General features: G+C 44.8%; 6 protein-coding genes, 1 long non-coding RNA gene and 1 pseudogene across 7 annotated transcripts; 2 read left to right on the top strand and 6 right to left on the bottom strand.

Annotated features, from left to right (window-relative positions):
* The first annotated feature begins 11,591 nt into the window (after window positions 1-11,591).
* On the top strand, window positions 11,592-13,407 carry LOC133909280 (uncharacterized). The gene is made up of 2 exons (XM_062351643.1): window positions 11,592-12,342; window positions 12,638-13,407. The coding sequence occupies exons 1-2, from the start codon at window positions 12,016-12,018 to the stop codon at window positions 13,241-13,243; spliced, it is 933 nt and encodes a 310-aa protein (XP_062207627.1). The 5' UTR covers window positions 11,592-12,015; the 3' UTR covers window positions 13,244-13,407.
* Window positions 13,408-23,317: 9,910 nt separating this feature from the next.
* On the bottom strand, window positions 23,318-28,958 carry LOC133909279 (serine hydroxymethyltransferase 7-like). Its single transcript, XM_062351642.1, has 4 exons — window positions 27,592-28,958; window positions 24,298-24,700; window positions 23,978-24,079; window positions 23,318-23,874 (listed from the first exon to the last, which is right to left on the bottom strand). The coding sequence occupies exons 1-4, from the start codon at window positions 28,639-28,641 to the stop codon at window positions 23,651-23,653; spliced, it is 1,779 nt and encodes a 592-aa protein (XP_062207626.1). The 5' UTR covers window positions 28,642-28,958; the 3' UTR covers window positions 23,318-23,650.
* A 912-nt stretch (window positions 28,959-29,870) lies between these two features.
* Window positions 29,871-47,299, bottom strand: LOC133909278 (1-phosphatidylinositol-3-phosphate 5-kinase FAB1B-like; annotated as a pseudogene).
* A 2,005-nt stretch (window positions 47,300-49,304) lies between these two features.
* LOC133910183 (uncharacterized) lies at window positions 49,305-50,559 on the top strand. Its single transcript, XR_009908491.1, has 3 exons — window positions 49,305-49,586; window positions 49,702-49,798; window positions 49,949-50,559. It is a non-coding gene; the product is annotated as an uncharacterized LOC133910183 (long non-coding RNA).
* A 10,098-nt stretch (window positions 50,560-60,657) lies between these two features.
* LOC133910182 (protein STRICTOSIDINE SYNTHASE-LIKE 10-like) lies at window positions 60,658-61,738 on the bottom strand. The gene has a single exon (XM_062352694.1). It carries the CDS (start codon window positions 61,681-61,683, stop codon window positions 60,658-60,660), a length of 1,026 nt encoding a protein of 341 aa, XP_062208678.1. The 5' UTR covers window positions 61,684-61,738.
* A 4,562-nt stretch (window positions 61,739-66,300) lies between these two features.
* LOC133909277 (patellin-3-like) lies at window positions 66,301-69,337 on the bottom strand. Its single transcript, XM_062351640.1, has 4 exons — window positions 67,919-69,337; window positions 67,362-67,486; window positions 67,122-67,263; window positions 66,301-67,023 (listed from the first exon to the last, which is right to left on the bottom strand). Exons 1-4 carry the CDS (start codon window positions 69,146-69,148, stop codon window positions 66,769-66,771), a joined length of 1,752 nt encoding a protein of 583 aa, XP_062207624.1. The 5' UTR covers window positions 69,149-69,337; the 3' UTR covers window positions 66,301-66,768.
* Window positions 69,338-77,268: 7,931 nt separating this feature from the next.
* On the bottom strand, window positions 77,269-78,709 carry LOC133910181 (uncharacterized). The gene is made up of 2 exons (XM_062352693.1): window positions 78,461-78,709; window positions 77,269-78,385 (listed from the first exon to the last, which is right to left on the bottom strand). The coding sequence occupies exon 2, from the start codon at window positions 78,365-78,367 to the stop codon at window positions 77,546-77,548; it is 822 nt and encodes a 273-aa protein (XP_062208677.1). The 5' UTR covers window positions 78,368-78,385; window positions 78,461-78,709; the 3' UTR covers window positions 77,269-77,545.
* A 39,050-nt stretch (window positions 78,710-117,759) lies between these two features.
* Window positions 117,760-118,993, bottom strand: LOC133909276 (myb-related protein 308-like). The gene is made up of 2 exons (XM_062351639.1): window positions 118,524-118,993; window positions 117,760-118,401 (listed from the first exon to the last, which is right to left on the bottom strand). The coding sequence occupies exons 1-2, from the start codon at window positions 118,784-118,786 to the stop codon at window positions 117,861-117,863; spliced, it is 804 nt and encodes a 267-aa protein (XP_062207623.1). The 5' UTR covers window positions 118,787-118,993; the 3' UTR covers window positions 117,760-117,860.
* Window positions 118,994-122,499: the final 3,506 nt, after the last annotated feature.

The raw sequence follows: 122,499 nt of genomic DNA, 5'->3' as shown, positions 1-122,499 counted from the left end.
AAGAGATGGCAAAGAAAACCACAGTTTTCAGAGAAGTTTGGTCAAAGTGGAAGTTTTATAACCGTCAAAGACACGAGATACCACGGTTTCCAAACCAACAAAATCCCATGTAGCCCAACAGGCAAAGGTATTTGCAAATACCATAGTTTCACCAAAAGACTCTAAAACAAACTGTGTATCTTGGTGAAGTGAAAATCGACCAATTTTTTTAGACAAGTGAAACCAACTAGTTCCTCTTTTGAATCTTCAACGTCCACACATTGGTTGCCTATAGGCTGGGAAGAAGTACAGCAAATGATTTGTTTTTATTGATTGGAACAAATTTGTGTTTTTACCTGGAACATTTTGTGGCTCGTCGAAGGAGCTCGCCGGAGTCTTCTCCAACGCAGACGTGGGGTGTCACTGCTGTCGACGTGGGCCGAAGCAACAGGTAAACTGGTCTGTCTACGTGAGCCGAAGCAACTGGGCCGACTCGACAATATACGATCTCAGGCGCGCGAGGGTGGGAGGTGGGCTACGCCCGTTTTCCGTTAGCCCACGCGGACGCGAACAGCCCTCGGCTGGGAACAAAGGCGTAACAAACGAACAATGTGAGGTAGCACGCGACCTGGCCCTGAGTCCCCCAACTCAGCGCAGATTTTTTTCAAATAAAAAGTTATAAATATGTATGTCTATTTTGAAAAAAATTCAGATAAAAATATAACTTGCATAATGAGAAAAAAAGATAAATTTCAGGGATCCGATATTGAAATTTGTCCTTTTTATTTCTTTTGCATATTTATTGTTTGAGTTAATATTTTTAAGAGCTAGATAACAACATTCTTTACACCACATATTTTTTAAAAATTTCAGAACTATTTCGATAGTGTTGAAATGCAATATATATATTTTTTATTTTTAAACATGTTGCCGGTTGAATATAGAATTCTTCAAAACAGACACATATATTTACAAAAATTTTATTTAAAAATATAAAATAAAAAATCGTGCAGCGCAATCCTACCATCTCAGACTCACCCTTTGGGCAGAGACGTCCCAGCCTAGCACCACCCATGGTGCGGCGGGAATACTATACATCACCTATGCGAACGCTAGCCCGAAGTCACATAGGACTTCTTCCCTAATCCCCACCGTGTCGTCTACTCCATCACCATGGCGCTGCCACCATCTCTAGCATGCTCTACCGTCACTCCCACCCTTTCCCCGCTCGCCATAGCAGTTGCCCGTTCCCGTTGTCATTGCTACCCCTTCTCTCCTTCCTCCTCTCCTTAGATTTGCAGGAGTGTTCCTCTTCTAGCTCCCAACCAATCACCGCTTAGTGCCTTCATTCTCCCCACTGATCTTGAGCTTGCTCCTTCATGTGCCTGCTTCTGATCGTGCGCACGCCTCCGTACTTTGGGAACAATCGATCTCTCCCCTAGAACAATTGATTTTTCCCTATGAATATTTGGGTTTCATCCTTGGAACATCGGAGTGTATGATTGGAACAATTGATTTGGTGTGGTGAGGCTCGCCAAAGGAGGTTGCCAGCGTGGGGCTAAGTGGCGGCGGGAGAGGGCATCGATAATGGTGGTGAGACAGTGACGACAGGTGTCAATTTTTCTTAGTAAAATTTTTAAATCTATAACTATTTATACTATTATAACGTAGAACTATAACTTTTAAAATATAATTTATAAAATTACAACTACTTTATCCTTAGTAATAAGAAACTATAACTTTTAGTCTAGTCTCATCCGTCAGTCACACAAGTGCTACATGGTCTGGTTTCACCCGTCAAACATATATGTGCTAAAAGCTGTAGTTTTTTTATTATCAAAGATCAAAATAGTTGTAATTTTATGAAATAGATTTTAAAAATTATAGTTATGTGTTATAATGATATAAATAGTTGTAGTTTCGTGAATTTTTTTAGAGAGGGGATGGCGACGAGTGCTGGGCCATCGGGGTTTAATTGGCGGCATAAAATTTGCTTTTTGGGCCGTGCGCGGAGAGTGGGAGGGGTGTGAGATAGCCCATACGGCCCTGCCTTTCGGCGTGTGCATTTCAGCCAGCGCGGATAGCCAATGAGGCCCTCGCAGCCCGTGCTGAGTAAGCCGACCCACATTTCCATTTCGTGAGTGAACCCACCGAGTCAGTTGCATCGAGGATGATACATGTGCCGATTTTAGACCTGAGACTGGACCAGGCCAGGAAAAGGCCTGATTCTTTCGGCAGGTTTGAATTCATCGGGCCAGGGTGGGGAGCCGATGTCTAGCTGGGCCTAATCTCGGTGGCCTATGCCCATGCTAGATTTTTTTAAATATTTTCTAACTTAAAAAATTAAATAAATAGCTTCCAGATGAATTTTTTTTATAGAAATAGACGTCCACCACTCTCTCAAAGAGCTACAGCACTACCAGAGAGCGGTAAGGATGCCACAGTGACAAGTACATACCTTACCGCCCTTTCAAAGGGCGATTAGCCTTGCAGCTAACTTAGAGCACGGGTAGGTACTGTTCCCATGGTGAACAGTACTCAGCATTCAATTTTCTCTTACCATCTTCTCTGTTCAAAATAGTGGTCTTATGTTGCTCTAAAAAGTTTAAATTTTTTTATATGTTCCATAATCCATGTGCAACCCATTTTAATTGTATTCACTTAAAATTCATGTGTATAATTTAAACTAAAATTCTTAAAAAATGTACTTTTGTAACTTCTAGAAATTGTTAGGGCATCAAATAAATTTCCAAAAATCTTGAAAAATTCACTAATATTCTTCTTATATGATGGACAAATTTATAAAATTATTTTCAGCCCTAGGTTTTTATATGTTTGAATTCAAATAGAGTTAAAAGAAGAATATCACATGAAACTATAAAAATACATATAAATGGAGCATTACAAAGGAACTCACTTTTTCACCATATAAAATAGGGCTGAAAATAATTTTATAAACTATTCTATTATATAAGAAGAATATTAGTGAATTTTTCTAGATTTTTGAGAATTTATTTGATGCCCTTAACAATTTCTAGAAGTTATAAAAGTACTTTTTTTTGAGAATTTTAGTTTAAATTATACACATAATTTTTAAGTGAATCCAATTAAAATAGGTGCACATAGATTATGAAACATGTAAAAAAAATAAAATTTTTGAGTAACAGAAGAATACTATTTTAAACAGAAGAGATATGATGAGAAAATTGAGCGCTGAGTACTGCTCAACGCGGGAACAGTACCCTACCCGCCTCTCAGTTGGTTGTAAGGGCTAATCGCCCTTTGAGAGTGCGGTAAGGTATGTGTTTGCTATTGTGGCATTCTTACTGCCCTCTAAAAGTTTTTTTTTTTATCAGGGAGCTATTTATTTAATTTTTTAAGTTAGAAAATGTAAAAAAAAAAACTCCCCATACTAGGGTATTTTTCAGGTCCCTCAAGTTACGTGGGCCTGGTGGTGTTAGTTTGTTACTGAACCGGGCCATTAGTCAGAGTGGATTGTACCAAGCCTGCAAACATTGAAGTCTCACTTCACTTTCCTCTGAAAAAAGGGCTCACCATCTTTGAATGCACCACCCATGTTTCTGCGACCACATCTGACACACCGCCGGAAGTCATTTTCTCAGCAGTCAGGCAAACCAGATCTCCAAACTCGCACGAAGCCACGCGCGGCGCCGAAGTGAGGAACCTCGTGAAACCCCGCGGGGAGGAACCACGACTCGCAAGCATCTACTAACAAATACAGTATCTAGATGTCTCACTTATTGTATTATAGGTTTAGTGTCCAATATAAGATAAACATTCTATATCTATGATACATATATAATATATCATTAAAAATCGTAAAATTACCTAATATTCTATACATCTCATATCTTCCGCCCCTACCTGCGAACGCAACCCAACCACCGCGACAAACGCAGACCTCGTACACCGAACGAGCCATGCCACCGCGCGCGCGCCGCAGTCGCGTGCGCCTCGCTAACGCCAAAACTGCCGATGCCGACGGCAGGTACAGCGGCACCCGACCAACGCGATCGAGCCGCATCGCGCATCATGGCCGCGTATCCTCACCGCACCGGGAGCAGGTCGCGGATCATGCCTTGCCCCCATCGGATCCACCCCCACCCGTCGTCGGACGACGCAAGCGTCCATGCTGGCGTGTCTGCCCTGCCGCCCCCGACAAATCATAGATTTTCCTCGCCCCAATATTGAACCACATCATGGCGTGGCCAGCAGGCGCTGCACCCATCCGTCTGAGAAACAGATGCAAAGAAAACACGCTCTACTACTCGTGCTCCGCGATCTTTACAGCCTAGCCATGCAATTGCGAACAAGAGCTGCTCCTCGCGACCGGTGTACTGCTGGGCCAGTTGCTAGCATTATAAAACGTCGTGCAGATCATTAGTACTGATTCTGAGATCGTGTTACCCACCGGCCAGGACAGGGCCGGCAGGGGGACGACCCGTCCGTATTAAAATCGGGGCTGGATGAGTTAAGCAGGGGCATTAGCCATCATGGCATGTCCAAAAAGGATCAGAGCTAATCAACGCGGGCTCAGATGGCCTCAGCAGATTGCAGCCTTTTCGGATTTCTGTCTAGGGCGAGCGCCCTACGGATGCAGCACCATCATGAAGCAATTTGTACCGGCCACCACTCCTCTGTGAATCTGTGATTAGTGCTGATTTCCGGTCAAAGCTCGATGAGGCCATTATTGCTGACTACCTATGTAAATCCTGCGCAACTGCAACTTCAATGCTACATTGCGCAATATTTAATTTGAAGCTAAATTTATACTCAGTTCATTTTAAAATGCCCATGAGTGCAGTGACGTAGCCAGGATTTTGGGTTACCCGGTGCAAACTTTTAACTCACCGAATACGAAGGTGTTGGACATCAACAAAGTTAACAAAGTAAAGATGTAAAATAGGTCAAAATTACCAAGTTTTAATTAAAACTAGTGCCTATACATAGAGTACGACAATTAAGAGTTCATAAAAAGATAAAGCAAATACTCTAATTAGGAAATTTGGTGTAGGCTTGTTTCACTCCACATATTTCATTAACAAAAGTAGCCGACAACCTAGAACAGTTTGTTCACTTGGTTCACTTCCAATTGGTTTTGGTGTTGGGATTAACTTTTATTGCTGCACTTTTGAAATATGATTGTATTGATTTCATCTTCTTACGAGCCATGAGACAATTGGAGGTCCTACACCATTAAAAATATGAAACCAAAACTTTGGGCAAAATGAGCAGATGTTAGGACTAGGACAGAGCTACTGAGCTGCAGACGTGCACTCCTGCCGGCATGTGCCTATGTCGGCTGTGCGCCTATGTCACATGCTTGCCGAGGTTTACGTTGCCGATAAGAGTTCGGTTACAAGCTTCGGTGATAACTGAAAAATCATGATTACTGTGATAACTGCTCGAATTTTCAAAAAAAATTGGATAAAATTTATTTGAATAAATTTAAAATTTAGGGGAAAATTTGCGATTTTAACCGCTCGGTAACCGGTCGAATTGGATCGGTTACCGAGCGGTTTTTACGATTTATCGAGTGATTTTCTCAAATTTTTTTATTATCGGTAACCGCTCGGTTTTGTCGGTAACTGCTCGGTTTTCTCGATTTATCGAGCGGTTTTCTCAATTTTCATTGAAGTTCAACAAAAAACCCAAAAATTATCTCAATTTTGTAAAATCAATAACTAATTCATCTGAGCTTCAAATCAAGTGAAACAAATTTTGTTGGTTTCCTTGTAATATGATCTACATGATAAAAGTATTTATACTCATAAAAAAGTTCAAAATTTTCTGTGAAAAAATGTATTTGTTAAACCAAGTTAAATGCATAGTTTACTCTTTGCTAATCCAAAAATCATGAAACTAATTTTTTTATTCTTCTTACATGATCCTATATCTTTTAAAAATACATGAACTCATGAATTAGTTATTCTAACATACATGATTGTGTAAATGTGTTGCGACTAGATTAATTCATAACTGACCCATCACACCTCAAAAATTAGTGAAATCACTTTTATTAGTTTATTTATACTATTATTTATATAGAAAAAATAATAGTAGACATGAAAATGTTAATTACAGTGATGTTTCTTAACATATTCACTTTATGCTTGTGAACTTTGTAAAAATTATAGAGAAATTAATAAAATTTTAGTGAAATCAATTTTAAAGATCCTCTTAAGATATGTTTTACATAAAAAATATGTGTTTTCATGTTAACTTTTTCTTTAATATGAGTTAATAACTGAACCGCATGCTTCAACTTTTTTCAAACTTACTCCTTATAGAATATGATGCAAACGACATTATTTTTGAAAAAAAAATTCACAAAAGGTCTTAGAATTGTGTCTAGTTTTTTTAAACATTTTTTTGAATGTTTTTATTTTTTCGAATTTTTGAATTCAAATTCGGTTACCGTTCGGTTTCTGAAACCGAGCCGGACCGAGATGGCCGGTTATCACGATTTTTTCTCGGTTACCGTTGAATTTTTGAACCCTGATGCCTGCCCGCTATCGCTCCATGCTTGCCCACCATGCACTCACCTTATCACCATGCGTCGTGCCGCGCACTCGCCTGCCCTGCACCGAGCCGCGCCCTACTCACTCGCCCACCGAGCAGAATTGTCAAAGCCAAGACTCGGGAGATTGACTTTATTTTTATATTTTGAAAATAAAAAAAAACAAAACTAGACATCTATTTAAAAAATTACAAAAATAGCCTACGGCAACACTTTCCGGTGAACGACACCTTTAAAAAATAAAGATATTGGCCTTCGAACCGACATTAAAAATAAAAACATTACATTCTATACTCTTAAAATTTTAAAAACTATTGAAGTAGTCAAAAAAAATTCTAAAAAATGTATGTTGTATAGGATAATATGATCTACTAGCTCTTAAAAAAATTTCAAACAAATTGTACACATACAGTCTGTGTACAATAAAATTTTTCTTTCTTGTTTTTCATTGTAAAAGTAATTGTTTGAGTTAATTTTTATTGGAGAGATAGATTATAGAATTATCTACAATATTTTTTCAAAAAATTTCATGACTATTTCGATAGTGTTTTGAATTTTGAGAGTATGTAACACAATGTTTTTTTATTTTTTAAGATGCCACCCGTTGGAATGACACCTTTCCACATACGATAATAGCTTATTTTTACAATTTTTTAAATGGACGTCTAGTTGTTTAATTTTTTTATTTCGAAATAGAAAAATTAAAAAGGCTCAGACTCGGGCTACTCAGGAGCTGCGTTGGTCTGTTGCCTTCGTTGGGCTGGGCCTTAGAAACTCTTGGTCAGTTAGGGCAGTTAGGCACTTGGCGCGCGGACGCGCCAGAGGCGACTGGCATGGCGGCCGGTAGCCGCCTGCCGGCCGGAGCAGAGACGCCTGGTACCTGGAAAATCGGCGGAGGGATACCCGGGGCAGCCACCCCCTGATGGCTCCGCCACCGCACGAGTGTGGTTTTTATGAGCATAGGGCAAATACCCACCCATGCTGATAGCTGACAGCAATGGTAGACATTTGACTTATGCTCACAGAGTATTTACCGATGAGGAGAGATCAACAAGAATATAAGAGAAAATAACCATGCCACCCTACTATAGAATTCGTTGTCTAATATATCTGTGTGATCTAATTTAAGGATTTTATGTCCTACGCAACATCCAATGAACATCTTTCATCATTACTTTTTAAGCACATAACGTTCGTAAAAGAATAATAAAGTTAGAACATCTCTAACAATATAGTTATTTATTATTTATTATTTTTTCTATGTTATATATAAATAGTGAAAAAATCTTGCATCTCCAATGGTTAGTCTATGGCGGACGAGCACGGAGCTCAGTGGCAACGTTCAAGGTTGGAGCCGAGCCGGTGGGGGTTCAAACCCCTCGTCTCGCACCCCATGGTCTCCAACGAAGACCGAATTGTGGGAAGCGGTGTTCAAAAAAAAAAAAGTTCACTCACTCTGTTATCTCTCAACCGATCATCGTAGATAAGTGTGTTTGATTGCCTACATCAACTATTTCAATTTGGTCTGATAGATGTAAATATACGTCTTTAGCCTGACCCACAAGTGAAGCTCGATCTAAACTTCACTCCATAGCATGATCTGACGAATACATGCTCCTACATACGCTCATACTGGTGGACTCACTTGTTAGTATCATAAAATCATCTTTATGCGAGCAATTTATCATAATGTCAATTCTTGCATCTGCTCATGTGGCTTCAGATTCGATCAACCAAAATAGAAACTTAGTTTAGCATATCTAAATAGATATAACTAACTAAACATTCTTCTTTTTAATAAATATAACTCCGATTAGCCAGACTATACAGTACATCTCTGCAAAACCCCATCCGTGGAACAAACACACCCCATGTACCTTGGGTCCTGTATTTAATCCTTTACGCATTATAGTCTACCTATAGATTAAGAACTATTTGTTTTCTCTTTTTTTCATCTCTCTACTCCATGTAGACAAAAAAAACTAATATGGACAAACTTATAGCTAGCTGATATGTATTGTTGACGATGCTCCCAAAGTCATTGAAGCACATTTGATGCCAATCTATTATCAGGATTTTCGTATGAGAAATTCAATTTCGTTTATATGTATCCGTGGTTAAAGTTTTATGTTACTAACCCCACACATTTGGCCCGGACAAGAGTTAATAATACTATACAATAGATATGGCCTCCATTAGGCTTACTTTCGGAAAGAACTCTTGCTGGCTGTGGGCTTTTGGGCAGGCATAATTGCGGTTATAATTACTCTCATAAGTGACCATGATGGGACTCACTTGAGAGGGCAGCAGTCTTTGTCCCTTCAACCATGTGGCTGCTAGCTGGGTGCAAATGACCAAATCTTCTTATGGCTCCACTCGCACCATCTTCTCATTTTGGAGCCAAAAACAGAAAGAAATTAACAAAGAGAGGGAGAATTATCTAGATCCATTGTATATATGTACTCTGATCTGCTCGTGTCTTTTGCATTAAAAAATCGTCGTTTTGCGGTGAACATTGCAAAATAAGGGGAACGAACAAACCGAATTCTCACGTTTGCATCGTTAGCACAGGCAAATCAATCTTTCCTGATTTGAAAATGCAACCTTCTAGATACCTATCACATGTTTGCATTACAATAACCCGCGATTAGATCACGCGAGATCACGGTTTAGCAGGCTGTTTGCCTCACGAGCATCTCCAGCACTCAAAAGTGACTTGTCTATAGGAGCAACATGTTGTTTAATAAGTGTCTCTATCTTTCGGTGATCTCCATGGAAGAAAGCATCACATTCTCCGAGATCCCACGAGTAGCTAAACCACACAACAAATCCCTTTCTTTTGCCAAGATTTATCCATGTGGTTAGCGATTACAAGTGCCCCTTGCTTGTTTGTTTGTTTGTTGATACGATAACGCCATGGTTCTCAAGCAATATATCAAGTAGAAAAACGTCGTAAAATAAAAGGAGAGGAATATATCAAGTGAAAAGAGCGATTTGCTCTGACGCTATTCTTAGTCAAAAGGGTGGAGCTGGGGGACCTCAAGCTTGATACTGTTGACCATTACACTCTGATCATAGTTTCTACCTACAAATTTCATTCAGAATTCTGATGGGAGAAGAGGAATTTATCCTCCTGGACTGTGCGGATTAACGTTACATAATCACCGTAAATGGATGGTTATTAACTTCAAGCGTGAACAAGGAATTACCTGCAAAACGGCTATGATCCATTGCCCCCAAGAAACTGGACCCGAGTTCAGACATGGTACAGGCCTGGACAAAAAAACTTGCAGTCCAATCCAGTCCAATCCACTCCAGTCCTCAAGCTCGGGAGCTGCCGTGCCTGCCTGCCATGGCGTGTACCATGATCATGCGTGTCTGCTGCGCTGGTTGCCTGGTTTACCTGCGAGACTACGAATGTTTACATGTCGCAAGATCGATCGATCGATGGATCGGCCGTCCAGTGTGTGCGACAAGATGGGAACATAAAGCGCAGCTGTGCATCACGAAAACTTGGTTGCTGAGACCAGAACCATGCTAATCTCATGCATGTCGGGCTACTGCTCCTCCAGTCCAGGGAGACAGGGAGGGAGTGCCCTGGATGCAACAAACACTGACAAACAGATCCCAGCGAATTAAATCGTACCTACCATTTATCAATGAAGTTTACCATCGGTTATATCGGCTGGTGAGTCGGCGTCTCTGATGCAGTTCGAAGGTGGCACGGACTCCACTTTGCCTGCAACGGTATGGACTATTTGGCCTCCTCACGGTGCAAATTCTTCCTTCAGTTATGCTACACAGATTTGGAAACTGCTCATCACCTCTTCGCGACGTGTCCTACTGTGTGCTCTATTTGGAATGCAATAAGCAACTGGGCAGGCTGCCCTAGCCTCGCTCCATCAACTTGGAGGGAGACTGACACGGTTGCGGATTGGTATTACAACCTAGCTGGCGCTTCCTCGACAGTCACAGCCAAAGGGGTCCGTTCTCTAGCCATCGTCTCTATTTGGTGCATTTGCAAGGAAAGGAACGATAGAGTCTGCAACCGGAAGGACAAATCAGTCGCTCGCATCATCTCGGAAATTCTAGACGAAGCCCGCACCTGGAGCGCGGCGTGTGCTAAGCACCTCACATCCTTAGTCGCTCCTGTCATTAGCGAGTAATCCGTTTTTTTTGTTTTCTTCTGTTGGAAGTCAGGAGCTTCGATTCTCCACCGGCTCAGTCTTCCATCTGACCGGGGCTTCTTTTGCGTATTTGGCGTATGTAATTGCTCTACTTATTAATACAAAAGCTGGGAATGTTTCCGGTCTTTCGGGAAAAAAATCAGGCAGGTGACCCTATTTTTCTTCTTCTTTTTTTGCTTTTTAGTAGGATTTAATTGGGAGATGGAAAAAGAGAAATTGGTTTAATTGTTGGTAAGTAAGGCAACTGTTTGTGAAAGTTTCGATGATGAGCATGATTTGGACCAATCTCACCATCGTGCCGACATTTCTGGAGATCTCCACTAGCAGCTCCTTGGCAATTGGAGTCGTGATGAACTGCGGAAGAATCTGAACGAGCTCAGATGGTAGTGGCATTTGCAGGATAAGATTTGCATCTCTGAGTTGGAAAGGTATTAAGGGAATAAAGGGAGGTAGTATGAGATAGAATCGAATAACGCATGCTTGAGGTGTCAAATAGACTGACGAGATTGATGGTACTAAATATCTCATTGCTTAATGTAACCCTTGATGGAGAAGTCTGGTCCAAAACTGATGCAGGGAACTGAAAATTTGTGCAGGTGAAACCGTAACGGAAGATATCGTGGCCAATGTCCTGTTTAAGGCCCAGTTTGAAACAAAGAAAATTTAGAAAAATTTGGTATGAAACGATACAATTCTGGTAGGACTAGGACCTGCCAAGAACTGGACAAGAAATTCATCGAATGGTGCCAACAGGAAACCTCCAAGGGGCCCACTTGGCTGACAATGAACCACCCCACTTTTTTGATGGGAACAGCTGCGGTCAAACTGATGACAGCGGCTAACCCTTCCGGAAACCAAACAAAGCAGACCCCAGCACACACTGGCGCGGCGTAAGCAGCAGCGATCAAACACGCCCACTCGTACACGCGAGACCTGCCCGCTTTCACACGGACACAAAGCGCGCGACCGAGCAGAGCAAGCGGAGAGGAGAACGCAGGAGCAGGAACAGAAGCAGGAGCGAGCAAGCAGTGAGCACCCGCGACCATGGCTCTGCTGCCGCTGCCCCTGCCCAGCCTCATAATCACCCTTCCCCCTCTCCTCTAGACACGCATCATTGCGCTCCGCGCTGCACTCCTCCCGTGTCGCCTCTCGTGTTCTGCTCTCCTCTGTTCTTCTCTTCTCTCTTGCTTCCCGTGCCAGTGCACCGCGCGCGCTAGCTATATATAGCCAGCCGAGGCGGCTTCCGTTTCCCGCTTCGAACAGTGCGGCGGCCGCTGCGACGCGACGACAACTGCAGACGAGGAGGCCATGAACGCCTTCTTCACGTCCCTGGCGCGCGGGCTGGACGACCTCGGCCGCGCCGGCGGGCTGTCGTCGCTGCCGGCGCTGCTCCGGGCCGCGGCGTTGCTCAGGGGGCTGCACTCGCAGCTCACGCTCATGGTGGGCCAGCTCCACCTGCCGCCTGGCGGCCGGTGGCTCGACGAGTACATGGACGAGACCGCGCGCCTCTGGGACGCCTGTCTCGCCGTCAAGCTCGGCCTCGCCGCCGTAGAGCGGTACTGCGCGGCCGCGTCATGCGCCGCCGCCGCGCTGGACGACTGGCTCCTGGACCCCTCCCCTCTCTCCACTCGCCAGGTTGGTTTCTTGCTGCTTTTTCATTGAAACACTCTGCGATCGAGTGGTGATCAGTTGCGTCTCTTGCCGTTGATGGCTTCCTTTCTTGCTCTGTTTTTTTTGGAGTAACAGGCACATGCCCTATCCCATTTATTAACGAGACTGTTATCAAACGTTTACAGCTCATTACAATTGTTTCATCAGATTGGTTTGCCCATCAGCACTCCAACCTGGGTTCATTACAGTTGCAGCATAACTTTTCTTGCTCTGTTTCCTTCTCTGAAACTTTCTTGGCTCTGTTTCTTGATTGGTGCAGGTGATGAGGGCGATCTCGGCCTCGAGAAGGGAGGCGATGGCAGCGGAGGAGGAGAACCGCGCGCTCTCGGACGCGAGGATCGCGCCGCTCTCGCTGCAGCTCGACGAGCGGCTGCTGCTGCGCGCCACCGACGCCAGGCTCACCGGCTTCAACGGCTTCCGGGGGCTCCTCTACGCGCTGCACAACGCGAGCTCGCTTCTCTTGCTCATCCTCGCAACCGGCAGCGTCTCCTGCTCCTGCGCCGCCGCAGCCGGCCAGTGCGCGGCGGAGGGCGCGGACGCCGGTGGTGGATTCATGGCGTCCATCGCAATGCTGCAGCAGAGGATGGCGGAGGAGGCCGAGGACGCCAGCGCGACGCCGGGGATCAGGATGTGCGAGTTCCGATGCGCGCGCGCCGCTGTGGAGGCCGTGCGGGAGGAGGTGGAGCGCGCCTCCGCGGCGGGCCGCAAGTGTGAGGACGGCGGCATCAAGGACAAGGTGGAGGAGCTCAAGGCGTGGCTGGACGTGCTCCGGACAGGCACCGAGAACCTGGTGTGCCAGCTCGACGACTTCCTCGATGACATTGTCGAGGGTAGGAAGGAACTCTCCGACCTGTGCAGCCACTGATCGACCCATCCATCCGTCAATCACATCGCAGAAGCTCACGGTCCTAGCATAAAGATCATCATCAGATGTTCACATGAATGAATGAATTATGCTTGTTGCTTGCTTGCATGGTAGTACAAGTAAAGTAATACTAGTACTCCATAACATCGCAGGAGTACGTACTAGTGTCCCTAGCTAGCATGTTGTTCCTCTCCATCTCTCTATGGATGGAGAGAAAGCGGCCATGATGCTGTTCCTTTCTCGTTGTTGTGTCTGTGTCTCTGCCATGAAAGGAGAGACACGATGGGGATGAGAGAGAGGATACCGAGGGAGAAAGGCGAGCGAGTTGGAGGCTGCAACTGATCACGAGAAGAGATCTTAGTTCAGGAATCAGTGGCACACTAGCAGTTGCACACCGAAAGGTTACTTTTTGTTTGTTCGCCTGGAGGCAGAGGGTGGCGTAGGTTGGACCCTTGCTATCACAGGGGAAAAGAACGGGCAAACTTTGGTTGGTTCTCTCCTCTTTACACTTTTTCTGTTTTTCATCTCTCCTCACTTCCCCAGCTTCAGTCTCGAGACTCCTCCAATTCTTACCGACAGGCATCTGCATGAAAATGACACCCACCGTACTGCTGGTTTCTTAAGAAACCAACCTAGCAATTAGCATCTCTCATGTTCACACTTGACTCGCCATAACAGACAATCTTGAGCGTAACGTGACAGTGCTAGTTTAACAAACACATGTGTATATATGTCAAGTCTTACGATCTCATGTACTGCTAGAACCAAACCTCATTTGCAGCATTATCCATCGCCGGCAAAAGCCAAGGTACAATGAACCTCCTTTCCAAGGTCAGGTGCGTTCTTACCTATCAATTTATTAATCATCAAGAGTTATATCTATTAGAAAAGAATATCTTCCCAATAGACATGTCCTTTTGCCATGTCTTTTCATCACATATAAATATATAAACACCTCATGAATCACTACAAGAATTATCATTCTCTACTTTCTATATTTGTGTATACTATTTATTACAATCTAAACTATAATATGTTATCAGTACCTACCAAGGATCTACGTGTTCACATCGGCATCACGAACAGAGGCACCAAGGCCATCAAGAACAGCGCAACCCATCCATGGCATTGGAGACCGCGGTCTGTCTCGTTCTTTTCTTGCGCAACACTCGGCGAGAACAAATCAATTAGCCGCAACAACAGAAGGAGAAAAGCACCGACGTCCACCATTTGCACTCTCGATGGAGTCCATGACAACCTCTCCACTGAGTAATCAACAAGGAGAACATGTGGCACAAAGACCTCCATCAATCGAGAGGACGCTAATTGGCCAACCATGACAATCTTGAACAAGAGATCAGAAAAACACGACATACGCAACGATGCTATTCCGTTGCCATCATCGACACCATGAGCATGGCCACCGTTGCGCTTTTATGCCTGTCATCGGCGTCTCTTGTGGAAGCATTAGATCCCACGGCATCAAGGCCATCTTGGCCGGTCAAGAATAAGAGCCAACAGAGGAAGCAAATATGCCAAAGAGCAACAAGCGTCAAAAGAGGAAGGACAAACAGAACAAACATAGCAGGTATGAATCGATGGCTTCTTCATCATCGGCATTGTTCTTACATTCACAGGCTTGTCATCGACCGAGACGTCATCAGAATCCTCCTCTCAACACGGCCTCATCGCCCTCTACGACAACATAATCGTCGACATCGTTGTTAATGCCTCAGCGGCATCACGCACACCATCGACGTAGCGCCCATCAGTGGCGACCTCGCTCTTTTTGGCACCCGAGTGGCATGCGACGGTCGGCAGATCTCATGGCACCTAGATTCGTAGAAGGTGATCGATGGCATTCCCCAATGGTGGCATTCGCCCATCCGACGGCGCTCGCGCACCGCCCATCTGGCGACCAACAGCGCCTGACCAAGCTATCCCCATGGCGACGACGAAGAACCGTAAGGCTCTCACAACATGGTGGCGGTGCCCCTTCGGGCGCCTTACTCTAGGCTGGCGGCGGCAACCTCACCCCATCGCAGTGGTGGCTTTCAAAGAAGGCCAATGGCGGCGGCACTTAGCTGAGGCCATAGACTGCGACCATGTTGCAGATGCCTCTCTGTGAGGCGACGCATGAACCCCACCATCGTGCTCCTCTGCACTAGCGACCTCCTTCAAGCAGGGCGAAGCCATGATGGTGCACCCAAATGGCTGACCACCACTGAAGCCATGATGGTGCACCCAAATGGCTGACCACCACTCTATTGCGGCCTACGGGAGCGGATCTAGTAGGTCGGTAACCACCCCATGGCGGTGCACACAAAGGAACCACAAACTGCATGGCGCGCTCACCCAACAAGTGGTCGCCCAACGCTCTCTCATCCTAGCGGTGACCGACACAGCCCAAGGTGGCGACACCTCGCCTTCATGGCAACGCGACTGGCCGCACTACCCAGATCCGGCGGCTCCAACCAACGGCATCCATGGCGGTGTCCCACGATGGTGCCCCACGCCAACGGTGCACATGGCCTAGATACGGCACAATCGCGGCCTCTCCAAGGCAACATGGCCCGTCCAACCACCCTGAGTTGGTCGCAAGGCCTTAGGCCGGTGGAGACCAGTCGCATGACCCCTTCCATGGCGATGCTAGCCCGATAGGCGACTCCAGCCGGCAACCGGCAGCACCCAGCCAAAGGATTTTGACAAGTCGAAATGGGCTCCACAGGGCGTGGATGTGCAAGGGAACTAGCCCTAACCCTAACCGTCACCCATCGTTTTTATATGGGGCAGATTCCTCACCCCCCACGGCCGAATGGGCCTGAAGGCCAAACGGGCCTCAACCCAAGTTGTCTTGGCCCATTCGGCCGGCAACTTGAGGCCATTTTGCAGAAAACCCTTGGGTTTCTAACAAATTGCAAGATGGTCTAGCTAAAGAGTACTTTGTATCTAGTAATTTTCATGTTTAGGCCCTCGATGTTTTTAGTATTTGCACATTGTGTTATTTATTGATGTACAATTGTATCCCAGATCCTATTTTCTGGAATTATGTAATGTTTAATGTGTTTGCTTTATGCATTCCCTATAACATGCAGTTGTGTTAATTTTGCAATTGAAGATTATTTTCATACAGAATTACGTATTACTTCACCTTAATTAAGGCCAAATAGCTCTTATGCCCACAAGTGCTTAATTCAAGTAGAATTAAAATACAAAATTAAATTAAGTGATTACCTTAATTTAATATTTGTGAAACAAAAGGTAATGAAACTATGTCATCTACTGAATATTTGTAGATTATTCACCATTACTGTAAGGTCTAAATTTTATCATCTTGACTTAATGATTACCTTCAACGCGTTCTTCTAAATATTCTACTTAGCATACCACAAGGTAATAGAAATATAGGCATCTACTGATAAAATTCAGATTATATCTCCTACTACTACGAGATCTACACCACATTTAGTGATTATCTTCAACGTGTTAACTATACACTTTGAGGTCTACACTATGTAAATTAAGTCCCAACTTGACTTATTACAGCATTATCATGATAATTTTTAATTTACCAACTGTGAATTAATCAAATCTATAGTCAAATCCATATTGGATACAATGATCGACCAAGAGTTCGAGGGACTCACGCTTGACGGTTACAATTATCCAACATAGGCCATGAGCGTCAAGGTCAGTCTTGTGCCCCGCGAAATAGTAGCGGCACTCTAACCTCCCTAAGAGGGAGATCCACTGCTATTAGGTCAAGTAAAATATATAGCTTTATACATAATAAGGCACCATATCAATCCGAATCTCAAATCTAAATATATGATGGAAGAGAATCCGAGCACTTTATGGCTAGCTCTCAAAACTAGTTTAAAATTGTGTTTTTACGAAAAAGAACCTACAGATGCAGAAAAGATAGAGAACACTTTATGTACTATACTTTCTGCTGATAGAATCTTATAGTAACAATATCGTGCAAGAGAACACCAAGCTTATTATGACTTGATACATGTATTACTTCAAGCTGAAAAATATGATGAACTCCTTCTAAGTAATCATCATCAACGTCCAATCGGCACTGCTCCTTTACCTGAATTACATGCTAATGTCTAGAATAACAACAATTTCGATGGCTTTCTTAGACACCATCCAAAGAACTTCAATGAAAAACGCAAACGTAACAAGAAGCATAAGCCCTATGCACTAGATCAGAGTCAAGTCATTTTCAAACTTGATAAATCTAAAATTTGTCGCAAGTGTGAATGCTACAAGTTGTGTTTGCGTTGTATCAGACTGTCCTAGGCACGATTCTAGCACGGCGACACGGTCGGCACGACATGCCTGGCAGCGCTGCGGCACACGGCCAGGATGGCACGCACGATGGAGGCTCGCTCGGCCCGACAACACTCTGAAAATAGAAAAAATAAAAAAATATAGTTACAAAATTAAAAAAACAAAAATTAAATTAAATAAATAAAAAAGAGCTTCGGAGATCTGGCACCTACTTCACGGATGCATATATTACACTTAGCAAATCTTATGTGTTCCTCGTTAATTTCTTTAAAGACCTTTCAAAATGTTGCCACACCCATGACTATGCACGTGAGTTCTCGGCATCTTGATCCATGAATAGAAGTATGGAATTGATTTCTTGAAGTGGGCAAGTGGCTACTGGCTAGTAAGTAAAAAAAGAAAGATGGGTGGCGGATGGGATCATAGAGAGTTTGAGATGATATTTATAGGCTAAGATGAGATGTGGGTGATGGGTCATTTTCTAAAAAAATAAAGAAAAATCATTAATAAAATAAAAAACCTAGAAATAATAGGGACACATAATTAATTCTAAAAATGAGCTTCATTGATAGGTTGCCTCATTAAAAACCTTTTCAGAGAAGAAAAAAGAGTACAACCTACCTCAAAAAATTAGAAATTACACGTTCTCATCAACATCTAGATACAAATTTTGGAATAAATCTTTGAGCTTAGTGTTCTCTGCAGTGTTTTGCATTCATGCTTTAGCTTGTTCCCAATCTTCTACTATGGTGAGTATTTTAACCATGTCACTTGGCAGATTTGTTATTCTCTATTCGATTATCCTTCTAGTAAGATTGGAGGTAGCTTCAAAAAACTGGAGATGCGGAAACTGTTAATAAATCTCGTGCTAACAGTGAAAGCACTGGATAATTCGTCTTGTGCTTATACCACTATTGTAGTATGTTAAAGTTTTCTTGTTCATGGCTGATAACGTCGCTGTCGATGAAGCTAGTTAGCTCCTCTTTGGATATCGGAATTCCGGCGCTCGTAGACGATCGTGACAAAGAGTCTAAACTTCTTGATGAAGAAGCTGCACCAAATATTTTCCCTCACGTTGTCGTCTTCTTACTTGTTGTGGGTGCTAGTTGAGGTCGTTGCAGGCGAACTCTGTCATACTTTGTTTAATATTTACTCTAAACTTTGAATAACTTAGAACAAACATCAGTATAATAATTAGAATAATCGTGGCTAAGAGCATCACCTAGAATTACAAGAACTCTACATAAAGCTGTAATTTTAGCTCTAGGATCCAAAATAAAGGGAAAGATGTACAACAAAGGAATCTCTTTCCAATACTTTAAGAATTTAGATTTTATAGGAACTACACAATCTCTTAGAAGATTATCATTTTCATAGCTATTTAAATGAATAGCAATTTCAATAATATTATGCACTACTAAACAAGATATTGGATAATAAACTCATAGTTGAATCATAAAAAAATTCAAGAAACTTTAGTATTCTTTTGGCAACATACTAATGTGCTTTCGGAGTAAATTTGACCCCATGCTGATGATAATGTATTTAAATAAATACACCAAATATGCTCTTATATAGTATAATATTTTTTAGCATAAAGAAAGTAGAGTTCCATCTTACCGGTATGTCCACAACAAACTTACGTGGAACACACCTATTGCAACACAATACTGTTCGTTGGTTAGAGGAGTTCATAAAAGATATCGCAGTATGAAAATCATTTAGGTATTACGACAACCTTTTCAAACCAGATTTTACTATAAAATTGCTAATATGACAAGCACAACGTTGATGTAACAAAAAAGATTGCATATATACTAAACAATAGAGTAAGAATATCTATTGCTCTAGAATTTACACCGGTATTATCTAAAGTGATAGCAAATATTTTATTCATGAGACCAAAGTCTTCAACTACTTTGAGATATTTTTTTAGCAATATTTTCACCGGTATGTGCGTTGTCAATCAACCGAAAACTTATTATTCTCTTTTCTAATTTCCAACCATTATTAACAAAATGAGCAACCACACTAAGATAATTCTCTCTAGTCCTACATTCCCATATGTCCGAGATCAAAGCAACTAAAAATGTACATATTTGCAACATTTTTGTAAGCTTGCTACGACACGTATTGTAGTATTTTATCATATCCATACTAGTTGTCTATCAAGAAACATGCGTGAACCTAGGATTATGAGCTTGCTTGATGTAATCTTCAAATGCAGCAGACTCATCGATGTTGAGTGGTAGATGAGTTTTTGCAATGAAGCAACATAGCACTTTTCAAGTTTTGACGGAGTCATACTTCCAATGACGAATAGAGCCGTCGCGGTTGTACTGCAACACAGTCTATTTCATGGCTGCTCCACTCTTTCGCTTGCAACTTGTGGTGTACCTCTTGAAGTGCCTTGTTCCACCTAAGGGCTTTGCAGATAATTCATGTTTGCAAATATAGCATCTAGCATACCTGATACTTACCCTATCTTCCTCTTTGTAGAATATTTCAAAGTCTTGCCAAACTTCGGAAGTATCGGCTCTTGATCTGTTAGAGCCGATGCTTGCTAGTGTGTGCGCACTTGTAGAGCCTGACGATGGAGGTGTTGCTGCATGTGAACCAACCGGATGTTCACCTTTGGGTCCTTTACCTGCAGCATTGCTATCAAAGGGGCCGTCGTCCCCTGTGAGTCCTTGAAGAAAAAATCACGATCGATGGACGTATTATCATGATCATCGCGTCCATGATTAATGTCGAATGACACTAAAAAAAATCTAAATATTCGGAATTAGAAATAATCAAATAATAAAACAAGATAGAACAACGATGCAAAAATTCATCAAGATTTCTTCAAGACAGCAGAATGACAGTTTTCAATTTTTGGATTTTTGGCAATAATTCAAACTAACTTTACCAAATTATTGCAAATTCTAAACTACTTTGAGATAAGAATGAGAGGAGAAAACAAGAGAGCAAATATTGTTGCTAATGTGAAATGGATGGGTATGGTGATCCTCTATGCTAATGTGAAATGGATGGGTACGGTGGTCCTCTATTCATAAGTGAAAAATAGTGATTTTGCAACAAAAAAAAATCAATTTTTTGAGCCCAAACGGTAACAAAATGGTTATAAAATTCAAAAATAACAGGATAACGGTTTAGGCACAACCTGTTTAACCTGTTAACCCGGGCGTGCCCCCGCGTGCCCTCTCATACCGCACGTGCCTAGCCAGCCCGGCTCCACGGCAGCGGCTCCTGGCCGGCCTAGGCAGGTCGTGTCGTGCCATGCCTAGCCGAGCCGGTCATGCCTAGCCGTGGCGAGGCGTGTCGTGCCTGGCCGGGCCGAGCGTGTCAGCCCGTGCCTGGCCGTGGCGTGCCCCCGCCCGAGCTGGGCTGTGCCCCTGCCAGCCCATCTCAGTTAGGCCGTGCCGCACGCTCAGCCCAGGCACGGCCCGTGGCCTCGTGTCGTGCTGGCCCGATCCGGCTCGCCTCAAGCCAAGTCGTGCCTATGTCATGCCTACAGTGTTGGGTCACGAGCTGGCCCAGTAAGCACGACCCGTTTGGACGTCTTTACCTTGGGTTGATGATGAAAAGATATTGAACCGAAAGTTCTATATTTTAATGCCATCAAAGCACTCATGTATTTTACAAACCATAAAAAGCATGATATTGCATTTGTAGATAGCTTGCTAGCTTAAATAGCGCATTTCTAACAACATCAATAGATGGGAGTCAAAGAAGATATCCAAAAATATTTTTATGGCACCAAAGATCTAGATTTTTCTATCAGAAAAATCAAGATATGACTATAGCGAGATATTCAGACACTAGCTATATAACTAATTCCCATAACATCAGATAATAGACTAATTTTATGGTGATACAACCATCTCATAGGTCATCAAAACAGATTCCAGTGGCTACTTTCATATATCATTTTAAAGCATCACATACTTATGTATGATTTTGTAGAATGATCAACCACATACAATTGTGGTATTAGTTTTATCGAATCACCTATCATTATCTATGAAGATAATACTGCTTATGTTGCTCAGATGCAAATATATTACATAAAAAGCAATATCATTAAGCATATTGCCCCTAAATTGTGTTCATCCACATGAGCTACAACAAAATAGGGAGATAAACATCTTGCAAACTAAATCTTGCGATAACCTCGTATATTTATTCACAAAATCCTTACCAACTTCGATATTCCAATATGTTCATGGTATTGGCATGCGATGACTTCAAGATTTGCAAGGATCAGGGAGAGCCTCATCTTAAATTTTAACATATTCATAAATCATATTGTACTATATTTTCTTATATGAGTTTTACTTATAAGGTTTCTCATAAAAGGTTTTAACGAGGCTATATCTACACAAAAATATATGTTATATATCCTATTTTTTTCTACCGGGAGTTTTAAAGGAGGTATCAAAGATTTATTTGATCCACAGATCATACATATTGTTCTCTAATGGGTTTTTCCTTTGGAGGTTTTCTCATGAGTTTACAGTGAGATAATAATCAATATATATTATATCATCTTCTCATATGGGTTTTTCCTTTGAATGTTTTCTCATATGGAGACAATAATCAATATATATTGTATAATTTTCTTTCTATTTTTCACACTGGTTTTTAAAGAAGTTGTAACAATATATCACCATACTATATTTCTTCTCAAGTTTTTCACATAGAGTTTATAGAGGAGTTTTTACGTGATATATACATATAACCAAATTGATCCACAATAATTACCACCTCGGCGCCGAGGCACTGTTCCCTCGTTGGAAAGACCTGCTGATAGCAGTGTGAAACGCCCAAGGCTTTCGCGATCGAGAAAAGCTTCTTGTTTACTTGTAGTGGCGAGCTCACTTCCTTGTAAGCCATCATTAAGGGCTCCACCAGCGCAAGAATAGGGGGCGAAAAGATGAAAAGAGTGTGGGCTTGAGATTCCTTGTACCCTGCCTCGGCGAGGAAAAGCGACGCCAAGGCGTAGTGATCTACGGGACAGCGTCGCAGCAGACGACGCAGGGGTTGGACGTACGACGCAACACATGTACACTGCGAAAATACTGTGGTGCCTCCGTCTTTTCGCGATTGTCCGACTGGACCGATGTCCGGAGAAGCAGCGGTTGGTCGCAATGATTAAAGTGCTTCTGGAACGGCAGCTGGGACTGGGAACTGCGCGCCTTTCTGCTGCGCATTCAAGAAAAGGGCATTTGCCTTTGCCTGTCTTGCTCCATCGGTCGATCGATCGATCGATGCCGGGCCATCGTTTCCTTGGAAGAAAAGGAGAACGGAGCAGCGGATGCGATGCCCATGGATCGGCAGCAACTCAAGCGGATCATGGCCGGAAAGAAAAAAGAGCACGGTGTCACGGTCGGTAAGTCTGGAGTCAAAGAGAAGGTGATAGCTGATGACCTCCGGGCTGCAACTGGAGTTAGGCTGCAGGCCAGTCTAGACGCACCATAAGTCATGCAAGTATGTGACCACCGATCCTAAAAAGTTTGACAAAAGAATACTTATTATCAACATAGATCTATCTATATGCTGTGGTGGGGCATGCATTACACTACGACTACAAGTTCTGAGTATCAGCATAAATTTGGCAAAGCATTCAGAAAGTAACAATAAAGTAGAAAAATCTAAACACTACTGTTGAATCCACGAGGAACCCTGATGCCATGAACAGCTGATGTATAAAGAAGTCCTACTTACTGATCTGTTTCCCTTGATCAGCTGAGTTTACCACACTCCATCGTATATAAATAAACAGAGATCTCATGGTTAAGCTTATTCAGCCTGGACAATCACAGGTTCCAAAAGGCAGTACAAATTCTGTTGTAGGGTGACAGGAAAATATCTCCTATAATAATTCGTCATACCAAGGTTCACTACACATATTTGGCAACTTTGCGGTAAACTGTACATAATTGCTTGAATAAGAGTCAAGACCGATTACCAACCAAAAAACCCCCCCCTCCTAATCTTATGCAGTTGAACAAATAGTTGATACTTGATAGTATTGTTTGATCCGCAGGGCTGGTAATGTTGCTGATGAATCTGGACAATCCCAACCATTGTATATACGCACATTCATACATCAAAACCTGGCATTGCAAACTGTGATGCAAACGCCTCGACCTGATTACAGAGTTCTATAACATCCTTATTGTTCTGCAGGCCTCTTAGAAATACGTTTTGCTGTTTCCCATGTTCTTTCAGAACACTGCTGGCAATTTGAGTTGCCCTGATGAGGAAGTCTGCAATAACCTCGAAGTCAACCTCTAAGCAACCTCTAGTAGTCATTGCAGGTGTTCCTGCAGAAAAAATGATACTAAGCAGCAGTACAACGATTTCTGTATTTACACATGAAGGGGAGAGATGCTACAATAAACGGAATATCAAGTTGGAAGAACTTACCAATCCTTACACCACCAGGAGATATTGAGCCATTATCCCCGTAAATTGGTGTCTTGTTGATAGATATGTGGCATGCCTCACAGACCTTCTCGAAGATCTTGCCTGTCCAAAATTGAGGTGCAACATCATAAGCCATTCACACCACCACTTCACATCAAATATATAAATTGAAAGTGTCCAAGGAAAAAAAAAATACAGACATTACACTGAGCATTTAAAAAGGATTACTGTTTGGACTTTGGCAATCCCATGAACACTTTATACCAAAAGAAAAATTTCAGTATGCAATCCATAAAGGAAAATAGTAGGAAGAATTATACCTGTCAAGCCAAGAGTTCTGAGGTCCCAAAGTACCAAATGATTATCTGTGCCACCAGTAACCAATCTGCATTTTCTTCTAAGCAAGGCTGATGCCAAAGCCTGAGCATTTTTCTTGACTTGTTGAATGTATGTTTTATATTCAGGAGTTGCCACCTGCTTCAGAGTTATCGCCAAGGCAGCAATATGATTATTATGGGGTCCTCCTTGCATTGAAGGGAAAACACCAAAATTTATCCTATCCTCGAAGTCATAATCATTTTCATCCCCTTGAGAAAAAGATCCAGCTCTCTTCCTTGAATTTTTCCCTTTCCTGAAAAATATTATACCACCTCTAGGACCCCTTAGATTCTTGTGGGTAGTTGACGTAACAACATCACAGTAGTCGAAGGGACTACGACATTCCTACAAAAGCAACAATAACCATCAGTAAACAGGAATGCTCAGTGACCCAAGTATGATCATCTCATTCGAATAAAAAGTACAAAAACAGCAAGGAACAAACAAGAACATTATTCTAATCATAATAAAGAATGTCAAGGGCATCAAACTAGCAAATGTAAATATCACATAAGCAAATATGAAGTTACAAAAAAAAAAGGACAGTCATAATGGAAGTTAAAATCAATATCATCTCCAAGTCAAGAACAAAAAAACACTTGCTAATTACTTTGTTCAATATCAGCATGATTTGCATCACCTGGAACAACCATAAGTATCATTGCTAATTCCAATAAAGCAATGCTTATCGATTAGGCTTTTTCAGACATGCGTATGTGTGTGTCGGGGGTGGAAGGGGAGGGGTTCGATTAGCTTCATTAGATGATGGCTCTTACAACCTAAGAACATTATCAAGCTCTGGATGTTTGATATTGAATAACCACATGTTCTCGCCCAACCTCATGAAGGTAAGACTATAAGGAATAAGATAAATACATTAGTTAAAGCAATATCTGATATGCTGAAGCAAAATGAAATGCTTGTCGGTTGTAACGCGCTTTTTGTTGTAAAAGGGTGTTAATTAATGCAATTGTGCTATTGACACATAAAGGCATGAAGTTAAATCGGATTAGGCTTCTCCACAAAATGTTGCAGAAACAACTTATAAAATATGCCAATCATGACTCAGCACTTACAGGTAAATTAAAAAACACCTTAGCCCGGCTTATCCTATGGATTAGATTACAAGGACATTTCCAATTTAGACAAACTAACACAAAAGCTAATAGGCCCTACTAAAAGCATCTTTATCTTTCATGTAATGGGTGACTGGCCAAACTCATTCTCTCATTCAGATGACAGCTGACATATCAGGAACTAAGAGCAAACTCCGCACCACATAATATAACGAGAAATGTTACTTTACACATTCACTCATCAACTTCAAACTACAGTACCAACCAAACCAATAGACCAGATATTATGATCATGCATTGAGTGGCTTAAAAATAAAAAAGGTAGCAACAGCCATGGACAAAGGGAAACCATGCAACTCCGAACATCAATAATTTCTGTTATTATGGAATTTTTACCAGAGTGAAACTTTAGTCCTCTAGACTGAGAAAAACTTTGCGGTTCAAATTAATACAAGTTAGCTTAATACATATTTTATGGCCCTAAAGAACATCAAATGCAGTGAATGATTACTCTGCTGTCTGCAAGAGTGAGAAGGCTTGTGAGCTAAGCTCTTTAGCACTAGTATTTACTCATAGTTCTAAGCAATAAAAAAATAACAATCTAGTTTTTCATACAGACTCTTGTAGCAGGTCTTAAGATACTAGGATAACAGGTACCACTAATACTCTACCATTTACCCACATTGTTCGAGCAAGATACAGTCAAACTAACCACAAGACAAGGTAACCTAGATGGCGAGAAAAGCCAGAAACCTTGGAACAACATAGTTCAAGGACATCTGGCTTACAATCTAAGTTCTTCGACAATAGTATCTACTCCTAATTCTAGGGCTTGCCAACAAGCCAGCTTGGCTCGGTCCAGCTCGTTAAGATAATGAGCTATCTCGGCTCGGCTCATTAGCGAAACGAGCAAAAAGGCCAGCTCGACTCAGCTCGTTAAAAGCTCGAGCCAGCTCGTTTAGCTCGCAAAGCAGCAACTTCAGCGACACGCGGGACCTACCGCCCTCATTCGGCCAGGTGGCCTCCGCGAGCTTGACCTCAGCAACCAAATCCGTGCGCTGCCGGATTGCTTCGATCAGCTCGACAAGTTGGAGCAGCTCAGCCTGGACCAGAACCCGCTCGTCGTGCCATCCGCGAAGGTTGCCTCCAAGGGCATCGACGTGGTGAAGGAGTTCATGGCGAGGCGGTGGGCTGAGGCAGTCGCCGAGGAGGAGCAGCGTGTGAGCGCGGCCACTGCGGTGGGGAGCCCAAAGGCCTCGACGCCCAGCGTCAAGCCGAAGAGGATCCAGCGCACGCAAAAGCTCTAGCGGGGCACTGCAAAGCTTACCATGCACATGGATTGGAGGGAGGAGCTACAGAGAGGCGACGTGATGGTGAGGGGCGAAGAAGGCTTGCCACCGCTGAAGAAGGTGGTGCGCGGCTCAATTCAGCGGGGACTCGACGGGATCAAGCCGTAGACACGTCGCACGACCTCCCACCCTACTTTCCACAGCTCAAGCTGTGCAGAGACGGCTCGGAAGTGGATTAATCAGTGGTGTCAGAGTAACTTAACACTGGTGTTGAAGAAGATGGGCATGGCTCGATGTCTTCCGGCGAGGAGAGAAGCATGTGGCAAAGGAAGCTGCAAGAGCTTTTGGCGACAACCCTCATGGCAGATCTACAGCGGAGGATGCTGGACGCCAGTCGATGGTACTGTTTCCCTTCGACGGTAGCGCTCTCAATCGCGAGGGGAGGGGAACAAGTGAGGGAGAGGAGAGCTGAGAGGACGGGAGCAATACAACTAGTAGTAGTGGCACTTCGCATTTAGGACCTCCGATGCACGTAAACGCAGCACAGGCCCCTCTCGCTCAAGTTCGTCAGTGGCGGCACATAGCTTGGGCTGGCTCAGTTGGCTCGTGAGCAGCTGGCTCGTTAAACTAAACGAGCTAAAAAATAGGCTCGGCTCGCTAGAATTTACACCGAGTCGAGCTGAGCCAGACACGAGCTAAGCTAGCTCGCGAACTGCGAGCTTTTCGTCCAGCCCTACCTAATTCCAAGCAATCAACACAAGTATACAACACTAAGAGGTATATCTAGTACTTTTGCGCATGCTGTTAAGCAAGATACATACGATCAAACTAACCATAAGAAGAAAAAAATGGCTCAACAGCAGTCATGTACCTTTGCCGCGACAAGCCCACTGATATGTGCCATGTCGCACATAAGCACTGCACCACACTTATCAGCAATCAACCTCATCCGTGCAAAGTCCCACTCCCTTGGGTACGAGCTCCCACCACAGATGAGGATCTTTGGGTGGAAATCCATTGCACGCTCCTCAAGCTTGTCATAATCAATATACCCAGTCTGTGGATTCACCCTGTATGACAAGCTCTCGAAGAAAATAGAGGCGCCTGACACCTTCTTACCACTCGGCGTGTAGTAACCGTGGCTAACATGGCCGCCGGACGGCGGCTCCAGCCCCATGATGCGGTCTTTGGGTTGAAGAAGCCCCGTGTAGACAGCCAAATTGGCGGATGTGCAGGAATAAGGCTGGACGTTGACGCCCCAGCAGGCGGGGTCGAGACCAAAGGCGGCGAGCGCGCGCTCGTGGCAGAGCCACTCGATGGCATCGATGTGCTGGTTCCCGCCGTAGTAGCGCGCCCCCGGGAGCCCCTCGGAGTACTTGTTGGTGAGGTGGCTGCCGAGCGCGTCGAGCACCGCGCGGCAGACGAAGTTCTCCGACGCGATCAGCTCGATGCCACGCACCTGGCGGTCCAGCTCGCGCTCCATCAGCGCGTGCACGTCCGGGTCAGCCTCCGCCAGCGACTGGTTGCCCCAGGCGCGGACCATGGCGCGGCGGGTCTCTAGATCCGCGCCGCCGCACTCCCCCGTCGCCTGCCGCTTCGCAGGGCGCAGCACCGCGGACGAGGACGAGCAGGAGGACGTCTCCCCTCCGCCGCCCCCACCGCCGTTGACCGCGCGGCGAGGGCGCTTGACGCAGAGCGAGTGGCCGAGGAGGGAGAAGCGCTGGTCTCCCCCGTCGTCGTCATCCCTCTCCCCCTCAGCCTCCCGAACCCCGACGCGCTCCGGCTTCGCGTCCTCCGCGTCGTCGAACAGCCGCAGCGGCGCGGCGACCGCGTGCGCTCGGGCGTGGACGTGGGCGTAGGAATGGGCGTGCGAGTGGAGGCCGAGCGAGAGGTCCGACGATTCGGGCCGCGAGAGATCCATGCTTTCGAATTTCCCAACAGATCGGCGCGAAATCACAAACCCTAGCTAGCTACGACGTCAACAACAACAACCAGCATAACAGCAGCAGCGGAGGCGCGCGGCGGCGGCGGAGCAGGAGGAAGCGGAGGCGGCAACGAGAGGCGACGCGGAGGCGGAGAAAACCATGAGCGTTAGGTAATCAACTGGGGGTTTGGAATTGAGAAGCAGGAGACGAGGCGTTGGAATTGGGGAGGAGGAGAGGGGAATGGATGGGCGCCGTGCTCCTATTGATGAAGGGAAGGGTTGGTGGTGCGGTCGCGTGAGATGTGATTGGGGGAATTGGGAGGTACGGGAGGAAGAACCTGGACGGGGAACCGGCCGGAGGCGGTGGGCGCGGTTGCCATCGGGCGGTCGGGCCGGGAGGACGGGCACGTGCCTGGCGAGGGCTGGCTGGCCGCCTCGCGTTGGGCCCGGGCCCGGGCCGTCGTGGTCATGAGTTGCAGCGTGGTGTGCAGCAACTATATCAACGTTGCAGCTCAAACGTTGCAACGTAGGAATGTGTTGTTTGAGCTGACGTTGATGTAGCTGTGCCGTAACTATATCAACTTGGGCTTGGACATGGACGTGCATGTTCTTTGGAATGCACGTTGAGTGCTTTTGGGTTCTGAATTGGGAGGAAAATCTTGAGGGAAATTTGAGTTCGAAGGCTTGTCTTTTGATCTGGACTGTCGCATGTAACCAGATTCAGTGTGTAGTTCACTGAATCTCATCCCAATTCGCGCACTTTTAATATCGTCAAACAAATTGTAAACGGGCTACTTTTCATGTGCTGGAATCGTGCTTGTTTGTATCCCCTTGCTGTCAACTCCTGTTTTCAGCGCAAAGCTAGCGTACCACCTCCAGCATCCATCGGTTCATGGAATGGAACTATGGGAGTGGGCACACGGTATTCGAGTTATTTAATTTATTTTCCCCAGAACGTTTCCAGCACAGGCTCCCCAGAACGTTCCAAAATAAAATGATTTGTTTTTCTTGAACTGTAAAAATGATTTGTTTACAGGTGTTAGTATTAGTATAGTAGTACCAATGCACTCCTTGCACAGCCCAACAAACCGGGAAAGAGACTTGCTGGTAAAGCATTACTATTTACTAGTATTTTTACTTAGTACTTACATAGAAACCTAATCAAACAAGCTGCTGAGAAGTTAGCTTTTAAAAGGTTAAAAAACTGATTTTTGAAGAAATAAACTAAAAACTGAGAAACTGATTAAAATATGCTTTTCTGACTTTTGACATGCTAAGAAACTAAAAATCTATTACAAAAGCCAAAAGCAAAAATCCATAACCAAAAGCTAAAAACTAATTTTCAGCCAAAAATAAAAAACCTCAGCCCAACTAAATAGTCTAAACAAAACCGCACCACATACGTCGTAAAGATACGTTGAACCCTCCCTTCCCCAGGCCGCACAAACTAGGCCGGGCCAGATTCAATGAATCTATGACACAGAACCGCGGATATTTCAAAGTTCAGGCCACGGCATGATGCTTCATTTCACGCAGGCACCAGAAAAATGAGAACGTTCTTTTTCTAGACTTTTGCTGTAAATACCTTGCTGCCTGGGTCCTGCATAGTCATAACAGTAGATTATCCCGGTGCCAAAACGATAACTCAGTACAGCGCATAAAGCGCTGGTTCAGAATTGAGTAGAAGATGGCGAAATAGCGATCCACAAGTGAACAGCGGACAGCCCAAACCACGAATCCATTTTCCATAGGACAGAATTGGCAAGCGCCGCGCACCGTAGGCATAACTTCCTCTCTCGAATATTTGTGGCGCCTGTTAGCTGCTGATTCCAGGAACCTGAGGTGGTTGTGTCCACTGTCCACAGAAGCTAAAGCAAGCAAAGGTGAGGCGCCTGATGGATATACCTTTTGATGCTATCTTGAGAGGACATGTGAAGAGTGTTCCCATCAGAAGTGATCTTCTATATGCCTATGGCAGCCTTGCAGATACACAAACAGTGCACTGCAGCAACTATAAACTCAATGATCAATAGCCAGTTACACCATGAGCTCGCTCAGGAGGCCTGCATTCAAAACAAGTTGAATTAAGGCCTGAAGCTATTTCAGGAAATGCAAAATAAACCAGTGGCGTGTCCACCAGCTCTCTTACTGATGAAACACCTAAATTGTGAGGAAATGTGAGAAAGAAACACTATCACTTTTCTTTTTTTAATCTTATTTAGGCGAGATCTATGCATATTGCATTATGTAAACCTGGTCCACTGTCTAGAAAACAATCACCAATATTGAGCAGAGGACCAGCTAGAATCTCTTGTTTCAAATTATTACTTTACATTATCTAGTTTGAAAGGATCATAATTAGTAGCAGAGGGAACATAAGAAATGCTATACGGTCTTTCCTTCTTTTACATCACAGTATCAATCACAGTGGAATTCATTCTTGGAAGTGGAATTCATTCTTGGAAGTGGAATTGCAAAAGTACAGTGGTAAATGAATATGAATAGCAAGATAAATAAATAAAAATGGTAAATGAATATGACCAAATAATGTGAGATAACAGAAGCATAGACAAAATAGAAATGATTGAGCACGTCGGTGCAACACGCCAAAAAGAATATTTCAGGTCTTCAGGATGCTTGGAAGCTCTCTGTACTTTTGTAGCTGTAGAACAAGAGAGTACATAAGAAATTGTCAGTAAACATTGAGTGAAAAGATTGCATTATATGCTTGTACACATATATTATTAGAAATAATGAAAAACCTGTATGTTAATGAAGGACTTCCACTAAGAAACTTGATGGCTTGAAAATCTGCCATATATGCCAACTGGTTCATATGGCAGATCCAGAAAAACATGTGACCAAATTTGGCTCTTCAATAGTCGCTGAAGAGAAGGCATGTCCAATCTAACGTAATCTCATTGTACAACTGGACAGAGCAGAACTGAAAAACTGAACCATAGAGTGGCAAATCTCAAATATCTTAATTTCAACTAAATTAACGAAGTATCATTGTCAGACTACATGCAATCAATCGGTAATCACCATTAATTTCCTAAAAATTAATAAACTTGGTTTTTCAGGACAGATCACCTTGTAAGAGACATTTCTTGACTGAATGAGGTTCCATTAGGACAATGATAATGTCTGTCATGCCACCATAAATGCTCAATCAACAAATGATATTCTTTGACACATATTACCACTCATTTGCTTATGGAACTCAAAGCTGAAGCTTGAACGTTGAGAGTATGGCTTTTACTTCAGCAATATATTCCTTAAAGCACAAACAAGAGTACACTAAATGCTCCTCTACCCTCACAAACCTCTATCTCCACCCTAATACTCATCAATAAAGGACACTAGTTTGGTTATGTGTGTGTCAATCACCATTGATATGCTTAAAATTTGCACTTCCCTGGTGCCCTAAAATGCTACTATGTACAACAGCTGAGAAGCAAAATGGACAAGGATAGACACACACAAACCACAAAAAAGAACTAAAGAACGAAATGATACATAATGATTAACACATAAGATGATATGCTGCACATTAAATAGGGATTCAAACATTCTGAGATGAACATGGAACCTCAACCGAATGATCCGTACTAAAGATAACTTCAGCCACCAATACCAGGACATGATCAGGATTCAGGCCTCAAGACTCAAACATCTGGAACTGATAGGAAATACTGAGACATGAATGCCCTGAATCGTATTTTGTACTCCCTAGGTGAAATCACAGTTGGAGATAGATTCTTAGGAACAACAAGAGATGTCTTCACCCAAGACTCCAGTTGTTTGTCCCAGGTATATCGTCTCAAATAGTCTATAATTCCAAAAACAAGCTCCTTCTTCTGTTTGTCCACTCCAACAAACAAGGAGTAATCCATGACAGTCATGCGCTGCAAGCATAAGATATACAAAAAATTATAGGCCGGTAGAAAAATCGGCATGTACTCATATAAAAAGAAAAGAGCACATATATTGTGGAAAACGATTTGCTGGCGAAAGGCACACATACACTTAGAAAAGATGTGTCATTCCAAATAGCACGTTCCATGAGGTTTTTGGCTTTCCCTTCAATGTAGATTGGCATGGTACGCATATCTTCAATAAAATTTTGACCCAAAAGCACCTTTTCTGGATATTTTGAATCAGGAACGTATCGTGAGAAAAGAGCACCCTTTAGATCATACCTACGTATTATATTATGTCCAAACAAAAGATTTTCCATAACCATGAAATTAGCCCTTGTCTCCTTGCCGTTCCTGATTTCCTTAACCTAATTTTGTTGTCACAAATAATCAGATCATTAGATGCTAGAAACAGTTCACACTACAGAGCTTTCAGGAAGATTCATTACATACCTGATATATTCCCAGAATTTTCGCAAGGCATGTAGGGTTACTTGAGACCTGAGATACACCAAAATGCTTAAAGTACTGAAGACCAAACTTTAAGAATGAGTCAAACTCCGTCTTCTTGATTTGTTTTATGATAAATCTGTCATCCATTGATTTCGCAAAGAAAACCTTGCTCTTTCCACCTTGTGCATTCCATCTTTTACAACGGCTGATGGATGAAATATATGCAAGTTCTGATGGGCAACATATCTTCCGAAGATCACGGAATTGCTTTGCATATATAGCAACAACTGTGTATTTGCTCTTCAAAGCTATCTTTTCATTATTAACACAAATTTCAGGATGCATATCTTTTAGGGCTGACAGAAATGAATCATAAAATCCAGACATTGATTCATAAGATGATAAGGTTGATGCATTTCTTGATAAGTTATTATTCCTTTCTAAAGAGTCATTTGGAGACATAATGGATGACAGAAGAGAAGCATCTCTTTCCAAGTTGCTAGATGCCAATTTATTTACGAGTTCATCCTTCACAAATGTAGCTCCAGAGTAAAACCCTTGTTGTTCAGATATAGTTAGTGCATAAGCAATAATACTGGATATCTCTTCCTCGGAGATTGATAATATATTACCGCCGGGACCAACTATAAAATGCCCCGGGCCCATTTCATGTTTAGGGTGTGTCAATGATGAAGAAAACGAGGTGTATGAGATGATGAGATGAAACTTATCCACTGAACCACCTTGAACTTCTTTCTTGTATTCCATTTCCAAGTGGCAAAACCTATTCCAGACTCATTTTCTGGTGTCATCACTAGGGATCACAACATGACACATTTCCTTTACTCTGAATGGTGTAGGTTGTTCATCATTGGTAAATGGTACAGAAACTTCACCTGGAGAAGCAAGAGACAACCTTACATCAAGATCTGGGTAAACAGGAGATTCAGGCTCTTTGATTATTGATTTATCAGTCAACGGAGCCTTATCCGAATTTACACCGCCACATGAGCCACATGAATTATCAAAGTTGTTAGAAGAATTTATAGTTGCTTCCTCTCTTTCCACTCCAAGTTCATTCACTGATGGTGTGTCCCGGACAGCAATACTTTCGGAATTCTTCAGCTCATTCTCTACTGTGCTTTGGTGGACAGAATTCTCTGAAGATGCAGCATTGACTTTACTGTACCGAAGAATATGATGCAACCGGACATCCCAGATAAAGAAACCAAGAAGAAGTTGCTGGTACAGCCAGTTCAAACCAAGGATCTCATGTGCACAACTCTCAGGTTTTACAATTTGGCCAGACTCCTTCAGAGAAACCTTGTATATGCAGGATATGTTAAGCAATAAGTTTTAAATCCTTTTGCGTAAGAAATTCAGGAAAAGTAGATGGGATAAAAGAATATAAGCATGAGGCTTACCTCAACTTCATTTTTTTCTTGTGTAAGCATCCGAGTCACCTCCAAAAGTAATCCTTCGTGTACTGAAATGTTGGTTTTTCCCCCTGTGTTTTGACTAGAGTATCTTGATTTCAAGTCTTGTATTGCATTTTTTATTTCAGAGAAGAGTAGCTTCCATTTAAGGAGGACCTTCAAGAATACAACTATGTTAACAAGCACGTATGTAATTAGCTAAAGGAAAATGTGCAACAGCAACAGAAAATTGTAGAAGCATACACTCTTCACTTCAACATCAAGCCAATCCTTTCTGTTTTGGTTATTGAACTCCAAAGTCAACGGAGGCTTACAAGCAGAATATATTTCAACAGACGAGTATCTGAACATAGCAACTTTGGATCCAAATCTGCAAGTCATAAAATGCGGAAGAGTTTTAGTGAAATCATGTTGAAAACGAACTTCCTTTTTTTATGTAGGAGTCTTGCAGATATTTACCCAAAGAAACGTAGGCAGTCTCTATGCAGCAAATGCCCGCATGTCGATAGCTTCTTAGCAGCAGAATGTGTTGAGAAACTGAGTTCCAAGAACTTCCCAAACGATAGATTACGTGCAGATGAAGATATTACAACCCTCTGGGTGGGCTTCACATTGCATCTCAAGCATCTGGTCCACATCCAAATTCTTCCTTGAACCCCACAAGAAAGTGTTGACTCCAAGGGAAGTTTTTCACAAGAACGGTGAGAGTACCATTATGGTGGGTGTAAGAGTACATGTGAGCTTCTGGAGGCTCACCACATGATAAGCAGTTGTGTTTCTGCAAACAGTGTATTTATTATTGGTACAACAACAACAACAACAAAGCCTTTCAGTCCCAAACAAGTTGAGGTAGGCTAGAGATGAAACCCATAAGATCTTGAAAGTCTAGTCATGGCTCTGGCATGTGGATAACTAACTTCCACGCACCCCTGTCCATGGCTAGTTATTTGGTGATATTCCAGTCTTTCAGATCCCTCTTTACAGACTCCTCCCATGTCAAGTTTGGTCTACTTCGACCTCTCTTGACATTATCCGCACGCTTTATTCTTCCGCTATGTACAGGCACTTCTGAGGGCCTGCGTTGTATATGCCCAAACCATCTCAAACGATGTTGGACAAGCTTCTCTTCAATTGGTGCTACACCAACTCTATCACGTATGTCATCATTCCGAACCCGATCCTTTCTTGTGTGGCCACACATCCATCTCAGCATGCGCATCTCCGCTATACTCAACCGTTGGACATGTCGCCTTTTAGTTGGCCAACATTCTGCGCCATACAACATCGCAGGTCTAATTGCCGTCATATAAAACCTGTCTTTTAGCTTCTGTGGTACTCTCTTGTCGCAGAGGACGTCGGAAGCTTGGCGCCACTTCATCCATCCGGCTTTGATTCGATGGCTCACATCTTCATCGATTTCACCATCCTTCTGCAGCATCGACCCTAAATATCGAAAGGTATCCTTCTAAGGTATCACCTGCCCGTCAAGGCAAACCTCATCCTCCTCGTGCCTAGTAGTACTAAAATCGCACCTCATGTACTCAGTTTTAGTTCTACTAAGCCTAAAACCCTTCGACTCCAAGGTCTGTCTCCACAGCTCCAACTTTCCATTTACCCCCGTCCGACTATTGTCGACTAGCACCACATCATCTGCAAAGAGCATACACCATGGGATATCACCTTGTATATCCCTTGTGACCTCATCCATCACTAAAGCAAAAAAATAAGGGCTCAAAGCTGATCCTTGGTGCAGTCCTATTCTAATTGAAAAATCATTGGTGTCACCATCGCTTGTCCGAACACTTGTCACAACATTATCGTACATATCCTTGATAAGGGTAATATACTTTGTTGGGACTTTGTGCTTCTCCAAGGCCCACCACATAACATTCCGCGGTATCTTATCGTAGGCCTTCTCTAAGTCAATGAACACCATATGCAAGTCCTTCTTTTGCTCCCTGTATCTCTCCATAAGTTGTCGTACCAAGAAGATAGCTTCCATGGTCGACCTCCCAGGTATGAAACCAAACTGATTTTTGGTCACGCTTGTCATTCTTCGTAAGCGGTGTTCAATGACTCTCTCCCATAGCTTCATCGTATGGCTCATCAGCTTAATCCCACGGTAATTAGTACAACTTTGAATATCCCCCTTATTCTTGAAGATTAGTACTAATATACTCCGCCTCCATTCTTCAGGCATCTTGTTTGCCCAAAAAATGAGGTTGAAAAGCTTAGTTAGACATACAATTGCTATGTCTCCAAGGCATCTCCACACCTCAATAGGGATACCATCACGGCCCATTGCCTTACCTCCTTTCATCCTTTTTAAAGCCTCCTTAACCTCAAACTCCTGAATCCTTCGTACAAAACGCCTGTTGGCATCATCAAAGGAGTCGTCCAGCTCAATGGAAGAGCTTTCACCTCCTCCATTGAACAGCTGGTCGAAGTACTCTCGCCATCTATTCTTAATCTCATCTTCCTTCACCAGAAGTCGATCTGTCCCATCCTTGATGCATTTGACTTGGTTGACATCCCTCGTCTTCCTCTCACGGATCTTGACCATCTTATAGATGTCCCTTTCCCCTTCCTTCGTGTTTAACCGCTGGTAGAGGTCCTCATACGCCCGACCTCTTGCTTCACTCACTGCTCAATTTGCGGTCTTCTTCGCCACATTGTACTTCTCTACGTTGTCAACACTCCTGTCCAAGTGTAGGCGTTTGAAACATTCTTTCTTCTCCTTGATAGCCTTCTGGACATCCTCGTTCCACCACCAGGTATTTTTCGCTTTGCTTCTACTTCCCTTCGTCACCCCAAACTCCTCGGAAGCCACCTTCTGAATGCAAGTCGCCATCTTTATCCACATATTGTTTGCATCACCTCCTTCCTCCCAAGAGCCCTCCTTAATTACCCTCTCCTTGAAAGCTTGAGCCGCTTCCCCCCTGAGCTTCCACCACTTCGTTCTAGCGACTTTAGCGCGCTTATCCTGCTGGACACGTATCCGGAAGCGGAAGTCAGCCACCAAAAGCTTATGTTGAGGAACAACACTCTCTCCAGATATCACCTTACAATCTAGGCAAGCACGCCTTTCTTCTCTTCTCGAGAGGACGAAATCGATCTGGCTAGAGTGTTGGCCACTACTAAAGGTCACTAGATGGGATTCCCTCTTTTTAAAGAGGGTGTTAGCTACGATCATGTCGTAGGCTAGAGCAAAGCTTAAGACATCCTCTCCTTCTTGATTCCTGCTTCCATAACCAAAGCCCCCATGCACCCCCTCGAAACCTGTGTTAGATGTACCCACGTGGCCATTGAGGTCTCCTCCTATGAAGAGCTTCTCGCCAATAGGTACACTCCTAACCATGTCCTCCAGGCCTTCCCAGAACTCCCTCTTGGTGCTCTCATTGTGGCCTACTTGAGGGGCATACGTGCTGATAACATTGAGAACTAAGTCCCCAACGACCAGCTTGACCAGGATAATCCGGTCCCCTTGCCTCTTGACGTCTACCACTCCATACTTGAGGCTCTTGTCGATCAAGATGCCTACTCCATTTTTATTTGTAGTTGTCCCCGTGTACCACAGCTTGAAGCCGGTATCCTCCACCTCCTTCGCCTTCTGTCCTTTCCATTTGGTTTCTTGGACGCATAGGATATTAACCCGTCTCATCACCGCTGTATCAACTAACTCTCGTAGCTTACCCGTCAGGGACCCTACGTTCCAGCTACCTAAGCGGATCCTACTTGGCTCGGCTAGCTTCCTTACCCTTCGCACTCGTCGAGTCAAATGCGAAGACCCTTGCTCATTTTTCACTACACCCGGGCGCCGATGTAGCGTGCCACTAAGGATGCGACGACCCGATCCTTGCCCACTTATCACCGTATCCAGATCAAGATACGACGCGCCACCAAGGGGGTGACGGTCCGGCCCTTGCTCATTTAACACCACATCCGGGTTCCAATGTGGCGCATCGCTAAGAGGGTTACGCCCCAACGATTTTCTTTCGGGTTTCATCTCCATAAGAGTGGCTGAGTTTTGTGTTGACTCGCCAAGCCTATCACAACCCTCCTCCTTTACCCGGGCTTGGGACCGGCTATGTCGAGACAACATAGGCGGAGTTGTATTTATTATTGGTAACATAAGAAAAATGAAGGATCTACTAAATTAACGAATAATTAAGATGTATGACCTCATTAAGTAAAGTATCTTGCAAATATCGGCCAAGAGATGTATCAAAATAGCCATAGTAAGTTATCCGGGAAAGATGGCTCTGTTCACAAACTGCTTGATTCCTGATATGTTGGCTAGACATCGAAATTAAGATGTTCTGAGTATTTAAAGCTGGCCCGGTCTCTGTACACATTCCATCATCAACAGTTTCTTGACAATTTTCACCACACTCTTCTTTCCTCTGCATAGTTACCTTATTGGAGGTAGAAGCGAATGTTGAGCCATCAAACCTCATTGGATATTTCGAAGGCCTTCGACTCTGTTTCTTGGTCCTTTCTTTTGGAGGTTCTTCGCAGCTTGGGTTTTGGTCGCCGGTGGTGTAATATATTGTGCTGTCTTCTTTCTACTGCTACCACCCAAGTGCTCTTGAATGGGGAGCCGAGTGAGGTTATTCATCATCAAAGAGGTCTCCGTCAGGGGGATCCTCTCTCCCCCATGCTCTTTATCATGGTTATGGATATGTTGAATTCTTTAATTGGTCTTGCTAGTCAGGAGGGTCTTCTTCAGTCGCTCCCTGTCAGAGGGTTGCAACACCGGGTTTCTATCTACGCGGACGATGTGATTTTGTTCATTCGGCCTTCTGCATTAGAGCTGGATTTGATTAAACACCTGCTGGATTTTTTCGGCCATGTCTCGGGACTCAGAACTAACATGCTAAAATGCTCAGCCATCCCAATCCAATGTCAAGAGGAGGAATTAGCCGTTATTACAGACCAGCTGCCTTGTGAGCTCAAAAATTTTCCTTGTCCTTACCTAGGACTTCCTCTGTCAGTAAGGAAACTTTCCAAGGCTGATCTACAGCCTTTGGTTGATAAAGTGGCGAATCTGCTTCCGGGATGGAAAGCTTCCCTCATGAACCGAGCAGGTAGACTCATCATGGTCCGTGTGGTCATCACCTCGACCCCCATCTATCAAATGATCGCCTTGGATATTCCGAAATGGGTTATCAAAGCTATCGACAAGAGAAGGCGATGATTCCTATGGAAAGGTCAAGAAAAGGCTCATGGAGGCAATTGCCTAGTTTCTTGGGAAAGGGTATGCAGGCCCATTCAATTCGGTGGGCTCGGCATACATGATCTGAATACACAAGGCTGGGCTCTCCGTATTCGTTGGCTATGGCTTCAAAAGACTGATCCTACCCGCCCTTGGGTAGGGCTACAGGTGAAGGTTCAGCCAAATGCGAAGGCCATGTTTGATATGGCAGTTGTTTCGGTGGTCGGCAATGGCACAAATACTATGTTCTGGACTGACCGGTGGCTGCAGGGAAGATCGATTGCCGAAGTGGCTCCTAATCTCATCCTACGCGTCCCTCGTCGCGCCCTCAACAAAAGAACAGTGTGCCAAGCTCTTGGAAATAGGCGGTGGATGAGGGATATCAATGGTGCTCTCTCTGTTAGCGTCCTTGATGAGTTCTTTCAGCTATGGGTCCTTTTGGCAAACATCTCTCTGGATCCTGGGGTTCAGGATCAGCACCTATGGAAGCTCTCAAAATCTGGTTCCTACTCTAGCAAATCGGCTTACAATGCTTTCTTTGTTGGCTCCACCAGATTTGCACCATGGAAGCGCATTTGGAAGTCTTGGGCGCCTTTGAGATGCAAGATCTTTATTTGGCTTGCAGTCCTTAACCGTTGTTGGACGGGAGATCGGCTGGCAAGAAGAGGATTACCTCACCCAAGTGCCTGCCTTCTTTATGATCAAGCTGAAGAAACCATACAGCACCTCTTAACTTCATGTGTGTTCGCTCGGTAGGTGTGGTTCACAGTTTTCCAAAAGATTGGACTGCATTCTCTAGCACCCCAACCGGATACTTCTTCCTTGTCTGGATGGTGGTATAAGGCGATCAAAGGGGTCGATATTCAGTACAGAAAAGGCCTAAATACCTTCATAATCCTTATCATATGGGAACTGTGGAAGCATCGTATTGATTGCGTCTTCAACAAGGTCTCACCTTCCTTGACTCTGGTGGTCAGAGCGGTGGCAGATGAAGGGTCTATTTGGTGTGCTGCCGGGGCCAAGGACCTCTTACCTTTGGTCATGGGACTTTAGGGTCGTGTCTAGGTCTCCCCCCCCCCCCTGTTGTGGCGCGGCTATTTTGATCTAGTTCATGCTGTGTGTGTTGTGGGTGCGTTTTCGTTGAGGTGTCTTATTTTGTATCCGTTTTCTCCTTCTTTAATGAAATGACACGCAGTTCTCCTGCGCGTTCGAGAAAAAAAAACCCATCACATATGGTTGACTGGGCACAATCTGATGATGATATGCCCCAAACAGGATATGTTGAGAGATCTGAAACAGGCAGTGATGAATATGACAGAATGGCTTTGCTGTCAACGAGTTCTCCATTGGCAGGATCTCTAGAAGTCTTGTTTGTGGAATCATGGAGATGCAGTGACATAATTTTTTCAGCGTGAACACACTCTTCCCGATTAGCATACTGCCCATCACAAGTAGAAATGCTATGTCTCATGGTGTCACTGGTTTTTAAACTATCAAAACAGGAAAGAGGAAGCTGTCCATCAGTTTCAAAACGGTTCTCTTTCCCTGTGGTAATTCTGTCTGTCGTAAATAATTTTTGATCAGCAAAGAATGAAGTTTCAAGGATCAAATGATAAGCTGCAAAGACAGTGAAATGAAGGACACGCTTAATCTTCTTCAGTTCTTCACTTGTTGCTCCTTTCAGCAGTATCTACAAAACAGTCTCAAACCAATCAGAATTAGCAGGAAAAATAGGGAGGCACACTAACAGAGGATACATCATGAGCAAAATGAAAATCTTTGGCACATCCAATGTGCGGCAATGATATGCTGTGCAGTAGTTCTACATATAAAGTTCCCAAAAGCAGTTAAGACATGTATGGAGTAAAACCCACCCTCATTAATGCAGCTCAATTCAATAATAATGTAAGGAAAGGGTAGCTTAATGGTGTTTGACTTGACCGCATGAATAAATGCAAGGTAAGAATCTGATTCTGAAATATTTGAAGCGATCATGATGAGGAACCGCAAAACACAGTACTCAATCTCATTAGCTCCAATAAACCTCTCAATTACCGCCAAATGTGCGGAATGTAGTGTACAAGTAACTTGTCAAAAAGAATTCAAGATAACCTCCCTTTAGAAAAAAAAAAAAAAAGGAAGTCTTGGCTATAACCAAGGGTATCTTGCATTGCTTTGGAGTGGTGTCGGGCCTGTGCACCAATATGCTTAAAAGCTCGGTCATTCCTATTCGGTGTCCGACGGCCAGTCTGGATCTTGTCCACTCCGAGATGTCGTGCTTGATCTCCAACTTCCTTTGCAAATACCTGGGCATTCCTTTGTCAATCCGGAGACTCTCCAAGGCAGAGCTTCAAATGATGGTGAATAAGATTGGTGATTTATTGCTCGGATGGAAGGCGGGCTTGTTGCATACCGCAAGAAGAGCCGTCCTGGTTAGCGTCGTGCTCACGGCTGTCCCGATCCACACTCTCATGACGTTGGATGTGCCCAAATGGCTGATTGAAGCCATCAACAAGTGTCTGCGGGCTTTCCTTTGGAATGGGCGCCGCAATGTGCAAGGGGGCCATTGTGCTGTAGCTTGGCAACGGGTTTGTCATCCGCGGGAGCTAGGTGGATTAGGCATCTATAATCTTGAGGCGCTCGGTTGGTCGCTTCGTATAAGGTGGCTCTGGTTGCAAAAAACGTAGCCCGATCGGCCTTGGGCGGCGCTTGGTCTCTCGGTGCATGCCAACGCTCGTGCACTCTTCGCGGTGTCCGTGACTACCATGGTGGGCGACGGAAAGTCCACCCTGTTCTGGTCGGATCGTTGTCTCCATGGTCGTTCCTTGTTGGAGATGGCGCCACACTTAGGGCTGTTTGTGGCGAAGCGGGCCATCGTCAGACGCACTGTCTTCGAGGCTCTTCAGGACAGGACTTGGGTTCGGGACATCCGTGGCGGCCTTGCCATCCCAGCGTTGGCTGACTATCTGCAGGGTTTGGGATGCTCTGGAGGGGATAGTCTTGTTGGATGATCGCCCAAACAAGCATGTGTGGTTTCCCTCGGCTTCTAGCAAGTTCTCGAGTCGCTCGGTCTATGGCCGCTTCTTCACTGGGGCCATTGTTTTCGAGCCGTTGAGGAGGATCTGGAAGACTTGGGCGCCATCGCGTGCCAAGTTCTTTTTATGGTTGGCCACGCTAAATAGGTGTTGGACGGCGGACCGTCTTACGCGTCGCGGGCTGCAACACTCCCTTCGCTGTCCTCTTTGCGATCAGGCAGAGGAAACGATCCAACACCTGCTCACAGACTGTGTGTTCGCCAGAGAAGTCTGGTTCAAGGCACTCCAGCATGTGGGCCTGCAGACTTTGGCGCCGGATGGGCACGAGACTGTCTTCCAGGATTGATTGCGGCTTGCACAGACCGGAGTTCCCAAGGGAGTTCATAAGAGTCTTAATTCTTTAGTGATCCTTGTAGCCTGGCTAATTTGGAAGCACCGCAACCGGTGCGTCTTGGATGTCATTCGGCCAGGGGTAGCGATGCTACTACAGGAGATCTATGAGGAGCTAGTCGCTGGGGAGCGGCCGGCGCAAAGGGGTTGCGCTCATTGTTAGCTTGAGTGTTTTGTCGGAGTCGCTTACTTTACATTGTTTGTGGCGCGTGTGTAACAAAATACTAACCCGACCGTTGCTACGGCAACGTAACCAGATGTTTTTTTCTACCTTCATATAATGACTCGCGGCTCTCCTGCGAGTTCGAGAAAAAAAAAAGGAAGTCTAGCCCATGCAAATGTGGCAAAATTCAACAGCCTAGGGATCAGCGAAAATATGTCTAACCATGGAAGCCTGCAAGTAAAAATTCAAGGCACTACAGAAAGAGAAAAGAAGAGGCATAAAGAAGAAAGAGAAAACATACTGTGCATCCCAGAGGTTTTGGAAAACCCTCTAAAAATAAAAATGTTTTGGATGTCCTCCTTCCATCTTCTCCAGTTATAGTATGCTCTTCAACAAACTTTTCAAAGTGGAGAGACTCGCACTGCTTAATAAGGTTGGGTTTCATAAGAACATCCTGCAACAATATTATTGGAGAGCCAGTGCAATGAGCAATTCTTTCCAGTCGATGGATATTCATGTCACTAACTACTGTAACTCCTTGTTTCTAAATATACTCATTTACGTTGCGGGAAACGGCTTTCTCCACCAATACAACATCAGGCTGGCATTTGACTATCACTTCACTGAGAGTTTTCTCCAGTTGTTCGTTTTCCTGATCAATGGTGATGAATAGGAAATTTGTAAAGTCCCCTATTATCTGGTATTTTAGCTATGCGATGTAAATATAAAATATGCTTTGACTGAGGGCAAGCATGCAAACCTGTTTCGTAGAATTTATTGATGATAGCCCTGTGGAAGTGTGGCCAAGGGAACCCTGAAGAAGTAACAATTTTGGATGCTTTATGTTGACACGCATCTGCTTATGTGCAGCACTCTTCTTAAAAACAAGACCCTTGATCACTTCACTATCAAAGAAACAAATATAGGAGCCTAGTTGAGATACAGTAAGGCTAAGGAAAGAGCAGTACTAGGAGAAATATCAGTCTGTTACCTCTGCTGGTAAGATCCTGAAGCTATTCGTTTCACCTTTAAATACAGACCAGGATCCATTGCATTTCCTGAATTGGCATCAGGCTTGACAAGTAGTGCAGCATCCCATGATAATGAAGCAACAATATCAAGCCAGCTCTTATCAGTACCTCCATCAGATAAAGGGAAACCTTCTGAAGCCAAAAAACGGCTTACAAGGATCTTGAATTGCCCGTTCATAACTTCTGACATTACTTTCTGCAATTGGTTTTCACAGCTCTCCTTGCTTCTCTCTGCAAAGCTGACATTGAAACTTGGCCTACCCCACCCAGTGTTGTTGTTGTCACTCTCTTCGTCGTTATTAGAAACAATATCAATATCATCTTCCTTATTTGCTGGTTCTGGTGGCAACCAAATGAGCGGGTTTGCATCAAAACTGGGGAATACTAGTGGGTACAAACATTCATTTCCATTATCAAAGTCAGCACCTGGTTTCATGTCAGGCTCAGTATTCAATATATTGTTGTAAACTATTGTATTTTCCTTGGTACTGTCAAGTTGATCTGTAACTTGTTCATTCAATGGAATTATTTCACCACCTGGCGTAGGAAGGCTAGTGACCTCTTCAACATGTAGCGCATCAGATTGTTCAAGATCAATATCTTCCACTGATACACCATATTTCGTTTCCGTCAATTGATCATTGCATAGGATATCTTGATGAGGCTCAGAAGATGCAGTTGAATCCAAAATAATATTAGTGGCATAAAAAATTTCCTTGGAGGAGTCTTCATGTGTCTCCAACTGCTTTTGACCAGATGAAATATTTTGGTCTGTCGCAATAGGAAAACTAGCATCGTCATCAACAGCAACATCGCTACAACAGCAACATCGCTGAGAAGACATTCTTCAACTTGTACTAAACTTTCTTTCCTTTTCTCCATAAACTCATCACCGAAAAGGGTATCAGGATAAAGTTGACCGGCATCTTGGAGCTCAATTTCCTCTTCAGTCTCAGAGTCCATTAGGGAGTCACCTGGGAAAATAAAAGCCATAAAAATTATGTTCTGTTAGCAAATAATGGTAAATGACGGAACATATAAGAGAACAGTGCTCCAACACTTACCAAGGCTTGAAAAGCAACTAGCAAAGCTAGAGAAAGAACTTTCTCGGCTGAAAATAGGGGTTCGATAAGGTGTGCTGCAAGGGCTTGCGTCCATGGTTCACCACTCAATCGCACCATTAATAACTGATGATTTCTCACCATGGTCACACAGCTTGCAGCAAGAAACACTGCAGGTTAGGCCTATGTTGACCTCGTCCGTGGTTGTTTCTTCCGATACACATGCATGGCACATTTTACTCATGATACAGTTTTGCTGCATTATTATGCTAACATATGGCCACCTGCACATAAAAATAACACTGGGATCATCTACTCAGCTTAAACTCAAACTTGAGATACTACTCACTAAGTATCAAATATTCATCATGACTCTGCAAGAATTTACAAAGGTCCAGCACAGGGGAACAAGAACCATTCGTTATATTCTTGCGCATGGCTGTTAAGTCTGAACTTATCGATAAACTACCATAGTAAGTTTAAATATGAACCCAGGAACTTGAGCTAACTCACAAAAACTTGCGTACATTCTAATAAATTTCTGAAACTGCATGCTAAAAGTATTCAATAAATGCATATTAAAAAAGAGAGCGTGCAATGTGCATGAATAACAAATATAGCAGAAGACCGAATCCTCGTCTAGGAAGGCTTTTGATTTTAGCCAGACTACACCCAATGATTTGGAGACATAATATCAATATTTAGCAAGTTGCACTGGCCTGTAACACCAAAGTTGATCAATCCGAAAGCTGTAATGATTGCATGTAACTGTTAAATCATAATGAATTAGGGACTGCAATCGCATGCTCTCTGAGAAACATCAGAATTACGGAGACAACACGAGGTGGAAACAACAAAATATTCATTAAACAACATATACTATGCAACTAACACCAAATGCCTTTCACTCTCACTTTATACAGAAGCGGACAATAATTCCATTTGCATTTCTCCTATCAAAATATCGCTGAGCAACCATATTATTCTCGGATATAGATTATACCAATCCATTCGACCAGATTACATTAAACGACTCGTTTTCCAAACTAAAGTTGCATGTAAACTACATTGCAAACAATGCAACCATGAGCTCCAGGAGACACAATCAAACAACATGTAACCGCAGTGTGATGCCTCACCGTGAGGACAGCACCATGCCCCAGAGTTACCACGGCAAATCACACCCCCCCCCCCCCTAACTACATGGGACGAGAGCGGGCGTCGTGCTGCGGCGGGGCAGAGCAGGAAGCAGCGCCTAACGACTGCAAGGCTGCGGTGGCAGCAGGCAACGCGAAGGAGGCGGCAACGGTGGCGCCGAGACGGCGGCGGAGAAGGGAGCGACACGCGGAAGGACGACGGAGGCTACGGCGGCAGCGTGGCGCCGCGGCGCCGGAGCAGGCAGCGGCGCGCGAGAATGGCAGAGACTGTGGCAGCAGCACCCAAGGATGGCGGACGACGCCGCGGCGGAGCAGGCAGCTACGGCGGCGGCGGTGGCCAAACTGGGTCGAAAAAACACACATACAAACGCCTCGCGATCGCCGACGCGGCTTCTCGAGAATTCGACAGGCGCCCCCGATTGCTTTTGCATCGTTGATCGTCAAATAGGAAGCCGGAAAACCAAGCGATTTGGGGGGAGGGCAAAGCATCAAAACTTACGTGCGTACGCCGAGAAGGCAAGATTCCAAATCCACCGGGCGAATCCGCCAGCCAAAAACCTCGAACCACGCGCGCGGTTGCTCCCGATTCCTCAAATGGCGGAGAGCAAGGCCGAGGACGGAAGGGACGAATCCGGGAGCCGCGAAATCCGAACTTCCGAAGGTTTGATTTGGGTTAGTTGGAGACGATTTTGAAACGCAGAGGAAGAAAAGAGAAATGGTGGAGATTTTTTTTTAACAATGAAATGGGGGGAGCAAACAGAACTAATGCTGGCCTGACATGGCAGGCGCGGGGCAATGACTGTCGCGCGTGTCAGCGTGGGGGTCGCGAAACGGTTTACCTGGGAAAGCGGGGCACCGGCGCACCGCACCGATGTGAACGCGGCTGCATACTTGAATTTCACGTGACTAAGCGCGGAAATTTGTCGCTAATGGTCGGTTTAGGCATAAGGTGTCTAACATAACTACTACTCATAACTAGAACGAAAAAAGATATATAAAACAAGTATTATAAGTAAGTGAGATTAAGAATTAACAACATATATATTTAAAATAAAAAACATATTTAAAAAATTAAGATCAGAATGTTCAATAACACTTGCCTCTTTCAATTTGCTGCTAAGACCCTTTAAATATTTGGTTCTAGATATTCTCGAGCTGCTTCTAATTTACTCTCAATACATACCAAAAAAATATAACAAAGCTATCTAACAACAGTATATCAAATAATAGCTAACATCTATAAAAAGGTACTAAAAGATAGTACACGCTGCTATGAACGCTAGAGCACCAAAATCATTTAAATCAGAGCTAGAACGGGACAATTACGCTAAAAACAAGTTTAAAGTTAAATTTGAAAAAGAAAATGATCTAATTTTGAATAAAACAGAAAGTACAGGTTTTTTAAAAAAATAGGTGGACCTTTTTATGAATACAAGAAAATTTAGAGACTAAACTGTAAAAAGATAGGGCCTTTTGGTATTTAGGGGTTAATTTGCAAAAATGGCAATTTTCCTGATTAAATTAAATAGAAGATGACTGGTTAAATGGGCTGCTAACATGGCTTGACACTTCGGCAAAAAGGCTGAGGTGACAATGATGTGATGATTGGCGTAGCGGACAAAGTGGTAAGGTTGACTGGGATTACACATGACACGTGGCGGCTTTGGATTGGTTGGTGAAAGGGTATCTCCCAGATCTAGTCTCGATCGCTTGATTCGAATCGAGGTTGAGAAGGTTTGGGGGCGCTAGCAATGATGTTATCGGCGGAGCCGAAGTCTGGCATGATGGTGGACTCACCAGTGCACGAGCAAAGCTCATCGCCGAGCGCGGAGAGCGACGACGAGTGGCGGAAAATAGAGCGGGGCGAAAGGCGAACTCGTTTAAGATGGATCTGGACGATGGGGAGACTCATCGAGGCATGGCGACGACAGGCGGATACAGAAAACTCGATGAGTGGCGAAGGAGATCTTCCGATGGTCGATGGGCGACAAGGAGGGGTCAGCGGACTTGCCCTCGAGCTTGCGAAGTCGAAGGACCGATCGGTGCGGGCATGGAAGCTCCGGAGCGACGGCGACATGAGCTCTGGCAAGGATGATAATGGCGGCAGCGGTGGTGTGGGTTAGATTGGATCGGTGGATTGGCTCGGGGAAACAGACAGGGGGCGCAGATTTATATATGGGAGCAAAACGTGTGGGAAGATTGAGTTTGTTGTGATTCCGTCTTGGAGAGGTGGCAGCAGTGTGACCGGCTCGAACTCGGCGCAAGGAAGGTGAAGGCGCGGCTCGCAAGCGCCAACAGCGGAGGAAAGCGGCTTCGACTGGGGCACCATCGAGCGAAGCGAGAGGAGCGAGGTAGCAAGCATGTGCGTGCATGAGAGCTGGACCTAGCCTTCGACTGGCCTAGGCGGGGAGGCAGGTTGAGAAGAGGAGGCTGGCCTGAGCTAGACCAAAGGATGAGAGATGGGCTATAGAGGAAAAAGGATAAACAAAAAAAGAAAAGGGATAGGTCCTAAAGAGAAATTTGATTTTTGTTTTTATGGAAACATTTTCAAAATTTAAACGGCGTGTCTTGAAATTTTCAAAAAATCATTCTTCACACAATAAAACTCTAATGCTTATTCTAGCATGGATGCAACATTAAAATAAATATAGCCTAAATTAATTATTTGATTTAGAAAATAAATTTCTACCAAGATTTTAAAACAAAGATTAACACTTAAACTAAAAAAGATAATATTTTATTACTATTTAAAAAATGGGAAAAATTAGAGTCTTACACGACTCCACCAACCACCGCCTCCTCTTCGCCTTCTACATCCACACCGGCCGTCTCCGGCACGCCGCCGTCTGCGAGGCATTCACGCAAGCACCTGGCGGGTAGTGACGGCGCCGCGGCAAAGCCCGCCAAGCCACGGGTGTTCTTCCTCGACGTCAACCCGATCTGCTTCCGCGGCTCCCAGCGCAGCCTCGGCGCCTTGGCGCGCTGGCTCGCGCTCTTCTTCGCGCACGTCAGCCTCCGCAACCCCGTTGTCGCTGTGAGGACACTATCCCAGACTCTCTGCTACGGAGGAGTCATCTTTAGGTGATCTCTGAAATTATCTCTCTGAAATTAAAGCACCTGGTTCCAGGTTTTGGTCGAAAGACTGCCGTGAAACTACTGAAAAAGCATGGTTCATTAGAAAACTTGCTTAATACAGCTGCAGTTAGAACTGTCGGAAAGGATTATGCCCAGGACGCTCACATGAAGCATGCAGATTACTTGCGTAAAAACTACAAAGTTCTTAGCCTGAAGAGGTATGAATTTCTGGATAGTCAATTGTGCTACCGGGCCACAGAACTTACCTATATTTTGTCATCAATCAAGAGATTCTTTGGCTTTGTTGCTGCATTGAAAGCCTAAAATAAGTAAATAACATTTGAACTTATTCCTTTCTCCTGGAACAGGGATGTCAATGTTCAGATTGATGACCGATGGTTATCCACGAGGAATACATGCAATGACACCAATGTTCTATCTGACTTCATCATTAAATTTGATGGACGCAGGAGCTAAATAGGTGGTAGTATTGTACAAGCTGGGTTTCTACCTCACAGACTACGTATCAGAGACTTCCGCCGATGTTGTTGACTTGTTTAAATATAGCCGGTCCCAAGTCCGGGTAGAGGAGGATTATGATAGGCTTGGACGCTTTGTGAGACAATGTAAAATCCAGCCACTCTTTTCGAGACAAAACCCATTTTTCGAATTTGGGTTTCATTCTCAGAGACTACGTATCACTTAACAAGAAAATAGGGATGTACAACTGTTGAAGGAGACAGTTGCTGAAAACGGAGTAGTCTACCTAGGCTCAAGCTAGCAGCAATAGAAGCTTGGAAAGCTTAATAGAATGTCCAGGAACAAGCTGTAATAGTAGTACCTACCATGCTGTAAGATCCATCAAGTACCTTGCCAGGAGATTCCAGATAGAGGACTGCCTTCTGATAGCTGCTCGTTGATGTACATCGTTAAATACAGACAGTTTGCTGTAAGTTTGTACTAACACATATTTGTAATCTCAAGCTGCCAACTGTTACTGTCGGCATCCGACGTCATTCGTTCCATGAGAACCGCAAATGTACGCCCCTGCTCGGTTTGGTTTATTGCGACGGTACTTAATTTGTGCCAATTCTTTCTCTAGGATCAGAACTGGAGCGAAGCGCAGTATTATCTCACGATCCCACGCTTTTATGTCTGGTTGAGCAAGCAGCCGTTCCTCACAGGATGCAGGAGGCCTGGACCACGAGTATATGCAGCTACAGTGTACCTGAAGCTGACAGGATGCATCGTAAACGTAAATCATTCCAGGCCAGATGATGATGACAGTATGATGTATCCCGGATGGTTTTACTGCTTGTACTTACTCGCTGCAAAACAGATGTAACCTTTAAACTGTCGGTCAGATCGATTTCTTTGTTCTTCTTCTGTTAGTTCAGTTTAGATACTGAAAAAATTAGCGACGGCGATCACCGGAGCCTCGTATGCTAAAACATGCCGTGCCCGCATCAGTTTTGACTTGAAAATGAACCCATTTATCTTTCATAGTAGGTTGAAGTGGATACTGCCTGTCACTTGAAATAAGGTTGTTTCTTTTAGAATTCAGCACTTTTTTTTTTTCATTGTTGCTAAACAGGTTGACGTTAGACTGGGAATGGAATAACAAAGTCTTTTGGCAGTTTGTGGATCTAGGTGTGATTCCGCAAATAAATAAACAGTTATCGCCAAACATTTCTTTGAATGAAAGATAAAGCAAAAAAGAAACACACACCAGTACTGACTGCTACATATCAGTGCCTTTTTCAAATACATAATTGACGACTGTATTATTTATAGCACTACTCAATCTAATTCATCACATGAGATAATTTATATGGTAATTAGGCGCTGAAGTTTGAGCAACCGAGGAAAGGGACTGCTTAATAAAAGGAGAAAGGGCAGCGTGTTGCCTCGAGTCGAGACACAGGTTCTGAATATTGGAGCCTTGGTCGCGTGTACTCATGCCGTCATGCGAGGCTCCAGGAAGAAGTACCTGCAAACAGTGGGCGTCGGTTTTGCGACCGTTGCCGTGGAAATGGAATCCAAGGTCCGACCTTTTTTGGGGGTCGCCTGGAATCGGGTGACTGTTTCACAAATCACATCCTCTGTGATTCTCTGAAGTGAGTATGCGTGCTAGCGAGAGTACTTCTTGGGTGGTAAACAAATAACAAACGTCTTACAAACTATGTTCAGGCAGGGGGGCATTTGTTTCATAACGTTGTGCAGGCCATGTTGAAACCTGAAAGTTGAGCCCACGCACCCAAGCTCGGACCTGGTTCCTCGGATTTCACCCCAGTGAAGTCAGAGAGTAACAGTATTTTATGAGAGGATGAATAGTGTTTTTGACGTTGAACACTGTAGCAACAGAAATATAGCAAATATGTGAGTGTTTTACTATTTATAACACTGTACCATCAAATTTAATCTATTCATCTCAAATCAACGGTTCACAGCTCGAAGTCAGACGATCTCATTCCTCAAGCTCATCAAGTTTTGTCTGAAAGTTGAGCTGCAGCGTTTGTACAGGCCATGTAATTTATGATATAGAGTTTAGGCAAACGAGACTGCAATCTGGACCTGCAGAACTTTTCTGGTTCCCCAAAACATCTCGCTTTGGGTTCCCTCCTTTCTTTCTTCACCAGCTGGAACCTTTTTTTTTCAGGCTAGCAGGAGTATTATTGTACTCCATTGCTATTATTTTAGTATATTGGAGATATAAAATTGTTCCTCTTTTATATCCGTTGCAGATATGACAGCTGAAATGTAATACTTGATCTACACATAATGGAGAAAAAAGGTCAGGCAAAGGCAAAATAAAGGACCAATAACTCAGCCATCTCCCTTGCGTTTACTTTTTGCCGGTTGCTGTTTCGTTGTAGAGTTTTTAAATTTTGACCTTTTTTAAAAATATATATTACTTTGGACTTTAAAGATAGTATGTTTTTTTTTCTCGAACCGGCAGGAGAGCTGCCCGTCATTATATTAAGAAGGAACAAAACAAATAGCCTAAAAACAAACAACACAACACAAAAAGGAGAGAAAGAAAGGAAAACACACCCAACACAAACAACAAGAAGCTAAGGAAGGCACCAGGCCAGGAAGCAGGAAGAGTACAGCACAACCACCAGACTTCCACCCATAAGACCCGGAGGGCGAACTGCACCTCCGAAAGGGACAAGCAGCCCTCCCAGGGACTTGGAATCCACCAGGAGCTCAGAACTACCAGAAGACATAGCTGCCCATCTCCACCATGCTGAAAAACTCTTCACCTGGATGCAGGGAGCAAAATGAAAATACAGGCTGTCTAACTATAAAATGCAGTTCCCTCCTTTTAGTTCTGAGGTCTGACTGGTCACCAAACTCATTATCCAATTCAGTTTTTCAACACTCTGTTAACTGTGGTCTGTTCTGTTAATGATTGGTCCATGCAAGCCCCACGCGTGCATGCAAAATTGCAAAGCCAGTCTGTGGCCAAAGATGCAATAGATGCCGAAGGTTAGTACGTCTGTTTCTCTGTTAAGCTCACCTGCCCGTCCAGGCATGCTTGCAAGGTTTGCACCAGTTGTAGTAGGTGAGAAATGCTGATGTCTCTAGGACCATTCACCCCCTTTTCGTTTGCTACATAGCTAACCGAAAAGGAAACCCTGTAAGGTAACACTTCAAATGCAGGGAGCAAAAGACCTGTAGGCCGACTTTGCTTCAAGTCTGGAACCACACCTCAAGCCAACAATGCAGACAAATTTCTCGCACCAGCCATGACCCAAAGCACTACCTCATCCCAAACTGCACGTACCAGCCGATTCCCATCCGGCCTGCGACCATCAAACACGCACTCATTTCTATGTTTCCATAAACACCAAGCACAGAGGATGATCAAAGAGTTCAGCCCTTGACGACGGTCATTTGGAGCTTGAGATGTCGCTGTACCCCACCAGTTGCTGAAGCAAATGCCATCCGGTTGGGGGGTGAGCTGCTGAAAATTAATCTTGGCTAAGACTTGGAACCAAACATGACGGGAGAAAACACAGGAAATGAGCAGGTGCTGAATTGTCTCTTCTTCCTGATCACAAAAAGGGCATCGAGCTGGATGAGGTAGACCCCTACGAGCAAGACGGTCAGCAGTCCAGCATCTGTTCATGATGGCTAACCATAAGAAAAATTTGCACCGCAGAGGTGCCCAAGATTTCCACAACCGCTTCCATGGCTCAAATATTATACTCCCTTGGAAGAACATCATATATGCAGATTTCGACGAGTACTGACCAGAGGCCGAGTGGATCCAAGAATGCACATCCTGCAATCCATCTTGCAGCTCTACCCCATCCAACAAATCCCAAACATGAAGGTATTCAATGATGGCAAGAGTTGGGAGTGCCCCACTGATATCCTGGATCCATCTTCTATTAAGCAAAGCCTCTGCAACTGTGCGCAGACTTCTACATCTTTTACTTACCGCGGTCAAGAGAGTGGGCGCAAATTCAGATATCGCCCTCCCGTGCAACCATCGATCAGACCAAAACAAAGTATTGTGGCCATCACCAACATTAGAGATGATAGAAACCGAAAATAATGCCTTAGTGTTAGCATTTATCTGGATCGGAAGGGAAGCCCATGGCCTGTCTGGTTGTGATTTCTGCAACCATAGCCATCTCATGCGCAGCGCCCAGGACAAAGTGTCAAGGTTGTGGATGCCGAGCCCTCCAAGCTCAAAAGGCCGGCACACCTTGCTCCAGGCGACCGCGCAGTGACCTCCATTCGTATTTGCTTTGCCCTTCCATAAGAAACTCCGTCTGATCTTGTCTATGGCTTTTATAGCCCACTTAGGAATATCCAAAGCAATTAGCTGATAGATTGGGATGGCTGTTAGCACAACTTTCACAAGCACTAATCTCCCAGCCGGATGCATCAAAGCTGCCTTCCAACCTGGGAGCTTGTTAGCGATCTTGTCCAAGAGAGGCAGCAACTGAGCCTTAGATAACTTCTTGATGGACAAAGGCAGACCCAAGTATGTACAAGGAAAGTCTTGTAGGGCACAGGGCAAAGAATTCTGCACCACAGCCATGTCCTCTACTTGACACCGAATGGGTGAGACCGAGCACTTCTGGAAGTTAGTTTTCAGACCGGAAGCATCCCCGAACAGCTCCAAAATGCCCATGATCAGCACCAAATCCGAAGGGACCGGCCGCAAAAACAGAACGACGTCGTCGGCATAGAGTGACACCCTGTGATTCAAAGGCCGGCGCGCAAGCGGCTGCAGCAGGCCATGATCTTCGGCCCGGCTGACCAATGCATTGAGAGTGTTCATGACTAGGATAAATAACATTGGAGACAAAGGATCGCCCTGCCGAAGCCCTCGATGATGAAAGATAGGTTCCCCAGGAACACCATTTAAAAGAATCCGAGAAGAAGCTGTAGAGAGTAAACCACAAAGAATGGTGCGCCACCGAAGACCAAAACCCAAATGAGAGAGCAGCTGCAGCAAGAAAGGCCACTCCACGGAATCAAAAGCCTTTGAAATATCAAGTTTGAGAAGAATTCGTGGCGCTTTTTGTTGGTGTAGATATCGAGCTGTTTGTTGTACAAGGAGAAAGTTGTCTTGAATACAACGTCCGCGGATAAATGCACTCTGATTTGAGGACACCATAGAAGACAATCTCGGAGCAAGGCGTTTAGCCAAAATCTTTGCCACAAGCTTGGCAAAGCTATGAATCAAACTAATTGGGCGATAGTCCCCAACCTTGATTGCATCAGTCCTCTTGGGCAGGAGCTTGAGGTAGGCGGAATTAAGCAAACCAAGTTTCCTACAGTCCCCACCATGGACCGCTGCCAAGGCTGCCAAGAAATCATCTTTTATGATGGGCCAACAACTTCGGTAGAAACGCCCCGTGAAGCCGTCAGGCCCCGGGGCCTTGTCAAGAGGTAAATCTTTTATATTCCTCCAAACTTCATCTTCTGAAAATGGTGTATCCAGCTCCTCAAGATTATGAGAAGGCAGCAACAAAGCATCCAGGTCAACAGAACGGAGACGATCTCCAGCTGTGCCAAGCAATTGAGAGTAAAAATCAAACACAGCCACCTGCATGTCCTCTTGGCCCGTGACAATACTGCCCTCAACTTGAAGCTTCCCAATAAAGTTCTTCCTCTTCCTGCACGTGGCATGGAGATGAAAAAAGGAAGTGTTTGCATCCCCCTCACGAAGCCAATCGATTCTCGAACGAAGGCGAGCAATGGTTCGCTCAAGAGAGCCGAGACCTAAACAATGCATCTTGAGCTTCCTACGCAGCCAATCTTCATCGGCGGTTAGAGCCCGAGAATCCCGAGCGATCTCCAGCCGGTGAATAATCTCTTTCGCCATGAGGAGTTGTTGCCTAATGTTTCCGACCCTGCGCTGCCCCCAGCCCTGAAGAGCCTTGCCAAGCCGCTGCAACTTCAGAGCCAACCTCTCGATGGGGCACACAGAAGAAACCTGCGCCGTCCAGTCCTGTTTCACAACCTCAAGAAACCCATCGATTTTTGTCCAGAAGCTTTCAAAATGGAACCGGCGCTTGCCTCTTATGTTATCTTGAAGACCGAGGATCAAAGGACAATGGTCAGAAACGCCGGATGCCGAGCTTTGCAAGAGACAATCTGGAAAAATATTTTCCCAATCAGCTGTACAGAAAACCCGATCCAACTTGACCAAGGTTGGCGAAGATCTTTCATTGGACCAAGTGAACTTTCGCCCGACCAGCGAGATCTCCCTCAAATTCACGTCATTGAGAAGCCTCCGAAAGCGCCCCATCATAGCCCTATCCAGGTTCCCATTGTTCTTATCATCAGATCGATAAATAAGATTGAAATCTCCCGCGAGTGCCCATGGACCAATGCATTGAGCCCGAACCAACCGTAGTTCATTAAGAAACAGAATTTTCTCCGCATCAATTTGAGGCCCATAGACCCCCGTGAACCACCAACATTGCCCATCATGTTCACGGAATTGAACGGAGACAGAATAGCTATCTGTGCGGTTGGCGACCATCTGACAAACAGAGGACTTCCAAGCAACCAAGATACCGCCCCGAGAGCCAGAAGCCGGTAGAGTGTGCCAACCATCAAAATCAGATCCTAACACCGATAGAATTTTAAATCGGGAGAGATGAGCCACCTTTGTTTCCTGGAAACATACAATGTCAGGTTTCACCGAGTTGACAACGTCCAGAACCGAGTCACAGCGCGCTTTTTGGTTAAGCCCGCGCACATTCCACACTAAGATCTTAGACGTATTCATTGGAAGCTATGGAAACGACCTCAACCGACGTCTCAACAAAGCACAGAGATGCCATCTGACATCCTCACTTGGCCTTCGTTGGGAGCAGCCCAGCCGAATAAGGCAGCAAGAGCCATGATATGCGCCCTTGACAGAGGGCTGCAGAAGAGCTTGGCATATTCATCTTGGGCCTGCAGATCCCCTGGCGCGTTACCAGCAACAAGTCCCAGACCCCTCATGACGAGTGAGGAGCCTTCAGCTGAACATGAGGACGCCTGTCGCGCGGCCGCAATTCTCACGCTGCGTCTTGGAGGGCGGTCCTCAGGGGGGCTCTTTTTGCGACGCCTGGACAAGTGTGGCCTTGGCAAAATCCCGTTGATGGGGATTGCCATCTTTGAGATAAACACTGCATGCGCCGGAGCTGAAGGGGATACAACAGGACTCAGTTGAGAAGATGAGTCTGTGCCCCGCTCATGGGTCTGCGGAAGGCCCGTCAAGGTACGTTGACGCCTGGAGTAAACCTGTGCACAGATTTTTGGCGTAAAACGATCAGGACCTCCGACCCGAGCCTCGCTCGCGGGCACCAGAGAAACGCTACACAGCACCTCTGTCGCGAGGCCCTGAACCTCTTTTGTTGAGACAGCCAGGGATGTCATCATTGGAGCGGGAGGTCGACTAGAGACAAGAAGCCCCTCAACCGCATCCACAGCAGGATCTGAGAGCCCCCCGACGTCAGTAGGGAGGGCGAGAGTTCCACCAGTGCAGCCGACCGGATCCTCGATCGCCCCCACCCTTGTCTCATTAATCCCACCCTTTGGAAAGTGAACTTGAGAGGCGCCAACATCAAACACAGCCAACTTATTGCAGGAGTTAAGGCCCCCACAACCACCCTTATCAGGAGACGAGGCGGCAACGTGAGACCGAGGACCATTACTGCTGGGAAAAGCATCCATGCAGCCGCCATCTTCAGGAATCAAGGCGTCAGCTTGAGATGCGGGACGCCAGGGAGGTTGAGGTGCCAACTCCTCAGAAGCCTCCACGTCAAACCTCTCTTCAGCAGCCACCGGGTGTAGACCGAATGGGGCAGAGCCAAAAGACGACTGCGGCACAGGAGCACGCGGAGCACCTCCTCCCGAATGGCCAAAACTGCCATCGATCCCCGAACTACAAGGACCACCCTCCGGAGCATCGAAGAGGTCCTTAACGGCACGCTTGCCAGAGCGCCGATCCGCCCCATCATCGGACGGAGAGGAAGGCGGCTCCGGAGGTTTGGAGAAGTCGACACAGTCGAAGATGAGAATAGTAACTGGATAAACCAGGGTCCTCATCACTGGCGGTCCCTCACGCTCCATGAACCCCAAAGGCTCAGCGACCAGAAGATCTTTACGGGGTGGGATGAGCTCCGGGTTACAGGTCCATGCAGAGACCCGAAACTCCGACATGTCAGAGCGACCCAGAGAAGAGGGGTGCACTTCTTCGATCAAGCAGAACGGAGAGAGCAGGCGCAACACCGTTGCCAAATCCCAAGCATGCGCCGGAATGCCACGCAACGACAGCTCAACCCGAAAGGGAAGCATCAAGCTGGTAGCATTAGCGAACCGCGACCAGCGCTTGAGGAGAAGATCGAAACGAGGTAAATGGAGCGGCCGACCGCCGTTGAGAACACGCGCCACCGTTTCCTCGTCCGGCAGCAGCAGCAAGAAATCCTCCGGCCAAGAGCGGTGGATGGAGATGGTGCCAGCAGCGAGATCAAAACGGGCGGCGATGGCCTCCAGAGCCTCAACTGGCGAGACCGCCGGCCTGGAGCCCACGACGGTCACAAAGACAGCCCTGCGCAGGTGATCTTCCGCCTCCAGGATGCGATCAGAACGCTCAGAGAGACACATATCCGGCAGACTAGCGAACGGGATGGCCGCCGGGGTTGCACGACCGCCAGGCAGGATGGCCGCCGGGGTTGCACAAACGCCAGGCTGAGACGCAAGGTCAAGCGGACCGTCACCACCGAGCGGTGTGGGAGCTCCACCCGCAGAAGACGCAGAGCGGCGCCGGCGCCGGCGACGGCGCGGACGAGCATCACGGTCCCCAGCAGCCTCACCAACAGCGAAACCACCCTGGGACCATGCCGGAGGTGGAGAAGGACGGTCTGCAGCCGCAGCAGAAGGGCTGCCGGAAGCACCACCGCCCGCCACCGCAGGCGTGACGCGACGCCAGTCAAACTTGCGCTCCAGCCGAGAACGATGGGATGCCATAGGGCATAGGCAAGCACGATGCCCTAAAGCCAAGCAGCGAAAGCAGCGGGTGAGACTCTTGCACCGTGCGGCCTTGTGAGTCGTCGCCAAGCAGTTGAAACAACGGCCCTGGACGACCTCCGGGATCTGGCGTCGCGTCCGTCGAGGAGGGCGGGGAAGACGGGGCCGCGAACGCTTGCCAATCACCTTACGCCAGCCATCCTCATCCGGGCCGGTGTCACGTGGCGGAGCACGGACAACCACAGACCGGACGAAAGGACGAGGCCTGGGTGAAGGAACACGCCTGGCAACCGGACCTTGCTCGACCGGAACGAGGGCCTTCGCCAAGGGAACCAGAGCCCTAGAACCCCCCACCACGTCCCGAAACGAGACAGAGGCGGGAACACAGACCGGGCTCCCAGACCTGAGAGGAGGAGGCGACTCGTCCCGCCAGCGAAGCTCCTTGGAGCGGCCGGAGGGAGCAGAGGAGGGGTGGTGGGTGGCCGCCGGGCTGGGGTCAGACACCGACGTGAGGGAGTGGAGAGGAAAAACACCGTGGAGAGGAAGGGGCGGGGTAGGAGACGAGGCGTCTGCCACACGCGCCATCCTTGTTAATTAAATGAAAACATGGGTGTTGGAAAAGTCATCACTAAGATAGTATGTGATAGCTATCACAATATTAATTGTCATAACATCATGCTTTTCAACTATAGCGTTAAATGTCATAGCGCCGTTAAAAAAATCTACTTTTTAACATTGTTTTCCTATATATCCATACGTAGAATTTTTTTTAAAAAAAAGACTGAAATCTAAAAAAATTCACCTGTTTCGTTCGTCCTTTTCCTCAATGGACGCATGACGAATGTAAAGCTCACACTTCCGACCACATGACGTATTTATACTTATATACATACTACTCCATTAGATGATAACTATTTATTGCTTGTCAAAATCTAATTAGGTTTTTAAAACTTTGACAATCAATAGCTTACAAAATATTATTTGCTAAGAGACAGCACAACCGATCACCTAAACTCCTCGTCAGTTTCTCTGCTAGCTTTGAAGGGATCCGATGGAGGAGAGATCTGTACCAGTCACTGGCACTAGGATTGGACGCGTGCATGTGCGTAATGCGTATTGGGCACGCACTGTTGGCTCGCTGTTCCGACGCGAGGGCGGCCGGTAACGTTGGGATCGCGATCGCAAGCTTTGGCTGGACCTGACCTGAGACAGGATCACAGGACATGACATCGGTCCTGCGCGCGAGCAGTTTTTATTCACAAAATTTAATTATAGAACGTTTGATCATATATATAATATATGATAAAAATCATTTAGATTGATTATAATTTGTTTATTTTACAAGAGTAATAGACTATAGCTATAGATTATCGATCCGGACGGTGAGGAAACACACAAGCAAAAACATCAGATTGAACAGAGCAAATTACTGCTCCAAATATGGTATAAGCTCTTTTGCCACGATGCCATATGAAGCTACGGTTTAACTGTAACTAATAAGTATGAATCTACTAATCTAATCGCTAATACTGACACTATATTAGCTCGTCTAAAAACACTGTAGTATATAGCTATTGTTGACAGCTCAAGCAAACAGGCCGACGTACTCGAGCTCCACGGATCCCAACCACAGCTGCCCGTTCCTCTCCGCGACGTCGCTGAGCGTGACGCCCTTGGCCGCCGTCAGCTCCTCGACCTCCACTCCATCGGCGTTCAGGCGAACACCGACCAAGTGCTTCGCAGGAGCCGTCGCCGGCGTCGCGTCCAGCCGCTGCTTCTCTTGGTTCAGCGCCACCCAGTAGCCTCCCTTGTTGTCGCGCCTGACGTTGTCCGGGTACCCCGGCAGGTCCGCGAGGAGCTCGTACTGCCCCGCCTTGGGCCCACGGACGAAGTACCTGAACGCCTGGCACGGAACGGTGTGCGCCACCACGACGTGCGCGCCGTCGCGGCTGACCGCCACGCCGTTCGGGTACGGCAGGCCGGCCTTTAGCACCGTGACGTGCTTCGTCTGCGCGTCGTACCTGAGCAGCCGCCCAGTCGCGTCCGCGTTCACCATGATCTCGGTGTTGAACCTCCTCGGATACGTCGTGCTACTATCGGTGAAGTACACGTCACCGGTAGCCTGGTCGACGTCCAACCCGTTCACGAAGTTGAACGGGACGCCGTCCGCGCCGGTGGCCAGCACCTCGGCCTCGCCTCCGTCAGGTGCAACCCTCATAAGGCCCAAGTACGCGTCGGCGATGTAGAGATCGCCGGTCTTCGCGTGGAACTGTAGACCCAGCGGCCGGCCGCACATGCTCTCCGTCTCTTCCGACGGTACCACGGACGCCGTGCACAGAGGTATTTTTCTGTAGTTAGCGTTGTACGCGAACGTGGTCCAGCCGACGGCGCTGCCTCCCCACTTGAGGACGCGGCCGTCGGAGACGCCGGCATAGGGCCCCTCGCCCTTGCCGTCGAAGGCAAGGCTCTCGGCGCCGGTGACGCCGTTGGGTAAAGGAAGGTGGAACTTCCAGCGCGTGTCGGTGGTCTTGATCTGCGTGGCGGTACACAATGGAACGAAACATGCTAGGCCGACGAGGAGGAGGAGCCACGTCGCCAGGTTGAGCCCCATGTTGTGCGTCGCCGAACTAGCTTTCTTCGCGATCTAACGCGTGTGTATGCTAGATTTCCCGTGTTGCTGATGTGCCTCTTGACGCGCGGTGGATTCGCGCTTTATGGCCTGAAACCTGCTGTTGTGCCATCGGAGTCGGACGCTGCTGGGGAATTTCGTTTAGGAGCCGGAACGCCGATCACGAAACGGACCCGGACGGCCGGACCCGTGTTGGAGACTTGCCCTGTTGCCCCCGGACGAACGTGGCTAATTCACGGTAACGCGCTAGGAACCTAACTAGCAACTTTACATTTTTTAAAAGTCCTTTCCTTTCGTAACTTTTATTTTTTAAAGTTTTTTTTAAAAAACATTTAAGTAAAAGTTATCGAGATAAACTAAGAGAAAAGTTATTAAAACAAGTTACAAAGAAAAAATTATCGAGGAACTAAAAGAACCACTTTTACCTAGACCTCCCCCCTCCCCTTGTCTCGGCCCGCAGGCCGCTCGCCCCTCTCCCCCTGAATCGGACACGGCACACGCGCTCTTATTAGGGTTCGCATCCCCGACACTATTTGGTTGTTGTCCGATCATGAATCAAACCCAAAACATGCCGATCGCTACGCCTCCTTACCTTGCCTACCTCGCAAGTGGTTGGTCGCGAGTGCGTGGCAAGAACCACGGGCCCTGTCGCGCCAACGCGTGCTATGCTAAGTAGACGACAGGGACCAAACGGAATTGGACTTCCCGATCGACAAAACCACATATGAATTGCAAAGGCAGATGACAATTGGGTTGTTGCGAGGACCGTGTGCACGAACGAGACTTAGCTCCAAGCACGAGTATCCAGATTCTACTGTGCCATGGACCGGCTGGACGGATGGACCTGGACCCCGGGCGTCCGGTTGATCCCTGCACCGCAGCACGGTCCGGACTGGTCCAATCGCCCAAGAACGATGCGCGTATAGTGCACTTGCACCGCATTTCATCATCAACATGTAATCCGTATGGATGTGTGAACACTGCGTTCCCAGCTAGCTCGGCGGGGACCCAAATGGAACCGGGATGCACGGGGGCGAATTGGAGAGGGCTGCGAGTGTTCATCTCCATCATGACCGTCTAGCCAGGTCCTTGGTTATCTCTTTTGGCTTCTGCTCCACCACCACTGGCAAGAAGCTTTTGTAAACTCTTCCTGCGTTGAGGCGAGACAGCGTCTAGAAGATGAGGCCCAGGTAAATACTATCCATTGACATTTGGAATAAACATCCCGACTGAACCATTAAACCCACTAGCTAAGTGTCCGTATATTGTAATTAAAATATAAATATTATATGCAGTAACATTAAGTACAAATTCAATAGCATCGTCGAACGAATATGTCGAGAGCATCAACAAATGTCTAGAGCAATACTGTAGTTTGATTTTAGATGTGATTCGAAAAATAAAAAAATTATCTTCTAATTTGCAACTTAATTTTTTAATTAGTAGAGATGGTGATGCAAGAGGGTGATGATGGATAATAAAATAAGTAAATTATTTAAATTTTAAAAAAAATTATTCAAAGTGAGAATTAAAAAAAAGTAAGTGACGCTTGAAACAACTCAGTGTTTATAGTGGTAGGCAAACATGACAGGGTGCGTGTACACGCCGCCAATCATGAGGCCGTCTTTCCGACCATTAAAAACGCAACGAAACGGGCCCTCTCCTAGTCCCCTTCCCCTGCCCCCCCCCCCCCCCTTTGCGCAAAGACGGAGCAAAAAACAACACAGGGCTCGGAAAAATGCGGCCTACGCACATGCCAACTCTCGATGATGAAGCTGCACTCTCCATCGGCGGCCCCCGTTCGTCAGCCACTCACGTTTCCTTAGCGCCCACCCAGAGTCCCAGACCCAGGTATCACAGACAGAACGAAAGCTCTCTCGATTCGGCCATTAAAAGCGCCGAGCACATGGCCAATCTGGACGTGAGTAGTACTGGCATTTGCTGGGATAGTCGAAGACTCAAAGGGCATGAGACACGGGAGAGAGTTCTTGCCTGCAACTGCTGCAGAGGAGCAATGTTCTTTCGCTTTCTTTATTTGCAACAGCTGTTCCGGCCTCGCTTTTCCTTCTCTCCTTTGGTTGTTTTGCAGTGTTGTCGTTTGAGGAACACGATGACAGCCTTGGAGCGAGCGGCAGCGCCTCTGGATGTTGCACCCACGCTTAGTTTACGGCCATCATTAGCAGCACAAACGCTAGCTAGGCACATGCCTTTTCCCTTTTCTGTTTGGCCTGCAGGCTTGTCATTTTGCTGCTTGTTTTCCGGAATGCAGTCGAGGTAGGCGTGAGTCTAATGCAAAGGAGGTTGAAACATGGTTTGCTTTAGTCATCCTTTCCCTAATGAGAAGTGAGGCGAGTTAGCTACTGTTTATTTTCACTCAATATTATAATAAACTAGCTTAATTGTCTAAAGTGAAAATAAATAGATATATTATTTGTCCATATTATTATAAACTAAAATCCATATTATAACAATCCTATAAACTGTGAAAAGGAACTTATTCTAGCTTATGATTCGACCTTTTACTATACTACCTATCAAATTTTAAGAAAAGTACCCGCTAAATACCACTCCCTCCACCAGAACCCCCAGCCCCCTCCTGTTCGCCCCCCCCCTCTGTTCCTTCATGTTCGGCCCCTCTCTCTCTCTGTTCCCTAGCGCGGCGGTGGTCTAGTCAAGATGGAGCCAATCGATGTTGAGGATGCAAAGAAGACCCTCGCCTAAGACTCGTTGGCTAAGGAACAGATGGCGTCCACGCACCGAGGCACCTCCTTTCCCGGCGCGCATGGAATCTCTAGCGCGGGTGGCCTCCCTAGCGCATCGGGCATGGTTGCTGCAGGGGCCGTGCCTGGCGCGACAGCCCCGATGCCCATGGTCGCACCAGAGGCCTCCCCGACAACACTGCAGGACCTGCTAGCGCGACCATGGGAGGCTCACGTGGAACGATGGCCGCTCCGGCCAGTGTGGATAGCTCCCCGGCTGTGCATCGAGGGAACAACCCTACATGCCGCCCCGTCCATCCTCCGCAGCTGGTGGCCTTGAGGCTAGCGTTACTGAGGGAGTGGCCAACGATGAGGATGCTGACGCACCTGCGACCGGCAACATGGTGAGCTTGGCCCCGTCCATGTGCTTGTTTTAACACACACTGATGCGATTCTTGTACCAAGTTGATGCCTTTTCTTTGCTTGGGAACCTTGATGCCGGACTGTTAGGGCTCCTCAGTCATTTACTCAAGTGCAGAACCGATTTGTGAGGTCAAAAGAAATAATTAGTAGGAAATTCAATGAAGTGTTGGAAAGTATCTACCTCCTCTCAGTAGATACTGTCAAACCTAGAGATACAAACTTCACAACGATCCATCCAAGACTGCTAGGTTCTCGTTTTGCGCCTCATTTCAATCATATACTGGTTGTTGTGCCTTCGGCAAAGGTGGTTCAACATGTGGGTCAGCATGGATATTCTACTCAAAATATGTTGACGATATGTGACTTTGACATGAGGTTCACTTTCGTTGTTGTGGGATAGCCGGGTTCGGTACATGACATAAGGGTATTCAATGATACTTTACGTAAATATGTTGCTCAATTCCTACATCCTCCACATGGTATAATAATATTTTGCCTATTTATCATCTCACTAGATTCAATAATGAAGATATGTCCCAATGTATTTTGATGTTTGTAAGAAAATTTTACCTTGTTGACTCGGGCTATCCAAACTGACTATATTTTCTAGCTCTATACAAAGGGACCAAGTACCATTTACCGGAGTTTCAAAATGGCATGCGCCCTAGCTGTAAGAAGGAGGTATTCAACAACTTGCATTCATCTCTTCGTAATGTGATTGAGCGCTCATTTGATGTTTTGAAGATGAAGCGGAGAATTTTGTTGGACTTACCAAACTATCCTATGCGTAAGCAAACTAAAATAATACATGTATGCATGACTCTTTATAACTTTATTCGAGATAGTACTTTAGGTGATGAAGAGTTTGACCAGTATGATCGAGATGAAAATTACATGTCGATGCCTTTATTTTAAGGGAGTGTGAGTCAATTGGGAAATCAAGATAGAGGTATGAATGCCTTCTGTGATAATATTGCTAATGTTTTATTTGTTAGGAGAGAGTAATTTATTTGTGAGAGCATATTTGTATGGACAAAAATTCAAAGATGTATGAATGATTTATCTTTTAACACTTATTTATTTAATTTTGTATTTTATAAATATTTTGCAAGGTCAATTGAATGTTAAACGTGCCACAGAAGGATAAATAAGTTACTCAAAATAGTTAAGGACACTGCAAACTTTGGCCATATAAAAAAACAATTCAGACTCCAATAATCCAGGTTACTAAATAACTCACAAGTTATTTATTATAATCTTAAACTGAAATAAATATGAACTTAGAAAAATCCACAGCACAACCAAAATAGTTGCTGTCAGTCTGCGTCACTCGGCCATTGTCTCAGCAATTGGTTCTGAAGACATCCCTTCTTGCTGGAAATGGGCAGAGAAATGGTGGGAGTCGAGAGATCCTGACATCCATGGATAGCACAAAACATTCCATAAACAGAGACAAGGACATAGAAGAATATGCAGAGTAACATGGATTGTAATGATGACAAGTACTCAATTGAGCATATTACATATCAATGAGAATCCAGAGATGCAATGTACAGACAGATCTACAGGAGAGCAGACATTCCCCACTTCTTCCCACAATTTTCTCCCCTGCCCTCAACAAACCATTCATCACAACGTCATGCTGAGATGACAAGCTCACTTTGGTTTAATTAAACAAATATAGAATGTGAACCAAAAACAGCAAAACCAATAAATTAAGGATAAATTCATGATATACCACCGAATAATCGCTTAATCCCTAGTATGATATCATTGTGCACTGACACAATGATTACATATATGGAACATGACAAGTTATTCGGTGGTAAATCATAGAATCTCCCATAAATTAAAGAACCAAACCAAAAGGTTTCTCTCTTCTATCATGCTGAGATGAACTATTGATCATGTAACTGTAGGAACGAGGCGGTTGCAACTGTTGCACTCATTCGCCGGTGTTCTTGACCTTCGATCTGTAAAGGAGCTTCTTCTTCTTGGACGCAGGGTTGTTGATAGTTAGCACAAGCTTGCCAGGCTCGCCAACCTTGAAGCTTCCCTTCATGATCGGCTCCTCGTTTGCGGGCACCTTCCTTGTTTTCTGCACGATGACAGTGTATCCGCCCTCAGCGTCGGGGGTGAACTCTGCCCCATAGCTCACCTCCCTACCGAGCACCCGGAGTTCCCATACAATTGTGGAGTTCTACAAAGATAGCACATTTGTGAGCAACAGTTAGTATCAACAATATAAGTGCTGCAAGGTTCACGGGAAGTAATTTAGGAATGTACACAAGGGACAACCTCGGTGGCAGGAATCTCGATGGTTTCTTTGGATGAGGCTTTGATTGTGAGCTCGGCGACAGCGTCAGAGGTGGTGAACTCAGGATCATCCTCCTTGAAGAGGCCGCCGAATTGGACAGGGATTTGCTCAGGTGCGATGTATCTGATTTTTGTTAGATTAGATAAACAATACTTTAGGAGATAAAACCTGGATGATCCAATGAGCAAGTAAGCAACTGTCAAGAGTTTTGGGAGCCAAACCTGAAGAGGGTTTCTGCTGACTTGGCCGGGCTAGCAAAAACAAACTTGCTCTTGGTGCGCTGTGTGAGGAACGGGCTCATCATCTTGTTGGCAGCGAGATACCACCACGGCACATTGATGAACACCTGCGCAAGCGACTCAACCAAATTTTATGGTTCATTTGAAATAAGTTCTGAAACTGTAATCAACATTGAATTGTTCACTCTTCAAATTGTTAACAGTAAACAATGTCACAACTCACTAGTTGCTCGAGCCTGATCATGATACCTAAAATTAACCAAAGGAAAAGATCCCAACTTGCACTATGATTACCAAAGCACACACCAAAAGACAGCAGTCAACTCAAACCACTCGGATCAGAGTAAAAAAGTCCATGACACCATAAAGGTCCGGCCTTTATCACAGTACCCAATGAATAAGCTTCGGCCCAATCATTCACTCCCAACGTTAGCGAACTAAATTTTCGAAATACACCACAGCAATATTGAATTTGAATTGTAATGGTTGCAGCTGCAAAATTCCAAATCAACAAATCAATTGACGCCGAGAGCCGTTACCTTCTTGGCAATGAATTCGGGGTAGTTGTCCTGCAGCAGTGCGACGGCCTGGCGGGTGACGACGCGGTGCTTGCCAAGCATGGGCGGCGAGTTCTTGAGGTCAGTGACCTGCACCATGGAGCAGATGCCGCGGGATGCGAAGTCCAGCTTCGACAGGATGCCGCGCTCCAGCAGCTGGATGCGCCACTTGAGGAAGCGATCCCGCTTCTCCTCGTCGCCGAAGGCCTTCTCGTAGAGCTCCTTGTCCTGGAACTCGCCGTAGACATTGTAGCACACGGGGTGGTCCTCACGGTCGGCGCCGCGGTAGAACACCACATTCTCCAGCTCCGGCAGGCCGAGGTCGGCGTCGAGCAGTGCGTCGATGCCGAAGCGCTTGCGCCAGAGCACCGCGGATTTGAGCATCGCCATAGCCTCCTTCACCTTGAACTCCCGGGCGCGCAGGAACTTGAGCAGCACTGTGTCCGTGCGCTCGTCGTCGCCCACCAGAGGCACCCCCCAGATCAGCACGGGTTCAGGCGCGGCCGCCGGCGCCTCTGCTTCCGGAGCCGCCGTCTCCTCCGAGGTGGCGGCGGCGGGCATGACGGTTTCCTCGATCGCCTCCACCGTCTTGGTGGCGCCCTCCTCCTCGGTGACAACGATGGTCTTCTCCTCGGGCTCCGGCTCGGCCAGTTTGGCCTCCTCGGCTGCCACCTCAGCCTTTGTCTCCTTGGTCAGCGCCTCCGCCTTGGCCTCCTCGGCAGGGGCTTCCGCGGCCGCCTCGGTCTTTGGTTCCTCAGCTGCCTCCTCCGCCGGCGCCTCGGACGTGGTTGGCTCCTCGGCCTTGGCCTCCTCCTTGGCCGGCTCCTCGATCTTGGCCTCCTCCTTGGCAGGTTCCTGTGTCTTGGTCTCCTCGGCCTTGGGCTCCTCCTTGGCCTTTGGCGTCGGCGGAGGTGGAGGCAGGTTGAACTCAGCGGCGGCGAGGGCGGCGGCTATCAGCTGCTTGAACTCGTCGAGCGCCTTCTTCTCCGGGTCGGGCAGGTCGGCCACGAGGTTGCTCTCTTCCTTGAACGATCCGGTCCCCTCAATGCCCCCCGCGCAGTCGGCGGCCACCGCCACCTCATCAGCCCTCTTCTTCGCCTCGGCCTCCGCCGCCGCAGGCACCTCCGCCTTCTTCTCCGCCTCCGCCGCCGCAGCCTCAGTCACGACCACCTCAGCCGCCGCCGCGGCCTCTGGCTGCGGCTCCTCTGCCATCTCTCAGACACACTTTGAAAACGCTTTCAAGCCTGCGCACACGAGAGAGAGAGAGAGATTAGTTGCTGCGCTGGGTTTAGGGCTTGGGGGATGGGAGGAGAGATATATGGGGTGGTAGCTAGCTTGAGAGGATGGTGGCTAGCTGAGCTGTCAGAAGGAGGCCAGCTTTGCTGCGCTCTTGCGGCGGCTGGAAGAGAACCAAACCAGGGCAGGGGGGGAAGGAGCCGGAATAGGTGGCGCGGCGGGGTGGGCCCCGCATCATGCGGCGGATTAGCCTCTATTAATGACGTGTTAATAGCCTTTCTTTTCTTTTGTAGGCTTCGTCTTTTTGTCCTGCTAGAACTAGAATGAGATAAACGGGGGCTGGCCAATGAATACCAGTAGCACCAATGCTGCAAACGTGAGGAAAATTTTTCAGCAAACAGAACTTTCGAATGCTAGAATTTCTTATCAGACACTTGGTAAAACGTTATATTTTTCAGATTTACTATGTTTCAATCGATCGAAATTATAACTTTATTTTACTTGATATGTTATCCATTCGATCATCCAATCGTACGTCTATCCTTTTAATTTATACTTAGTCAGGAGTTTTTGTTTGGCATACACCACGAAATTATATATATTTCTATTATTAAAAAATATTATTTATTTATGAATCAGTTTTTTTCAGTCGTTAAATCTTCATCTAATTATTACTATTATCAAGTAAAATATATTTTATTTTCACTCAATTAAAAATTAACAACTCCCTATATTTTTAGCACCAACCAACCGGCATTAACGGACATGATTCCTGTGTAACGAGATCTCGTGCTCCCTGCAAGCCTGATTTTGGCATTTACCTCAAAAAAAAAAAAGGCTGATTTTGGCATTACTAAGTACGGTTAAAACTGTCACTAGCCTTTGCCAGGCTTGCAGGAACGTCACATCGCAAACTCCGTCCTCCCGCATCGGCAAAAATACAAAAATAAACAACATACGTTAGCGTATTTGCAAAAATAAACAACATATCGACGTATTTGTAAATCTAGCATCTGTATTCGGCACTTTAAAATCCGAAAACTCGATTTCGGTACTCAAACTCCGAAAATACGTCGGGCCCACTGATTTCGACAACTAAAATACCGAATACGATACTGTTCACCGTATTTTACACCTTAAATACCGAAAACACGCTGTATTTGGCAACTGAGACGCCGAAAGCCGTATTCGGCACCTCGGTTGCCGAATACGGCTTCTACCTTGCAGCGAGAAGCTAGCAAGCTACAGCAGAACGCAAAAATGTGTTAAAAATTCATGTTTTTTATTTAACTCACGATTTTATTTGGGAGTATAAAAATAGTCTAAAAATTCTAAACATTTTCACGAACAAAATAGAGGTCACTAGCAATCCGTTTTAATTGGTTTGATCCAAAAATCATGAGCCAATATTTAATTAAAATTCTCTAAATAAGCTAACTTTTATAAATTCTAGCAATTTTTAATACCTCAAATAAATTCTCAAAAATCTAGAAAAAATCACTAATATTCTTCTAATGTGATGTACTAATTTATAAAAATGTTTCAAACCCTATGTTATTTAGTGAAAAAATAAGTTCCTTTATAATGATCCATTTATATGCATTCTTATCATTTCATGTCATATTCTCTTTTAATTCAATTTGAATAAAAATAAACGCATACATTCTCTTTTAATTCATTTCATGCGATATTCTCTTTTGTGGAGGATGACCGCCCTTGTTGTCATGGCTGGAGTGATGTGAAGATATACGGCTGAGAAGATGAAAAGCATGACAAGGCAAGAGGATGTTGCGCACTTGCGAAGGTGTTTCGATCTACCGAGGAGTGACAATGTTTGGTTGGGAATTTTTTTGCTTCCTTAGTGCAGACAACAAAGGTGCATGAAAATCAATCTTAATATGTTCATGTTGACTGCATTACATGAGAAGAATATTAGCACATCTCATCGTCAAATGTGCTGGGTGAGCTTGAAATGATAAAAGAGAATATCACATGAAATGAATTAAAAGAGAATGTATGCATTTATTTTTATTTAAATTGAATTAAAAAGAGAATATCACATGAAATGATAAGAATGCATATAAATGAGGATGTCAAACAGAGAGGATATTAGCATATCTCATCGTCAAATGTGCTGGGTGAGCTTGAAATAATAAAATATTAGTACATGAAATGAAATGAATTAAAAAGAGAATGTCACATGAAATGAATTAAAAGAGAATATGACATGAAATGATAAGAATGCATATAAATGTATCATTATAAAGGAACTTATTTTTTCACCAAATAACATAGGGTTCGAAACATTTTTATAAATTAGTACATCACATTAGAAGAATATTAGTGATTTTTTTCTAGATTTTTGAGAATTTATTTGAGGTATTAAAAATTGCTAGAATTTATAAAAGTTAGCTTATTTAGAGAATTTTAATTAAATATTGGCTCATGCTTTTTGGATCAAACCAATTAAAACGGATTGCTAGTGACCTCTATTTTATTCGTGAAAATGTTTAGAATTTTTAGACTATTTTTATACTCCCAAATAAAATCGTGAGTTAAATAAAAAACATGAATTTTTAACACATTTCTGCGTTCTACTGTAGCTTGCTAGCTTCTCCCTGCACGGTAGAAGCCGTATTCGGCAACTGAGGTGCCGAATACGGCTTTCGGCACCTCAGTTGCCGAATACAGCGTGTTTTTGGTATTTGAGGTGTCGAATACGGTAAACAGTGTCGTATTCGGTACTTCAGTTGCCGAAATTAGTGGGCTCAACGTATTTTCGGAGTTTGAGGTACCGAAATTGAGTTTTCGGATTTTAAAGTGCCGAATACAGATGCTAGATTTACAAATACGCCGATATGTTGTCTATTTTCGTAAATATGCTAGCGTATGTTGTCTATTTTTGTATTTGTCTCTCCCGCATCTCTATCCATCGCACGAGCTGACAGTTCTAGGCAAATTTGGAAATTTAGACAACATACGCGACCGTATTTGCGAAAATAGACAACATGTCGACGTATTTGCAAATCTAGCACTCGTATTCGGTATCTCAAATACCGAAATTTGAATTTCGGAAACTGAAAATCCGAAAACACCGTATTCGGCAACTGAGGTACCGAATACGGCACTGTGGGCTGTATTCGGCACCTCAGTTGCCGAATACACCCTGTACTCTGCTGTATTCGGCAACTGAGGTGCCGAATACAGCCCACAGTGCCGTATTCGGCACCTCAGTTGCCGAATTCAGTACATCATGTCACTTCCACGTCCTGTCAATGCTTTCGGTGTGTGCGTGCCAGCGGGATGCTGCTTTTGCGCTTAATAAAAGCCCTGGCTCGCAGAAGAGAGAAGGGAGAAGAGAAGAGAGCAGCAAAGGAGAGAAGGGAGAAGAGAAGAGAGCAGCAAAGGAGAGAAGGGAGAAGAAAAGAGAGCAGCAGTGGAGAGAAGAGAGCAGCAACGGAGCAACGCTAGGAGAAGTAGCTCGAGCAGAGGGGGCAGCCGGAGAGGATCAACGCGAGCAGCAGCCGCGCTCAATTTCCTTAAGGTAAGTTTTTAGATTACGTAGTTAATTAGTAATTATAATTAGATTTTTTTTAGTTCGTTCAGAAGTATATTAATCATTTCGTCAGTATATTGTTAAATTCATTCAAGTACATTTGATTAATTATATTATTTTGGTAAATTAGAGTATTTAAATTAATGATTTAGTTGGGTTATATAATTTTTATTAGTAAGTGTGATTAGATTCTTTACTTAATATAGTAACATGAATTTACGGGATTTAATCTAGGTAATTAGTTTTATTAAAGTAATATAATTACGTAGTTAATTAGTAATTATAATTAGATTTTTCTTAGTTCGTTCAGAAGTATATTAGTCATTTCGTCAGTATATTGTTAAATTCATTCAAGTACATTTGATTAATTATATTATTTTGGTAAATTAGAGTATTTAAATTAATGATTTAGTTGGGTTATATAAGTTTTATTAGTAAGTGTGATTAGATTCTTTACTTAATATAGTAACATGAATTTACGTGATTTAATCTAGGTAATTAGTTTTATTAAAGTAATATAATTAATCAATTAACTTGATTAATTAGTTTAATCACTTAGGTTTGGTAGAACCGTAGAAGATAGTGTCCAGTAGCAACAAAGATGCATATTAGTTGTAAGGTTTGGTAGAACCGTAGAAGATAGTGTCCAGTAGCAACAAAGATGCATATTAGTTGTATATTGCACTATTTAATTAGTATTATTTTTGTACTTATTATTTATTACATGTATATTTATTTAGGAGATACGGTATGATTTTTCATATTTATTATGGAGAACGTCCCACAGTTTTGCACGGGAGACTTGTAACAATTCAGAACTGCCAGCACATAGAGAGTTCGGTTGAGGTACCTATTGATCTAGATGGCCTGAAATCACATATTATGCGCCTTTTGCGTGTGAACCAGCAGTCCCATACTGTTGTCTTAGAGGGTGTACGGCCGCGGCTTGTTCCAAATAGCTCGGTCATTGTCCATACGTTGTTCGAGATGAGTAGGAACAACGCATGGGCTTTGTACTCACGCAAGGCATTGGAGGAGAACTTTGATATGGCGGTGTACGTAAACATAGTGTCATGACTGGTGCAAGGTGATGCAGTGACCACTGTGGAAGGCTCAAGCCAGGAGGTGATGCATGAAGAGGATGGAGGGCATGTCGGGGAGGGCAGTTCCAGTAGAGAGGGAGGTAGAGTGGACCCTGGTGAGGTCGATGCAGGATGCATGGATAATGAAGACGGTGGTAGCGGGGATGAAGAAGCTGCTGACAATGATGACCCGGTCCCGGCGATCCAGTACTTTCGTGGTACTGGGCTCCTGGAGTGTGTCGTCGTTGAGTATAACACCTTATCTAACTGGGGATACCAGAATAGCGATATTCAGGTCGGGCAACAGTTTCGTAACAGAGGGGAGGTCATCCACTTTATTAGCAACTATGCTGTAATAACAAGAAGGGACCACAAGTGCGCCCGGTCTAACCCTACGGAGTATGAGGTCAGGTGTACGAAGCACCCGAATTGCCCTTACTTCGTACGAGCACATCAGCCGAAATATGAGAACTATTTTGTGATTAGTAGACACACCCCACATACATGCAGCGAAGAGGCTATTAGGAATGTGAGCCACGCCGTTGATGCGAGGTTCGTAGCCCAACTCCTCATCACGCTTATTGGCACAGAAATTTGTTTGTCGCCAAAATCGATTATGGGGGAGGTGCACACTAAGACTGGCATGCTTATCAATTACCACACCGCGTGGCGAGCGAAGCAGAAGGCATTGAAGATGCTGTTTGGAAGCTTCGAAGAGTCATACAACAATGCTCTGAGACTGCTGCAGAAGATTGCCATGACGAATCCAGGGACTCAGTGGGCCATGGCGGATGAGCCGATCAGGCTAGATGATGGGTCATATAGCACCACTGACCGATACCTCATTAGGTTATTCTGGTCCTTTGGACAATGCATCGAAGCATTCAGGCATTGTAGGCCGGTTGTATGCGTGGATGCCACATTTCTAAGCGGTAAGTTCCATGGTACCCTTATGACAGCAATGGCGGCGGATGCAAATAATCAGATCATTCCTCTCGCCTTTGCAATGGTTGAGAGTGAAAACAATGATAGTTGGCTGTGGTTCCTCACCTTGGTAAGGACACGTGTTGTGGGAAATAGGGAACGAGTTTGCGTCATCTCAGACCGCAACAAGGGTCTTCTGCATGCGTTGGACGTGCTGCATGATAGCACAAACTGCTCTATTGCATGGCCTGATGTGGAGAGAAGATGGTGCATGCGACACTTGGGCGCGAACCTGTACACAAGGTACCGCAGCAAGTCGCTTGTAAAGAGATTCAAAGGGCTATGTCTTCAGAACCAGCAGGCGAAGTTCAACGAGATATGGAGAGAGTTAAATGAGACCACTCGCAAGATGATGGCAGACCAGCAAGCAGGGGAGGATCAACTGCGGGCGCAAATGGTTGGGGGCCAAACTATCGTTAGTCGTTCACGTGGTACATTTAGCCAGTGGATAGCGGGGAAGCCGGCGGAGCGTTGGGCCCTTATCCATGACACTCATGGTGCCAGGTTAGCGCATAGAATTGTAATGATCATATTGTACCGATTCTTATGCAAATAGCCATTCTAAAATTATTGTATCCCATGTTAGGTACTCCATCATGACAATGAACATAGCGGAGGCGTTCAACAATGTCCTGAAGGGAGTACGGGGCCTCCCGTTGTGTGCCATTATTGAGCTCACATTCTACAGAACGGCGGACTACTTTCGAGACCGTGGTAATGCTGCTATGAAGTGCAGCACACGGTTTTCACCTAAGGTGGAGCAAATCATATCAAGAAGGAGGAGCAAGGCACACTTTCATCGGTCGAGGATCTACGACTTGGCCAACAATGACTTTGAGGTCATGTGCCGCCGTAGGTATGCTTCAGGGTATAGCGCCGGGGACACCGTGCAGCAATGTCAACTTGGACCTAACGAGGTGAAGTGCACATGCAATAAGCCAAAACTGCACCATATCCCGTGCTCGCATGTCTTAGCCGCTTGCAGGGACATAGGTGGCAATGACGGATCACAGTACGTATCACCGTACTTCACGATCGATGCATTGAGGAGCACATGGCTTCCAAAGATGCGGTCCTTTAACATCGGAACCAACTACAAATCGATCGAGGGCCCTAAGTGGGTACCTTATCCACGAGCACGACGCACAGATCCTGGAAGGCCTAGATCTACGAGGCTGCAAGGTGACATGGATGAAGCAGATGCTGTTGATGGCCTTCGCAGGTGCAAACTTTGCAAACAACCTGGACATGACAGGAGGACTTGCCCGACCCGTCAGTAAACTATCAGCCCACTGTCAAACTGAACTATCTTAGAGACTTTGTATTGTAAAATGTTATTCACCTGTTAGTTGTACTACTTATTGTGCATTATGTGGTTTGCACTGTACCCCTTTAGACAAGAAGTGACCATTGTATTGTAAATGTAATTTTATTTATTTATTTCGTGTTTCTTAAATATTCATGGATCCGTGTTTTGATGCAGAGACAGAGCGTAGGTAGTCAGTGAGCAAGAAATCTATGGCGGGATCCTCTAGTACAGGCTTTCCATGGACACCTGCAACGATCGCTATAGCACTTAATGCCTCCTTACAGGTTGTGCGCGAAGGAAACGATGATCCGTTAAAGGAGAACAACATAATCCAAGCCGTGGCGAAATTGCATGCAAGACCCATATGTTCTAGGTTAACCGCGCCACTCCAATGTGTAACCACCGAGGACCTTAGGGCCCTCTTGTATCACCGACGTCAAATGTATCTGAGGGTCCGCGAACTGGCTGACCATCCTTCTGTGATAGGTTTCTCTAGGAGGCAAAGAACGATAGTAATGTCGCCAGACCAGTATGCATCCCATATTCAGGTATGTCATATAAACATTTGGTCACCCTACTTATCTTATTTCCATTGATTCGAACGGTCCTCTTCTGCGTCAGGCTTTCCCGGAAGACGAACAGTTGATCAACAAAGAAATCTCACACTTCTTGACGATGTGTATGCTCTTCGACGGGGGTGTGATGCCTGGTTCGCGTAGAAGAAGACGACAGTCAGCGAATCAAAGGGGTACAGAGGCGACCTCTACGAATCATCCAGATAATGACGATGACGAAGATGATGACGATTTCATGCCCCCCATGCCTAGACATTCGAACAGAAATACAGGAGAAAGTTCTAGGAACACTGCAAGAGGACGTTCACGCACAACATCGAGATGCCATACAACTGATAGGGAAATAGGACGTGGTACCACCTCGGAGAAACCTCAAGATGATAACGACGACGACGATTTCATGCCACAACGACCCCGCCCTCCGAGGCTTCCATCTCCGGAGGACACCGATGACCCTGAAAATGATGATGGATTTGCTCGTACTCATTTTTACAACTTCCCAGAACCACCTCGGAGACGACAACCATCTTACCCTTATAGCTTTGACCATCGCACCTGGAATTCTTACGCTAATTTGCGTCGCCACTTTCCTTCGCCCTAAGCATCTATTGTAACCCTATATATTTTATTCCCTTAAGGCATGATATTATGTTCTTTAGGCGTATCGTACATGATAATGTTTGTTGTTGTTCGCTCTTTATGTGTAACCTCTGTACCGGGTTCCATGCTACTTATGCTTTACAACTACTATTGTTTCCTCTGTACTGAGAATTTCTTAAATTAACAATACAGTGAATAAGACATAATAGGGATGACCTCGACATTAAAATCAATAATACATGTGTCATGACAAATTGTCCTGGCTACTCAACGGCGACGATGCCTCACACAATCTCCAGGCGTGTAAGCGTCTGGCGGGTGTGTGGCTCTCATCCCAGCAGCCTGCGCAGGCCCCTGCCTTGCGTGCCCTTGGTCATCTTCATCATCATCTGCCTGCCCTGTGGGAACCCCACCGAACGTGTATCCCACCCCGCTTACTCGGCTCTGCATGTACCATGCCGAAGGATCCTCGTGCGGAAGTGTGGACGGCCCTAGAACGTGCTCCGATGGAGTCCAGTGTGCCGAAGGCTCGCCATGCTGGTACCAATGTGAACTTCCAGGTTCATTGAGATCATGGGAGGACTGTCCGCCGAGTAGATCAGTGAAGGTGGCGGTCGCATGCATTGCAGCACCCCAGTCAAAAGCATTAGGGTCGCTCCAGCAAGGGGTCTGCTGCGTGTAGTCAACGACGTCCTCCTGATGAGTAGATGCTGCAGCCGGAGGTGTCATCGTAGCCGGAGGTGCTAGTGAACCCAGCGTAACCTGCTCGGGCGCAGGAGGCTGCGTGCACTCCTCGGCCTCAGCACCGGAACATGAGACATGACGCGCCGAAGCTGAAGATGTATGTCGTGATTCTGACCGGACGGGTTCCTCACGAGCACTGGATGACCGCCTGCTGTGGGAGGCACGAGACGGGTCCATGGCATGTTGGTCGTACCCCCTCCATTGCGGGGCACACCCACCTAGACCACGTATAGCGTTTAGGAAGCGGGATCCTCTTGTCCTCATGTACTCCCGGAGAGGGTTACGATCCCTCTGCGATGATGACCTGCTTGGTTCCCCAAAAGGTTGATCCGCTTGCGTATGCATCTCATACGCCTCTTCAGTCTGTATAAGATGAGGGACATGTCAGTAATACACATATTTTCCAAAGAAAACCAATATAAGTAACGCATCACTTACCACAACATGAAGTAGGCGGGCACGATCCTCGGGGAAGGGTCTGGGGCCCGGCTGTACAGGTCCGCTGAGTAAGGTGGCACGCGTGCGCGGACGGTACCAAGCAAGGTAGTCCCAGTACGTGGCCTCGTTGTATTGTCCAGCAGTAATGATGACATCCACCGCAGCTGATTCTGTCCACCTCCGTATGTACTCGGCATTCTTGGATGCCCAGTCCTGCGTGCCTCCGCCCCCCTTTGAGCTCCACCTGTACGTGACATAAACAGTTATAATTTGTTAACATGGATAACCAATGTACTAAGGCAACATACAATAACACACTTACTCGTGCACCCGTCCGGCGTCTCGTGGTGCTGGAACAGGCACCACCTGTCGGTACCCGAACTGCCTCTGTACACGTTCTGAAGAATATACTTCCACGCAGTTCATGTACAACAAGAAGCATGTGGTCAACCATAAGTCTGCGTCACGGCTACAAGAGGATGCCAGGAGTCCACCATCTGCAATTTCTTTTACTCGTGCCATACGCCATGGATCCCAATCCACTAGATCAGCGCTAAGGATGTCCAGGTCACTTATCACCCTGGAGTAGTTACCATGGTCTTGCTGCTGACTCCATCTTAGCCTGGCATGAATCCACCGATACCCCATCGTTGGCCTTATGTCATCTGCAATGCCATCAGAGATGTGAACTGGGTAGTAGCACTTGAGCACCCAAGGTCTGGAAACCGGGAGGTACTCCCAACTCCATAACTGTAAGAGATGTAAGCACCCTGTAATGGTTGCCTTCCTCTTTGTTCGCTGGGTTGCATCACACAATCCTCTGTAGGTTGCAGCCAACACTGCAGATCCCCAACTGTAAGATGTAGGCTCATAAGGATGTGACGCGAGGTGGGCTGCTAACCATACAATATGTGGGACGACATAATCGCCTGCCGTGTTGCAGAACATGATGCCTCCGAGCAGGACGTATAAGTACACCTCATAGTGTTGCATAAGTGTATTCTCGTCCGCATCCAGTGGGCATGGACCGAATTGTGTCAGCCCATGAACCCAGGACATGGAGAGGCCAGCATCCTTCCCGTCGTATTGCACACCAAACCTATAAGATGCAGATGGTCAATGACGCTTTAATAGCACTGTAATATTTTAAATGCATTACATAACAAATAATTACCTATCTGCAACATAACCCTTCCACTGCTCCCTTGCGGGTCGCGAAACTATTAACGGGGCACCCCTTATTGGCAGCCCGGTCAGCATGGCCACGTCCCGCAGTGTTACTGCCATCTCACCAAAAGGAAAGTGGAAAGTGTGTGTCTCAGGACGCCAGCGGTCGACGAGACCTGTGAGCAGTGCCTCATCAATTGCCGGGAGAGGTGTCCTACCACCGACCTCCATGGGAGCTCCGGCCATCATGAGAGCGAAAGGTAGTAGTCCCGCCCGTGCGAGTGGCTCGTGGAATCGAGGGTCCAACTCCTTAATCTTGTGCACACTCCGGGCTCGTAACGGACCCAACTGCATGAGTTATCCAATACATGTACAGCGTTAGTTCAAAATTCTCGTACCAATGAAATAGCACATATAAACGTGGTACCTGTTGTCCTGTGAATATCATCCTTCCCCTATGGTTCTCGTCGTACCGCTGCTGAAGAAGCTCGGGAAGACCACCATGAGCCATGATAATGATTTAAGGCTTTATGGTTCAACAAATAGGTGAACAACAAATTAGAATATATTACAAGCTTTATAATATTGTATCTGCTAAACAAAGGTACACGTAATTTTTTCTAATTTTACCGGATAAGGACATTCATATAATTATACTAAGGACACAATCTAATTACAATGTTGAAAGAAATTCATGATATCAAACTAATTAAATAATATAATTATATAGACTAATCAAATTCATATAATCAAACTAAGCATCGTAATTAATTAATCTAAGTACTCTAATTTATCAAATAATTTAATTCATTTAATCTAATTAAATAAACTAAGTACTCTAATTAATTAATCTAAGTAATCTAATAACGTAATTAAATAATCTAATTTGTATAATCTAAGTACTCTAATTAAATAAACTAAGTACTCTAATTAAACTCTAAGTACTCTAATAACGTAATTAAATAATCTAATTTATATAATCAAAGTACTCTAATTTATCAAATTAATATAATTAAAAAAATGTAATTGAACGGATTAAACAATCTACTCTTGAAAAACTAATCTACTTCAAAACGGACTAACCAAATAAGCTAATTACTCTAAATAATATTACTAACCTAAGTATTAAATAGGTAATATAAGGACTAACCGGTACGAAAGCTAATTAAGTGCTTACGTTGCTCCTCTTCTGCTGATGCTTCTCGCGTTCCTCTGCTCCCTTCTCTTCTCCCTTTTCTGCTCTGCTGCTGCTGCGACCTCAATTTATTCAGCAGAGCAGCGATCTCTCCGCGTGTGGCGCCAAAACAACAAATGCATGCACCGGCCGAAAGCATCACGGGAGGGAAGGGAAAAATGATTGATGTGACGTAAAAGAGATTGATGCGACGCAGCAAAATCGGTGGCAAATCGGTCGACCGGCGTATTCGGCAACTGAGGTGCCGAATACGGCACTGTGGGCCGTATTCGGCACCTCAGTTGCCGAATACGGTGTTTTCGGATTTTCAGTTTCCGAAATTCAAATTTCGGTATTTGAGATACCGAATACGAGTGCTAGATTTGCAAATACGTCGACATGTTGTCTATTTTCGCAAATACGGTCACGTATGTTGTCTAAATTCCCAAATTTGCCGACAATTCTATAAACCACGGTTGTTTTCTTATAGCTAGCGTCCTCTAATTAGCGGTTAGTAACATCTTTATTTTGAAATAGGTGTCTGGATAAGATGATACTAGTATTTTTTTTAACTCGAAGCATCAGGTGTTCGTAGCTGCAAATGCTGACTTGGGGTACTCGGGAAACGAAAACGAAACGGAGCTAGAAAGTATGACCAATTAGCTCCCACTTTTGCCGCCGCATCGGTAAGTTTGCAACTCTATTTTTTCTCTATTTTTTTCTTAATATCTTATAAACAATTTCAAGCTATTTGAAATTTGAAAGAGTGTAGTAATATGATATTACTCTGTATCTCTACTTATTTAAAACATACATAGTGATTCTAATACTAAATAAAACGTCATGCCTCTCCTAGCTCTAACATAATCCTCTCTCACGCCTAACCCTAATCTCGATCCCTTACCTCTCCCTAAACCCTAGGCGCCCTTGCTCCTAACCCTAGCAGTCACCATCTCCATTGCCTCCTCTCATCTTTGCCATCCCCTCACCCTTCTACGCACTATTGTCTGTGCATCCTCATCGAGATCCACACCACCTTTGCCTAGCTTCCTTCACTCTACTACCATCCCGACTCCGATGAGATCATATGTTGTAGATCTGCTCCAGTGTTGTCCGTGCCCCTCCATGCATGAGGGGATGGCATATGAGGCTTCATTCTCCTGTGATTGAGGCTTGACAATAAGGCTATTGAGGGGAGCACGGGGGACACGAGTGGAGCGTCGAAGCGATGGAAAAGGCCAGCCACCTCCTCCACCAGGGGTCCTCGTCGTCGTTAGCGTAATCCACGAGCTCTCTACCGCTTCCATGTCACCAAACTCATCGTCACATTCTCCTCTTAGTCTAATCCATGTCCACTGTGCTATAGCTAGCCAAATTCGCGACCTCGTCGTAGCCTCCCTAATCCCCCTTTTCTCCATTGCAATCCTCCAGGTCGCCACTGGCTAGTATCGCCCAGTTGGAAGCCTGGCATGCATTATGCATGCAAGCCCTCCTCCCTATGGCGCCTTTCTCACATGAAGGTAGGGTTAAGAGGGGGGGGGGTCTGAAAAGTGCGAAGGACTTCATGTGTTGCAACGATAGGTGTGATGGCAATTGCAAAGGTGTCCTCCACCCATGATTTGCGGCATGCTCGAGTCTAGAGATGGCGTGGTGGCGAAGTCCGAGGAGGGGGTGGGCTTTGTGGCAGAGTTCGGCGAGAGGGTGTGCTGGCGGAGTTCGACGAGGTAGCAGTGTTGCCTGGCGGAGGAGGCGGAAGGTGTCCGATGGAGAGGTAGGGTGTGGTGGTGGCTACTGGTGGAGGGCCACCACTTCTTCTTCATCAAGCGAGTGGGTTTTATCTTGGTTAAAAAAAAAACTTCTGATACATACATCAATCTGATCATGTGAACGAGCAAATAATAAGCTACTCTGACAGGTTTAGTCATTGCCCTGTCCATATCTCCTTCCATTACCAATTTGTAAATTTAGATGTTTCATAGCTTGCTCATTGTCTTAACTTACTAACTTGTTGCAAGTCTGAATAGTGAAGTATGTATGCCATTGCATTTTGCCACATTTTCCTCTGACTTTTAGTCTGCCTATGCATTTTGATCATGCATGTACAATTGCAGGCTAGGATATGCCTCTGTATTATACTAAATTTCCTCCACTTCCAGATCAGTGCTTGTAAAGTACTGTATCAGAAGTAGTAGCCTTGGTGCTGAATTTTGCTTATCAATTTCTTTTAAATTTTCACCAGCGATCATTGCCTAGTTTTGAAACAAAGCTTGTGTCTATTGTACATATAATAGATAGGAAGCATAGCTTTGATTCAAAACTGCATCTTGATTTCACATTACTCCACTGTTGCCTTCCAAATATAGTGTGCTATGTTGTCCACTCTTCCACTGTTGCTGTTGAATATTTAAAAAAATCAATTGTGGTCTGTCTTACATTAGTCTACTGTTTCCTGCTAAAGTTAGTGTCATATGTTGTTCAATAGGTAAGTGAAGTAGTTTTTCAATGTATTTAGTTGAAGTTATTGTTAGGTAGACCACTAGAGTCATCCTGCTGCACTATTGTTTTATGGTGAGAAGAAATGTAACGCCTTCTCACTGCAGGTTCTGGTGGAGAATAGCCAGCTAATCCTTATGTTTTGCTAAGCACCTTTTAAAGGACGGATTGATAGTTATTGAGTGTCCCAGTGCTGAGTGTTCCAGCTTATTTGTTTTGTTTGTTTTCCTTTAGTTTGTGCTACCCAATATTTGGCTTCTTCAGAGGACATGGTGAATAAAATTTGTGGATTTCTGAACACAAAAAGATGAATGCCAAATTATATGCCTACTACTTTTGTAGTTGTTTCCTACTCAAGAAGTCAAGGTGTGGCTCCTCCTCCTTGAAGTTTTTTATTCTTTCCTTGGTTCAAGATCAATTCCTAGATTTGAAGCTTTGTTGCCAATTTCTAGCAACATTAGATTTTGAAAATCAGATTGCAACTATCTAATGGTTCTTTGTAGTTAGATTTCTTTTCCCATAGCTAATACATATGGAAAAATTATTGTGGCAAAAAACTCTACGTGTATGCAGTTATTTGTAACATCTTTACTTAATTTTTGAGCTTTGCCATTTTCTTTTTCCATAGGTCTAACTGTTATTGATCTAATACTTGAGTTTTGTTTCCAACCTGAATAGCCTACTCTTGCTCTAGGTTGTTGTTGATTTTGTTTCCGTGGTAACAAGAATCTCCCCTTAGTGAAACAATATTCTTGTTAGGTGCAAATTCGGCTTTTGGATTTTGGCTTACCAATGTTAATCATCTTTTTTTGGTTTATGATCAATTTTTTGTGTCCAATGCTACTAGGTAACTACAAAAGGATCAAATTTCCATTTTCGAAATTGTTTTTTAACTAATTTTATAAATTGTTTATTTGGTGGTGTAAAGAGGATAAGTTGGCTCTGTCTATTTCTTCAGCTTACAACAATACACTTTGAGTGAAAACAAAAATCCACCGATCAGGTGTCTGTACAGGGCCGATCGGCAGGTACTTCTGTAGACCGATTGGCAACTAGTTATTCAGAGAAGCACCACTTGGTACCGTATTTCTTCAGTACTGTTTCAGATGCAAACACAACGGATCCATGCACTGGCAGGAGTCAAACGTGCATGCACGGAATGGATCCTAGGCGGAGTAGCTTTGTTTTTCTCTGGGAAATAAAGGAGGTGGTGTTTTTGCTACAAGAATCCAATGCAAAGATATTGCTGATCTACTCGACGTTGGTGGAGGATCGGTAGCTGTGCCGAGTCTTACGTTGTCATTTGCTATGGACCCGGTGGATCAACGCTGGATTCTTAATTTTTTGCCGCCTAGGGCATCACTAGTGTTTAAAAGTCTTAATGAGCTTTAAAATAGGTCCACACGTATTAGTATAGTTTAAGATATGCTTGTGTTACGTTTGAGACTAGACTAGACTCTAAATTAGGGCTTCGGTTCGTGGAATTGGACTGATGGTGAAGAGAGGAGGAAAGGATTAATTTGGAAATAATATTTTATTGTTTGAGATCTGATCTCAAGCTTAAATATCGGATATAGCACTGTAGATATTAAGTTTCCTCTTATAATGTATAAGATCGGATATTAAGATCATTTTTTACTTACTATCTTTTTTTTGCACACACTACATGTGCCCTTAACTATCTCTTCTTCTACATGATTTATCGAATATCTAACTATATAGTATATACATAATATATTATATGTGAACAGGGTATACCGTGTGCATACTTAATAACTTTAGATATTATGGAACCAAATCTGTGGTACCTGACACGTCCGAAATTCAGAAGGTGTATACTAGGAAGATGTCGATTGTTTACCCAACTCGAGAAAACTAGTATCCAGGACAGATCTATATATTTATATGATAAGGAAAAGAACTCCATATCGACTACTACTGGATATGATGCAGTACATCACCCCTATATAAGACGGTGACCTAGACTCCCGGGAGGCTTTTTCTCTCGGCTATTGGAGGCAAACATCAAGATCTTAGAGTAGGAGGAACTCAGCGACTTTAGCTTTAAGTTAGACTAGATCCGATCTACTTCTTGTAATAGGTTAACCACATTGTCTGTACTCGAGTGAATACATACACATAATTATCCACACTAGATGTAGGGTATTACTCCAACTAGAGGCCCAATTCTGTATGCATCGTGTGTGTCTCGCTTCATGTTCGATCTTTGATACACAAAGATAACCCTTTTATTTCCGGACACATTGTCAGGAAAAAATACTCGACAGTTGGCGTGCCAGATAGGGGTCTTCTGCTTTTCAGAATCGACTATATCTTGAGTGCACATCGGCACCAGATTCTCTGACGTTGGCTTCTATGACCACTTTGGATCAACAATGATCACCCTCGAATCGCCCCTAGTTGGATCGGAGATCGCATTCGGAACTATGGTCTTCTGCTGGGACCATCAAGGTGAACTGATCTGCGCTGGTATTATCGAGTCTAGGCCATTGGACACATACCGTGGGGTGGAACATCTCTAGTGGGATCCCAAGGAGCCTAATATTCTCGAGTGAATGGACACCGACAACGATGAAGGTGGCGATGATGACTATATCGCTAGCCAAAGCAGCCGAACAGATCGATTTGTGTTCATGGCCAGAGGAGCCGATATCCCACTTATTGACCCAATGGCGGTAAATCCAAACACCGTGGTAAACAATGACACAGAAATTGCCGAGGATCTAGCAGCAGTAACCGCCACTCATGGTGTCGGCATTGCCGACAATATACCACTAGAGACATCTGCGGCTGGAGCCTTATGTGTCCCTAACATAACTCTCCATCAATGGACCGCCGGAGGTCAGGTACCTCCTGACCTTCAACAACAACTTCCGATGAGCACACCTCCACCGCTAGTAGCTCAAGCATCGAGGAATGAGCTCACTCAGAATAGCAACTACGGAGTAGCATCGTCTCGACCACAACCAATTCTGGGTAGTGATGATTTCAACACTCCAGATGCTAATATCTAGGAAGCCCATCTAATTATAAGATCCCTTTCTGAGTTAGATCCAACTAATCCCTTAACCCCTATGGTTAATTAGGTTAGGACCCTACTCGATGCGGTCCATATCCAAGCTGCTCGAGCGAACAATCCTAGCAACTCTAGGCGCCCCAGTCGGTAATTTGTCGGCTCGAGGAGCCACAGACGTGAGCATCCCCAAGTCGAGGGATTCCAGGCGGGATGTTTGGGTGATCAAGCCCAAGCACCGCTTTGCGGGCTAAACTGTAATTATTCTACCCATAGACATAGGAACCAATAAGACACGAGGAATCGTATTCATCGCTATCGGCATGATCTACGTACAGTAATAGACAACCGCTGTGAGGAACACCGTCAGGACGACCGCCGTTATTACAATCGCAGATCTCTAGGATGAGATAGTCGATGTAACTTTCCTGCTCGAAGGCACGCGTGATAGTCCCCCCCCCCCAACCTCCTTCTGAAGATTTTGAAAGAGGCTGTGAAACTTTTGTACATGAGCTTTGGTCGATACAATGGCCCAGGAAGTTTAAGGCGGGTCCGATCCAAAAGATGATGGGAAGATCAACCCCAACGAGTGATTACAAATCTATACCACAGTTATTCGAATAGTGGACAGTGACAACAAGGTAATGACCAATTATCTGCTGACCGCGCTCGATGGACCTACCAGGTCTTGGTTGTTGAAATTCCCTCCTAACTTGATCCGATCGTGGTCCAAGTTAAAGGCGCAATTCATAGCCAACATCCAAGGCACATTCGAACGTCCAGGAATGGAGAACGATCTCCATCAGCTGCACCAGGGTGAGGACGAATCACTCTGAGATTTCATTCGCTGGTCATGATAGGCATAATACGATCTTGGACATCTCCGATGAGTCAGTCATCATCACCTTCAAGCAAGGCATCCAGGACATGGATCTGCTCGGGAAGATGGCTACTCAGAAGATCTATAAGGTCAAGAGATCTTCAAGTTGGCCGACAAGTGTGCAAAGCAAGCAGAAGCCCAGTTAATGCCAAGAACCCTTAATCTGGAAAGGACAAGCCTGAATCCTCAAAGAACACGGGGAAGAAGAACAAACCCAGCGACAAGCGCAAGGGTCTAGATACGACCATAGCTGCGGTCAACAGGAGCAAATCATACAACACTAGGATAACAAAGGCCTAAGTTGAGGTGGAGGGAAGTGATGTCCTATTCATCGGACCAGCCAACATGACTTCGACGAATGCCATGTCATCAAAAAGAAGGTCAATGAAAAGCTCATGGTCGTTGTTGCTGAGTATAACAACAAACAGGCCAAGCTAAACGTTAATGGTGATGAGCTCGAATTCCACGAGGCTGACCAAAATCTAGCACACATCTTCAGAGGATCCACCGCGTATGAATCTAAGAGGCAGAACAAGGCGGTCAAACGAGAGATCAATTTGGCTCTGGCTGGGCCTAGTCGATACCTCAAGTGATCGGAGGTTTCGATCACCTTCAATCAAGTTGATCAGCTAGCTACAGTTTCACACCCTGGTCGATATCTGGTCGTGGTCCAACCGACTATCCTCAACATCAAAATTTCCTGAACCTTGGTTAACAGGGGTAGTTCGCTTAACCTTATCTTCGCCAAGACCCTAGACAAGATAGGAGTCCAGAGATCGAAGCTTAAGGCGGGAGTCGAGCCTTTTCATGACATAACTCCCAACTCATCGACTATGCCCCTGGGCCAGATCGAGTTGCCAGTTATATTTGGTATGCCCGACAACTTTCATACAGAGAAGCTTACCTTTGATGCCGACAATGATTATTTGGAATTAATCATTAAGACCATCATTGGACTAGCAAACAGGCTCCACATAGCTGAATCACTTGGAATCAGACAACTTCCCATGAAAGGGGACTCGCAACTAGTCGTATATCAAGTACAAAAGGGGTACCAGTGCTCAGAAGACAATATGGCAACTTATCTGAACAAGGTGCGAAAGCTCGAGCAAAAATTTGAAGGGTTAGAAGTAACACACATCAGGAGGAGTGACAACTCCGGTGCAGATGAACTAGCTATACTCGCTTCTTCCTAAGCTCTGGTACCTGTAGGAGTCTTCATTGAGAAATTCCTCAAATCATGTTGTCCCGATAGTTCGATGAATGGATGCTGCCCAACTCGACCAACAGTCTAGTCCAGTCAGTGAGGCAGAACCCACAAATACGGATGCTGCACTACTCGAACACAAACCAACTTGGATAACTCCGTACCAAGCTTATCTCAAAGGTCGAGACATCTCTAATGATGATGCATCTAAAGAGAAAATTGCTCATAACTGTAGGCTCTATGCTTTGGTAAACGACAAGCTTTATTAAAAAGAGAGTAACAGATTCTTGATTAAGTGCATCACGTGGGAAGAGGACAATAAAATATTGCTCGATATCCACAAAGGCATGTGTGGTAATCATGCGTCTTACCACACCTTGGTCGAAAAAGCTTTCGCTAAGGATTCTATTGGACGACTTCCCACCAGTATGCTTTTGATCTAGTCAAAAAGTGCTAGAGCTACTAATTTTTCGGAAGACAAAACACTCGACTTGTCCAAGCTCTGTAAACAATCCCTCTTTCTTGGCCCTTCTCCATCTGGACCTTGGATATCCTAGGACCATTCCCAAGTGCCCAAGGTGTTTATAAGTTCTTATTCATGGCTACTGACACTTTCACTAAGTGAATTGAGGTCGAACCCGTGGCTAAGAAGTTCATGAGGAGTATAATTACTCAATTCAGTATTTTGCATCAGATAATTATGAATAATAGTAGTCACTTCGACTAACAGGGTCACTGGTGAAACACCATTCTTCTTAGTTTATGGAGCAGAGGCAGTACTCCCGACTGAGTTATAGTTCGGATCACCACGAGTGGTAAGTTACCTGGAGGAAGGGCAAGAGCGGTTACGAGCGGACGACATTAATTAACTTGAGAAGTATTGCGATGGAGCATCTATTCAAGTGGTTAAGTATCAACAAGCGTTGCGTAGGTATCATAGTCAAAAGATTTAGCCCAAAAAACTCACTGCTGGGGATCTTATTCTACGAAAGGTACAGAAATAGGCTAGACACTATAAGTTATCACCCAAGTAGAAAGGACACTATATAGTGGTCAAAGTTACCTGATCTGGATCAGTGTAGCTATCTACTCCAAACGGTAAGATACTCGAGCACTCGTGGAATATCAACCAACTCTAAAAGTTTCATTCATAGAAAAGGTAAATTACAGGTAAGTCAATTACATTTGATTCGATTAACTACTCAATTACATACGTTTTCTTTTCCGTCTAACCTGTGTGGCTAGTGCAAAGTTGATAGAAAGTATTCTCCTAGCTCTTCCAAACAGTGCAGGTCCCTACTTCCCCTTGAACAATTCAAGGAACCTTCTATACTCCTCCCTTGGAAGGTAGTTGATCGCGTCGGGGATCGGACGCTAGCTAGTGTAAGGACCAGGGAGAGTGGCTGAGGAGAAGACCCTACTAGAGCTGCTGACCAGTGCTGACGATGTCGAGTGGCTCTCTGAAGGGCGTGAAGGCGATCTAGCAGTTGTCAATGGAGAAGATGACCGCACTTTCTCTACCACTGGAGATTCAGAGGCTCCATCATCGAAGACCTTGTTAGCGACCTGGTCGATGATTTCATCAAGATCACCACCATCTTCATCTCCCTCCTGCGTGGCTCGTGTCGCTGATTTCTATGTTGCTCATTCGGTAGCATCGGCGTCAAGGAAACGTCAGAGGTGGCGGGTGAAGGGTCGGTGACCTTCAACGGATATTATGTTCTTTCTCCTCTTAGGCCTTTTGATCGATTCCTCCTCATTAGAAGAAACAATGATGACTCCTGGAGGAACCATGGCGAGGGGACTTAGGGTTAGAAAACCTATCACTTCACTTTCTGGATCGGGCTTGGGAGACGACGGTGGAATGGAGGCCATGGCTTCAAACTCTACGAGTTCTACTGGACGTGTAGGGAGAAAGGAAGTAGATAAGGTGAAAAACCAACAACCTCCATTTTTTTCTCTATTTATAGTCATGGAAACGAGTCACACTATATACGTGGAGCTATCAAGATCCAATATCGATGGGCGTGAGAGCGAGACCGCCTCGGCCGCGCGCCCGCGCGACATGTCTGGCGGAAGTCTAGGCGCCACTGAGACATTGTGACTTGTCCAATCTCTGCAAAGAGATGTGTGCAGTCATTATTGCACGTCAAATCAAAGGCTACAGTGAAAACGAGTACAAGCGGAAATGGGTTTTTAATACTCACCTACCCGGCTGCTCGGGGGCTGGAGTCATCGAGTTCATGGTCGAGAAACGGAAGTCGATGCTTATGCTCTACTCTCTACTCGATCTAGCTATCAAGTGGAGAGTCGAGGACTACATCATACTTTTTCAGTGTTTCTTGCTTCACATTCTATTTTTTTTATTATCATACGAACCTGAGAGCTAGAAGCTACATCGTATAATGGTAGTGCTTATGCTTCACTTTCTACTCGAAATCAATCATGGAGCGAAGGGATAGGGGTCACATCAAGTATATTTTGGTGCATATGCTCTACTATCTGCTTTGATTATCACATCAAATAGAGAGTCAGGGGCTATTACGTATACTTTCGATACTATGTCTTTACTCTTTACATGATCCAGTCATTGAGTAGATAGTTGAGGGCTACAACACCATACACTTTCAATAACACATGTATATTCTTTTCTACTCTTAGATTGTGTAATCTTCTCATCGACCATGGAGTCAGTGGCTACATGATAATATCATACTTTTCGTAAATTTTGTATATGTCTTTTGCAAAAGTTCATCTGGCTTTGCATCAATTGCTTTGGATAAGAGCCAGTAGAGGCATATGTTGAGTTGATGACAGATAATTGTACCTAATAAAGCATAATGACACAAGAGATTGTCATACATCTCACGCCTAACGGCTAAAAAAGGTTTAGAAATTCTAGTCGATCCCATGTGTGTTCTCTGCCGAGTTCATGTTTGTACACTGGTCAAGCGCGCAAGTCAGTGAAAGTATGCAAAAGGTCATCATTATTTCCTGCTTCTAGTTTTACACTAAGTCTTCTCCTTATTCTTATTGTTGTCTCGGGTGATTACTCGAGGGTCAATATTCTAATCATTCGTCTAGTTGAGTTTTCAAATATCAATGAATATTCGATCAATAAGTCTTGAAGGTGGTCTACACACCTATGGATCAAGATTGCATCTACTCATGTTAACTCTATTTCATCGATAAGGAAATAGTGACAATAGCATATTAGATAGGCAAAATATCAGCAAAGTTTCATTGCAACCATCAGACAAAAGCATACCAAAAAGCCTACTACTTGACTAAGGAGAAAGCTTCGGTGATATCTATTTATAAGAATGCCACTTGAAATTCCCTTTAAGGGATTTTATGGTTCCGAAAACCTCGTTGTGATAGGAAACCTCAAGCACGTCATAATCGTCCCGGTGGTAAGCTGAGTTCACTCAGCAGACGCTAATATTTCGACTAGGGTTAATAACTCCAGGTATTGATGGTACAACTTCGGAGGTCATGCCTAGCAGAATTGATCTTTCTTTCGCCTAAGGAACAACCTCACATTCTAGTGGCTCCCAAATGTCTGCACCGAATGCCTAGAGGGAAACCAGCATCAATGCATTATGTTCAGCTGAATCATCCAATATCGCCACACCTCCCGATGGATCTCACGAAGCTACCCATCCAGAAAATCCGAAATACACCACCAAGATAAACGTGCACTCCTTTCATCTTCTGAAGATGAAAGCACAGCATCCTCAGAACAATAATGATGAATAATTTCCTATCCTTTCGCACAATGAACCCCTCCAGGTTCACCCAGAACTCACCATAGGAAAGAGATGTAAGATTAAAGAACCATCCGGTCACCGGGTTAATTACCCTACTTTAATCTGATGCCCTCGCTTGATGACGATCAAGAGCCCGTTCGAGACCCCAATCTTCTCACGGTTATCGCTGACTAAACCTTGAAAACTAAGGTTGAAAAATGCTTCACTTCCTAGGCGATGGACCTCCACCAAGCCATCCTTGTGCACGAACGTTTCTTTCAGGATCCAATGAGAAAATTGCATCGTCCTACGCACTTCACGCCATGAGGTGCAGACATAATGGAAGAAGGCGAAATCTTCTAGATGACGTAGTTTGTTGAAAAGATAGTGTCGAGCACTCCCAAAGGCGAAGTTGCCCAATCTGGAGTTTTCGCCATAAGATCCAAAGTGAAAGATTAAGTCTTTGAGTAGAATGCAAACAATGGTGGATGAATTCGAAGGGCGAGACTGTAGACGAGGCAACGAGGCTAAGATAATGATGTGAAGTTCTCCCCTTAGACAATTAAATAGGTTGTGCCTCAAGATGAGACTCGGAAATTGTTTTCGCTTTGGATAAAAATTGTGGCGCTTCGATCGGCATGAAAAGCGGGATGATGATGTCGCACGAATCTCTGCACGCTCTCTGATCGCATTTAATGTGCATATACCTATTGTTTCAAATTTCGAAAGGTTTTTAACTCTACTCAGAGACGGATGTCGAGAAGTCGATATTACTTACCCTTGTTGAGTCTCGAGTGCGGATAACAGCATGGTGCTCGACTCAAAAGTGTTTCCACTCGATACTCGAAACAGAGCATCTCCTTATTCGATTCTTTTAACAGTGAGTTCGATTTACCTTACTCTACCAGGCTTGGACTTAGCGGTACTCGAGTAGACGCTTGTAGAAATCCTCCCTGTTGGGTAGAGTTATGGGGCTACTGCCAAATATCTAACTATGAGTTATATATGTATAAGGTGTATACTATATACGAATGGGGTATGCCGTGTGTATACTTAACAACTCCAGATATTATGAAACCAAATTCATGATACTTGATACACCTAGAATTCAGAAAGTGTATACTAGGAAGACCTTAATTGCTTACCCAACTCAAGAAGACTAGTATCCAGGATAGATCTATCTACTTGGACGATAAGGAAAATGACTCCCTATCGACTACGGCTAGATAGGAGGCAATACATCACCTCTATATAAGGTGGGGATCTAAACCCCCCGAGGGAGGCTTTTTTCTCGGCTATTGGAGATAGGCATCAAGATCTTAGCGCAGGAGAAACTTGACGACTTTAGCTCTATGTTAGATTATATCTGGTCTACACCTTGTAATAGGTTAGCCACGTTGTCTGTACTCGAGTGAATAAATACACATAATCATTCACAGAGGGCATAGAGTATTACTCCAACCAGAAACTCGAATCTGTATATATCATGTATGTATTGCTTCATGTTCGATCTTTGATCCATGAATGCAACCCTGTTATTTCCGAACACATTATCGGGAACAATTTTTCGATATTATTCTTTATCAAGTGTCATAAACTACCGCTAAAAAAGTCATTAATGGTCTAATTGGTTGCCCATATGAGAGCAACCTGGCCTAGCGGATACGTATAATCTTGTAGAAAAGCGTGTTTGGTTGTTCATATGTATTGTTTAAGCCTGACCTGTCAGATGCAAATCTACACGCGCAGGGCACAACTTGGCCCGAGAAGGAAAATGTCAATTTGAGCTTCTCTCTGCAGTCTGACTCGACAGAGGAGGCTGCATCAGTTCATACAGATGGACTCACTTGTTATTATCCCAAAATCATCTTTATACTAGCAACCAATCACAGTCTCATCTATTGCATCCGCTCATACGATCTTATATTCGATCAACCAAACAAAAACTGAACTTGACATGTCTAGAAAAATACAAGTAATTAAATACTATTTTTAATAAATATGATTTCACTTAATTTATTTTCTCTCAGTCTACGTATAGAATTAATATAAGTAAAAACTACGCGGACAACCAATTACACGTTCACACCCAAACTGAACGCACCAGCATGCCTGCCTGATACACAGAGGTTTAATCACATAGGAATGTTGAGACATCCACCAGCCATTGATCTTTTGTTCAACAACCTAGCTAACAGAAGAGGAATAATGTTGGTAGAACGTCTGCCGACTCTAAACCCGAAAACTGAACTGCCGTCTGATCGATGTGTCATTGAGATACGTAGAGGGGCACCACACACAATCAGCTGTGCAACCATCTGCTGGCTGACAACTAGACATCATCATACCTCAAAATACTATCGCATATGCATGGCCCGACGTTGTCGTGCAGCAAGGAGCGAGTACTCAAACCTAACCAGCAAACTAAAGGAGATGCTATTCTTAATACGCCTGTTTTCTTTTTTTTCCATTTCTTTTCAGGGATGTTCTCAGCTACGTCTGCTCATGGGTAACCCGGTCTGAGAAATCCGATCCAGCCTGGTCTGAAAAAGTCCGATCTGATCAAGACACGGGCTAAACTTGGGCTTCAAAACATAGGCCCGTGGTTTCAGTTGGGCTAGGCTCGGACTTCAAAACAAGCATGAAACCCAAAAAAATCTGACCTAATCTGAAAAAATCCGAGCTCAATACGAAAACATTCAATGTCGAGCTGAACTTAGGTTTAGCAACATGGCCCGATGTCGGGCTCAGGCTGGCTCAGGTCTGCGGGTTTTCTGTCGGGCTTTTCAAAGCCTGACTCGAAACTCAGCCTAGCCCGTCGTTTGAACAGGCCTATTCTCAGCTATCCAATCTGCATGGTGTGCCTTTTTTCTTTCTTCCGCATCGCTTGCTCTTTTCTCTACTCCGTGTCACACACCTACTCTACACGACTCGCTTCTCTGCCTCCACCCATCTCTACGGCGTCCCCACTACCGCGCTAACCTAGCACGTCGTGAAGCCATCGCTCCGACACCATACAACAAATAGCCCTCCGTTTTCCACTGTAGGAGGACCCTGCGTCCGCCACTACCACCCCTAAAACTTTCCTCTAAGCCCAAGATCGAAGAAACCCCGTTAGGAAACAAACCTCCGCCACTAACCCGTCGCAAGAGGGGAAAACCATCGTCAACCAAAAAGTCCGCTGTTGTTAGGTAAGAATACGAGACACAGCAAACTAATCCTTTAGTAGCACATAGCACCACTGGCTCCATCCACCAGAAGAATCAAGTCCTGATCCACATGACGCACGACACATTGTCACCGATAAAAAAAAATGGCCTCATGGTACAACCCAACGATTGAGCCATGCTTATATTTCTAAGTGCAAGCCTCAAAAGTCCACAATGGGATGCTACTATATTAGGTCCCCAACCCCTAAAGCCAAACGGAGCAATGATTGATCCAGGCATGGAGTTAAGACTTTGGGGTGACTGATTGCAACAACCAACGGTTGAATTGAGCCATTGTTCGGAGGCGATTAGGCAGAGGCCATGTACAGCTCGCTCAAGGCTGGGATTGGGAGGGGCAAGGCAACCAACCAACCTGACCAAACCTATCATTCCGTTGCGCCGTACTCGTATTTTCGCCTCTAACCAGAGTTCCAACATGTTGCATTAGAGGATCCCATCCTACCTTGATCGCGCAAGAAGTCACCAATGGTGTGTCTGGTTGGCCGAATTTTTTCTAACCTAACTCGATGGAGGTGAATAATTTAGTGAGAAACGTGTTTGATTATCCACGTCTATTATTACAGTCTGATTCGGTAGATATAAATATACGACCTCATACTAGTTTAGGACTGAAGCTCGAAACTTGACCCGACAAATACAATCTCTATATCCGCTTATACATGTGCTCCTATTTGTTAGTGTCACATAATCATCTTTATACGAGCAATCAATCACAATCTCAACTATTATATCTGCTTATACGGTCTCAGATTTAGTTAATAAAAAATTTTAACTCAAACTATCTTAAACAGATACAATCAAAACAATACTCTTTTTCTAATAAATATAATTTCCCTTAACTTACTTTTCCTTAGTATGCTTATACCATAGCTATGTAATGAACCAAACACACCTCAATTGGATGGAGGAGGCAGAAACTGAAATGTAGCCTCCACTATGCAGCCAGCCCTGACTGGATTCCGGTCTGGCAAACGTGGGGCCCTAAATGTATGGAGACTCGTTCGTCTAAGTTCTAACGCCAATCGAGCAATGCGGCGTGTATTCGTGGAAGGCTATGCTGCCGGCACATGATCGGTACCGCATCCCAACTGGGTTTCATACGCTCTTGTTTATTTTTTCCTTTATGGGCGACAGGTATGTGTGAGCGCCAATCACGCATCACTGATTCGCTGGTAGCGAAGAAGCCAGTCTGGAAACAGCGACTAGTTGCGTTGCTTAGCGGATCCTGCCGTCCTGATCGATGTGGATCTGTGCAAGGTCGGCAGCCAGACCCGAGCCGCATTTCGGCGTGTCGAATGCTTAGCGGATCCTGCCGTCCTGATCGATGTGGATCTGTGCAAGGTCGGCAGCCAGACCCGAGCCGCATTTCGGCGTGTCGAATCGGCCTAGTGTTGTGTTGGGCGGCCTGGCCTGGCAAGGTTTCTTCTTTATTCTTTCGTTTAGTGTCTCGTGATTAATAGTCTGTTGGGTGATGAAAACAAAATTCGGGCTGTCAGCTTGACATGTACTTATCTTTTCTTGCGAAGGGATGAAACTATATTAAAAGGAAACCACATTGCATCCCTATATTACAACAAAGATCTTATAAAAAAAGAAAATTACACCAAAGTCCTTCTGGGTCTTCTCCATCGAGACGAGGACTACTCCGGTTACTGTTGCAGAGGATGAACACCGGAACTGGATCTGGCTCCACTGTTGTGTTGAAAAGGGGCTCCAAATAATGGTAAAAACTGTAATAGTCAATGCTCTGAACACATTATGATGCATCTGGACCACTGAACGTGTCTGTCTCGTCAGGCACAGCATGGAAGAGAGAACCTCGACACTGATGACCAACTCGCTGGTCTAGAAACAAAACGTGAATATGGGGGAAACACTAAGCTTCATCCCAATCGCAAGAAACAGTATAACCAATCTCCCTCGAACATCACCGGAGATGGAGATGACACCACCATAATCGTCGGTGAAACTGAGGAGATTCGGGAAACATATCACACAAACACGAACAAAAACACAAACAAACCTTCAACAGCTCTCCCCGGGGACAATGTTGGAGGCAACGTCATCGGAGGAAGCTCGCGAAAGCAAAAGCTCGAAAGGTGTCACCGCCGATGGAGCCACTGGGGAAACAACCTAAACCTTCCAAACCTACACCGAAAACAAACTAGAAACTACCATACAAACTATATTTGGCGTCGATCCACTGAAATCCCCACACCTCTGGCATCTGAAAGGCTGCTAGAAGTGGGGGTTCGGCGAGATTGACACCGGATCTTAGAATCATCTGTGGAGTCGCCTAAGAGTACTATAGCGTGGGGATAATAACGAGTCCTCACACGTTACCTCAATATGTACTTATCTTCTTAGGACATGGCTAAATTCCGGGTGTGCATGCTTGATAAAAAATTTATTTATTCTTCCATTTACACCCCTAGTATATAAGCAAATTTATGAAAATATATAAGCAAAATCATATGATCTAAAAAGCAAAAATAGATCCGTATAAAGATAAATTATAGCCATGTGTTCTATAAAAAAAAAAAAGAGGACAAATGTGAACACACAAAAAGTACAATTTGATTAAATACAAATACTTATATTTTCTGAACCGTGTATCCAATCTCTGATACGTTTGCACGGTTGTAGTCTTACATTTTTATCAACAAAATGTGATCCATCTTGGTTATATTTTGGCGTAATTTTTTGGATAGACACAAATTACCTACATCAGAATTGAAAAATTGCTAGACTAATCCAATTAAAATACTTAATTGGTTTTCTAAAATTGCATATATTAGAATATTTAAAAAATATTCACTTATGCAACTTAGTTATTCACCCTATTTCAATGTATATCCGTTCATACTCTCTTCACAACATCCACATTAGTACTCCATTTTATCAATCATCAGTTGGATAAGCAAGTTTTTTAAAGTAATGAGCAAGTTTTCAAAAAATCGTAAGCAAATTATAATACACTCAAAAGCACTTTTTTTTTATATGAAGTTGATGTTAGGAAAAAAATCATTTTATCAACGATCAGTCACATAAGCAAGTTTTTTAAAAGTCGTGAGCAAATTTTTGAAAAAGCGTAAGCAAATTATAATGCACTCAGAAGCACTTTTATATGAAGTTGATGCTGGAAAAAAGTCTTCGAAATATACTCAACTGGGGTCTAGTTTTGAAGTTTTTATCGCATGAAATACAATGGTGCAATCGGATTTTAATTTAGATGCTCGGTTTGAAAACTATGATCTTTTAAAGTTTTAGAAATACACAAATTGCCTACATCAAAATTGAAAAACTATTAGACTAATCCAATTAACATACATAAGTGGTTTTCTAAAATTGTCTATATTAGAACGTTAAGAAAAATCACTTAGGCAACTCAGTTATTCACCCCGTTTTAATGCATATTCGTTCATATTCTCTTCACAACATCCACATCAGTACCTCACTTTATCAACCATCAGTCGTATAAGCAAGTTTTTGTTAAATAATGAGCAGGTTTTTGAAAAATCGTAAGCAAATTATAATACACTCAGAAACACTTTTTATATAAAGTTGATATTAGAAAAAAAAATCACTTTATCGACCATTAGTAACATAAGCAAGTTTTTTAAAGTCGTGAGCAAGTTTTTGAAAAATGTAAGCAAATTATAATGCACTCAGAAGCACTTTTTAATATAAAGTTGATGTTAAAAAAAATGTCATCGAAATATACTCAACTAGGGCCTAGTTTTGAAGCTTTTATAGTACGAAAAACAATGTTTCAATCGGATTTTAATTTAGATGCTCAGTTTAGAAACTATGATTTTTTAAAGTTTTGAAATGGAGCTGCATGCGAATGACATCAGCAATTTTTTCATCTTTCTCTTCTTAATACATGCAACAGCACACCAACCGATGACATCCCGTGCTAAATGAACGACTAATCCGAGCGTGCATGCCGCACGAAGAGAATATGCACACTCGAAATTTAGTCTTTAGTATCTTTTTATTGAACTACCAGGCACGGGAGTTGGACAATGGATTTGATACGGAGGTATCATAGTACTTGATAGGAAATACACACTTGAATAGCTTAGTAGATTACTAGAAACACTGCACAGTATTGTTGCGCTTCACTTGTTTTTTTTTTCTACCTATTGTGTGACCCCTATTTGGTTATTTTGTTCTTTAAAATCATGACCCACGCTGTAATTCATATAGTATCAAGGAAGCTGGAGGGTCCGTATGGATCTATCGGTTAGGGTTTTGAATTTCAGCAGATGTAGGTCGTATTCATCAAAATCTCAAGCGGAGATCGTATGAGCTGTCTTCTAAATATCTTGATCTTTGAAATTATCCCCAAAGATGAGCATACAAAAATTCCATATTCAGCTTAGAAGATAAGCACACATTATCTACTGCGTTATTCTAAAAGGCAGTCAACATCATCCAAAAACATGTACTATCTTTTCTTAATCAGTCCTGACCAATAGTAAAAAAATCAGGCTCAAATTCCCTAATCGAATCCCAGCTTTATCTCTACCAAAATCGATTTAAACCAAATCGAACAGAGCCACCGGCCGCAATTCCCGCGAAATCCGTCGCCGTAGCCCTGGTCCGCCTTGTTGAATTGTTCTGATTGAGCAATTGTTACAGCTGCATTTCCGTGACTTTTTTCTCTTTTGCATATGCCAAAGGAGAAGGAGATTGATGGAACTTGATTCTTGTTCGTGAAGTGGAAGCAATCTCCGTGCTCTTTTTTCTTTTCTGGCCTCTTCTTCATTTCCATTATCTTTGTATGTATTGCTTGGGGCTCTCTAGATTTTTCTTCACCTTTCTTATCATTTGGTTATTGATAGCGGACTAACTCGGAGAGCTCTACTGTACGATGCTAGATTCTGAAGAATTGGACGGTCCTATGTCTACCGCTATTTGATTATCGAAGAGAAAACCTATATTAAATTATAATTAGGTAAATTCTTCTATTTATCTGATTACATGGTGGCTATTTTATGGCATTTTCATTTAAGTAGCAGGTACAATCTCATTATTTTATTTATGTTATTATACTGTTGAATGAAAATGATTTAGTTATTATCTATATAAGTTAAACTATTGTACAATATACACTAAGGTTGATCTTGTTGCCTAATTACGGTAAGTGTGGATCTACTTGTATTTATATCGGGCTGATAAAGAGTTTCCTATGGTATATACAATCATATAGGTGTGTATCGAGCTAGAAATAACGTGCGGCCTTGCCAAGCTTCTCAAGTTTTTGCCAGTTGGTGGATGTTCCCTATTTGATTATTTTATTATTAAAAAATAATAGAACCAAATGATGATGTAATAGCAGCAATTAGGTTGGGCCTATCGATTCAACCGGCGATCCACAATCCATAACTACCTACGTGTACCTAGGCATGGAATTTTCGCAAACAAAACATTTTTTATAAAACTAGGTTCGATATGATCAAGGCAGTGGCATGCCTTCTCTGCAGGTTGTTCGGGTTTCTCAAAATCTATGACTTGATCTTTCTCGGTGTGGGCAACTACATGCGGAAAGAGAACAAATCAACACAATGTCATTGTGTAGATCTCAATTTTAGAATTTTTGAATGGAGTAAATTGGAGCTACGGATAAAAGGATATGAATTTTTGGAGTTTAATTCGATTTTTAGAATTTTGGAAATGATTACATTCTCTGGAATATTCCCCATAGAGGCTGACAAGCGGGGCCCTTTTGTCATAGGGAGAGAGTGTTTGAGTCTTCGGTCCACGGTGGACCGAGCTCAAAGAGAGGAGAGAGGGAAGGGGGTATGGGCTCGGCCCATGGTTCATGGACCCGAGGAAGGGGGGCCCATGGGCAGTGGCTTCCCGCTGCCGCGCCTACGTAAAACATACCAACGCTTCCAGGCTCCGGCCGTACGGTGTATGTGCGTACGTCATGTCGCCGCTAGCTGGTTGAAAGAACAGAAAACAACAATAATCCTGGCCGTTCAGTATAATCAGTGTTCCCGCTCAATCACGTACGATCGATCACGTTGGAACGAATTTATAGCTGATGTCTCCAGGCCGTTCAGTATTTCTAAGACTTGTCCCTCTATATATCATAGATATATTTAGAACGGACCACTCCATGTGTAGAAGAAACGACGTCGACTTGCAAGCCAAGAAAATTAATTATTAACCACCATCTATCGATCCTAATTAAAACGTCTTCTCGTTTAATTTCTGTACCGGATCGGAGTCCTAACTACTGATTACTGAACATGCATGCACGCCTTGCCTGCCACATGGTAAGAGCCTGACCGGGAACGACGACCTTTCTTTCGGGTCCAACAAACTAAGTTGCGTAAAAAAGTTTGTCTACACACATGCCGTGAGTGAGTGGCGAAGGCGACATGAAAATGCATGTGTGCTTGCTTCTTCCATATATCTCACTGGTCTCTTGCTCAGCTTGTTCGACGAGTGAGTTTGATTTGTGCTATTCTCGGCGAGCATAAAGCAAGACCCTACTATTGGATACTCAATTTTTCACTGTCACTTTTTAATATAAATCGGCACTGAATCATGAGTCGACTCTAAATGTTACCAAGATAAAATAAATAAGTTTACCATCTGAGTCCGTCTACATCTATCGGACCTTATCTCCTCAGCTTGCACCAGTCCACACATGTCGGTGCCTATCTCTTCACCTGATATCCTCCTCTCTCTCGATCTTCTCGTCTCCCCGATCAACGGTAGCCCCATGCTGCCCGACAACGACCGCAACCAAGAGTTCCGCACCGACCTCTGCTTCGACAGGCCGACAACTGCTAGAAGGGCAACGACTGCAACCAGGAGATCTGCACCGACCCCTGCTTTGACTGTTGCTAGAAGGGCAACGAGGCACGAGGTCCACGCTATTGGGGTGCTGCAGATCCACACCGCCACGAGCCGACACCTCCTCCACAGTGGGCAGCCCCTGGATCCACGTGGCGGGCGGCTCCTCCACGGCGGCGGCTCCCTCATTGGCGGGACCTAGGGTCGTAGCGCGGCGGCCATGGTAGGATCTAGGTCTGAGGTGACACCGAGCTACTTCACGGTGTCCTCCTCCGTGGCCTCTTCGTCTTCTCTATCGGCACATAGGTGAGTTGCAGGTTCAATCGACCAAGCTAAGCGAAGGGATGTATGCATCAGTGTGCCCATGCTGTTCTTGAGTGTGTGATGTGGGTGATGCAGTTTCTGTAGTTCTTCCGATGTAACGAAATCTGTGGATGCACAATTGAAATCGTCCTGCGTGACGTCAATTTTACTATGCGCAGAGGTGCCTACAATGAGTTTTGTGCTGGAGGCGACTAGGGATTTGGACGCTGTCAACGAGCTCCGACGGATGGTCTCTAGTTCCTATATGGATCGAAACGGTTGATGCTCGATGGGACTTCAATCTGAGGGCTTGGAAACTTGAACTGCATGGACCAATCAACATCGAGAGAACCCGACGTCGTTTAGATATATAGAAATGGATCGGATGGTCGAGGCTCGATGGGACTTCAATCCGAGGGCTCAGAACACTGTAGCTACGTGGACCAATCAGCAGAGAGAACCCGACGTTGTTTTGATATATAGAGATATGGACGTGGTCGCGGGCCGCGAATGGTTTCTTGTGTGTACAGATACTCTTTTCAGGAGTACAATACAGCCGCACACACTCGGTACACACCACCACTTGGCGCAACGAGGAGCATCATATCATGAAAGTATTTTTGGTTTCGACTTTTGACGTGGAGTTGCGGTTAAAAATTTAAAATATGGGAGCTCCGTTTCTCAAAGAAAGAAGGGGACACTCCTTGTGGCGGCCCAGTGCTCATTGGAAATCAGGCCCGTGTGAAAATCAGCAAAGCCTGAAGCAAAATGGACCGATGCAATAGCCCGAGCAACACGCACTGCTACTGACCAGCTAGGCAGTTATGGCTCAAGCAGGCGGACTGTGCCGAGTTTTTTTTTATATATTTTTTTTTAAAAAAATTAAATAAATAGATTTCCAGCAAAAATATTTACAAAACTAGACGCCCGCAACCCTCTGAGAGGGCGGTTACGGGTCCTAACCACCCCTGAGAGGGCGGTAGGCCTAACCGCCCCCTCAGAGGGCTGTTGGGGCCTTGCCACCCGGCCCACGAGCTTACCGCCCCCTGAGGTGGCGGGTAGAGCTCCTTACCGCCTCCTGAGAGGGCGGTAAGGAGCTCCGCCCACCCCGCCGCGCCGCACCAGCCCCCCGCGCCCTCTCGGCTATAAATAGCCCAAAAATGGGAAAAAAAACTCATAAAATTCGGAAAAAAGTGAAATTTGAGAAGAGAGGGAAGTAGAGAGGAGAGGAGAGGGGAGGAAGAGAGGTCGGCGAAGCCCTGCTGCATTTGGGCTGTGGATTTGAAGAAAAATTCAGGTAATTTTTTTTCCTTTTTATTTTTGTTAATTAGTTCAGTAGTAGTATATGACATAGATTTTAGATATTTATGACTTAGGGTTTAGAAAATTGTCAAATTTAGTTAGAAAATGGTACGATAGCAGTTAAATATAGAATATTATTTTAGTATATTATTTTCAGTATGTTACTTGTAGTATATAGTTTTTAGTATATTATTTGTATCTGCGGACGTATGAGGCAACATTAGATAATAATTTGCGAACAAAGGGTAGCATTTAAAAACTATTTTATCCTATAATCAGAAATATAGTTTGTTGTCTTAACATGTGTTATATTTGCGGGTGTTTTCAGAGATGACAGATAAATTAATTTTTCAGATATATTATGGTGAGGGTGAAATTAGGTACGGTCTCAACGGTGTAGATCTCTGTGGATTTCGTCATGTCATGAAGGGACTTAGTAAGGCTAATGAGAGGACTATTGTGGGTGTATGCAAATGGCTCATGCGGTTTTTCCAATTGGATCCGCAGCAATATGAACTGAAGTTGAAAGCTGTTTTGAGCCGTGCTAGTCAGGGATACTTTGGTGAGCTTGTTCCCATCGAAGACACATCAACTTAGAGGCAGTATGTAGATATATGCTGTGAACGTGGCCTGCCGCTTGTTTTATTAGCTGAGACGTACTTAAAAGATCAAAATGAGGTGAACTCTGCAGAAGCAGTAGCAGGACCAAGTGAGGCAGTGGAAGATGAGTCAGAGGCGACTAATGTAGGGTACAGGGAGGAGGTTGGTGATGTTCCAGAGCTGCAGCCGATGGGTGTAGCTGATGAAGGGGAGCACATCCCTAGCATCATTGAAGATATGGATTTGGAGGCTGAAGAGTTGGAGGAAGGCCTTACCGATGGGGATTCGTCTGATGAGGAGGCTAATGCTCCAGTTCCTGCAGAGTGGCGGGATCAAGAATTTTCGAAGTTGGTGGTTAGCGAGGCTGACTAGACACCGTGGTAGTACCATGAGAATGAGGTATCACAGGGTGCTATGTACCCTACAAAAGAGGCAGTTATTGATGTAGTGAAATTCTGGTCGTTGTCTCTTCATAGGCAATTCAAGGTTGTTAAATCAAGTAAAGAAGAGTATGATGTGAAGTGCTTGGTTCCTCAGTGCCTTTGGCGGGTGCACGCATTCAAAGGGAAATGGGCAGATTACTGGCAATGCTCAATAGTTAAGGAACATAATTGTCACATTGAGGAAATAGAGTTTGCCCACCGGAACCTGTTTTCTGCTTTCATAGTAAATGTTATGTACGGAGAGATTGTGGACAACCTAAGGTATGAGCCACGATTAATAATCCGTGCTATTGAGCAAAGGTTCCAGTACACAATAAACTATGCGAAGGCATGGAGGGCGAAACAAAAGGCTATTGAGATGAGGTTCGGTACATATGAAGATTCGTATCACAATCTACCTCGTCAATTAGCCACAATTTGTGCAAGAAATCCAGGCAGTTACTATGATATCAAGCATTACCCCTCTACTGATGTGGAGTACAACGGAAAAAGAGTGTTGCAGCGTGCTTTCTTTGCATTCGGTGCAACTATCAAAGCATTTAGATATTGCCGACCTATCATATGCCTAGATGGAACATTCCTGACTGGGAAGTACAAAGGGCAGATTTTGTCTGCAATAGGGGTCGACGGTAACAACCAAGTCCTGCCACTAGGGTTTGCGTTCGTGGAGAGTGAGAACGGTGACAGCTGGTATTGGTTCCTAGAGCGGGTGGAGCATGCAATTGTTCTTGACCGACCAGATGTGTGTCTCATTTATGATAGACATGCAGGATTGTTGCAGGCTTTACTGGATATGCTACACAGTAGCGTGCGACGGGGTGTACCAGTACAGTGGTCAGATCTCAAAAGCAGGTGGTGCATGCGCCATATAGGTGCGAACTTCTACAGATAGTTTAAAAACAAAGAATTAATGAAGCCCTTCAAGAAGTTGTGCAGTCAGAACCAGCAACGTAAGTTCAACGCATTATGGGCAAGACTTGATGAACTGACTCTTAAACAAACTGCGGAGGCTGCACCTAACGGTGAGGAACCAATAGCTCTCGGTCCTCTCCCAACCGATACTCCGCAGATTGTAAGGAGATCGGGCTCATCTATTAGGAGCTTTTCACAGTGGATACGCAATGAGCCGAATGAAAAAATGGGCTCTGCTATACGACACCAAGGGGAACTTCAGGGAGTACCTACGGTGGTATGTACCACGTACGCGGATACGTGTCACCTACACCCCTGAGGATGTTCGGGCCCACGTCGCATCGACAACGGAGACATACCCGGTGCATTGGGACGAGGACGCCACTTTAGCAGTAAGTAACTTTTTGAAGTCCGTACTCTATATTGAATGAACATAACCGTATACTTTAATTGTTCACTTTTGTTCGTACCCGCAGACAGATATCATTTATGACGTAAATAGGGATGCAGCTGCTGCCATAGACCGCGTCCGGCAAGGGCATCACCTAAGTGCGTCGGATGTTGCGAGCTTCATTAGACGTGTTTTCGACAAGACGACGCGCGCCTTGAAGCTCACCTCCTGCCGATCTACCACAGATGTAGCAGGGCCGCCTCCCAGGACGAGTGATGTACACGCCGAGTCGTCTCGGCCGTCAGATGTGCACCGACGTTCTTCAGTGTCGGCTCCCACACGACCCCTTCTATCACGTCTTGGAGGGTCCGAGCAACATGGTATGAATTATACTTTTCAATAATATTGACCAATATCCTTTACTTATTGTTATTAAACATTCATTAGGTTCGTCTGCACAAGTCTCGACGCAGCCTCGCAGATCGATCCCTGTGCGTCCACAGTCAGGTACTCCGGGAACTCTTCTTCCTAATTTCTAATACTTTCAGCAAAATAAGTTAGTACTGTGCTCAGGTTACTTCGGTGACGAGACCGGTCCGTCTTCGGCGGCCCCACGCCCTACCCCCCCCCCCCCCCGCAACGTACTACGGCACTTCAGCGTGGCCTTCTTCTGCTACACCGTCGTACCACGCAGGTATAATTATACACTTTTTACTACTACTTTCAAAATCATATTGTTCGTACCTAACGTGATTATTTGTTCACAGGCCCCTTCAGCCAGTACACATGGACGCCTGCCGAGCCTTCACAGTCCTCCTACCCTAGTCAGGAGGATGAGGCTGGCCCCGACACCGCATACGACATCGTCCGTGACTTCTTCGGGGGCACACCTGACTACAACGTCCTTCAGCGGTCCCAGGTTTCTAATGCACTGCTTCGGACACAGCCCACACACGACGAGCCATCGACACCGGTGGTCCCTACTAGGCCTCCCAGACACGTCAGCCCACCCGACCCCCTCACCTACTCCAGGGGTCACGTGAGGATTAACCAGCGACATCGGGACCACGATGGGGCGCACGGGCGACGGCAACGAGGGAGGCATGAGTAGCATTTTACATTTTACGTAACTAATATATGCATATTCGCTTCGTGATGTACTCCTATGTATTAAGACACGTTCACTTTGTATGGTCGACTTAGCATTTCGTAAATGCATTCCATATCCAGACACGTTCAATGAAGAAGTGACCACATCACTAAACTTTAACCATGACTTGACAACACATGCCTCCTGCTGCAGCCTTTAAACAAGATGTGACAACACTACCCAGCTTTTTCAAATCAGTAAATGACAACACGGGTCCCAAATAAACGTGGAATCTCTGACCATGGGCAATGACAAAACTTTCCCATTCTTCAAGATGGAATCCGATGCTCCTCCCACCAGCTACGCCCATGCCCTCACTCCTTTCTTCAAGAGCGAATCCAATGCTCCTGCCTCCCCCAACTATAAATAGCCGAACCTCCTTACGGTGAAGCATCGCTCATTTCTCATATCTCTCAAGTGCAATATCTTCCTCAGCTCCATCGAGCCCACCAAAGAAACATTGGGGGGCTACCATACCTGAAGGTCTCGAACCACCAATGTGCTTCTGTGGTGACCTTTGTAAGCTCCGCGAGTCGCAGGATATCTCATACACCTATGGACTGCGCTACTTCATGTGTGCCAACTACGAATATGACAAGCCTCGCCATGCAACAACTGGTTATCGACCGGTACGGTAACAGATATCCGCCTCATCTCTTCCAATTACGCACCCTCTTTTACTAACCGCTCATCTTGTTCCATTTGTTCAGTCCCCTCCACCACTCTGTGATTTTATTCAGTGGCTCGACAATGAGCAAAATGACTCACAGAAGCTGTGGGTCGATATGAACATGAGGTGGAGAAGGGAAGCCTACGCACGTCGGGAGTACGAACAACAGCAAGAGGAACTTCGCCTCAAGCGGGAGGAAGAAGAGCGTATGAGGAAGGCGGCGCACGACCGTACCGTGGCTCAGGCTCGAGAGGCCAAGGAAAAGGAAGCGGGAGAGAGCCCACCGTGCTAAGGCGGCAGGTCCCAATGCCCTCCGAAAGGGAAAATATCCTAGATGCACGCAGTAGAGAGTACCTAATGTAACCCGACATACTTTTCCTTTCCTAAGTCATGTTATGATTAGGATCGGCACACTAATAAGTAGGTCTTAGTGCGAACCGTACATACCACCTTTGTTTCCTCATCGTGTCGTCGCGGTTACAGTGTATTGTAATGTTTTCACCATGTGTTCAATACTATGTTTGTCCTCATTCCCACACCATACCCACGTAAAATGCTGCAACTACTAATTACTAATTTTTTTCTCCCGTTATTACATAACCTACTCCAAATTTAATTTCTTAATTTCCTTACACCCTTTCCTTTTTTATTTCTTTAATTACAAAAATTATATATTTTTAGAGGATAAAATGGAAAAAAAATTAATTTTACAGGAAAAAATGGCCCTAACCGCCCTCTCACTCTTGCCGCCCTCTGAGGGGGCGGTTAGGCCTACTGCCCTCTCAGGGGGCGGTTAGGACCCGTAGCCGCCCTCTCAGAGGGCTGCAGGCGCCTAGTTTTGCAAATTTTTTCATCGAGAATCTATTTATTTAAATTTTAACTAAAAAAATATAAAAATAAAAAAACTCGACTGTGCCTATCACAGGTCGCATCGCTTCCCCTTTCGGCTTTGGGCCGTACCACCAGGCCGAACTAAGCACCAGTTGTGGGCCGAGCGGGATGACACGCATCTGCATGCCTCGTGTTTGCAGACCACCTCCCCGGGAAAACTAGAACTTTTTTATATATATGTTTTTATTTTTCAATATTTGTAAAAATATATGACTACGTTAAAATATTATACATCTATATTATCATCACTTATTAAATGGGTAACAACGGGAATTTTTTATTTTTATATTTCTTAAATCAAAATATAAAAAATAGATGTTTGTTTTGAAAATTTGCACATATAGACTCATGTCGGCCGTTGTTTAAAAATAAAACATGACACATTTTATTGTTATCAAAATTTAAAATACTATTCAAATAGTTTTAAAAAAATCTAAAATTTTTGGTGCAGTAGTGAATACTATAATCTAGCTCTTAAAAAAATTCAGACAAAAATATGATGTATATAATGAGATAAAAAAGACATATTTCATTGTACAGAGTATGTCTCAATAAAATTTGTCTTTTTGTTTCTCATTGTACAAGTAATTATTTGAGTTAACATTTTTAGTTAGTTAGATTATAGTATCCTCTGTATCATATATTTTTTAGATTTTTTTCATAAAAAAATGATAGTGTGATTGTTCTATTTTTATTTTTTTAAAACTTTTTTGAATTTGAATTCGATAGTTTATCTTTTTAACATGTTGCCCATTAGCCTGTTGTTAATGACATATTCATTTTTTAAAAATTTGTCCTTCATTGGAAGGACGACATACCAACAGCTAGAGGTGATCAAATAGGCGGCCCGGCCCAGCACAACACGAGCCTATTTAGGCATGAGTCGCATGACCCGTTTATGAATAGCACGGTTATGCTTGTTAGCTAAACTGCCCACGTGCCATAGCTCCAGCTCATGCACTGCCCATTTAAGATCGAGCCTATGAAAAATTAGAAAAAAATCATAAAAACTCACACTCACCTAGAATCGAACACACAACCTTCCACTTGATAGTCAAGTACACTACAATCGCATCATATATGATATTAGATCTAAATAAATTATATAAGATATTATAAAAAATAGAAAAACTTAACCTGAGCATAGCCCATGCTATCGTGTGGTGCCAACCCAACCCGATAGCTATCGTGCCAAACCGAAATGACTGTGCCTCGTGCCGACCAATTTAGCCTAACTCACTTGATCACCTCTACTGCTATTTTTCAAAACATATGAAAAATTAGGCCTATGTGCCTTGTTGCTTCAATTAGGCTTTTCTTTGGCAAACCTAGGCCAGTACAGAACTTGGGCCCCGACATAGAAAAAAAGGTGCTTCCACTTGTCCGCTGTGGGCCGACTGAGGTGGTTGTGCGACTACCGCGAAGTCGCCCCCCCCCCACCTCCCCCCAGGTCACGAGAGTCGAGCCAAAGCCCCAAAAGCTTTGCTTTGTGCCAGAAAAAGTGAGAAAAGCACTCGAGGTTTGACCAAAGGAGCACTGGACTGAGCTCAGAAGCAACGAGCAAATGAGCAGTGCCTGCAGGCGTCGCAGTGCTAGTACATAGGAGTATAGGACGCGGTCACCAGGCGACATGGTTAGGCAAGCTAGGCTCCAAAGTCCAAACCTCACGTCAAATTTTCAGAGCATCTTCCGGGGTCGCTCGGCCAGGACAGGAGACAGAAGGCCCAGGAAGTCAAGAAAGGAGCTGGTGTACAAGCATGGAAAAGGATCGTAAACAATCAGGTGAAGAGGTAAGGAGAACATGCTATCAAAGTACCAAACCAACCATGCACGGCTGAATGAAACGAACCCCATGCTGAACGCGGTTTACGGAAATCTGACTGCGACATTCAACGGTGATTTGCTGATGGGTGATGACTTTCGCGTCGAGTTAGCAGCCGTTACAGTTTGCTGTTGCGCGAACAACCGCGAGGTCGAAAGCGAGGCCTATCGCTTTACCGTGAATCCATGGGACGGCAAAGACTCGTCGGATGGACCGGCCGGCTCGAATCCGGTTAAGAACAAATGTGTAAGCCTCACTGTATCCAGTAAATCGACGTAGACATGAACAGGTTGCCGACTTCTTCAGACCCTTCTTTGTTTTAGGAATGATTTCTTCAGACTTCAGCAGCGTTAGAGAGCGATTGATGGCACGGCTCGGACACGGGACATCCCATCCGTGCAGCCAGTCGGACGGACAAAGAAGATGAGAAACGCAGCAGAAGAATGCATTTCGTGTAGTCGTAGGCGTCGGGAGTCGTTCCACGAGATTCAGTGTAAACAGAAGGCCGAGGCATGGATTAAACCCCCTGTTTGCACTTTGTCAAGACCAAGTACAGAGGTACTTCGCAGTATAGGAGTAGTTCTTCAAAAGAAGCCACCAATATGACAGTGGCCTGGTCTCCCCTCATCTGACGACCACGCCTTCAAAGCAGCGTTTGACCATTTCGATTTCTTCGCAACCTATCACACACTTTCGCTCATGTTGCTTTTCACCAATGCGACGTCATGACGCTGTGCTTACCATGACTCGTGAGGTTTGCAGGAAGCAGGGCACCGGTAGCAAGACTGCAAGAGCCAACTGGCAAATGGCGAAGCACCCTCCGATGAGGATTTGGTACTCAGACATGATCTTCTTCAACACTTAATTACTGCACTGCTGCAGGTTGGAATTTACAGCTCCGGTAAAATGCAGCCGCCCGCGAGCTGATCACTTGCTGACGGGCGCCTCGACTTCATTGATTGCCTTCCCAGGATGGCTGAAGATTACCAAGCAATAAACGCATGACATTCCAATTTGCGAAGTCATCAGCCGCTTTTTTTTTGTTTTTTTTCTCTCTGGTGAGTTAGCACCGTAACTGTTGACACTACAGAGTTGCTTTTAGGGGTGGAAACTAGCCAGGCTCGGCTGTGAGCGAACCGAGCTAGGCTCGGCTCAATCAGTTTTCTAAGCTAAAAATCTGGCTCGGTACGGTTCCGTCAAGGCTCGAGCTAGCTGAAATTAAGGTATTCCCCACCCTTCCAGAGCCCTTTTCCCCTGAGCCTGTCATCGTCGACCACTGGCCACTACCTTGCCGCCGTGGGGGATGCCGCTTGCGGTAACACCTGACCCGCTACACCAAAACATTAGCTCACCTGAATCCAACACACTCCTAAGGCTCAACCTCGCGTCGCTGGGCGTCGATCCCTCCAACGGGGCGCCACAGCGGCGCAGCTACTTCCCAACGTGCATCGCGCGTCCATGCCTAGCCAAGCGGTGCCAAGTGGCTGCCTACTCCCATTCACCCACCCCACAGGGCGCCGCTAGGATGTGGAATCCTTTCAGCCGTGACAACGGTGGGTCGTGGGCAAAGTCGCGGAGATCGAAGGAAATAAGAAAAAAAGAAAGGGTATGTTGTTACTCTTTTGAAAGAGTAGCGCCGGCGGCATGACGGGAGTGCGGAATGAGTGCAGGTTGGCGGGTGGCACCGGGACGGTGACACGTCAATGGTGTCATGCATGGAGTCTTCTGCGAGGAGGGCGGCAGCACCGCGACACATCTCTAGCAGGTGGCTACGTGTCTGTTGGAACGGTGGAGTGGAACAACGCGTCTCTGGCTGTACGAGGAGGGCAACACGTGTGGGCTACTGGGCTAGGGCAGCTGGGCTTCAATGGGCAGGGCCGATGAGCAAGCCAACGAGCCACTCGTGAGCTAGCTCGGGCTCAACTTATTTGGTCTCCGAGTCGAGCCGAGCCGAACTGAGCTTTTTTGAGCCTGAGGTGGTTCGCGAGCCTCAAACTTTATTTGCAACCCTATTTGTAGGTTCTAGAATGGTCACTGGTTTGCTTTTCTGTAAGGAAAAAAAAGTCTCACTACATGTCACCTAGATCTGAAGTGAGTGCCACAAAGAGACAAGGCATCACCACACTCTATCTGTATATCTTTCTCACCGAAAAAGAAAAACTTGGAGAGACTAAAACTGATAACAAGGATTTAACATATTAAATTTTAGAAATATAATAAACAGTTTAATCCTAGTGACCCCAATTTCCATTTATCTAGGTTGAGGATGCAAATGGAAGGCAAGTAATTAATTGTACCAATGAGATACCCAGAGAAAGTGCAGATTAGTCTGAATTTAGTCTCTGTCCTTATTAAAACCACACGACCTGAGTTCGAGCTACCGCTCGGCTGGCAAGGGTGCTCGTTGCGCCCAAGCCAGCTCATGTTCGAGCGGTGGCTCGTGTGGGTACTCGCGGAGTTTTTCACTAGAGGCACTAGAGGTTGTAGTATTTAGGATTAGTTTGAGTTAAGATACACACGCATGCATATTCAGTGATACTATAGTGTTCCCGCGCACTGAAGACCTCATGCCTCCTAATTTCTCTTAGCGTGTGTTTAGACATGCATGTGTGTACATGCGTGTGATGTGTATTGTGAATGAAACATAGTTAAAAAAATAAATAAAATTGTTTATTTAAGACTTATTTATCATGAAATTTTCATCCTCTATTGAGAACTCGAGAGGATCAATCCTGAAATGAGAAGGCTCCGCTCTTCTCCAACAAATAAACTATCAAGCTCCAAAAAATTAATTAATTTAATTACTGTGCCCTTAAAAAAACCACACGACCTAATCTATGCATCCGAATTCTAGAAGCGCCAAGTTTCAACAGTTAGCAAATATTCTGTCGTTGCTGTAAGCCATTACTCACTGGTGTCCATCGCTAAAGAATGCTGCAACTACTGAACAGGGGCCGCAGTCACATGCCCTGAAGATGCAGAATAATAGGACATGCTGCTGCTATATAATGGCCTGCCACAGCTCACACTGTTTGGACAAAATGGTAGGTATGACTAGTGTATGGCCAAATAAACCAGCCAGATGGGACTATTAAACTATAGTCGTTTCCGTTTAGAAATAGTAAGTGTATTTTTTTAAAAAAAATTAAATTTAGTGTATTTGAACCAATATTTAATTAAATTATAATAATACTTAATGTATAAAAATTATATAATTAGATTTATAATTTAAGATAATTGCATACTATATATGTTTTGTAAAAAAATAATATATTTTGTGAGAAAATCTTAGTTAAAATTTAATTTTGAAGACCGAGTTAAAAAAATACTCTACTATTTTTTGAGTGGAGGCAGTAAGAGGTTAACTTTAATCTATTCGAATCAACTTGAAGTTTTTTCTAAGCCCTGATGCCTTGTTTTGAATTGATGATTGACCATGACAAAGATTGTCCCTGAATCTGAATGATTGGATGTGGGACTGTGGGAGCATGTAATTAAAGCAATCGTAATGAGATGTTAACTTCCAACAGTTTGTAAAGAAGCAATCGTTTGAAAAGGCTTCTTTCTTACTCCACCTGTAAATGTGTATCTGAAAAGAAATATCCATCTCGCTAGATGCTTTCATATCTTGCTATCACTGAGTAAGGGTGAGATCCATGCAACAGGGAAAGCAATACTGAAGAATTGGACAGCAACCTTTCCGAGTGCACGATGGTTGCTCTGCCATTGCGGATTTTTGGCGCCATTCAGGAAGCAACTTCTTCCGGGAACAGCTTTCCTGAGAACAAGAATAAATTTGCCGCGTCAGGCATTTAAAATCCCGAGTTCTTGGGTGCATATAACTCCTGACGTGGTACGTAATTTCGAAGCTAGCAATTCATATCACTGCCAAGACGACGACATACTCCTAACAATTTCTCAGCATTTGCAAGCTCAAACTCATGTGAGGATCGTCTTTCCAGTTACAGCGCCGCGGCGTCGGGGGACTCTAGGAAGCCAAACACGACCCGGAAATAACGTTGATCGGGGCCAAAAGTGTGCGGGCGCACGGGAAAAAAAAAACTTGCGCCGTTTAGAGCGGTTGGGTGCGGTGGTCGTCGGTGATGTCAGCCGCCCACCAACCAGCAACTACCACCTCGCACCTTGTTCCTCTCTCCCTTCCCAAACGCTCTCCACTTCAGAGCCGCTTGTCCTCATCAAAACCTCCCGGGCGGGGCCCCTTCTGATTGAATAATTTTTGAGGGGGTTCGAAGGGCCACGCAGCCCAAAAGCACACCTCGGACCCGTGTGGGGCCTCGTCTAGTTTGATGCCTTCGGGACTTGGCCACTTGGATCACTGGGTCGCGCCGAGATATCGGTCGCTTTTTGGCTTGATATTCTGCGGCTGCAGGATAGGTGCTGTGATTTAACCCTTCACGGAAGAGATAACGAGGACGCGGATGATGCGATTTGCTATCGGCCGTGAGGCTGTCATACGAGTCCTCGACAGCCTACGTGCTGGTGAATCCTTGGCGCCCGTGAAATTTTGCAGCCGCGCATCCGCAAATCGATTCAGATTCGTTCGAGCAAGAGACGCGTGGTTGGAGCACGGCGCAGCTTCGGTGGCAGGTAGGTAGACGGATCAATCCCGCGGACGTCACGAGCGCAACTTAAAGCGCGTGGAAACCTCGGGGCCTCCAGGCCTCGGGCGCCATGGCACGGTCTTGCGTGTCCATGCGGCTCTCCCGAACGCGATGACGGGCGTCGGGCAAGCGGAAAGCCACCGGCTTGCCTGTTGCGACCGAGATTGTGGCGGCGGCGACCATGGCGGAGCCCGCCAGGATTGGACGAGTATACCAGTCTACTCATTACATGTGTGTATATGGAATTACATCAGGTGTAGGGGGCAGGTGGCATGCCCCTGGCCGCCCCCTTGTCTCCGCCAGTGGCGGTGAGAGCCGCTCAAGCAACCGCGGTGTCCAAATACGGTGGATTAGGGTCTGTTTATTTTATCATTATTTGTTACAATTTTTTTCACTTATCTAAGATTAGTCGATCAAAATATTCATCATACTTTGGCACAATTAAGTGAATCTTAAAAGAGAATTTTATCATAATTATAGCTACAAACTAAATAGATGTCTAAACTGATCAAAACTGACTAATTTTAAATAGAACGAACCGTGACAAGTTTTAACTAAATAGACTTATAAGGGTAGACAAACTGGCAATGATGGATACTAATTGGAGTAAGTGGGGAAAGCGGTTTGGTGGAGAGGAAACGGGATCTGTCGCTGCCACAAGTATATTTGCTACGGAGATGAGCTTGGGAAAAAGAAAACCAAGGAAGAGAACCGGTTGCTTCCCCCGATAGATTGGCGACAGGCAACTTGTGTTCTGGTGTGCAAGGTAGGAAACCCAGAGAGGAAATTCGGCGCCATCCAAAAGAAGTTCGGTGCATTATACAACCGGGAGAATGAGAAACAGTTCGTTTGCATTTATACTCTCTGTAAATTTCTTTGCTGATTAGGTCATTCAATCAAACGCTTGTGAAACTTTCTTTTTTTATTTCATTCCAACTCTTGTCGATTCGATTACTGATGGAATCTAGGGAAAAAAAACGTGGTTAGAAAAAAAGTTGTGATATTCCACTAGTAGTTCACGTCGTAGGTCCAAAAACACATTAGTTTGGCAAATTTTCGGTGTACTTCGCCAATAGCAAGCTAGGGAGTTCAGCAAGCAACAACATGGCACAGCTGGCAGGTCAAATCAGGATATCAACGGCATGGGTCATAATTTATCCTCTGACCTTTTCTAATTTCGGGGTAATGAAACTAGCGTTCGACTTCAAATGTTCCAGTTTCAAATATGATGCCACATGAGACGAACATTGACCTTATACACATCCATGGAATTATAAAATGGGGACTCGTTAGCTAACCTTCCAGGCTACTTCAGGTGTCTCATGAAGCTTCAGGGTGCTGGTGCTGAAATACTAGCATGACGTAGTGCTTGCTATGTAGTTATGTGACACGAACCAAAATGTAAAAATATTTGAAAATCATTGGCACCTGCGCAGAGTAACTGAGTATTATTGGTTGAGCTCAGTCTTAGCAAAATTTATCCACGTCCACGTCGAACTTACCTGCAAGAAACTCTTGTTTGTGGTTTGACTACAGGTTTGATAAGTGGTAATGGACAAAGCTCAAAAGTGGATAAAGATTCCGATGGCGATTCATCTATTTTCTGCTTGAAATGTGTTTTTCATGCCGTTCATCGTTGATATTAGTCTAGCCAACAGTTCCAAATAATTACTGTACGACTGTTGTACATAACAATCATTTGAAAAGCTCCTTCACCAAAAGCAAACTTCCGATGTTTCGACACCAAACCACCAACCTCCACAATCTAATTCACCAAAAGCAAACATGACCATTGAGAACGGACTTCAAAGAAAAGGTGAATCTGGGGGGCTGGGGGAGGTGAATGTTGCTGCATGAATTTCGCGGTAATGCCGTAATCATCTTATATAAAGCTATCTGCGTCATATAGATTTTCTTTAGTAAAGCTATTTATCGTCTTAAAGATTTTCTTTAGTAACCTTACTATAATATTCGTATGTTGCGTTTCTTATTTCATGAAACCTAAGTTACAACGAGTTCGGAGGATAACTTAGTTTGGGCCGAGCAACAGACGGGTGACATGCTTATCTTGTTTTTGATCTCCCCTTGTCTTTTTACCTGTCGACCTTTCACGGTTAAATAAAGAACAAACCTTTCCAGCGAAACAAGGCCATGTCAGTTTCTCCAATTCTCCGGCGCCTAACTTACCACAATATGTAATCTTGTATTTTTTCTTTAATTCCTCGGAGCACCCAGATAAAATTCGATAAATTTTTGTGTACCTACCAAAAGCACACCACGTCATGTATTCTCGCACTATATCCCACATGGCACAATGGCAAACATACGCCCGAATCGGATCGGATCGGATGCGCAAATCACTGGATACCTCCCACCGATTATACTACACTAGATCGAAAAATGGGAAGAAGAAATCAAACGATTTTGAGTAAAGGAAGACATGAGAAATCAAACTCTCATCGATCACATCGGTCATCTCCATTAGAATCTCTCTTTTGTTATTTTTACAGGTTTTCTTGGGTGCCTGACTACTGTGAATTACGCCTATATGTACTGTCCCTCCTCTAGTGGCCTGAGAAACCGGAACGCCGCAGGCGACGCGGTCTTGCAGCTGCAGGTCTCGCCGCTGCGGACGCCGAGATGATAGCACAGGCAGATGGTCGTCCGCTGCTGCTGCGACGTGGGTGTCGACGCGGCGGCCGGCGTCTTGGGCGGCGAGCACGGCAGGCCCACGGACAATTCGAGGTCCAAGTTCAGGTCGGGGCACCGCGGCGCGTCCGTGCTCCCACCGCTGCTGCTGTAGCCGTCATCCGACGGCGCCGGCCTCGCCGCCGGGGCGAACAGCACATTGGCCGGGACGGTGATGGCCGGTCGCTCGAGCCTGGGCACCGGGGACTCGGACGGGAAGCCGGCGGTGCTAGACGTCGTGAGCCCGCTGCCTGCGGCGGCGTTGCCGCTGCTGAGCGGGCGGTGCGTCTGCGGGTCGATGCCGCGGCTGAGGAGCTTGCGCTTGATGTGCGTATTCCAGTAATTCTTGATCTCGTTGTCCGTCCGGCCGGGCAGCTGCCCCGCGATCAACGACCACCTGCACGATCGACGCGACAGCCCAATCAATCGCTACTTCACGGCAACTTCACGAGGGCAAGCAAGATGAAACGGGATCGAGAAAGAGAACCAATCGAACAGGCGGCGCGGCATGCTGCTTACTTGTTGCCGACCAGGGCGTGGAGCTTGATGATAAGCTTGTCGTCGTCGTCGGTGAAGTTGCCGCGCTTCAGGTCCGGGCGGAGGTAGTTCATCCAGCGGAGGCGGCAGCTCTTGCCGCAGCGGAGGAGGCCCGCGGCGTTGGGCAGCGAGCGCCAGCACCCTTCGCCGTGCGCCTTGATGTAGGCGATCAGGCGCTGGTCCTCCTCCTTGGTCCACGCACCCTTGTTCGTGTGCGCCTTCTCGCAGCACGGCGACCTCCCCATGCCTCCTCTTCCTCCTAATCCTGCCCTGCTCTCTTGGGTTCTTGCTCGCAGGTGTTTCTTGGAGGAAACCTCGAGCTTGCTTGAGTTCGCCTGTAGTCTGAGCGTTGGCTAAGCAGGCGTGCGTATATATGGCAGGGAGCCAGGCGGGGCGTGCTAGTTAGAAAGAACCTTTTTTCCTTTTCCTGATTTCTCCCTACATTGGCTAGACCCTGTTGTGTGTGTGTGGGGGGGGGGGGGGTATTTGACCACGCGCGCGAGTGCGAGTCGCATGCTTCTTTGTGTACTCTGTGGCAGCAATGGACAGAGGACTCACGGATGGAGCGAGGTGAGCAAACTTGTCAAGCGTTGGAACTTAAACAGTCTTGCAACTTAATCGTAGCATCGCTAAATTACATGGGCTCTAACACAACAACTAATTTAAAAATAATTTGATGATAACATGAAAAAAAAAATGTAGCCTAGCTGGACAAATACCAAGATAATGAAGATTGTTTTGAACTTGCAAGCTGGTCCACGTTAACAGCGTATCTAGCCTCCATGTAATAATTTATTAGATAATCTTTGATTAAAAATTAGTTTTTTTAGTTGTTTATAAAGTTAGTATCATTTAGTTATAAAAACACATAAAATTAGAAAAATAAATAAAATTATGTTAATAAAAAAGAAAATTATTTATACTCTAAACTTGTACCTAAATCATATAAACATATTGGTCCACTGTCAAAATTGTGTATTAGCTGTAGGTAGCCCAAACAAAATCAAAATAGGTTTGTCTTACCTGTGTGATGTGCCTTGCATATTGCCAGCTTAGGGATGACAATCGGATGTGGCAGGTACGAGTAGTGCTTACTGATATCCATACCCATCAGTTTTTATCCACCTGTGGGTATACTACTGAACCCATACAAACGTAGAGCAGTCACCAAACCTATCACCCCATAGGTATACCTACAGGTATGACTGGATGGGCGACATAGCGCGGGGAGGAGCTAGTGGCAGTGGGGCTAGGACTGGGAGGCGGTGGCGAGGCGTACTGTGAGCCCGGGAGAGGGAGCGACAAGGGGAATTGGGAATGACATTACACTGGCTGGGAAAGGATTGGGGATTTGGAGGATTGAGTTGAGCCTACCTGTCTGGTTACATGGGTATGCGTATACCAATACCCGATTTGTCTAGATTGTTTTTTCATCTATAAATGTACCCACGGATACCAAATGCGAACTGTCATGGGATTGATCCTTGACAATAAATTCATGGTGTACCGGACGACGGGCGCGTTGATCGACGTTTGTTATGGTTGGATCAAATCGACGCAAGAATGCAATGATTTATCCAGGTTTAGACCTCCTAAAGGACATAGCCCTATGTCATATGCATTTTCTTATGGACTAAATGAACTTGTTACCAAAGTCCTTCTCTCGGTCTCTCCTTCTATCTTTATATAGCAGGGGAAAAGGAGAACGTACAAATGGACAGGGCCAAGCCTTGTAGGCGACCTATTCCTGACGATAGCAGATCTACCCCTAGCTCATTATGACGGGGTAGGCACACTCATCCTGCTCTAGTCATCCTGCAAGTCATGTCCCATCTGCTAAAAAATGTCACACTCGCCTACGACCGTGCTCACCGAAAGAAGGTGACTGTGGAAGAAAAACACTTGAGTGAACGGTATTGAAGGTGATTTTGACAAGTTAGATAAGTATCTTCCCTATGACCATCAAGGACTGATTATAGGGTTTTATCATTGACCAGAGGACTGGTCAACGGAGCCCTGTCCTGATCGCAAGGTGAGACTGTAGTCTTAAATATATCCATCCATTAGCTAACATTTGGTAGCGGGGCGTTCGTCTGGTGGGACACCCCCTTATCTATCATATTGACACGAACATATTAGGGTATTTACCTGTAGGTAATTGGATTAAATTGTCATCCCTGCTGCTTGATGCGATGACATTGAGCTTCCTAATATATTATCTTAGTAAGAATTTTGGATTTTTTTCATTATTTTTATTATAAAATTTGGCTATTGGTTAATTACATTTACATGAACTCTTTATTTAGGTATTATATTTTTATAATAATATAATATTTTATAACACTATATTTGATATTGGTCCTTATTTTTTCTACTACAACCCCGATAATTATTATTTATTTTATTTTATTTGGACTCTTTATTTAGATATTTTGCTTTTCAAATCGTATGAAAATAGAACTGCTAGTTTTCTATAGATTTTAATTTCGAATTTAGGTATTTATTAATCGTATTTGATATCGACTCTTTAGTTTTCGAATTTAGCTATTTATTAATCTTATTTAATATGAACTTTTTGGTTTAATCTAGATTGTTAGATATTCATAACAATGAGTGATCTAAATCTTTTTCTTTTTCTGATTAATGTGGTAATTTTGTGATATTAAGAGCGAATGTGATGACTTATTTTTCCTCTCAAATAATAATATAATATATAGCAAGTCTGACAACTCACAAACATAGCGAGTGGCGATGGTGGATGTGCAGCCGCTATGAGAGCTAAGATGGGTTGAACCCCTGAGGGAGGAACTCGTAGGCGTCAGGAAACACCAGCGGTGGTTAGAGGCATCGATGAGCGTTAGTGGGAGAGCTGACGCTAGTGCAATATCAACAGTTTGAGGGACAGGACAAGACAGAAAAAACTTATGGTGAGCAATTTAGACAGGTGGTGGATTCGGTAAGAGGAGAAGCAACTTGTCAACGATGGAGAGAGAGATACCTAGTACTTGGGTTTGCATCTTCTTAGTGGAGTAGTTTGGTAGTTACACAACTCCACTGTTGTATTTGCATTTGCTTCTCTTTTCCTACTCTCTTCCGGTCGAGGCATTTTTTTCTTGGTGGTTAGCTAACTTACCAGTACCGAAAAGCCACAATTTCAGCGGACAAATTAATCATTAGAAAAAAAGGCTAAATCGGAAGGGGATGGCGAATCAGTTTGGTACATTTTTCCAAAATTTGGTGGAGCAACCGCCACGGATTGGCTATCTAACCGATGAGCTGTGCTGCTGTGTTTCTAGCGTTTCGTCATGTGCGGCTAACGGACCCGGATCCTCTAACTTAATCACTGTATGAACGCAATTTACTGTTTGCAGATTACTGTAGCAGCAGATCTGTACTCTCCATTTTTGATCGGACGGCGCACGTTCGACTTAATGCAGAGGGCTGTAGCCTCTCTGCAGAGGATCTCAGTCCGCGGCTAACCCCCATTTCTTTAACCCCCTCCCCTGCCTGGATAGGAGGCAATAATTTAGTCCTGATTAGGTAGTTCGCGCGCCAGTTAGCCGTGTGGGTTGACGAGTTTGGTAGCGCAGCTGGTGGGATCGGATCGCATAAACAACCGGGGCAAACGTACCCCCCGGGTCAAAACGAACATGCCCGGTTCACCTTTCCGTCGGAAACTGCCCGGATGGGATATTGGGCCCGGTGCGACGCAAGATCCACCGTCCGTTTGATTAGACAAAAAGATTGTCCATTTGTCCTCAGAAGTTATCCACGGAATCGGATCGAGTCATTTTCACCTGTCGGCATACGGGAGATGCTAGTGGCAGTACAGTGACGACAATGACCGAAGATTCGTCGAAAAAAGAGCAGTCCATGGATCGAAAGCTACACGGCGTTTTCAAGATTCTAAGCTCGGCAAACTTTGTCAGTTTGCTTCGCCGTTACAACTTGCTCAACG

The sequence above is a fragment of the Phragmites australis genome, chromosome 2 (assembly GCF_958298935.1).
Source record: "Phragmites australis chromosome 2, lpPhrAust1.1, whole genome shotgun sequence".
NCBI lineage: Eukaryota > Viridiplantae > Streptophyta > Magnoliopsida > Poales > Poaceae > Phragmites > Phragmites australis.
The sequence above is the reverse complement of the archived record's forward strand: the minus strand, read 5'-3'. Positions and strand labels throughout refer to the sequence as shown.

What these genes read in the sequence shown, in the direction of transcription:
- LOC133909280 (XM_062351643.1), top strand. Translation starts at nt 12,016, where the DNA reads ATGAACGCCTTCTTCACGTCCCTGGCGCGCGGGCTGGACGACCTCGGC. An exon ending in CCCCTCTCTCCACTCGCCAG is followed by an intron (nt 12,343 to 12,637) that starts GTTGGTTTCTTG and finishes TGATTGGTGCAG; the next exon opens with GTGATGAGGGCGATCTCGGC.
- LOC133909279 (XM_062351642.1), bottom strand. Translation starts at nt 28,641, where the DNA reads ATGGATCTCTCGCGGCCCGAATCGTCGGACCTCTCGCTCGGCCTCCAC. An exon ending in GTGGGCTTGTCGCGGCAAAG is followed by an intron (nt 24,701 to 27,591) that starts GTACATGACTGC and finishes TTGCTTTTGTAG; the next exon opens with GAATGTCGTAGTCCCTTCGA. An exon ending in TCCTGGTGGTGTAAGGATTG is followed by an intron (nt 23,875 to 23,977) that starts GTAAGTTCTTCC and finishes TTTTTTCTGCAG; the next exon opens with GAACACCTGCAATGACTACT.
- LOC133910182 (XM_062352694.1), bottom strand. Translation starts at nt 61,683, where the DNA reads ATGGGGCTCAACCTGGCGACGTGGCTCCTCCTCCTCGTCGGCCTAGCA.
- LOC133909277 (XM_062351640.1), bottom strand. Translation starts at nt 69,148, where the DNA reads ATGGCAGAGGAGCCGCAGCCAGAGGCCGCGGCGGCGGCTGAGGTGGTC. An exon ending in CCGAATTCATTGCCAAGAAG is followed by an intron (nt 67,487 to 67,918) that starts GTAACGGCTCTC and finishes TCGCTTGCGCAG; the next exon opens with GTGTTCATCAATGTGCCGTG. An exon ending in TCAGCAGAAACCCTCTTCAG is followed by an intron (nt 67,264 to 67,361) that starts GTTTGGCTCCCA and finishes AACAAAAATCAG; the next exon opens with ATACATCGCACCTGAGCAAA.
- LOC133910181 (XM_062352693.1), bottom strand. Translation starts at nt 78,367, where the DNA reads ATGCATACGCAAGCGGATCAACCTTTTGGGGAACCAAGCAGGTCATCA.
- LOC133909276 (XM_062351639.1), bottom strand. Translation starts at nt 118,786, where the DNA reads ATGGGGAGGTCGCCGTGCTGCGAGAAGGCGCACACGAACAAGGGTGCG. An exon ending in CACGCCCTGGTCGGCAACAA is followed by an intron (nt 118,402 to 118,523) that starts GTAAGCAGCATG and finishes TCGATCGTGCAG; the next exon opens with GTGGTCGTTGATCGCGGGGC.